Below are 144179 nucleotides of genomic sequence, written 5' to 3'. Positions count from 1 at the left end.
ATTTCAGGCAGATAAGGTCTGGTCACAGGATTCCACTTCCATTATAGGGTTTCATTTGTAGATGCTATTCTTGTTATCTTATATTTGGGAATCGACACGAAACCACGATATTAAGTTACGTACTACAGTAGTGTACATCGAACAGACTTGGCAAATATTCTCTGATGCAATAAGCACACGACTTCTCACGAGCCTAGTGTTGTATAAATGAGAAAAGGACAATTAATTATGGATGATTACGTAACTACCCTGAGAACTGAGCTAGTTTACTGAGTGCTTATACACGTCGGGCTAAACTAAACAACATATCACACTGTTAATAATATTCCTACATTAGTTATTTCTCTTTTATGCTGAACCATTGCATTAATGTATATTTCTTTTTTATATAAGTCAAGGTTCTTATTTTATTACATTACACTTGGCGCCGGTAGTAAGTGTTCTGCAGCATCTATGACTGAATATTTAAAGAATTCTTATCAGTATATTTTTTGTGTTTAAACAGCTCGGTGCATATCCACCAATAACTGAATTCTCTGAACACTTACTAGAGGGGCCGAAATCGAAACTGGAATCCTATGACCTATCTCCATTGTTGTAGTTGATTACCTGTATGTATACGAGAAATAGTGAATTGTAATTAAGGCATAAAACGTTTCCGTTTCATGTACCATACACACGGGAAATACGGCAAGCTGATAGAAAACTGAATGAGTGATCGCAGACCAACGCTGTTACTTACATCTGACATAGACAGTAAGGTAAGGAACCGAATTCACGAGACCAGGTTTCTAATTAAAACTAGTCAGTATCACCTGGGTGCATGCAATTAAAACCACTTGTACACATAGCTTTCTTCTAGTTTTTCAATTGCCACTATTAGTGTAGGCAGTGCTGAGTAGTTATAGTCTGAATTTTGTGTGTGAACTAATTAGTATCAGCTAGCAACATGGTTAGGCCAAATACTAGACGCAACCGTGTGGAGGTTGAGAATTATCAAAGTAATGACCAATTAGAGAATATTTCTGGTTCATTGGCAGGAGGATCGGGAGCTAATGAAAATGAATAAGCTACGATCCCACATGATAGAGTAGTATCGCAGATTGACATTTCTCAACCGAGTATACAATCGCTGGGCGGACAAGGGAATGTCGAGACCACGAGGGAAATCAACTGCGAGAAAGCAGGCGGATGTGTTAGCGCGCAGGTCGACTATGCAAATCCAAGCGATATGCTTGCACAGCTATTCCGGAAATTAGAATTAATGGAACAGCAAAGAAAGAAAGAACAGGAATTAATGGAACAGCAAAGAAAGAAAGAACAGGAATTAATGGAACAGCAGAGGAAAAGAGAGCAGGGGAGGATATCCAACGCCAGAATGAGTTTTTCGAAAAAGTTGAGACTAGCCTACTCGCCACAGTGGACGAGCGGTTAGTCAAACGCGAACAAGCGTTGATACAAAAACTGAATCGTGCTCTTGACGATAGGGATCAACGCATATTAGAACATGTTAACAGCGAGATAGAAAAGGTTGAATCTGAGGTATCGGAAGTGAAGAAAAATATACAGGAATTACCTGATAAAGTAAATACTTTGGCTGGAGAAGTTGTTATTGTTGTGGTCTTCAGTCCTGAGACTGGTTTGATGCAGCTCTCCATGCTACTCTATCCTGTGCAAGCTTCTTCATCTCCCAGTACCTACTGCAACCTACATCCTTTTGAATCTGTTTAGTGTATTCATCTCTTGGTCTCCCTCTACGATTTTTACCCTCCAAGCTGCCCTCCAATACTAAATTGGTGATCCCTTGATGCCTCAGAACATTTCCTACCAACCGATCCCTTCTTCTAGTCAAGTTGTGCCACAAACTTTTCTTCTCCCCAATCCTATTCAATACCTCCTCATTAGTTATGTGATCTACCCATCTAATCTTCAGCATTCTTCTGTAGCACCACATTTCGAAAGCTTCTATTCTCTTCTTGTCCAAACTAGTTATCGTCCATGTTTCACTTCCATACATGGCTACGCTCCATTCAAATACTTTCAGAAACGACTTCATGACACTTAAATCTAAACTCGATGTTAACAAATTTCTCTTCTTCAGAAACGCTTTCCTTGCCATTGCCAGTCTACATTTTATATCCTCTCTACTTCGACCATCATCAGTTATTTTGCTCCCCAAATAGCAAAACTCCTTTACTACTTTAAGTGTCTCATTTCCTAATCTAATTCCCTCAGCGTCACCCGACTTAATTCGACTACATTCCATTATCCTCGTTTTGCTTCTGTTGATGTTCATCTTATATCCTCCTTTCAAGACACTATCCATTCCGTTCAACTGCTCTTCCAAGTCCTTTGCTGTCTCTGACAGTATTACAATGTCATCGACAAACCTCAAAGTTGTTATTACTTCTCCATGGATTTTAATACCTACTCCGAATTTTTCTTTTGTTTCCTTCACTGCTTGCTCAATATAAAGATTGAATGACATCCGGGATAGGCAACAATCCTGTCTCACTCCCTTCCCAACCACTGCTTCCCCCTTTCATGTCCCTCGACTCTTACAACTGCCATCTGGTTTCTGTACAAATTGTAAATAGCCTTTCGCTCTCTGTATTTTACCCTGACACCTTCAGAATTTGAAAAAGAGTGTTCCAGTCAACATTGTCAAACGCTTTCTCTAAGTCTACAAATGGTAGAACCGTAGGTTTGCCTTTCCTTAATCTAGCTTCTAAGATAAGTCAATGGGTCAGTGTTGCCTCACGTGTTCCAATATTTTTACGGAATCCAAACTGATCTTCCCCGAGGTCGGCTTCTACTAGTTTTTCCATTCGTCTGTAAAGAATTCGCGTTAGTATTTTGCAGCAGTGGCTGATTAAACTGATAGTTCGGTAATATTCACATCTGTCAACACCTGCTTTCTTTGGGATTGGAATTATTATATTCTTCTTGAAGTATGAAGGTATTTCGCCTGTCTCATACATCTTGCTCACCAAATGGTAGAGTATCGTCAGGACTGGCTCTCCCAAGGCCGTCAGTAGTTCTAATGGAATGTTGTCTACTCCCGGGGCCTTGTTTCGACTCAGATCTTTCAGTGCTCTGTCAAACTCTTCGCGCAGTATCATATCTCCCATTTCATCTTCATCTACATCCTCTTCCATTTCCATAATATTGCCCTCAAGTACATCGCCCCTGTATTGACTCTCTATATACTCCTTCCACATTTCTGCTTTCCCTTCTTTGCTTAGAACTGCGTTTCCATCTGAGCTCTTGATAGGTATCTGAGGTCACAGAGGTGCAGGAATCCCTCGATGCCAAAGTTACGCAATTAACCAAGGGCATCGAGGAAATCTCTTTTAACTATTGAGCGAAAGGTAGAAGCTGAAGTGAAGCTTATAATGCTTGACCATGTTGAACACAAGAGTCAGCAAGGTACCTCCATGAACCACGAACCCGTAAGACCCGAGATTACAGAAAAGCCAGTGAATGACTATGATAATAGAGTCATGAACTGTGCCGCACCTAAGTCCCTGTTGCAGTCGTTCATGTTACACACAGCAGGGCGAAAATTATGCTTCAAATCGAGGCGCGTGTGGAAACCCACTAGCAAACAGTGTAACTGTCAGTCCATATGCAGCGAATACAGGTAAAAATAACCCGATAATTGTTCGCAATGAAGCACACACTCTGACCACACTGAAACAGGAAGAGTCATTACCGAAACATAGACAATTTCAGGTATTTTCCGAAGAGAAAAAATCCTGTCATCCAGTAATATTTATAAAAAAAGTTTTAGGAATGTGTTACCTGCATCGTGGCAGGAGAGGCAAAAAATACAGCTTGTTATCTCATATATTACCGGAGATGCCACATTATGGGCATCTAAATTTGCAGAGAGCTGTCATTCTTTTTGTGAGTTCAAGCAACAATTTTTAGCCAAATTTTGGTCGGCTAGTATACAAGAGAGTTTGCGGAAACAGGTATACAATCCAGAGATGTACAATTTCAAGCAAGGAACACTTAAAAATACTTAGAAAAGTATATTAACAAAACAAGGTACTGGTCCGAGCCGATCGCTACACGCGACGTGCTTAGCATACTGAAATCTAAGTTGCAGATCTCAATAAGGAGAGAATTGGTACACGAACCTGATAACGATTTAGAGACATTCATGTCGGTAGTGGATTCTTTAGATTTGATACAAGAGGATGCATGACAACAAAGCATAAATAATAACCATAAACCTAGAAATAACGATTATGGAAATCAAAACCGAAATAATAATTGGGGACATGAATGTGGCGGCAATAGTTATGAGAGAGCGAATGGGCAAAAAGGAGGTAATGGGAATAGAGGAAGTGGTATGTGGAGCGGTAACTGCTCGCCCATGAAGGATAGAAATGATACGATGAATCGAAAAAGGAGAAACGATGAGAATTACGGAAGTAATTTTCAACGTAAAAATAGAAAACAAGGTGGGCAGTGGTGTCAGAATGTGACTGCTAACTGGTCGGCGCAGTCAAATAGACCGGAGCAAGGAGTCCCGATTAATATTGTCGAGGCTATTCCCATGCCGGGGTATACTGCGACTCCAACATGGGTTAATAAACCAAGTACCTCACAAAATAGTGTGAATAGACAGCACAATGTGCAAATAGTAGAAGTTACCGAGGATAACCAGCGAACAAACTGCAGAGGGTCGATGTAAGACTTCGGCACTCGACCACCAGGAAAAGAAGCGAAGGCAGACTCGAAAATGATAATAATCGTATTGCTATGCTGCGCTGTAATGACGGCCAGGATTTTTGGTAGGAATTAATCACCGAACCGCGTAAATGTTCTGACCAGCAAACAGAGATTGTGCAGGCCGCAGTACAAGTGAAAGTAAACGGTGTACTTGCTAAGGTTTTGATTGACACAGGAGCGGCTCTGTCAGTCATGTCTGAGGATTTCTTTAACGTTATTAACGACAATAAAAGACTGCCTACGTTGCCGGTTCAAAATTGTAAAATTGCGGGGGCGCTAAAGGGAGAGGCACAAAGTGTCAAGGCCCAGGTGCAAGCAGGAATAGAAATAGGAAATGATACGATATTATGCACGTTCCTCATTGTTAAAAATTTATCTGCAACTTGCATCCTGGGATGGGACATCCTGAGGGAAAGGACTGTAATCGACATCCCTCAGGGCTTGTGCTTCCTGCGAACGCCTACCAAGGATTTGCAATTACCATTGATTAAAACAATGGCAAGGCACAATAGGTATTGTCGGTGGTTCGAAAAGATAGAAGTAGAACCCTTTATACTCAATATTCAGGATAATGTACCACTAAAGGCGTATCCTGAAACACATGAGCAATATGACGAAGAAGTCGTTCAGATACGACAGGAGATTCAATCCAAGGTAAAGGAGTCAGGATATTTAACCGATGAGAAGCAGCATAAGCTCTCTAAATTACTGAGTGATTACGCTAGCACATTTTCGGAAAAACCCGGAATAATTCAAGGCTACGTATATGATATGCAGGTATAGCCGCATCAGACGTTTTGTCATGCTTCTTATTCCGTACCGTGGAGTAAGTGAAGCTGTATGGAAGGAAATAAAGAAAATGTTGGATTGGGGAATCATTGAACCGTCCCTTTCTCCCTATAGTAGTGCCTTACTAGCTGTGGGAAAAGCGGATGGGAGTATCAGATTGGTAATTGATGCTAGATAGTAAAATACTTTAGTAAGTAAGAAATTTTATGTTCATGTGTCAATATCATTGATATTTTTGTAGTTTTAGGATAAGATATGGTAGTAATAAGACCTTCAGTCTGAAGGATGAACTTGATTTCGAAACAAAAAGAAGTAGCAACGAATATCTTGCATTGATGGTAGAATTAAGACAGTTGTCAGTTTTGTGTGTATATACTAATATAAGAATTTCTTGTGCATTTTTTGTGAGTACCCATTTTTAGTAAATAAAATGTGATTTAATATTACGTGATCAAGAACTTGCCAGAGTACATGGGAAATAATAATGTGAAATAGTGACTAATAATTGACTTCTCGGTGTGTGACTATAAACAAGCATATTATGATTACTTAAGAACACTATTGAGACCACATGATAGTTTGTTTCTTCCAGTAGTGGCCTTCAGCCATGTAATTGCGTGCGTCCGAGAGGCACTATTGAGAACTAAAGAGAGCATCTCATGTAGAGAAAGTAACTTCATGACACCAAGTTCAAGGTTGAGGTCTATCAGGAAATAAAGCGTGCGAAAACATGGATTGTATCCATGAAGTTGAGACCTGGTCTTAGGGCAAACGGTTCCTCAATTAAAATTTACAATAGTTAAGGGTGTGGATCTGTGATGCATGGCTCATAACACACATGTACTGCCTGAGGATCGGTAGTCCAAATGGCCCAATGTCTACTTTTGGCACAAAAGGTGGAGGACAGTTGATGACAAAATGTTATAACATAAAATCCTAATGTGGACAAAATGTTAATGTCATGACTTGTCAAACTGAAAATGTAATGTCAATCTTAACAGGATAAATAATGTTTCAATAGACAGTATATGTGAAATAATGTCAGTTTTAGAAGCATCAGCGTGTGCTATGTAAGAAAGAAAAAAATACTAGAAACGCATCAAGACTGTGTCGATGTGCATTTTGTTTATCAGTTAACAAAACTGTTCTGAGCACTATGGGACTTAACTTCTGAGGTCATCAGTCCCCTAGAACTTAGAACTGCGTAAACCTAACTAACCTAAGGACATCACACACATCCATGCCCGAGGCAGGAGTCGAACCTGCGACCGTAGCGGTCACGCGGTTCCAGACTATAGCGCCTAGAACCGCTCGGCCACTCCGGCCGGCTATCACTTAACAATTTAACGAGAAAAAGACTCTACAATTGGAGTTTGACGAGTGACAGAATAATTTATTTTGTTCTGATATAAAAAAGTAGTTTTAAATTGTTAATGTGTGAAGGCTATAGCTATTCACGAAATAATATGAATGGTAATATCGTGTGAAGCTAAATGTTTTACACGGGGAACTCGGTAGTAAGTGTGAACCAAAGTGAATCTACCTTTGGACGCCAACCATAGTGACAAGGTAGAAAACTCAGTGTGTGTTATATAACTGCGTACGTGCGTGTTGCGAACGACGGTACAGAGTTGAAGTTTATGTAAAGTGACTATAAAAGTTTACAGGACATTCTAAGAGTGCCAAACTTAGCTAGTCACGGAGTAATAAACTGTATAATTTTCTAAGGAATTCGACAGAAAACACATCGTGTCCCGAAAACTGGACTAAAGGTTACTCGGAAACTTGAATACGTTACGGAACATTGAAACAAACAATCGTGAATGAATATTGAATGATTGAACTTCTAATAACTCTCTTTTCCCCTAACCGGTAACATGTTACGGAATTAGTTAACACTAATGCTAGTATGGGTTATTTCATGTTCACGCGCGTTCAACGAACACGATGCGGAGACGGCTCGCAAGCAGAGACGATAACAGCTGACCAGAGGGCCAACGGCCGCCGCTCGACAATCGCCTGTCCGCGAGTGCTGGGGTGCGCCAGGCAGCTTCGTCACTTCCCGCATCGCAGCGCCACTATCTCCGTTGCATCAGCGCCGCAACTGCGGAGAATCGACTATCGCAACTGCGGAAAAAAGTCAAAAGTGTGCTCCGAATATCACATGTGAGAAATTTATGTAATATATATCAATAAGTAACTATTGTCACTGTACTTTCTTTGACTGTATCTTTTCTCTGACCAAATTCACTTGGGGAACATTCAATTAATATGTCCTTAAGCAATAACAATATTCAGATTGTGAATTTTTTTGAGACACTAGATAAATGTTGTAATAGTCCGAAGACCCTGGGCTGGTTTTTGACTCCCGGTTTTCTCATGCCCGTGTACTCAAATGGGTGGGGGGGTTAACATAAGTCGTTTTCCGGTGAGGTTAGTCAACGTTTTTCCGGACTGAAACTTCTGTCACACAAATAAGGAGATTATACTTGCTCTCCCTTACCCTTTGTGAAAACATGCATTTTAAATGATAATATACGCAAACTAACTTTAGAAACTAACTGAATAAACATGCATGTACAATCGTGTGGAAGAACTGAACAGTACTGTGGTATGTCTAGTCCAAATACATCCTTTTGTCCCAGCCATACCAGGAGTGTTTCTCCTGGGTGGACTTGGTTCTATTTTTTAAATGTAAACTAAATAAAACGACAGATTTTATAAATAATCGACAAGTACGCCAAAGAAGAAGAGATTGAACTACAATGGATATGTTATTCCATGGACTCTTGCGCTTCTATGCATGTGCTATCTTTCCTTTGTCATTCGCTTATCTTATCTGCTTGAATTCGGAACTAAGAGGACGTTCTTGTGTTAAGCTCATCTTGCTGTACCAGCTGATAATGTAAGTTGTACTTAAAACCCGAAAAATATAATGGTTATTTTGTCAAAAGAATTTGTGTATGTGGTCAATCTATCGTAAATCTGATACCTTTATTGATATGGGCCCTAACGAAGAATTTTCATTGTTAGGCGCCATCTTAGAAAAATCTTTAACATTTTTCTTTTAGCTCATCTACGAGACGTGCCGTCGGTTAGGACAATTAACTTTATTTCAGATCCCACGAGACCGGAGGCAGCTACTAATAATTTAACAATTTTACTTACAGATTTTCTTTATACCACGAGATAACATTCCAGGCAGAAAGGTCTGGTCACAGGATTCCAGTTCCATTACAGGATTTTATTTGTAGATGCTACTCTTGTTATCTTATATTGGGGAATCGACACGAAACCACGAGAAGTTACGTATTACAGTAGTGTACATCGAACAGACTTGGCAAATATTCTCTGGTGCAATAAGCACACGACTTCTCACGAGCCTAGTGTTGGATAAATGAGAAAAGGACAATTAATTATCGACGATTACGTAACTATCCTGAGAACTGAGCTAGTTAACTGAGTTCTTATACACGTCGGGCTTAATTAAACAACATATTACACTGTTAATAATATTCCTACATTAGTTATTTCTCTTTTATGCTGAACCATTGCATTAATGTATGTTTCTTTTTTATAAGTCACGGCTCATATTTTATTTTATTACATTACACCAGTGTTGCATCAAAGTTTCCAGGTTTAATTAATGCCTTAAAAATAGGTTAACATCATATTGAAAATGTGTGAAAATAGGTCAGAAGGAACATATACCATCTACTCAGAGTGTAAATACTGTCCTTCATTAAGTGGTTATTGTGAATTTATTGACCATGATTGCTTGAGCCCAATATTTTCAAGAAAATTTTGTTAGGCAGTAATTTCTGAAGAGAATCACTGGTTAGCAGGGAGAAGTGTAAAAAATGTTATCCTTACAAACTACTTATACCGCTTCCCATACTCATTGCCTACTTGAGTTTTGATGAATATATGTAAAAGGGTACAACCATCCACACTAAAATACAAAACGAAAAGGGGTACCACTAACTTGAATAGTGCTCAACGAAACAACTGGACAATTCCTGTTCATTAGTTAAACGAGAATGAGAACAGCAATAATTATACATTTGATTAACTAGACGTGTGCCAACAGAAGGTTCACACATGTATACAACAACACAACACAGTGCAAAGTACTACTACGAAAAGTTAGCAATTAATTTACACCGTTCGTAGAATCAGAATTATTAGTTTGGAGTGGGTAGCTAACACTCGTTATTGAAAACGATTGATTAGTGAAAACCTTTTTCGTTATAGTAAGAATTATGTAACCTCACAGTAACGTTTACTTACATTCACAGAACTTACGGAATTTGCAGGTGGATCTCATTTCGATTTGCTGTCTCAACTAATTTAGAAGTTGCTTTATGCACAATCCACAATTAACATTCAGCACAACTACAGCGCCGAAATACAGTAGGCACCAAACCAACACAAAATAACAGTTTGACAAACAGTGTAAAATGACATGTGCAAAATATACTCCTTTACTTAAGTTCTAATTTGGCGAGTACTACTTTAATTGAAGTTAATTTAGTTTATTTTATTTCTCGTTCAGATTGTAAGAATGAACTTTTCTCTGCTTATTAAACTGAACGAAATAGTTAACTTACTGAGGCATCATTAACAATTACTCTCAGTTATACTTTTCGAAAGAATAACAAATTGGCATTATTGTTCTTTCTTAGTAATGTTCTTTTGGCTTTAAACAATGACACTCAGACATTTAGTAACCGGAAAGGATCTGGACCATCCATAGGTGACAATGACATGGGATAACAAATAGATTGGGGATCTAAAGTTTTGATACATAACACTTACTATTCAAAGAAAAGTTCACTCCAAGTTACTGGGTAACGCCTCATAATGTTTCAAATATGAACGAAAATATGACATTCCTACAGTTCGTCGTAGATGTTGGGACGCTGTCTTCAACAATGTTCCTATTGCTCCATGTTTTACAAGCGTACATCGATTAGGAACAACCAATTGTGGGGCAGGATCTCGACGTTCCTGGAGCCTCACGCATCTATCCACACTTTTCGTACCCTTGTGGCTTGCAGTTAACAACTAGGCCTCTCATAAGCCTAACTTTCGATTGTATACGCAATTCGCGCATCCATTCACTCTCGCGCTTCACACTTCAGTGTGCATGTAATTACATAATTATGTAATTATACACTCCTGGAAATGGAAAAAAGAACACATTGACACCGGTGTGTCAGACCCACCATACTTGCTCCGGACACTGCGAGAGGGCTGTACAAGCAATGATCACACGCACGGCACAGCGGACACACCAGGAACCGCGGTGTTGGCCGTCGAATGGCGCTAGCTGCGCAGCATTTGTGCACCGCCGCCGTCAGTGTCAGCCAGTTTGCCGTGGCATACGGAGCTCCGTCGCAGTCTTTAACACTGGTAGCATGCCGCGACAGCGTGGACGTGAACCGTATGTGCAGTTGACGGACTTTGAGCGAGGGCGTATAGTGGGCATGCGGGAGGCCGGGTGGACGTACCGCCGAATTGCTCAACACGTGGGGCGTGAGGTCTCCACAGTACATCGATGTTGTCGCCAGTGGTCGGCGGAAGGTGCACGTGCCCGTCGACCTGGGACCGGACCGCAGCGACGCACGGATGCACGCCAAGACCGTAGGATCCTACGCAGTGCCGTAGGGGACCGCACCGCCACTTCCCAGCAAATTAGGGACACTGTTGCTCCTGGGGTATCGGCGAGGACCATTCGCAACCGTCTCCATAAAGCTGGGCTACGGTCCCGCACACCGTTAGGCCGTCTTCCGCTCACGCCCCAACATCGTGCAGCCCGCCTCCAGTGGTGTCGCGACAGGTGTGAATGGAGGGACGAATGGAGACGTGTCGTCTTCAGCGATGAGAGTCGCTTCTGCCTTGGTGCCAATGATGGTCGTATGCGTGTTTGGCGCCGTGCAGGTGAGCGCCACAATCAGGACTGCATACGACCGAGGCACACAGGGCCAACACCCGGCATCATGGTGTGGGGAGCGATCTCCTACACTGGCCGTACACCACTGGTGATCGTCGAGGGGACACTGAATAGTGCACGGTACATCCAAACCGTCATCGAACCCATCGTTCTACCATTCCTAGACCGGCAAGGGAACTTGCTGTTCCAACAGGACAATGCACGTCCGCATGTATCCCGTGCCACCCAACGTGCTCTAGAAGGTGTAAGTCAACTACCCTGGCCAGCAAGATCTCCGGATCTGTCCCCCATTGAGCATGTTTAGGACTGGATGAAGCGTCGTCTCACGCGGTCTACACGTCCAGCACGAACGCTGGTCCAACTGAGGCGCCAGGTGGAAATGGCATGGCAAGCCGTTCCACAGGACTACATCCAGCATCTCTACGATCGTCTCCATGGGAGAATAGCAGCCTGCATTGCTGCGAACGGTGGATATACACTGTACTAGTGCCGACATTGTGCATGCTCTGTTGCCTGTGTCTATGTGCCTGTGGTTCTGTCAGTGTGATCAGGTGATGTATCTGACTCCAGGAATGTGTCAATAAAGTTTCCCCTTCCTGGGACAATGAATTCACGGTGTTCTTATTTCAATTTCCAGGAGTGTATTATGTAGTATAATTACATAATAATACAATATATAATTACATCATAATTACGTAATCATATAAAATCGTTGACTTAGGTGTCAATTGGAGCTGTCAAACTTAAGAAAAATATTAAATAGATCTTAACGAATACTGTCCAGCAACAAATTCCACTGCTGATGCATTACATACCTACAATTTCACTTGCGCCACATCTATGATACGCAGCAATATAAGGTATTAGGAAGCGACAGCGTTAACAATGTGTTACGAAAGTAAGTACCACGACAGATATATACAAAATTTTTATTAATTACAAACAGATACAGAAACATTCAATAACAACTCTATATGTTTGCAGATAGATTGATAATGACCGCGGAGCTGAAATAAGCTTATAACAGCGAAAAATATCATTGTACTAAAACGTCTTTGAATATAGCACATGTATAACGTCCATACAAGTTATTGTAGTTTGTTAGTAATGCCTGGAGTTTATTGATATGTAATCTTCCTTTCATTACGAGCTATGAATTGTTCACAAATACTAAGATTCCGAATATTCCGACTACAGAAATATATTTTTCATTTTTCAACAGATAGCTACCGTAAATTTTTTAATTTTTTAAGAATGATTTTTTTACAATTTCACTTCAATTTTTACATTTTTATGTTTGATGTCCGTTTATGACAAAACAGTTCATTCTTTTAACGATGGCAAGAACGAACAATGCATGTCCAGCTAGGAAAAATACAACAATGTTCCTCAAGAATGTATCCACAAATATTGAAAGCAAATTGACGGTTCATCTGCTTATCACTGGTGTTAAGTTGTACCAGGTAAAGTATAGAAACAAATGTATCGATATTCATGAGCCAGTTTTTTAGAATCTTTTTTAAAATTAAAGGAAACTATCAAAGTTCAGACTCCAGTTGTTCCAGCAAATGCTCTAAGATTTTCTAAGTACAAGCATGTGCTGTCCATCAACAGATGTTTCTTCACTTACGAGACCCTCTGCATGCTGATGTCACACACTGAAATAGTTCTAAGAAGATCATAAAAAAATTTTGGTACATCTTCAAACAACGAGATTTCTTAAAGAAAAACATAGCGATTTTAAATTAATTAACTTTTTTGTAATTCTAGCTCCACCTCCTATAAAGCTTTTTTTTTATTAATCTAGTTCATTTTATACCTCAATTTTTGTATTTTCATTAATTATAGGTCACGTAACAAATATTTTCAGGTCATTTTATTGAAAATTTTCCAGGTATTTTAAGTCATAAATATTCTTGTTCTGCGATTGCAGGTCGTATTACATATGCGTAAGCTCCCTCTGTGCTGGCCAGTCCATTACAGGGATATTGTGGTCGTGTAACCACTCCGCCACAGGCCGTGCATTATAATCAGGTGCTCGATCGTGTTAAAAGATGCAATCGTCATCCCCGAATTACTCTTCAACAGTGGGAAGCAAGAAGGTGCTCAAAACATCAATGTAGGCCTGTGCTGCGATAGCGCCACGTAAAACAGCAATGGGTGCAAGCCCTCTCAATTAAAAACACGACCACACCATAACACCACCGCCTCCGAATTATACTGTTACCACTACACACGCTGGCAGATGACGTTCACCGGGCACACGCCATATCCACACCCTGCCATCGGATCGTCTCATTGTGTACCGTGATTCGTCACTCCACACAACGTTTTTACACTGTTCAATCGTCCAACATTTACCCTCCTGACACCAAGCGAGGCGTCGTTTGGCATTTACCTGCGTGATGTGTGGCTTCTGAGCACCCGCTCGACCATGAAATCCAAGTTTTCTCGCCTCCCGCCTAACTGTCATAGTACTTGCAGTGGATCCTGGTGCAGTTTGGTGATGGTGGTGGTGGTTAGTGTTTAACGTCCCGTCGACAACGAGGTCATTAGAGACGGTGCTCATGCTCGGGTTAGGGAAGGATTGGGAAGGAAATCGGCCGTGCCCTTTCAAAGGAACCATCCCGGCATTTGCCTGAAGCGATTTAGGGAAATCACGGAAAACCTAAATCAGGATGGCTGGAGACGGGATTGAGCCGTCGTCCTCCCGAATGCGAGTCCAGTGTGCTAACCACTGCGCCACCTTGCTCGGTGGTGCAGTTTGGAATTCCTGTGTAATGGTCTGGATAGACGTCTGCCTATTACACATTACGACCCTCTTCAACTGTCGCCGGTCTCTGTCAGTCAACAGACGAGGTCGGCCTGTACGCTTTTGAAATGTATGTGTCACTTCACGTTTCCACTTCACTATCACATCGGAAACAGTGGACCTAGGGATGTTTAGGAGTGTGGAAATCTCGCGTACAGACGTATGACAGGAGAGACACCTGATCACGTGACCACGTTCGAAGTCCATGATTTCCGCGGAGCTCCCCATTCTGATCTCTCACGATGTCTAATGACTACTGAGGTTGCTGATATGGAATACCTGGCAGTAGGTGGCAGCACAATGCACCTAATATGAAAAACGTATGTTTTGGGGGGATGTCCGGATACTTCTGATCACATAGTGTAAAAGCCTACTGATACAAACAACCCTACCAAAAAACAGAAAAAAAATTCGGAATAATGTTGGACGAGTATATAAATTGGGCAGAACAAACTGTTAATGCGTGCAGAAAATCTCTCTGTTGCCAACATGTAATTCAAACTTTAAAAAAAGCTTTCACCGCATATGAAATAGTTGATGTAACTCTCAAATACAACAAAAATTAGCCAAGTAATTGGTCCTGCAAAATCTTTACTACTATGATTACAATCCCAAAGAAAGCAGGTGCTGACAGATGTGAAACTTACCGAACTATCAGTTTAATAAGTCACGGATGCAAAATACTAACGCGAATTCTTTACAGGCGAATGGAAAAACTTGTAGAAGCCGACCTCGGGGAAGATCAGTTTGGATTCCGTAGAAATATTGGAACACGTGAGGCAGTACTGACTCTACGACTTATCTTAGAAGCTAGATTAAGGAAAGCCAACCTGCATTTCTAGCATTTGTAGACTTAGAGAAAGCTTTTGACAATGTTGACTGGAATACTCTCTTTCAAATTCTGAAGGTGGCAGGCGTAAAATACAGGAAGCGAAAGGCTATTTACAATTTGTACAGAAACCAGATGGCAGTTATAAGAGTCGAGGGGCATGAAAGGGAAGCAGTGATTGGGAAGGGTGTGAGACAGGGTTGTAGCCTATATCCGATGTTATTCAATCTGTATATTGAGCAAGCAGTGAAGGAAACAAAAGAAAAATTTGGAATAGGTATTAAAATCCATTGAGAAGAAATAAAAACTTTAAGGTTCGCCGATGACATTGTAATACTGTCAGAGACAGCAAAGGACTTGGAAGAGCAGTTGAACGGAATGGATAGTGTCTTGAAAGGAGGATATAAGATGAACATCAACAGAAGCAAAACGAGGATAATGGAATGTAGTCGAATTAAGTCGGGTGACGCTGAGGGATTTAGATTAGGAAATGAGACACTTAAAGTAGTACAGGAGTTTTGCTATTTGGGGAGCAAAATAACTGATGATGGTCGAAGTAGGGAGGATATAAAATGTAGACCGGCAATGGCAAGGAAAGCGTTTCTGAAGAAGAGAAATTTGTTAACATCGAGTTTAGATTTAAGTGTCATGAAGTCGTTTCTGAAAGTATTTGTATGGAGCGTAGCCATGTATGGAAGTGAAACATGGACGATAACTAGTTTGGACAAGAAGAGGATAGAAGCTTTCGAAATGTGGTGCTACAGAAGAATGCTGAAGATTAGATGGGTAGATCACATAACTAATGAGGAGGTGTTGAATAGGATTGGGGAGAAGAAATGTTTGTGGCACAACTTGACTAGAAGAAGAGACCGATTGGTAGGACATGTTCTGTGGCATCAAGGGATCACCAATTTAGTATTGGAGGGCAGCGTGGATGGTAAAAATCGTAGAGGGAGACCAAGAGATGAATACACTAAACAGATTCAGAAGGATGTAGGTTGCAGTAGGTACTTGGAGATGAAGAAGCTCGCACAGGATAGAGTAGCACGGAGAGCTGCATCGTAGATGGAGACCAAGAGATGAATACACTAAACAGATTCAGAAGGATGTAGGTTGCAGTAGGTACTTGGAGATGAAGAAGCTTGCACAGGATAGAATAGCATGGAGAGCTGCATCAAACCAGTCTCAGGACTGAAGACCACAACAACAACAACTGTTCGTCACAATACAAACAGTGAAAACACCAAATGAATCGAGCAAGCCATACTGTACGAGGAAGCGGCAGAAAACAGACCAGAGACTTTGTTGCGACACTTGCGTAAGAGATTCGGACCCGCGTCGACTCCAGAACAGCCCCGAGATTGCCGCCGCGCTTAGGAAGTTACAATTTGCCGTGAACGGCATGACAATCAATGAAAATCTGTATAGAAGTTGCTAAAGCCACGGTATTTTCCGTCCTCTTGAGAAATGCTAAATCTCTGGTTTTGTGCACTAATGAGCCACAACATTATGACCACCTGCTTAGTCTGCTAGCTTGTTTGTCCGTCTTTGCAACGAAATACATCATTGATTCTGCATATCAGGGATCCGACAGTTTGTTGGTAGATTTGTGGTGGTATGTGGCATTAGATGTCTAAGCACACGTCATTTAATTCCCGTAAGTAACGGGCCGATGATTTCCTTACGTGCTGATGGCGGCCGATAGCGACCCAGAAGGTTCCATAGGATTTACATCGGGCGAATTTGTTTCCCGAGACATCAAAGTGAGTTCACTATAACACTCCTCACACCATTGTAGCATGGTTCTGGCTCCGGGACAAGGACAATTGTACTGCTGAAAGATGCCATCGCCGCCGCAGAAGACATGAAGCACGAAGTGATGCTGGTGGTTCGCAGCTGTCAGTGTGTCTTCGATTACTACTACAGGTCCCATGCAAGCGCAGGAGAATGTCTTCCGTAGCATAATACTGCTCCCACCAGGCTACGTTCGTGGTGCATTAAACGCTCCGAGCCGCTGTTCACCTCGATGACGGCGTTTGTGGAGAGGACCATCGACATGAGTAGCAAATGAGTGTGAATTTCTAAGGGACAAAATTGCTGAGGTCATAGGTCCCTAGACTTACACACTACTTAAACTAACTTATGCTAAGAACAACACACACACCCATGCCCGAGGGAGGACTCGAACCTCCGGTGGGTGGGGCCGCACAGTCCGTGACATGGCGCCTCAAAAAATCAAATGGCTCCAAGCACTATGGGACTTAACATCTGACGTCATCAGTCTCCTTGACTTAGAACCACTTAAACCTAACTAACCTAAGGATATCACACACATCCATGCCCGAGGCAGGATTCGAACCTGCGACCGTGGCAGCAACACGGTTCCGCACTGAAGCGCCTAGAACCGCTCGGCCACAGCGGCCGGCTTGGCGCTTCAAACCGCACGGCCACTCCGCGCGGCAGAGCAGCAAAAATGTGATTCACCGAAAGCAGACACATTTCCACTGATCAACGGTCGAAACCCGATGGTCCCATGCCCATTGCAGTCGTAATTGACAATGTCGTTGGGTCAACACGTGAACGCGTCGGGGGCCGGCCGTTGCGGCCGAGCGGTTCTAGGCGCTTCAGTCTGGAACCGCGCGACCGCTATGGTCGCAGGTTCGAATCCTGCCTCGGGCATGGATGTGTGTGATGGCCCTAGGTTAGGTAGGTTTAATTAGTTCTAAGTTCTAGGGGACTGATGACCTTAGATGTAAAGTCCCATAGTGCTCAGAGTCTTTTGAACGCGTAGGGGCGGTCTGCTGCGGAGCTCCATGTTCAACAATGTACGATGACCTGTGTGCTCCGAAACACTTTTGAGTGCACCAGCATTGTGCTCTTTCGGCATAGATGCCACAGATAACCATCTATCCTACTTTTGCGAGCAGACAAGGCTCCGAAGCCTACGTTCTGTGAAGAGTCGTGAACATCCAACCATTTAGCGCCTATTAGTAGTTTCACTGTCCTACCTCTTTCCGTAAATTCTCACGACAGTAGCACGTGAACAGTGAAGCAGCTTCCCGTTTTCGAGATACTCGTTCACATGTTCCGCGTAATAATAATCTAGCCAGCCGCGGTGGCCGTGCGGTTCTAGGCGCTTCAGTCCAGAACCGCGTGACCGCTACGGCCGCAGGTTCAAATCCTGCCTCGGGCATGGATGTGTGTGATGTCCTTAGGTTAGTTAGGTTTAAGTAGTTCTAAGTTCTGGGGGACTGATGACCTAAGATGTTAAGTCCCATAGTGCTCAGCGCCATTTGAACCATTTTTTTAATAATAATCTGCCCTTTGCCAAAGTCGCTTGTCTCAATGGATTTCCCCATTTGTAGCCCACATCTTCGCTAGGGTGATCCCCCATCCGTGTCTGCTCCGCTTTTCTTACATGCTTTTGCTACCGCGTCACCTGTCCCCAACGCCACCAGGCGGCATTCAGTGTCGCGGTGGGCAATGGTCATAATGTTCTAGTTTATCAGTGTAGAATCATTATTCTTTCCAGAAGTACATGAAAATTCTGCATTGAATTAATAATCTGTGCCTAGATTCGAGGAGGGTGCAATATCCCCTCTTGCAGACACCTAGACTCTCCATCTTACGTAACTTCTACAGTGTGTTTCACGCACGACGCAGGTGCTGTCTCCGATGCGAAACAAAATGGGCTAAGAGCGGCCTTGGAAAGAAGTCTGAGAAAATCTTTGTGCCATTTAACAGTTCAGACTGTGCACAAACGCAAACTGAAATCTTACAAAGTAACAGTTGTACATCGACTGATTATGAATATTGTTGCTCGACAGCAGCAGTGGAATTAGCTATTGCAGTCTGTGCGTGATGGAGAGGTTGAACCTGAAATGTCTCTTTTCTGACGAAGCACGGCTGCATTAAACTGAGTACCGTAAGTGACCTCCCAGAAAAATCGATTTTGAAGTTGCAACTAGAGTAACACAAAATATTTGACCGTTCTTTTTCAGACAGACTGTAATTTCTAATACTTACGTCAACAATATACTGCAACCTTTCTTTCAGAGAACCGACAACCAATAAAAACACCCACAAATCATGCAGGACAATGAAAGAGCACATACTACCAATGCGTCTATGACGTAGTTACGCTGTGTTTTCGATTATTACAGAATAGATGACTGGCGTCCACATTCCCTATATCTAAATCCAAGTAATTTTTATCTCTGGAGGCTGTCAGAAGGTACGGTATACACAAACAGTCTCCAGACATTCGAAGAGTTATAAAACAGTGTTTGGCTTGTTATTTCGGGATTTTCGGTGGCCAAATTTTGGCAAGTATTTGAAAATGTGGTCTGAAGGTGTTAGGCTACTCTTGTAGCAGAAGGGGTCCTTTTGATCATCTGCTTTAAACAGAGTAAGTTCAATTTAGTCACATTGCGGTTTATAATAAGCTTATGCTCAACTCAGGGAAGACAGGTCGAAACGCCATGTAGCAGATGTCGAGACACATCTCATGCGAACAATGGCGTCTCGTGAACTAATCTGGTGGATGTTCTGTTGTTGAAGAGCGGGTGGAGGGTATTTCAAGAAACAGTCTGTAAAAGTGATTCTCAGTTCCCATCGGTGTGGTTCGCGGAGAGAGGGGAAGAAGCACATAGCCTACCGTGGGGGGAGAAAGCAGTTGCGAAGGTACTCCTATAGCTAAAAATGTCACACGAGAGTATGAGGGCTCTCCAGAAAGTAACAGACGTTTTTGGTCCATCGTCGCAGTGGGAGGGGCTACAGCTCCCATCTACACTTCGTACGTATCCAGCAGAGGTAGCGTGTGGTCTGTATCTCTGCTACTTTGCTTTCTGTCACATGTTAAAATGTGCGTTTGAGATGCGTTCTATGATAAGGTTCTTGTTGGAAAAAACTGCAAACTAACTGAAATCTGTCGCAACGTTTGTGATGTGTGTAGGAAAGGAATAGTGAGTGAAAGCCGAGTGAAGCTATGGAGCACTGATTTTAAAAATGGCAGTACCGTGTTCACGATGAAGACCGCAGCGGTAGGGCTAGCCTTGTGACTGAATAACCGATGATCAAAATCAAAAATAAAATTCTTGAAAGTCGTCTTTCACGGTTACGTAACTTTCGCAACATTTTCCCCAAATCTCACGGAGTGTGGTGCATGAAACTGAAGCGGAGAAGCTTGGTTACCAAAAATTCTGTGATAGGTGGATTCCCAAAATCCAACTGGAAGACCACAAAAAAAAAAGAGACTGGCTGCAGCGTTGACCTTCCTCGAATATTACGAGAAAACTGTAAAAAAGTTACTGATCGTATCGAAACAGGGAACGAGCCTTGGGTGAAGCATGTCAGTTGTGAAACAAAGAAGCAATCAATGAAATGGGGACACATAAATTGTCCCAAGAAACCAAGGAAGTGTTTGGAAACGCCGTCAGCAAAAAAGATCATGGATACTGTGTTTTGGAACTCTAACGGAGAGATTATCGTTGATTTCCCTGAACTTGGCTTAACGGTTAACTCAGAGAAAAGTTAGCGCAAAACTTTTGCTTTTTCACGACAACGCACGTCCAAACACCTATAATCATACCTGAGAGCTCCCAAGGGGTTTTGGATGGGAGATGTTTAGTCATCAACTATTCAGCCTGGATTTGGCGCCGAACGACTACCATCTCTTGCCAGCAGTGAAGTAATGCCTCACTACACGACACTTTGATACTGACGCCGAATTAGATGCCAGTGTAAACCAGCGCTTGCAACCGCAGGTGGAAGATTTCCACAGAGACGGTATTGAAAACCTCGTGCCATGGTATTTTATGGGCTTCAATTTGAATGGGGACTATGTAGAAAAATACACACAACAAAAAAAGTTTTGCATCACCCCAGTTCCCAGAAGTCCTGAAGATAGACTTTGACTGTGGATATTGTATCACAGACACAGTCCCTTTGACTGTTCACAGATATCACTAAGGCGTCCAAAGATGTAAACAACCACGCATGAGCAGCGCCTATTAGACGGCGGGGATCCGACAGCCGATCAGTTCCAGTCATTCCACCAGAAAGGAGGTACACAACTCGTGTTGTCCGTAGTTCAATCATGCTTAGTCGATCAATACCGCGGTTCAATCGCGTCCACATTGTTATTTTGAGCCAGGAAGGGTTCTCAACGAGGGGAGTGTCCAAGCGTCTCGGATTGAAGCAAAGCGATGTTGTTCGGACATGGAGGAGATACAGGGAGACAGGAACTGTCGATGACATGCCTCGCTCAGGCCGCACAAGGGCTACTACTGCAGTGGATGACCGCTAGCTACGGATTATGACTCGGAGGAACCGTGACAGCAACGCCACCATGTTGAATAATGCTTTTTGTGCAGCCACAGGACATCGGGTTACGTCTCAAATTGTGCGCAATAGGCTGCATGATGCGCAACTTTGCTCCCGACGTCCATGGCGAGGTCCATCTTTGCAACCACGACACCATGCAGTGTGGTACATATGGGCTCAACAACATGCCGAATGGACTGCTCAGGATTGGCATCTGGTTCTCTTCACCGATGAGTGTCGCATATGCCTTCAACAAGACAACCGTCGGAGACGAATTTGGAGGCAACGTGGTCAGGTTCAAAAATGGTTCGAATGACTCTGAGCACTATGGGACTTAACATCTGAGGTCATCAGTCCCCTAGAACTTAGAAGTACTTAAACCTAAGTAACCTAAGGACAACACACACATCCATGCCCGAGGCAGGATTCGAACCTGCGACCGTAGCAGCCGCGAGGCTCCGGACTGAAGCGCCTAGAACCGCTCTGCCTCCGCGGCCGGCACCTGGTCAGGCTGAAGGCCTTAGACACACTGTCCAGCGAGTGTAGCAAGGTGGAGTTTCCCTGCTGTTTTGGAGTGGCATTATGTGGGGACGACGTACGCCGCTTGTGGTCATGGAAGGCGCCGTAACGGCTGTACGATGCGTGAATGCCATCCTCCGACCGATAGTGCAACCATATCGACAGCATATTGGCGAGGCATTCGTCTTCATGGACGACAATTCGCGCCCCCATCGTGCACATCTTGTGAAAGACTTCCTTTAGGATAACGACATCGCTCGACTATAGTAGCCAACATGTTCTCTAGATATGAACCCTGTCGAACATGCCTGGGATAGATTGAAAAGGGCTGTTTATGGACGACGTAACCCACCAACCACTCTGAGGGATCTACGCCGAATAACCGTTGAGCAGTGGGACAATCTGAATCAACAGTGCCTTGATGAACTTGTGGATAGTATGGCACGGCGAATACAGCCATACATCAGTGCAAGAGGACGTGCTATTGGGTATTAGATGTACCCGCGTGTACACCAATCTGGACCACGACCTCTAGAGGTCTCGCTGTTTGGTGGTACAACATACAATGTGTGGTTTTCATGAGCAGTAAAAAGGGCGGAAATGATGTTTATGTTGATCTCATTCCAATTTTCTGTACAGGTTCCGGAACTCTTGGAACCGAGGTGGCGCAAAGCTTTTTTTGATGTGTGTAGTCTATGAGTATACCCTTAAAATGTATGTAATAAAATTTTGTTATTGCATATTATTAATTTTTTATCTCAAAGCGTCTGTTACTTTCTGTGAAGTCCTCATATAATCAAATATCGCTGAATGATAACGTTCCATCACGGGTAGAACTAACTATAAAATTAAATCGCTTCAGGCAAATGCCAGGATAGTTCCTACGAAAGGGGAGGGCCCATCCTTCCCCAATCCGATGGGACTGATGACCTCGCTGTTTGGTCTCCTCTCCCAAATCAAGCAACCAACCTAACTATAAAAAAAATTTACTCCCTGAACCATCAGTGTTCCGGACAATGAGTGTGTTTAGTGATGGCAATACCCAGTACTTTAGGTAATAGTATGGCATGGAGTATTGTGGTAACAGTGCTGACCGTCAGCTGCAGTATGTCAAAATGTAGGGCCAACAGATGTGCAAGAGAGTTTTGAAGCAAGGGTAGCTGAGCGCAAGGTAAAACTGCCCTGCGCAGCAGACAACGATGTAGTAAGCGGGTAGTAGCCACCTTACTCGAGCAAGTCTCTCTGTTATGGGAGACGTGAATAGACCCCAGGTTTTAGAGAAACAAATTGGCAGTAACGTAGTATAAACGAGGGTGAATTTGAGGATAGAACGTCATTCTATTCTATATTACTGCGCGGTGTGGGATCCTTACCAGGTGGGATTGACGGAGGACATCGAAAGGGTGCAAAAATGAGCAGCTCGTTTTGTAATATCACGTAATAGGGGAGAGAGTGTGGCAGATATGATACGCGAGTTGGTATGGAAGTCATTAAAGCGAAGACGTTTTTCGTCGCGGCGAGATCTATTTACGAAATTTCAGTCACCAACATTCTCTTCCGAATGCGGAAATATTTTGTTGAGCCCAACCTACATAGGTAGGAATGATCATCAAAATAAAATAAGAGAAATCAGAGCTCGAACAGAAAGCTTTAGGTGTTCGTTTTTCCCGCGCGCTGTTCGGGAGTGGAATGGTAGGGAATGATTGTGGTTCGATGAACCCTCTGCCAAGGACTTAAATGTGAATAGCAGAGTAATCATGTAGATGTAGATGTAGATGTAGGGACTCGGCCATCGCTGAGTAGTCGCACCACGACGCCGGAGCACTGGTGGACCGCGAGATGACTGGGCAGCGGCCAGAGGCAGCCTCCGGTTCGAGACCAGGCTGCGTCTATCGACGCACTGGGTCCTTCAGGAGACCCGGTGGCACAGCCCCGCCTGCCTGCTGTTTGTGCCTGCTGCCGCCGACGCTGAAGCCCAGGGAGGTACTCGGAGCCACAACACTAGCCGCCGGCCACCACCTGGCCGAGGGCCGCGGGTGAGACCCGCCACAGTCGCCTCCACCACCGCGGGGCAAGGGTAGTGGGGCCGTCGCCCGGCGTGTCGCTCCGCCGGGAGCACCGCTGTCGCAACTGGCCGTGGCCTTGCCTTCGCCGCCGGGCGGCAGTCCTGACGCAACATAGCCGGGCACCGTCCCAGCAGCACCGCCCGCAGCTCACGAGGGCACGCGTGCCTGCCTCATGTAGAATTAAAGATACACTAAAGCGCCAAAGAAACTCGTATAGACATGCATATTGAAATACAAAGATATACTCTACTGGCCATTAAAACTGATACACCAAGAAGAAATGCAGATGATAAACGGGTATTCATTGGACAAATATATTATACTAGAACTGACATGTGATTACATTTTCACGCAATTTGGGTGCACAGATCCTGAGAAATAAGTACCCAGAACAACCACCTCTGGGCGTAATAACGGCCTTGATACGCCTGGGCATTGAGGCAAACAGAGCTTGGATGGCGCGTACAGGTACAGCTGCCCATGCAGCTTCAACACGATACCACAGTTCATCAAGAGTAGTGATTCGCGTATTGTGACGAGCCAGTTGCTCGGCCACCATTGACCAGACGTTTTCAATTCGAGAGAGATCTGGAGAATGTGCTGGCCAGGGCAGCAGTCGAACATTTTCTGTATCCAGAAAGGCCCGTACAGGACCTGCAACATGCGGTCGTGCATTATCCTGCTGAAATGTAGGGTTTCGCAGGGATGGAATAAACGGTAGAGCCACGGGTCGTAACACATCTGAAATGTAACGTCCACTGTTCAAAGTGCCCTCAATTCGAATAAGAAGTGACCGAGACGTGTAACCAATGGCACCCCATACCATCACGCCGGGTGATACACCAGTATGGCGATGACGAATACACGCTACCAACGTGCGTTCACCGCGATGTCGCCAAACACGGATGCGACCATCATGATGCTGAAAACAGAACCTGGATTCATCTGAAAAAATGACGTTTTGCCATTCGTGCACCCAGGTTCGTCGTTGAGTACACCATCGCAGGCGCTCCTGTCTGTGATGCAGCGTCAAGGGTAACCGCAGCCATGGTCTCCGAGCTGATGGTCAATGCAGCTGCAAACGTCGTCGAACTGTTCGTGCAGATGGTTGTTGTCTTGCAAACGTCCCCATCTGTTGACTCAGGGATCGAGACGTGGCTGCACGATCCGTTACAGCCATGCAGATAAGATGAATCTCATCTCGACTGCCAGTGATACGAAGTCGTTGGGATCCAGCACGGCGTTCCGTATTAACCTCCTGAACCCACCTATTCCATATTCTGCTAACAGTCATTGGATCTCGACCAACGCGAGAAGCATTGTCGCGATACGATAAACCGCAATCGCGATAGGCTACAATCCGACCTTCGGAAACGTGATGGTACGCATTTCTCCTCCTTACACGAGGCATCACAACAACGTTTCACCAGGCAACGCCGGTCAACTGCTGTTTGTGTATGAGAAATCTGTTGGAAACTTTCCTCATGTCAGCACGCTGTAGGTGTCGCCACCAGCGCGAACCTTGTGTGAATCCTCACTGGATGTTCTTCCTGTCGGTTAAAAATCGCGTCTGTAGCACGTCATCTTCGTGGTGTAGCAATTTTAATGCCCAGTAGTGTATGTTTTTGTTGTGGTCTTCAGTCCAGAGACTGGTTTGATGCAGCTCTTCATGCCACTCTATCCTGTACAAGACTCTTCATCTCCCAGTACCTAGCGCAACCTACATCCTTCTGAATCTGCTTAGTGTATTCATCTCTTGGTATCCCTCTATGATTTTTACCCTCCACGCTGCCCTCCAATACTAAATTGGTGATCCCTTGATGCCTCAGAATATGCCCTACCAACCGATCTCTTCTTCTAGTCAAGTTGTGCCACAAATTTCTCTTCTCTCCAATTCTGTTCCATACCTCCTCATTAGTTATGTGATCTACCCATCTAATCTTCAGCATTCTTCTGTAGCACCACATTTCGTAAGCTTGTATTCTCTTCTTGTCTAAACATTTTATCGTCCACGTTTCACTTCCATACATGGCTACACTCCATATAAATACTTTCAGAAACGACTTACTGACACTTAAATCTGTACTCGATATTACCAAATTTCTCTTCTTCAGAAACGCTTTCCTTGCCATTGCCGGTCTACATTTTATATCCTGTCTACTTCGACCATCATCAGTTATTTTGCTCCCCAAATAGCAAAACTCGTTTACTACTTTAAGCGTCTCATTTCCTAATCTAATTCCCGCAGCATCACCCGACTTAATTCGACTACATTCCATTACCCTCGTTTCGCTTTTGTTGATGTTCATCTTATATCTTCCTTTCAAGCCATAGATATATAAGCAGGCAAAACAGAGTGCTGCGGTCGGCAACGCCGATACTAGAAAACAAATGTCTGGCGCACCTGTTAGATCGGCTATTGCTGCCACAATGGCAGGTTATCAAAATTTAAGTGATTTTGAACGTGGTGTTGTAGTCAGCGTGCGAGCTATGGGTCACAACATCTTCGAGGTAGCGATGAAGTGGGGATTTTCCCGTACAACCATTTCACGAGTGTACCGTGAATACCAGGAATCAGGTAAAACATCAAATCTCCAACATCGCTGCGACCGGAAAAAGATCCTGCAAGAACGGGACCAACGATGACTGAAGAGAATCGTTCAACGTGACAGAAGTGCAACCCTTCCGCACATTGCTGCAAATTTCAGTGTCACCATCAACAAGTGTCACGCCGCGGACCATTCAATGAAACATCGTTAATATGGGCGTACTGAGCCGACGTTGAACTGTTGATGATTGGAAACATGTTGCCTGTTCGGACGATCTCTTTTCAAATTGTATCGAGTGGATGGACGTGAATGGATATGGAGACAACCTCATGAATCCATGGACCCTGCATGTCAGCAGGGCACTGTTCAAGATGGTGGAGGCTCTGTAATGGTATGGAGCTTGTGCAGCTGGAGTGTTATAGGACCCCTGATACGTCTAGATATGACTCTGACAGGTGACACGTACGTAAGCATCCTGTCTGGCCACCTTCAGCCATTCATGTCCATTGTGCATTCCGGCGGACTTGGGAAATTCCAGCAGGACAATGCGACATCCCACACGTCCAGAATTGCTACAGAGTGGCTCCAGGAACACTCTTCTGAGTTGAAACACTTCCGCTGCACACCAAACTCTCCAGACATGAACATTATTGGGAATATCATGGATACCTTGCAACGTACTGTTCAGAAGTGACCTCCACCCCCTCGTACTCTTAAGGATTTATTGGCAGCCCTGCAGGATTCACGGTGTCAGTTCCCTCCAGCACTACTTCAGACATTATTCGAGGCCATGTCACGTCGTGCTACGGCACTTCTGCATGCTCACGGGGGCCCTACACGATGTTAGGCATGTGTACCAGGTCTTTGGCTCTTCAGTGTATTTCACGCGGCTATAATCGTAGGTAACCCGATACCATATTCTTCTACGGTTGCAGGTACGGAACGTACTTCACCCGGAATTTCAAGAGAGGTATGGCCATGTATCAGTAATTGTGTGGGGCGTGTGCAGTTGGAGTGATATGGGACCCCTGGTACGTCTAGATATGACTGACAGGTGACACGTTCGTAAGCATCCTGTCTTATCACCTGCATCCATTCATGTCCTTCGTGCACTCCGGCGGACTTGGGCAATTCCAGCAGGACAATGCGACACCCCACACGTACAGAATTGCTACAGAGTGGCTCCAGGAACACTCTTCTGAGTTTCAACACTTCCGCTGGCCACCGAACCCCCCTGTCATGAACTTTATTGAGCATACCTGGGGAGCCTTACAACATGCTGTTGAGAAGAGATCACCACCCCCTCTTAAGCCCTGCAGGATTCATGTTGTCAATTCCCTCCAGCACTACTTCAGACATTAATCAACTCTATGCCATGTCGTGTTGCAGCACTTGAGCATCCTTAAATTCAAATGGTTCAAATGACTCTGAGCACTATGGGACTTAACATCTGAGATCATCAGTCCCATAGACTTAGAATTACTTTAACCTAACTAACCTAAGGACAACACACACATCCATGCCCGAGGCATGATTCGAAACTGCGTCCGTAGCAGCAGCACGGTTCCGGACAGAAGTGCCTAGAACCGCTCGGCCACAGCGGCCGGCCTTGTGCATGCTCGCGGAGGCCCTATACGATATTAGGCAAGTGTAGCAGCTTCTTTGGCTCTTCTGTGTATAATAGTTATGTTGTTAAATTATCCACAACGTTTCCAGTGATTCCCCGCTACCGACGACATCACCACACTTGCACGACCCCTACAGAGGTGCCACTACAGATTAGTCCGTCCTGTTTTGTGCTTTTTTCAGTTCCCAATAATCACTCCAGTAACCACCTTCTCACGTAGATCGACATCTTTGGCTTCTATTAACGGGCACTTGGTCACACACTCTCCTATGACCTACTGCTTTGTAAGTTGGGTCGAGTTGTTTGGGTAACGAGACCAAACAGCGAGGTCATCGGTCTCTTTGGATTAGGGGAGGACGGGAAAGGCAGTCGGCCGTGTCCTTTCAAAGGAACCATCCCAGCACTTGCCTGGAGCGATTTAGGGAAATCACGGAAATCCCAAATCAGGATGGCCGGACGCGGGATTGAACCATACTGCTTTGTAAGGTAGAAACTCCGACAGCGCCACATTCAGCTGTACTGGTCACGACGCACCTTTCGTCTCAATCGTTGTCACCGGTACCACAGCTGTGGCCTCCGCGGGACAGTTACATTTCTTTGCGACGAACTTTTACACGCTACAGCGATGCCTGTCAAACCATTGCCTTGCGGTAACTGTTTATGAATTCCAATTTTGATCTGTCGTCGTAACGACGGGTGGTACTGCAACGCTGAAAATGGTTTACCGTGGTTTGCCGTTTTAACAACAGGCAAATGCTGAGGCTTTATCTTAATTAAGGCCGCAGGCGCTACCATCCTAATCCTAATGTTTTCCCCATCCTTGCGACGCCGATGCCTTCAAGTGTGAGAGCGACACTAAGCCTTTAGCAAAATATGTAAATAAAGGATGGAAACTTTAAAAGACATAAAAGAACAACAACAAATTTTGCGCATTACTTACAGTTATTTTAATTCTAATTCTATTCTTCGTTCTTTCTGCAAGAATTTCTTGGTCACGTCTTCGCAGTTTTTGGTTTATCATAATCTCAGAGCTTCGAAAGCTACTATTTCCCAATGGTGATGACACTTAGGTTATCCATGCGATGTTGGGTTTGTGTACCATGACAGAATGTATGAATCCAGTTCAAGAAAGAAAATGATCTCTCGACAGATGATCTGCAATTGTTGCAATGAGCACAGCCAGTTTGTGAATTTCTGTAAAGCCACTCTGCAGATTCATTTCTAGTAAATAATTAACAATTTTAAATGATATTTTGTCCGATCCCTCGTCAGAAACACAGCATACGAAAAGTTTATTCTGGAGCTTGCTCAAATTGAAAAGATCTCCATTATTTTCCTATCTATTTTAGAGATGGACAGTCCACTCCTGAACTGATTCAAAGAGCCAGATCTTTCTAAAAAAGTGGATGATGGATGATTCAGAAAAAATAAATGGTAGATCATCTGATTTCAAAATGCAACTTTGGTGGCAGCAATGAGTGGGATGAAAATTCTGCGCTAGGCTGCTGCAGCTGCGCCCCACATCCATAAGAACACGTTTCCCAAGCTGTAAAAAAATGTGTTATAGACCATGTGCAAATGCGGATATGCATTCCTTATTAGTACATGGAGCTTTTCTCATTGATGTGAACAAAATAAATAAAGCTTCGCTTTTTTTCAATTTATTGGCTGTCGGGAGTACCCATTCAGCTGTCTCAATAGTAGTACTAATTACAACGATATTAAAGTAAGCACAACACAACATTCGTCTCCAATGAAAAAGAAAAAGGTCTGCAACCCAACTGCGAATCGAACCTGGGTCCTTTCGTATTACATTCCGCGACGTTGACTGCGCAGCTACACAGGCAAACGACAGTAGTGTGTTCCAATGCAATACAATAAGGTGGAAAACACTCCCAGTATTATGTTCCCACTTTTGATTTAAAAGAATATCTCAAGTCTCAGAAGCTCAATAAATGCTTACATACTTTTGAGAGGGTTGTTACTTCATATCCTTTGACTTAGTATCGCACTCAGAATGTGTTGCCAGCGGTTATAAAAGCTGTTGTCTTCAGCCTCCAAAGTGCGGTCGGAGCGTATTGCAAAGCAATTCAGGTATCACTCCCGTCACAATTGCTCCACCACTCTCAGGAATCAGACTGCAAAGCTCACTACTCCTCACCAATTTTACGGATTGGATTGCAAGCTAGCTCACCGCTCCCCGGCAAGGCAACTAGCTCTCGCGGACGAGATCGTGCACAGCAGATCACATGGCGACCTGAAGCGTCACAATACTCACTAAGCTCTTGACACAATGATACAGCTTGCAACTCGCTTTCTTAGTTGAACACCTCTCCATCCGAGTTCCACTCTTTATTCCTTGTCTCCTTATTTGATATCTTCTAGTCGTCTTCATCTTTTGTTGTTGCTGTTCTGTTCTCTTGTTGTGTGAGTGTCCTGTTAGGTATGCTAGTATATCTTCTTCTAAATCTGTTGCATTTATAGTTGCTGTTGTTGGTGCGATGGCAGCCTTTACGCAAGTTTTAATTACTTTGGGTGGATGGGATACAAAATATAATCGTATGCATAACATATAATTATTTTGACATACATGATAGTCCATGAACAAACGTTGCCTCAGGAGAAATGGTCGATACTCAGGATACTCAGAGATACAACAGGAACGATCATTTGAAGCAAAAAAACTAATTATGTACATAAGCCTTCTTTTAAATGGTTTCTGAGATGGAACATATTTAAAGTTACTATTGTACGTTTTTCTTGAGTAACACGGAATCTCCGGATTATAGAGAAACTTGTCGCAGTACAAAATTAAACTATACTGAGTTTCCTTTAAAAAGGATCAATTCATTTTTTTCTCAAGGACTAATAGATTGCGTGAAGAGAGCGAGAGAATACGGAAAATCTTGTGCAACAAGCATACGTTGAGGTATAAGTAAGCCAGTTTACAGTAGTTTCCCGACTTGATAGACCACGTGTCCTATGTCAAATTATTCGTCTCGACTTCGTCTACGCTACTATGGTAAGTCGTAAACAATGACAATGTACTGAACAATAAAGAAAATAAGTAACCATGTATATTAAATATCTTCTATCTTGGAAACCATTCAGAACAGCCTTCAATTATCAACCGAGAGCAGTAACCCTAGAGTTCTCATTATTAACAGGCAAGCAACACAGTGTGAAATAAAGGCAGAAATCAATGTGGGACATACATTGATCATATTCATTAGCATAAGCCACGAAATTAGGTGTTAATAGACTATGGTAGCAGACGAATGACACTAGTGTCTTTGCTAACAGCACGAGATAGCCAGCAGTGCCTCTTCTGAGCTCATGATGATACCAGTTGGACTCCAGATAACTGTAAAACCATGGCCTTGTCAGATGAGACCCAATTTCGGTTGGTAAGAGCTGAAGTTAGGGTCTGAGTGTGATGCAGAGCTCATGAAGCCATGGACCAAGTCGTCAACAAGACACTGTGCCAGTTGGTAGCAGCTTCATAATGGTGTGGGCTGTGTTTACATGGAGTGGACTAGATCCTCTCGCTACGGTCGCAGGTTCGAATCCTGCCTCGGGCATGGGTGTGTGTGATGTCCTTAGGTTAGTTAGGTTTAAGTAGTTCTAAGTTCTAGAGGACTGATGACCTCAGAAGTTAAGTCCCATAGTGCTCAGAGCCATTTGAACCAAACCTAGATTCTCTGGCATAACTGAACTAGTCATTGACTGGAAATGGTTAAATGGTTATGTTCAGTTACTTGGAGGCCGTTTTTAGCCATTCGTGGACTTCATGTTCCAAAATAATGATGGAATTTTTAGGGATTACAATGCACCATGTCACCGGATCACAACTGTTCGCAAGTGGTTTGAAGAATGTTCTAGACAATTCAAGTGAATGGTTTAGCCACCTAAATATCACTCAACATGAATCCTGTCAACATGGGACATAATACAGAATCCATTTCTGCACAAAATCCTGCACCAGCAACACTTTCACAATTGTGGATGGCTATAGGAGCAGCATGGTTCAGTATTTCTGCAGGGGACTTCCAACAACTTGTTGAGCCCCTGCCATCTCAAGTTGTTGCATTACACAAGGCAAAAGGAGGTCAGATGTGGTATTTAGAAGTAACCCATGACTTTTGTCACCTTGGTAAGTCATGACTTTTCTGAGGTTAATTTCATGTAATGACTCATTCCATGACCATGGAGATTTGGTACTCAATTTGGTTCTATGGAACTAGACTTACACAGGAAATGTCTTTGACTTGAAAGGCATGTGTCAAACCTGCAGTAGAGCAGCTCCTCTCAAATGGCACACTGGAATGCAGTGTACAAGGTGTGCCAGTTTGGAAAGATGTGGATATAGTCTTTAAAATCTGCACCACCAGGCAACTTGGAGTTTATCATTGAAATATGTCAAAATTTCTTCTGCAGAAATTCTGATGTTGTTTGCAGATTCATCTTCCAACAAACCTTCAAATTCATTGAAAAATCTATCAGGTTCCTGTTTCTCTACGGGAAACTCAAATATGACCTCATTATTTTTTAACTGTGGGTGCTTTCTTGCAACATAATTTCAAGGTTTCTTTATAGCTTTGTCTTTCTCTGCTCTACCAAGAAATTTTAATGCTTTTTTGTTTGGGATTTAAAAATGTTGCGAGTTGCTGGCTTTTCAAATGAAGGTGACTATGTTTTATTCTTTATGTCTATTACAAATTAGGTTTTGCGATCATTTTTTCCTAGTTCAACTTCCACAGTACACACAGCTGCAGTATTGGTGATTTGGAAGTTTCGAGATCACAGAAGGCATTTTTAAATGGTGCCAATAAACTTATTACATCTTCCAACCTTTTTTTGTCAATTAAATTGTCTTGATTTTTTTGTTGGACAAAATTGCTAGAACTTCAAACCATTGCGAGTTAATTGACATGAATGTGTCTAGTTTATTGTTGCATCCACATCTCCTTTCAACAATTTCTGCAGGCAGTTTTGAAAGCCAGATATTTTTAAACAAGTTGTGGCATCTCAACAAGAATTTATTTACCGTTGTACATCATTCTTATCATAATTGGTACCTCCTGGAGCTGTATGCTTCAGCGCAGTATTGAGGATGTGTGGTGAGCACAAAGGTCTCTTCTATTGATGAAATGCTGCTACAATGTTCGGAACTCTGTTGGTAATAAGTATGATATTTTGCACAGTTTTTATCAGTTTATGTTAACATTTTCTCCAGTTTTCTTATCTCACTCTTGATATCTCTGGTGCACAACACTCTATTCTCAATTTTTCCTTGTTCCCTGTTAATATAATGTGCAGTCATTCCCATGTAGACATAACTGAAAATAATCCTCGCATCTCTAGAAACACCTCCATGAGAGGCAATTGGTGGTTAAATTTCTCAGAATGGTGGTTGGATGTGGTAGCAGTTCCATGGCAACTGCTGCACTGTACTTGGCTCCAATATCAATAAGGAACTGTGCCATCTCAAGAAATATATTTCCAAATACAACTTTGAAAGGTAAAATATCTTGCTGACAAGTTTGATGAGTTTTATGTCATGGCTACCTTCAAATTCAGTGGTGCTTCAAGAGGTTTTAGTCTCTTTTAGTATTTAAAAAAGTAATTATACTATTCTGTCCAGCTTCACAACTGTTCTAACAAATTTGAAGTGCCAAATGTGTGTTTGGTGTAAGAACACACTTTTATACAGACAAAGCAAGCTACTTGTCATAAAATAAATGGCCAAAAGGATAGACTGCTGTTCACCGGCAAGAAGACCCACTGAGTTGCACACAGGCATAACAAAATAAGCGTTACACTTTATAGCTTTTGGCCAAAGCTTTCTTCAGAAAAAAAACAAGTACTTTACTGAAGAAGACTTTGACCAAAAGCTATAATGTGTAACAGTCTTTTCAATGTGCCTATTTGTAGCTCAATGTGTCATCTTTAAGGTAAGCAGCAATATATCCTTTTCCTAACATTGTTGATATTCCAACCTGGAATTTCCATTGTTTGAATGCATGACAAAATTGCTTCCAAATCTACAATTAAAATTTGGTTTTTCATAAGAATGTGAAATCATATTTCTCATCTACCATGAAATTATGTCCATGTTGTTCTTTTTATTAAAGCACTTTCACTATTGTTTGCTCAGATACACCTGTTATGTGGTCACTCTGTCACTATAACACCCTAACTGAAGGCAGCAGAATCTTGGAACTCACATCCCCCAGGTAGCCAGTGGCCAAAGCTGTCATCCAGAACATGCTTCACAGCCTCTACGAAAGACGAGGTCACAGCAATGCATAGTTACTACGTGCAGGTCCCTTGCATGCAATTACAACAGAAGGTATGAGGGAAACAGACTTTCTCCTAACCTGGGGCTTGCAAACATTACAGGAATGCCCACAGTTTTTAGCTAATTTTAAAACAAATGTGTGGTGCCAGTTCATGCAAGCACATTAACTGACCACAGGTAACACAGTTTGATGAAAAGTGTACAATAATATTGAATTTGTCCTTCATTTTTAACTACAAAGCAATTATTTTGTGGGCTAACCCTCTGATATCAACAACTGTGCATACTTTTATCCATGTGGTAACAATTATTATCCGCATCTGTGCAAACCTCTATCTGCCACCACTTAACTCAGGACATACACAATTACTTACAGAACAACAAGATGACCACACCAATCACTGTACTGCAGTGAGTATCCTCTTAAAGTGACTGGTGCAAACATACACAAGTGGTCTGTCTCAGTTGTACACAGAACACCATTATTGAAACTCATTTATCAGGGAGAAGCTGCTGCAGTTACTGTGCAGATAATGACCTTAGACAACTGTAGGGAGAGAAAGCAATCAGTTTTTGTGATATGTGTCTCCTGAATGATGGGGTAGTGTAAGGGCAGTTGCTCAACTTCAGGTGATAGGATATCTCCACTGGTATGAGTGAGATGAAAGTAGTAAAATGTGTGATCTCTCAACTAAAAATAGATGCTATTCCTAGGGGCACCTCTGCAAATTCACTATGGAGGTCTTGAGGTCTTGGAAGGTGTAAAACAAGTAGAGAAGATCAGAAAATGGGAAAAAGCAATATATCTGCTACTCTTCAACTAACTGCTTCTGCCATGTTTCAGCCAGAATTATTTCTCCTTCACAGTGTCTACCCATCTCCTTTGAAACTTGTGTGGTGTGTTCCATAGACTCATAACTACTGTGATGTCAACTACAGTGTTTTATTGGACATTGTCCTCAGAATCAACAGTAATGAGTCAAGATGGGGATCCCAGATTAAACTTGGTTCACTATGAAAGGAAACCTGTAGAGCAGGTGAGGTGAAAAAATGAGGAATGTGCACCGAATACTGAACCAAGACAATTAAAATGGTGATGGTGCTCTGGTCTGGGCAGATAACATAATTAATCGAAATACAACTGTGTATGTTCACAGTGGGGTCAGTCACAGGGATGTGGAAGACATGACTGTGAGGAGCAGGTGCAAATGGATTACCCTGTATGTTCATTGAAGCTGAATAACATAATGTATGTGAGAGGGAAATCTCACAGTTTGTCCAAATCATACTGAACAAGGAATTATATAAGACACCTACAGATTTTTGAGCAGCTCATAGAGAGGGGTTCAAACAGATGGATATTATGCACTGTTGTCCATGGTGGACATACTCTGTGATGTGTTGTTGGCAATTGTAAGGTGCTGGAAATTCATGTAGTGTAATATTACAGCCAGCCGGTGTGGCCGTGCTGTTCTAGGCACTTCAGTCTGGAACCGTGTGACCGCTATGGTCGCAGGTTCGAATCCTGCCTTGGGCATGGATGTGTGTGATGTCCTTAGGTTAGTTAGGTATAAGTAGTTCTAAGTTCTGGGGGACTGATGACCACAGATGTTAAGTCCCACAGTGCTCAGAGCCATTTTTGTAATATTACTCTCGCTTAAGTTTCCTGTTTTTTGTTGTTGTGTGTCTGGTCATGGTTGGAAAACTATTACCATTTTACATAAATGAGGAATCTGAAATAATATCTGGATGTTTATTTGGGCTTTTGATACCCTCATGACCAAATACACTAAAACTTCAACACAACATACAATTACTAGCTATAGTCATTTTTTTACACTAACAAGCAAGGTTCTCATATGCATTCTGTATTTCATAGTAAAGAATTTGTATAATGTTCTAACATTTTCCAGTGGCAGATGTAAAAGATGTTGCTTTGGTGGGTTTAGAGGAGCAGGTGTCATCTGTCAAATAATTTGGCCATCACATTTAAACTGTTTTTCCTCCTTGTCTCAGTGAATTCACGGTAGATCAGAAAGTTTTATGTTGTCTGTTGTACACTGTACAACACCACTAGCATATAACATCAGTTTTATCTGTCTCTAGTAACACTGATGTGGCTGTTAAAGAAATCTTCCTCCTTATAAAATTAACAATGGTGGCATTACACCTGTTTCTTGCTACTTGGTATCCTGTACCTCTAATGTTAGTAACACGTTGTACAAATAGGTCAAAGGAAAAAATATATGTAAGAAACAATGATAATTAGTGAGTACAAAAAAGTTATTAGTTCACTGACTCAGCAGTTTAAAAATTGAAGTGATCTGTCACAGTTAAGAAATTTAAGCATTACCAATGAACCTAAAATGCAGCCTGCAGCATTTTTATATACTACAGATCTTTGTTTTAGTGGCCACTAAAATTACTCCAGCTCCACTTTTATAGCATAAACTACCTGGGATGAAAACTTCAGCAACATCAAAGTAATTACTGGTGAAAGGTGTATTCTGCCTGTGGCTTAAAATATGTCTTGTCTGGGAGAGGTATTTCTGAGATTTGTGTAATTATTACACACCTGGTGATTAAAACTGCAGCAATATGAAGGAAAGCAAAAAATAAAATTTTACTTATTGCACATATAAAGTATAGCAGGAAGAATACATAATTAAATTTATAGGTGCTCTGGAGGTATACAGGATGTGAAACTTGGTACACAGAGAACTGTCACCTCTGGCAGCAACATCACTAACCCAGCTGGACATCTAGTTGAACTGAGCTCGGATGGCAGATACGAGAATGTCATTCCACGCAGCTTTAACTCCATGCCAGAGTTTATTAATAATAGTGTATGCTGAATGATGACATGTCAGTCTCTTGATTGTCCATGTCCAGATGTTTTCAGTGAGTGACAGACATGGAGAATGTGCTCACGAGGGCAACAGTCAAACACCCTCAGTATTGAGGTAGGTCAGGAGAGCATGGTCAATGTGTGGTCTAGTGTTGTCCTGTAAAAAGACAGTATAGAAAGAGAACACGTTGCCACTCTCCTATCCAGTGCTGTCAGCACACCTCCCTCTGGTGCTATATTGAGGGAAACTGCAACAATGGTTGCTGTGCTGATTTTTGGTGGTGCTCCACATGTCATCACTCTGTCTATGTATATACTTGTCTCACTGCAAACAAGCACATTTCCTGACTCAATGTACGTGACACGTCTGTACGATCCTAGTGTTACTCCGACTTACTTCATGTGGTAGCACTGAAATGCTAATCTTTTGCTTATCTAATAGAATAACTCACAAGAAACTGAAGTCCACACTGAGAAAGCCATAGCCGCATTTTGTAAAATGAGTAATGTGTTCAAGAGCCATCACCTCACTATCAAAACAAAATTAAGATTTCTACGTTGCTACATACCATATTTCCCACACTTTCCTTCGGAGCTGAGACATGGACTTTAACTGAGATTACGGGAAAACAAGATGAAGCTGTGGCTGAAGAGGTGAATGCTAAGAGTGCTACAGGCAGATGAAATTAGTAACAATGACATTCTTGCAAAATGAAGGAAAAAATAGTCCTTAACACAGCAAAATGCAGACTGAAATGAGGAATGAAAATTGGTATAAACTGTTGTAGAACATTCTTCATGGAAAGATACTCAGTAAATGACAACAAGGAAGAAAAAGATCATCTTTCCTCAGAAACTTAAGAAAATGGACTTCACACACTAGTAAGGAACTTTTTCTAACAAGCAAAAGTGATAGTCACCAACATTCGGAAGAGATAAGTACTGAAAGATGCACAATTCAAACCAATTTCAGTTTTGTTGCATACTAACTTCATGGTGCTCCCATTTTAATGGCCTGCAATGTAGTTTAAAGTTTACATTTCCTTTATTAAGATACTTTCTGACATTGATATTCAAGAAATGGACGTAATGTGTGACCTTAATCTTTCCCAATGAATCAACTGTTTGTACTGTTCTAGAGTGTCCAGCTGGGTGCGGTTGTTCTTATAACACGACATTTCAACAGTGTACCTTGCCGTCATCTTCGGATGATACTTGTAGAATGAGCAGCCTCACTACAACCTGCATGACTCCCCACCCTTTCCCCCACTGTCTGGTCATACACCATATGCCATATTGGTTGGAGTGGTAAGGGAACGGGATCACCAAAGGCTGGACACAAACCACAGCCCTTCAGTACTTCTGTGGCCCCACCGGGTGAGGAAATGGTTCTCAGCCAACAGTGCGATTTTAGTTGGCTGAGTGCTGGGTCCTGTGCTTTGCTTAGGGTGTAGCCACAGTCTCTGCTGATCAGCCCATAGGCCAATCATATTTCAGTGGTCTCCTTCAGAACACAGTTTCAAAATGACAAGGTCTGTCTTAACACTTCTGTTTCTTCATACTTTGTTGAGTCCCCTGTAGCTGTGCAGTGTTCTGCAACTGCACATTTTGTTGGTTGCTTAAGTTCAATGTGTCATCTATGTTCATTACAACTTTCTTTGAGGGTCTGCCCAATGCATGCTTTACTGTATTTGGGTGCAATTTGGTATACACCTGGTTTATAGAGCCCCAAATCATCTTTCACCATACCTAATAGTGGACACGTGTTCGACGGTGGGCGGAAAACGCATCTTATGGTACTGATTTTGTTCAATACTTTGCCAGTGTATGGCTGATACATCATTGTCTTATCATCCTTTTTGTATTCTATTTGGTAGAAATAGCACATCTGATTCGTCTCCACCCCGTATCCATTCTTCTTGAGTATGTCCTTAAGTGGTCAAGCTCCCATGTTAGTCTTTCTTCGTCCAGTGTCACATGGGCCCTGTGTATGTAGCACACCCTCAAGCTGCGGAGGAAGATGCCAGCTAGCAGTGTGGTGTCCCACAATACCGTCCATTTTGTTCTTGACTAAGACGTCCAAAAAGAGGAATTCACCATCCTTTTCCACTTCCATAGTGAATTTGATACTGGTGTTCACCAAAAAATTGTCATCAATATATCTGAAAAAGCGTAGACTTCAATGCAGATGTTTCAAGAGCTTTCTCTTTGAAAGCCACCATAAAAAAAGTCCACCACAACTTGTGACAGGGGGCATTCCATGGCGATGCTATCTGTTTGTTCATAATAGTTCCCAGTGAAGAGAAAGAATGTTGATGTGAGGTCAAATTTGAAGAGATTAGTCACTGTTGAGTTGAATTTTTCCTTGATCAACCTGAGGGAATCAGCAAAGGGGAAAGAGCTTCCATTCAAGAACTACAGAATGATCCTGAAATTGCCATTCTATCTGTGTACAAAGAAGTATGATGAACACTCAGCTAAGGGACGGCACCAATTTGCCGCATGGTGTATGCATCAAAGAGTGTTGCACCCCATACCTATTCATTTTACAATAACTGAGTCTGCTCAGTCACCTATTTGCCAAAATTCAGGTTTCCTAGTTTCCTGAAATATTCTCTATAGTCTGGCACTGACCTAATGTACCATATGGGAGTAACATATGGTTTTAAATCTATTATATTCTTTAAACCCAACAATCTATCAGACCTTGGGTACACAAACTCATAGGCGTTGTCATGCACCATTCTCAATACTTTAAATGGACCATGATAAACATGCAAGAATTTCCTTATTTGTTCATTTACTTTACTAGATTTTGTTGTGAATTGGCAGGAGCCAATTCACGGGGTTTGGAGGAAGCCGAAAGGCACGCATTTAACTCACGCAGGCTGGCGTGAGGTCTGGAACAGGTAAAGTAATTATACTATCAAGAAAAGTACGTAGCTTCAGGAATACTTAACTTTAATCCATAATTGGTGAACATCGGTCTGACGGTACATGCAGCACAAGATAAATAGCAATTGATACTGGCGCCTTGCTAGGTCGTAGCAAATGACGTAGCTGAAGGCTATGCTAACTATCGTCTCGGCAAACGAGAGCGTATTTTGTCAGTGAACCATCGCTAGCAAAGTCGGCTGTACAACTGGGGCGAGTGCTAGGAAGTCTCTCTAGACCTGCCGTGTGGCGGCACTCTGTCTGCAAACACTGACAGTGGCGACACGCGGGGCCGATGTATACTAACGGACCACGGCCGATTTAAAGACTACCACCTAGCAAGTGTGGTGTCTGGCGGTGACACCACAGATTTCACTTTCACTTTTACTAAAACCAAGTCATTAATTTTAAAACTGGTTGGTTTAATTCCTTTGTCATGTCTTTTCTTTCTTTCCTCTGCCTTTTTCTTCATCATGTCTTGAGCCTCTTTAATCTTTTCCTACTGAGCCATTACAGTTATAATTGGAAAATCAACTTCTTCCCTTACAATATTACTCGGTTGTTCACCGACCATTAGTTCACATGAAGTATACTCTGTTAATTCATTCCACAAATTGTTAATTATCATTTCAAAATTTGGTAAATGATTCGCCATGCTGTATGCTTTTTGCTACAGTATGTTCTACATAGTCTGTTTATTTCCTTCATTACCCTCTCACTCATATTTCCTTGTGGAAAGTAAGTCGATATCTTTATTTGATTAATCTTATGCGTCCCCATAAATTGCATGAAATTCTCAGAAACAAACTGAGGACCATTGTCTGATAGCAATGACTTTGGCATCCCTACTTTATGAAAATAATCACTTTCTAACTTATCCACTATCATTTTTGTAGTAGCCCTTTTAATTGGATACAATTTGACATATTTTGTAAATGCATCTAGTACAACAAATGCATGCTTACAACCACTTGTTGAAGCAAGTAGGGGACCTAGGAGGTTGACGCAGGCTTGGTCATGAGGATCTACTGCTAACACTGAGTGCATAAGACTTTTTGCTGGTGCAGTGGTCGATTTCACCCTCTGGCATTTATCACAACAGATCAACCTTTCTCGAACCCTTCTCCACATATTATTGAAATTTATTGTTTCCTGTAATTTAGTTACTGTTTTTCTCATCCCATAACACCGATAGCTTTCATGTAGAAAATCAGTTAAAGTGTCAACATGCTGTTTCTGAATAATGCTCCCTTATGAATAGTATAATATTCCTTCATCTTCGGTTCATTGCCAGAATTGTACAATTGCTTTACTAATCTCAAATTTGGGTCTTTATTTTGTTCTCTCCTCATTTCTTGACAAACTTTTCTAACTACTTTTTCATCTTTCAACCCTTGAATATAATACAATTTGACTCGGCCTTCTGAATTCTCATCATTGTTATTGTCTCTGTTACCTATTGGCATTCTTGATAGGGCATCTGCCACTACATTATCCTTTCCTCTTATACATTTTATTTCCAATTCAAACTGCTGAAGATACAAAGCCCACCTGGTTAACCTTGGATGTCTTAATCGACTCTGCAGAAAAAAATTCAAAGCTTTGTGGTTGGTGTACACCACCGTTTCGTGGCCTAACAAGTAGCATTCGAATTTCCAAAACCCAAATACAATGGCCAAGGCCTCCATTTCAGAAATATAGTAGTTCTTCTCATGTGATTGTAATGTCCTACTTGCAAATGCTACTGTCCTGTGCTCAACCAGTTGCTCTGTATTTACTAGTTGAAAAATTTCTACACCCAAACCGCTGTAACTTGAATCAGTACTCATGCAGAATGGCAAAGAAAAATCAGGGTGAAACAACACTCTACTATTCACTAGTTCCCCATTTAGTTTCCTAAATGCTTACTCACATTCTTGTGTCCATTTCCAAGGAACATTTTTCTTTAACAAATTGCTTAAACATGGGTGATTAAATGAGTGGTCTGACACATACCTCCTATAAAGTCCAAATAATCCAAACATTGATTTTAAATCCTTTTTATTCTTTGGCACTGCAAAATCTTCTATAGTCCTTAACTTTGATTGTTCTGGTCTAATCCCATTTTTATCAATCACATGTCCTTAAAGTACTATCTCTTTCTTCACACATTCAGACTTATTTAATTTCAACTTCATCCCCCATTTATACACTGCTTTCATCACTTCGTCCAAGACTCTACAATACTCAAACCAATCTGCATTAGCAATTAATATATCATCCACATACACTGTGATTTTATTACTTAATTCCTCTTCTAAGATATTTTCTAAGAGCCCCGATAAAAATACAAACAGACAAATTCAACCCAAATGGCACAACACAATACTGGTAACTTTTAGCTTCATGTAAAAATGCTGTACAAGGTCTAGACTCTTTTTCCAATTTAATATTCCAATACCCACATGTTACATCAAATAATGACAGATATCTAGTACCATGAAACTTTTGTAGAATTTCCTCTATGTTTGCAGGTCTTCTCTTAGTACTATCTCATTTAATTTCCTTGCATCTAAAACCACTCACACATCCCCATTCTTCTTTTTCACCAGGACTAAGACATTGTTGTATCTACTGTTAGATCTTTCAATTATTCCCCACTGTAACATTCTCTGAATTTCTCTCCTAACTGCTTCCTTTTTTGCAAATGGGATAGCATAGGGTTTGACAAAGAAAGATTCATGTTCTTTAAAAGGCAATTTGCATTCAAAGTCCTTTACTAACCCCAGCCTATCTGAAAATACCTCTTTATTTTCCATTAACACCTGTCTCACCTCCCACCATTGTTCTTCAGTTATAGCTTCAATACTGTTTACTTTCTCCTCCATCTCCCTTTGTGTTTTCTCTCCTTCGTCTAATCCGTTTACATTATTATTGGCCAAATATCTCAACGAACAACGTAAATCATTATTCTCTTCATCAATAATTTTCTCTATGAAACTCATCTCAAATCTATTCCCATCACATACAAAATTAAATTTACCGGCAGCAAAATCTATATTCACATTCCATTTACACAAGAATTCTGTCCCTAAAACCAAATCCAGGATGAGTCCTGATACCACCAGAAATCTGCACTCAAGTAAGTGATTACAAATTTCAACAGACAGCAACACTTCCTGCTTAATTGGCTTAGTCATTTTTCCAGTAGCACCAACTACCCTTATACCAGATACATGCATGACCACCACTTTTTTATTGTCTTTAATTGACTCAAAAAATACCTGAGATATTGCATTCAATTCACTTCCACTGTTCAACAAGCATTTTATGGGTGTACCTTGTAACTTAGCCAAAACTATACGATGCCTATTACTATCATTTTTATCTTTAGGGTGCTCTTTGTACAACAAATCCTCATTGATTTTTCTCCTCGAAAAACTATCATCTGATTCACCAAAAACATCATCTGTTACAGTCAAATGACGTACCGCATGATCCCCTTCCTCAATTACATCACCTACAAAACACGCACCTTCCTCATCACTCACTTCTTCAACCATTATCCTCTCTTTGCTAATTAAGTTATCTTTCTCATCATACACAGATTCAAACATTTCATCTAATTCACTAGCGTCACTATTACTTGATGAATCACTATATGAACCGTCCTTGTTGTTACTATCCTCTCCTTCTAATGCCTGGCTAATCAACTGTTCCCTGTCTTCCTTTTCAGACTATTAGGGCCAAACACTTTAATGGTTTTTCACACTGTAACCTTTTACAACTTATATCATCATACTCATCAACCCCTGAATTATCCATGATTTCTAAGTTAGTTTCCATTACATCTGTGGGTTCCTGTTCTTCGCAAACCATTTCTACATTATCTACCTGTATATTTGGTACCCTAGCCCTATAGTCATGTTCATAGCTTACACTTGTCTAATTTTGGCCCTGCTGAATCTCTTGCCTTAGTTCGGACCCTGATCAGAGCAGAAGTCAGTTTAAATTGTGGTGTCTCCCACTGTTATTCCTACCCCCTCTGTTGTCTGAACTGTCATTCCTCTCTCTCCCTTGATCACTTGGTACTGCCCCATACTGATAATTTCCTCCATTCCTATGACCATTATCGTTATTATACCCATTTTGCTCTCTAAAACTCCAATCATATCTACCTCTTCTTTGCTCATTTTGCCCTCTATCATTTTGTAAATTCCTACTACTCCTGTACCTGTTATCATTATTATAACCTCTATCTTCTCTGGAATTCCTGTCTCTTCTTTGTTCATTCTGGAAATTCCTATTACTTCTATGACCATTGTCATAACTATGATTTCTTCCTTCTCCAGCATTTCTATCATTATTGTATCCTCTCTCCTCTCTGAAGTTTCTGTCCCTGTTAGCATGGGATTCTCTGTTGTGGTTATCCCTATTTCCATAATTCCTAGTTTCTTCCACTGCAGCCTTTGCTCTCTCTATTGTTCCTACATAACCCAAAAATATTATCTCTAGGAGCTGGAACAAGCCATTCTTTTATTTTACTTGGCAACTTGTTTTCCAGTCCCATAATAACTGACTCACTACTAAGACCCAAATACTTCACTTTTCCAATCCACTTTTCACAAAACACTGTAATCGTTCCATTCCTATCATCATATCTGCCTCCACCCGAGAAGTCATCCAATATCTTTTGTTGCTCATCTTTAGACCAATGGTTGCATTTAAAGCCTTCACAAGGTCCTGCTGACTTTTTTGTAACTTTAGGTCGAAACTTGATTCCAACTTGTTAATTTTGCTGTGAACAGTAACACACATTTCACACTTTAAACTACTTATGTCATTCTTAGTACACATATCACTTCTCAAACTACTCATGCTACTGTTCATTTTACTAGCTAGACCACTGATTTTGTTGTCAAAGCTAGCCATCACCATTAACATTTCATTATTCCCAAAACTTAACCATACATCACTTTGTTCCTGTGAGACAACTTTTTTCTCTCTCACAACATCACTATTTGGATTTACATTAGTTTCTTCAACTTTAATATTACGGATATAAAAATTACGAGTTGTTACAACTGCAGTCTCGCCCATTGTGGAACTGCTACTCTCTCTCCACTGTGAAACTTTGAATCCTCTAATTTTACACCGCTATCATCTCCACTCCCTTCTCCAGACATTAATTTTGGTAAATCATTAAAAACAGGCATATTTTCATTTCTTTGAATGATACATATTCCATCTGCCCTATCTCTATCCATGATCCTATATTAACACAACTCAACAATGTTTACACACAAAATTTACGTTTAGCACTATGTATATACCTGTTCTAGGCTGTCAATCTGCCTTCTTTATCTTTCAGATGACATCCGCCATTTCCATGTACTTGGCTGCATCCGCATCGTAAAAGTACTGCATCTTGTTACTTCTGAAGTTCTAAAGCACATGGTTGTGGAACTTCCAAAAGGCTAAGTCTTCTGAACTGACGTCGTCCTCTTCTTTCCCACTGGCAAACTTTGTACTTGTTGTTATTTTGAAGTAAACAGTTCCAAAAACTACACACACTTCTATGCATTCCCAAACGTTAATTTCAATAACAGTTCTTCACTTGACAGAGCACTATATGCGCTATGTTTTTTACGCCCAATACAACAATAAATGTCATTGTTTTCCTCAAACCGAGGCACCATATGTAACGTCCCACCAGTTAGTGAGTAGTTAAAAATGGTTTAAATACCTGTGAATATCTTGCCTTTGGTGTCCCTTGACGACTACATACATGAGCTAAAATATGCTTGTTCAATAAATACAGGATACCATTATGGATTTCACTACAATGATGTAGGCCACAACTGAAGTAAAGTAAGTACGTAGATTTATTCACTTCAAAACCTGTATCTTATGAGCTCATGATCAATCTTCGCTGTAATAAGCCTCGTTGTTACTACTACAGCTAACTGATGGTAGCACATACTACACTGGTGATATTAAATAGTCCAGATGCAGTAATTTGATAGAAATGTGTGTGTGAGATCCATTGCATTGTTCAACACTAATACTCAACAAAGTATGAATATAAAGTCACATATCATTCTGCCTTTTGCGATATTAAATCAAACTGTTTAACACTCCGAAATAATCTATCACTGCACTGTTCTAATATGCTGTTTTAGACAATGCTCAGCACACGAGTTGCTCTATTGTAAATCCAAACCTGAATCATGCACCAAGAACTTATCTCAGCTGGCTCTAAGCACTATGCGACTTAACTTCTGAGGTCATCAGCCCCCTAGACTTAGAACTACTTAAACCTAACTGACCTAAGGACATCACACGCATCCATGCCCGAGGCAGGATTCGAACCTGCAACTGTAGCAGCAGCACGGTTCCGGACTGAAGTGCCTAGAACCGCTCGGCCACAGCGACTGGCTATCTCAACTGTAGACACAGATCTGTTGTCTAGTGGGACCAACACTTATCTTCCTTAACAATACTCGATGCCAAGTAATTTACACTCTTCCTACAATGTACTACTGGTTATAATAATGCAAAACATAATTTATAATATGAAATAGTTTAACAACATTATCAAACACTCTATAACATTCCCTACTTTGCTAGAACAGGTTTAAGACATTTTCTAAGCACATAAAAATCACATTAATATTGAAATTGCAGAAATAAGCATTCTAACAATGCTAAACGATCAATTATCTATATGTTGTTAATTAGGCTCAAGATTTAATTCCTACAATTTACAGATGATGAGAACGAAATATATTATTCCTTTATCTAAACATTTTCCATATATTAATTACCTGAATCTGATTTTGATTGTTTATGGTGCAGAGGGTATTGTAACTACTATTGTTTGGTATTGCTATTATTCTTCTAAAAGACTTTTCCTATTATCAAAAAGTAATTGAATTGAATTATAGCTGGAGATATAAGAGTATTGATCTAGTAAAACATAATGCAGGGGTGGTAACCATAAGCCCAGAAGGTTACAAGCTGTATCGAAGAATGAGGGACACCAATGTAGCCATGCCCAGAAAAGTTTCGCTACGTGACCAGATTGCCTCTTCTACTTACAGCCAAGAACAGAGCACTCTCTCTGTCAGTCAGAGGGTCATTCATCAAGATGAGCATTGTCTTCCAGAAGGCCAGCTGTGTGACCAATGTATTACGTAGAACTCAACATGGAAGTAATTGTTAAATGTATTGAGTGAGAGACTGCTATTTTGTTCTGCATCAAGTGATACGGTAATGTTAAGAGACAGCTGTAATTAGTTATGGCTTTCCTATAGAAGTGGATTGTACAATGTTAATTGAGTCTTCTTATTGATGTTGTAATAAAATGAACTAATATTTTAGGTGTTGTAGTATCCACTCAATCTCTTCCTGCAGCAAACAAAAGAACCCACCATTGTACTGAAAGTGTATTTTTGTCTGTACAGAACATGACACTGATGCTGGTCATTATATAGACTTGCCTCATCTGCTTCCAAAGGCTGATGTGTGCATGTTTGCATGCTTTAGCTATCTGGAGTTTGCCTTGTCTCACATTCAATTCTTCTTTCTGTGCATTAAGTAAAGTGTTTAATCATGTCTAAGCTGCCACAGGAGATGTCTCTACACTAAGTTGTTCAGTTTTAGGTGCAACAGATTGAATACCTGCTGTTCAGTGTCCAACAAAGGGCCACTTTCCTGTCAGAGCAAGCAGCACTGCCACCAGTTGCTGCACCCAAATCTCGCCCATTCAGTGCTATGGAAAAGGACTGATCTGAATGTAGGGCACAGTTGAAGGCCCACTTCAATGCATACAACATTATAGGTATGGCACACAAAGCATTTTTTTCTTTTGATGTTTGGATCTGACATGTACCATTGATGTTTAACACTGTGCCACAACTCTTGTCCCGAGACTAATAGTTATGGCACACTGGTTTGGCTACTGAATGATCATTACAACAGTTAGGTGCACATCACAGGAGCAAGGTTTACATTTTTTAGACTCAAGAAGCAGTTAGCACAAATTTTCAGACAGTGGATTGCTGAACTCACAGAGCTTATAAGACATTGTATGTTTACATGTTATTGTAGAAACAGTTACAGACATGTCATGTTACATGATGCAATTATGCAGAATATGTTAGCTGCACATACTCACACTGCTATTCTTAAACTGCTTGATCCTGATCTAAAAACAGTTCTGTCTATTGTGGAATCTAGCCTTGTCAGCACAACTGAAGTTGATTTTGAGGTTCCACATATTTCTGTTTTTGAAAGTGCACGACACTAAGTAAACATGTTGTTGTTGTTGTTGTTGTTGTTGTTGTGGTCTTGACTCCTGAGACTGGTTTGATGCAGCTCTCCATGCTACTCTATCCTGTGCAAGCTGATTCATCTCCCAGTACCTACCGCAACCTACATCCTTCTGAGTCTGCTTAGTGTATTCATCTCTTGGTCTCCCTCTACGATTTTTACCCTCCACGCTGCCCTCCAATACTAAATTGGTGATCCCTTGATGCCTCAGAACATGTCCTACCAACCGATCCCTTCTTCTAGTCAAGTTGTGCCACAAACTCCTCTTTTTCACAATTCCATTCAGTACCTCCTCATTAGTTATGTGATCTACCCACCTAATCTTCAGCATTATTCTGTAGCACCACATTTCGAAAGCTTCTATTCTCTTCTTGTCCAAACTATTTATCGTCCATGTTTCATTTTCATACATGGCTACACTCCATACAAATACTCTCAGAAACGACTTCCTGACACTTAAATCTATGCTCGATGTTAACAAATTTCTCTTCTTCAGGAACACTTTCCTTGCCATTGCCCGTCTACATTTTATATCGTCTCTACTTCGACCATCATCAGTTATTTTGCTCCCCAAATAGCAAAACTCCTTTACTACTTTAAGTGTCTCATTTCCTAATCTAATTCCCTCAGCATCACCCGAGTTAACTCGACTACATTCCATTATCCTCATTTTGCTTTTGTTGATGTTCATCTTATATCTCCTTTCAAGACACTGTCCATTCCGTTCAACTGCTCTTCCAAGTCCTTTGCTGTCTCTGACTGAATTACAATGTCATCGGCGAACCTTAAAGTTGTTTCTTTTATTGCTTGCTCAATATACAGATTGAATAACATCGAGGAGAGGCTACAACCCTCTCTCACTCCTTTCCCAACCACTGTTTCCCTTTCATGTCCCTCGAATCTTACAACTGCCATCTGGTTTCTGTACAAATTGTAAATAGCCTTTTGCTCCTTGTATTTTACCCCTGCCACCTTCAGAATTTGAAAGAGAGTATTCTACTCAACATTGTCAAAAGCTTTCTCTAAATCTACAGATGGTAGAAACGTAGGTTTGCCTTTTCTTAATCTAGATTCTAAGATAAGTTGTAGGGTCAGTATTGCCTCACGTGTTCCAATATTTCCACAGAATCCAAACTGATCTTCCCTGAGGTCGGCTTCTACCAGTTTTTCCATCCGTCTGTAAAGAATTCATGTTAGTATTCTGCAGCCATGACTTATTAAACTGATAGTTCGGTAATTTTCACATCTGTCAACACCTGCTTTCTTTGGGATTGGAATTAGTATAATCTTCTTGAAGTCTGAGGGTATTTCACCTGTCTCGTACCTTTTGCTCACCAGATGGTAGAGTTTTGTTAGGACTGACTCTCCCAAGGCTGTCAGTAGTTCTAATGGAATGTTGTCTACTCCCGGGGCCTTGTTTCGACTTAGGTCTTTCAGTGCTCTGTCTAACTCTTAATGCAGTATCGTATCCCCCATTTCATCTTCATCTACATCCTCTTTCATTTCCATAATATTGCCCTTAAGTACCTTACCCTTGTATAGACCCTCTATATACTCCTTCCACCTTTCTGCTTTCCCTTCTTTGCTTAGAACTGGATTTTCATCTGAGCTCTTGATATTCATACAAGTGGTTCTCTTTTCTCCAAAGGTCTCTTAAATTTTCCTGTAGGCAGTATCTATCTTACCCCTAGTGAGATAAGCCTCTACATCCTTATATTTGTCCTCTAGACATGCCTGCTTAGCCATTTTGCACTTCCTGTCAATCTCATTTTTGAGACGTTTGTATTCCTTTTTGCCTGCCTCATTTACTGTATTTTTATATTTTCTCCGTTCATCAATTAAATTCAATATTTCTTCTGTCACCCAAGGATTTCTAGTAGCCCTCGCCTCTTTACCTACTTTATCCTCTGCTGCCTTCATTACTTCATCCCTCAAAGCTACCCATTCTTCTTCTACTGTACTTCTTTCCCCCATTCCTTTCAATTGTTCACTTATGCTCTCCCTGAAACTCTGTACACCTCTGGTTTAGTCAGTTTATCCAGGTCCCATCTCCTTAAATTGCCACCTTTTCGCAGTTTCTTGTTTTAATCTACAGTTCATAACCAATAGATTGTGGTCAGAGTCCACATCCACCCCTGGAAATGTCTTACAATTTAAAACCTGGTTCCTAAATCTCTGTCTTACCATTATATAATCTATCTGAAACCTGTCAGTATCTCCAGGCTCCTTCCATGTATACAACATTCTTTTATGATTCTTGAACCAAGTGTTAGCTATGATTAAGTTATACTCTGTGCAAAATTCTACCAGGTGGCTTCTTTGGAAGATATTGTCATCATGGGTTATACATCTGCTGTCAATTTAGCAAATTTAGATCACTTGTTTCTTCTGCAGCTGGCTTAAAGTGAGACAAGGAACTTGACTATTTACAAGGTGTATATGCGGAAAATAAAAAAAATTCCCGGATTTCCCAGTTAAAAATAAACTTTCTCCCAGGTGAGTTGAGTGACACACTTTCCCTCGGAACTGTAAAAGTATCAATCCTTTGAATGGTTACCGTTTTAAACATGAGTGTAGAATTTCCCGGCACTTTAGAAAACGAAACTCAGGGGAAAAAATACATGTTTAGGGAAGATCTTTTATGTGCAGCAACATGTACGCTCCATGTTTTCGTATTACGAAAGTGTAAATTCGAATTCCACCAGGCAGCGCATGTCACTTTCCGAAGCATTGAAATCGAGATTGCGATGCGCTTTTGTAAGCCAGTCATAGCTCATGACACACGATCTCGCCAGCCGATGACAGTGGGTATTCAGAACATTAGACACATGATGTAGTCAGCCAATAACATCACTGTCAAGTAAGGCGGTTGCTACAAGAAAAGAAAAGCTTTCACATATAATATTGGTCTCGAAGATTAATAAGCTGCAAGAGAAGCTAAGTTTCACATATCAAGTTGATATTTTTTGCTCGTGTTACCCTTTAAGACATATCAAACAAATGTGTCAGTAAAATTTTTAATAACGACATAAATTTCTGATCTTCTGCGCTCGAAATTCTTCTAAATGGCTTGTCATCAAAGAGTTGATTTTTAAATGAGAGTCAACGCTCTGTGATTAAGAAATTCATCATACATTCTCGCACATAGTTCACCTTGCATAAAAGGAAATTTACTTTGAAAGTAAACGCATTTCAAATCGCCATTCCAAATATTTTCCCGCGACCTGTTAGCAACAGGTTCGTTTAAGCGGTTTCCAGAGAGCGCCAGATAACTGGCGTCACCACACTTGCGAAGCTAAGATGACGTAGGAATTACGTATGTTCGCATGTGTAAAACATTAAAAGATCTTATAGTATGTCGTAATAGAAACAAGACGTAAGAGGATACTTCAAGAGCATTGGAATTTCGTTAACCATACAAAAATGCATAATTCGGCTTAAAGTGCACATTCATATGTCCAGATTCCCAATGAAGTAGGCCTCGACTTGATGTTAAGTTTTTCAATGTGGTTTTCAGGATGTAAATTCTCTTCGAGAACCAGTACTGTATTATCTCACGTTTGGTTCTTTATTATGGCATAATGCTATATGTGCTAGAAGATGAAAACGTGCATTTGAAATGCAGCGAACAGCTGAAACTAGCCAATAGTGCGGAATTAAACACTTCATTTCAAATAAATTGACTACATCAGCGGAAAAGATTAATAAAAGCCAAATTTCTTTACCAAACCGACAAAAAAAACTTCATTGTTTTGCACGGCGATTAATGCTTGACTGTCAGAAAGGTGGAAATAAAATCTGAAACTAGTAACATATTTTAGCCTTCCGTAATTATGTGAATGTATTTTAATTCACTTGATAGCTCCCGGACACAGAAACCGTTGCGTTTTCATTTGAGATGAGAGCAGTAAACGACGAGGAAACAGCAAAATTACGAATTGTAAACACAGGTCACGTGGAGACTCTCCACTATAACTCAGAGTGCTATGCGTATCAGCCCCAGATCTACGATATTTCCGAAACGGCGAACCGGGGCAATACTAGATAGTGCCCTCGAGCGTTTTGAGATAGGAAGTCAAAAATTAACAAAACTCGACTTTTCAAATATATGTTCATTTCATAGCTCACATCTTTCTGAACAGTCTGATACATAAAAACATACACGTTCGAGGAAATGTAGGACATGTTATTTGGTGCCAAAGTGCGGTGCCACGCCTCTTCACACAGCATTCTTCTTCTGCATGTCACTGTATTTCACTCTGCAGAACTCAAATGTGTATATTTTGTAGTGCATGCCATCAAACTATATTCAGGACAATGGAAATTAAAATGTTCTGTGGTGCCTCTCCTGCTCCCAGTCAGCCAGTTTGATATCCTGCCCCACTTAAAAAAAAAGTTAATACTGGATGCCATTATTTGTAACCGGGAGAACAAGAACTCTCAGAAAATTTGCACTCTTTATTGCCTATTAGCTAATAACTTGCTGTTTTTTGTGACATAAAATTAAATATAGGATACATAAAACTAGTAAAGACAAGAGACAAACAAGACAGTACACATTTCTTCAATCCTTAGGTCCTAGCATTTTTGTCCCTCTAATCTTGCCACAGCTTTACATGGTGTGCTTTCCTTTTTGCGAATGAATCTATTGCCTCAAAGTTCGTCACACGTTTTGCTACATGAAAAATCTAAATGTTGTTGTCTAATTCTGAAAAAGTTGCTAAAAAATACCCAAGCCTAGTGTGGTTTCTCGATCTGGTTACGTCTCTTTTGTCACTGTTTGTTAGATAAAACAAAATACGCCTTTCTAATATTGCAGCAATTGCAACACACACCAATTAAACGAGACGGTTTTGGCACAAAAGGTCATGCACAAAGCTTTACGTTAGAAAAACAATTTCACATTTTATTCATACGCACCAGTTTCTCAAGTGCGAGATCGAAAAGTAGTAGTATGAATTTTTTATATAAATTTGGAATCGTCATATTCTTCCATAATTTGTGTGATGTCCCCGTTTCTTCTCCTTCCTCGTTCTGACAAACAATCTTGCTGCCATTAATTCTGTAACTGTTGCTGTCATTGTCGAAAGTTATTCTCCGCTTAACTTCACTAGCCCTACCAGAATCACCGGTTTAGTTATCCCGCGATTATTCTCCGGTTAGGCATTATTACATGTCCGTACCACGCACGCCCTATTCCGAGAACAGAACTTAGTGGGTGCTAGCCGGGGACTGTACAACTGACCCAAATAGTGTAGCGATCTGGCCAAAACTTTTCTGCCCAAAATTTCATTTTCTTGGATATACCGAGGAGATAATACGTAATCTTTCTTACCTGTTATTCCTGTTAGTGGTGTATTTCCACTCCGGTAGTCTGAATCTATGGATTTTTTTTAGAATAATTATAATAAAGCTGATCATTCGCAAACTCAGTCAGCCATACAGACAAACAGCAATTGGCATTTGTCCGTTCGGCTTTATTACGCTGAGCTCGTAAAGCCCCATCCCCCTTTGTCTGCAGGAAAGTTTATTTCTAGATGCGACAAGGATTCCCCTGGCAGGGATATCAAGTACACTTTGCACGCATTCAAAAATCAGCTTATATTTATTCAGAAATCAATTTAGAATGTGTTAAAAATGCTCAAAAAACCAACAGGGATGCGTTTAAAATCATATGAATAATTGATAGACCAATATGCGCTGGATATCGGGCACTTTATGAAACAAGGTTTTTTTCTTCAAGAATATGAATTTGTTACCCCCCAGCATGGTAGGAGCTGAAGTTGACACCCATCGGCCACAGCACACAATCAGGAGGTGTCCTGACTTGTGGCAAGCAAATCAGATGATGTCACAGTACGGAGACTGATGCCGGTGATGATGAAGGTTGCACTCTGGACATGATTTGATGGCATGACTTGTGCTGGGGAACTCATGCAGTGATGATGAGGAAAATCACTCAGGAGCCATCACTCACTTTCAGACATGTTGATGGCAAACTAATCACTTTCGTCTTTGCACACCCACCAATGTGGAGGGCAAGGACACACTAATTACTGAATCTTGTGTCGCCAGACTACTAAACCCTTGAGAAATCAGTAAATCAGATGATGACCTTCACTAGGAGTCATCAGTTGATCAAAGAGTATGATGACGGTTAATACTACCAACAATGCTGACACCAGAAGAACCATCAAACAGAACTTGTTTTGAGGCAGTTCACTTCACATGCCAAAGCAATTTTTAAAACATCATTGGAAGTAGGATTAGATGTTTCTAAAGTCTTTCCACTAACCTCATAATCCTGGGCCAGGTGGATGATAACGTCCCAAATTAAATAATCTGCACACCATAATTTTGACTGGAGCTAAGTCTTGTAAATCAGTAGCCCATACAGATAGAATTTTTTACTTTGCTTAACATGCTGATTGAACTTGAGTCTGGCTGCAAAGACTTGCATTTGGCCACCGTAGTATTTAATCAGGAAACTGAAAACTTCAGAAAACTTCAAATTACGGGGGCCAAGAGTGGGCGTAATTTTTTCCCCACTTTGTGCAATTTACTACTACACAACAGTAACAGTACACAATAGCATTCAGGATCATCAATTTGACTTGCTTGCAGTGCAGTTTGAAACACTGTAAACATACCTCCCAACCTTCACTTGCCTACTTGAAGGAAGCAAATGGTAGAGAGGGAGGTGCAGAAACAGCAGCTGCCACCTGTTGTTGATTTTGGAGAAAGCAATGTATGCTGTCCCTGCTGCTGGTGCTGCAACTGCTGCTTCTACAACTTGATAAACTCAGGATCCATGGTTTGCTACACAAAACAGCACGATGAACAAGTTCCTCATCGCCAGTTTTCTATTCTTCATCGCAAAGACAGACTGTTTATAGTCACTAGCTCTGGTGGGTACACCAAACTGCAGGGAACAAACACATGTTTCTATAAGCTTGCAATAGATTGAGTTCACAAACTGAAAGAAACACTAACGTGTCTGGGATGAAATGAAGTTAGCATAGAAATACAACAGTTCCAATCAGTAACCACTTGAGAGCGGAAAACAAACTAGGTCAACTTGGCTGTACAATGGCACGACACAAACAGTAACGAAGTACAGCAAGCAATGCACCAAGCTGTGAGCATGGGCCACAGGCTCAGTGACAAACAGTTGCCACCGGGTAGCGCCACGTGATGTGCATATCTCGGTGGTGGCTCCCCTTACATTGGTGGCCTGCAGCCACTGCTCGCAGCCTCGGTACATCTGACACGCCCATGTCCATGCTAAGCACGAAATCTGAATCACTGTCAGAGGGAGTGAGTTGCTAGTATTTCAGCCACAGTTCTACAGATCAAACATCTCAATACAATGTATGGTGGGTAAACACAAATAAGGTATTTTGTACAGTTTACAATAAAATAAAATTTATTTAATCTTAATGCATCACAAATTTATCACACTCGAGAGTCATCACTTTGTGATTGAAGAAGCTTTGGTATTTATTGAACATTTCCACACACGAAATTATGAATTATTACAAATGAGTAGATGACGATGAACATTTGAAACTGTAACTTACACTCCAACATGAAGATTTTAATATTAATAGCCTTTATCAAAGTCTACAACATTTAGTAGTGGCTTGTTGTTTTTATACTTCTCATAATTTTCCATAAATCGTTTGACAATGTCTTTGGCACGGGAAATACCAGATATATGAGGCGTAACAGTTACCTGCAAAAAATCATCACTCTCAGTATAATTTTCACAGTTTTGGTTATTCAGCTAATTGATTAAATGTAAAAAATTTGCTTGACAGTGTATCTTTGTTACACAAACATTTAAAACAGGAAATACTGTTCCTAAACCTGTTAATAAAATACAAAAGTCTGTTAAAATGAGGCTATGGCGGAACTTTACCATGGTCTGTACATTCTCATTGACAAATATCACTCCTAATGCAAAACACAAACTGAAGGGATAAAAGCCACAGGAGCACACACAAATAAATTACAAAAAATTCAGCATTTCCATATGTTCAAATGGAATACATAAAATGACTCCTCGCAAAGAGCTATATGCATAAAAAAAAAAATTTTGTAATACAAGCATGGTATTAGTTGAAGCTATAGTTCTCAAAATAACCATCACACTGTTTTCTTCATTGTGTACATAAGGGATTTTCCTATGTCTATGTGCTTCACCAGTTTTCGGTAGATATCAAAGGATGTATTATGAGACATAAGAAATTATTCAGATCGTTAAGGGAATTCAGTCATGGGAAAAGTGAGATAAAAGTAGGAGAACATGAAGTGGGGCTAAAGTAGTAAAAGGGAAAGCCACCCAGTAGAATCCAGCACAGTTTCATCATTGCTAACATTGGTTTATGAAACATGAAAGAGGGTTATATACATGAAAGAGACTTGGCGACACCAGAAGGTTTCAGATATATAATGTGAGGTAGATATTTTGAAACCATATCTTAACTGTAAGTCATTTCCTGGGACGGATGTGGAATCTGATCATTATTTATTGATTATGAACTTCAGATCAAAACTGAAAAAAACTGAAGAAAGGTAGGAAATTAAGAAGATGGAAGTGAAATAAACTGAAAGAATGAATGGATGTGAAGAATTTCAAAGGGAGCATCAGGCAATGATTGACCGAAACAGGGGAAAGGAAAACAATAAAAAACAAATGAGAGATGAAATAGTGAAGGTAGCAGATGATCAAACAGGCAAAACGACAACACCCAGTAGAAATCCTTGGATAATGAACCGACTACTGAATATAACTGATGAAAGGTAAATATATAAAATTGGGAAAACAGACATCCGATAAAGAAAATTGACAGAAAGGTCACAATGACAAAGCAGGAATGTCTAGAGGAGAAACGCAAAGCTTTAGAAGGATACATGACTATGGGAAATGTATCTGTTAACTATAGGAAAATTAAAGAAGCCTTTGGAGAAAAGGGAAGTAGCTATTTGAATGTCAGGAGCTCAGATGGTAATCCAGTACTAAGCAAAGAAGGGAAAGCTGACAGGTGGAAGGGATATGTGGAAGTGTAATACAAAAGGAAATAAACCTGAAGAAAATAGTATGGAGAAGGAAGAGGAAATACATGGAGGTGAGATACTGTGAGAAGAATTTGACAGAGCACTGAAAGACCTAAGTTGGATCAAGACATCTAGAGTAGGTGACAATTCTTAAAATTACTAAGAACTTGGGAGAACATACCATGACAAAGCTATTGTATCTGGTATACAAGGTATGAGAAAGGTGTAACACCCTCAGACTTCCAGGACATTGTAATAACCCCAATTATAAGAAATGCAGGTTCTAATAGGTGTGAATCTGATTGAAGCATCTGTCTAATATACCACAGCTGCAAAACACAGACATGAATTATAGTGAGTACTGACCCTACAACTTATCTTAGAACATAGGTTGAAGAAAAGCAAACCCATATTTATGGTACTTCTAGATTCTGAGAAAGCTTTTGACCATGTGGACTGGACTACACCCTTTGAAATTTTGAAGGTAACACAAATAATATAATGGAAGGTTATTTACAATTTGTACAGAAACCAGGCTGCAGTTATAAAGTTCAAAGGACATGGATGGGAAGCAGTAGTGGAGAAAGGAATGAGACATGGTTAGAGCCAATTCCCATGCTATCAAGCTATGCACTGAACAAGTTGTGTAGGAAATTGAGAAGAATTTTGGAATGGAAACTGAAGTTCAGTCAGAAGAAATTAAAACTTTGAGGTTTGCTGAAAAACTGTAAATCTGTCACATATGGCAAATCACTTAGATCAGTTGAATGGAATGGATAGTGTATTTAAAAAAAAAGATGAATATCAATAAAAGTAAAACAATGGTAATGGAATGTAGTCAAATTACATCAAGCACTGCTGAGGGACGTAGGTAAGTATGAAGCACGAATAGTAGTAAATGAGTTTTATTTGGACAGAATAATAACATGATTGCGAATGCATAGGTGACATATAATGCAGACTGGCAACAGTATGAAAAACATTTAGGAAAAAGAGTAATGTATTAACACAGAATATAAATTTAAGTGTTATGAACCCTTTTCTGAATGTATTTGTCTGGAGTGTAGTCTTGTACAGAAGGGAAACATGGATGTGAAAGGTGGATAGATCTGATAACTAACGAAATGGCACTGAATCAAATTGGGGGGAAAATATATTTATGGCACAACACCTCTAAAATACATTTATGGCACAACATGACTAAAAGATAGATTTAGTTGAAATGACATATCCAGAAGCATCAAAGTATTGTCAGTTTGGTAATAGCAGAGATGAAGTAGTTTGCACATGACAGACTATTGTGTAGAGTTGCATCAGACAAGTCTTAGGATTGTAGACCACATCAGGAGCGTGAAAAGAACAAATACCGTGGAACCTCACATAGCGAGCATAATTTGTTTGAGAAACTTACACATAGTATGAAATACTTGTCAAGCAAAACAATTTATCCCACAAAATTAAGGTAAAACTGGATAATGCGTTCCATGCAGAAAAAGTACTGTAAGTTTTATCTTACTCATGCCATTTACTCAAAGAAAATTATACATACAATATTACATACTTTATTATTCATGATACATAACTAATTCTTTTTCACTAGAAAGCTATCTGTAGTCATTTGTTTCTGCCGAAGCTTCAACACTTGGCGAAAATGAGAGACATCATTATCGTCAAATAAATTTGCAGTGAACGTAGACACTGCTTTATTGGGGTGACGATTTTAAATGTACGAAGCAACCAATTCCCATGCTTTCAGCATTTCTCTTATTGCACCAGAAGATTGCTGCTTTGCTGTTACCACCTCCTCCGCCACCACCACCTCCTCCTCCTCCTCCTCCTCCTCCTCCTCCTCTGAACTCATTTCCACAACTTCCTGCAACAGACTGCAACTCCATAAGCTCTTCAATGGTCATTCCTTGGCAATGATCTTCCCCAAACTCATCAATATCATTGTTATCCACTTCTAGTCCCATGCTCTTGGCCAAAGACACAATCTCGTTGAGTACAGGCTCCACAGCTACTGACTCAAATGCCTTAGAGTCACATTCAAGAACGCACTCCAGCAAAAACTTCTTCCAAGCAGAAGTGAGAGTTCTCTTGGTAACCCTTTCTCACGCCTTTTCAAACATCTTGATGCAGGCAACGATGCTGAAGTGATATTTCCAGCACTCCCTGGCAGTGAGATCGGAAGTTTCAATCAACTTGAAACAATGCTAGAAGAGTGCTTTAGTGTAGAGCCTCTGAACATTAGAAGTAATCTGCTGGTCCATAGGCTGGAGTAATAGAGTGGTGCTGGGAGACAGAAACTGGATCTTGATTAACTGAAATTTTTCAAGGAGGTGGTCTTGTAGTCATGGAGAATGGGCATGTGTGTTGTCCATAGCAAGCAAGACATGGAGCGGCAGATTCATCCCAAGCAAATATTTTTTCACCGAAGGACCAAACACTTCATTGATCCAAGCACAAAAAGGATCAGGTGTCACCCAAGCCTTGTTGGACCTCCACATCACATTTAACCTGCTCTTCTGGACTTTACACTTCTTGAAGACTTATGGAGTTTCTAAATTGTAAACCAGCAGCAGTTTAATTTTCAAATCACTATTTGCACTGGCACAGAATAGTAGCATGAGACAGTCTTTCATTGGCTTGTGACTGGGCAATGCATTCTGCTCTGCTGTTATAAAGGTACACTTTGGCATCTCTTTCCAGACTAGACCCCATTCACCACAATTAAAAACCTGTTGTGGCAGATAACCTCATAATCTATGAGCTCCTTGAAGTTGCTTATGAAGTTCTCTACTGCATTTGTGTCAGAAATGGCTGCTTCGCTGTGCCTCACAATACTGTGGATGCCGGTTCTTCTCTTAAGGTTCTTGAATCACACACAGCTTCCCTTAAACACTTCTTCAGCAGTTGATCATCCTGGCATCTTCGAGGTCGGTAAAAATCATTCTTGCCTTCTCACAAACGATGTTCTCATTAATAGTAGTCCCTTGCAATTGCTTTTCATTTATCCATATGAGGAGCAACCTTTCGACATCATCCAGAATACAAAACCATTGTTTAGATACTCTTGTCACTCCCTTTGAAGCATCTATTTCCTTAAACTTGTTATCGTTCTTGCTCTTGAGGATAGTGCTAACAGTTGATGTGGACCAATAGTACGTGCATGCTAAATCAGTAACGCTCACACCACATTCACATTTTTAACTGATTTTGCATTTCATTTGTAAGGTGATTTTATTTCTCTTATGGTCATCTTCTTGCAGATTTATCCCCGGGGATATTGCGATAAAGGTTATTAAAATCTGCACACAAAAAACACTGTGTGATCACAAGTTTAGAAAAATGTGTTATCAAGCTGCACTAAGATTGTAGCAGAAAGCGCACTAAACCCAGAATACAGTATATACTAAAGACATTGCTCATATGCCACTGCCGATGATGAAAGATGTTCATATTGTTGAACGTTTCCGCTGCAGCACGTGAATGGTTGGTGATGTCACACAAAATTGTCATCATGTGAAACATTGCTCATTAAGTGAGTAATTTTTTTACAATTTGTTTTGCTCATTGTGTGAATTGCACGTTATGGGAGGTGCTTGTTAAGCGAGGTTCAACTGTAGTGTGAAGGGAACAAATAAAAATATCTCAGTGGAGAATCTGAAGCTTTTGTCATTGCCAATACTTGTAGCCTCCCTACTCTTAAAGTCCTGTATAATTCTTTAAAGCATAGTTGAAATGGGGGAAAACAAAAACCGTTGCTTAATAAGATTCACTAACTAGAGTGCTTATCATGGGTTTTGTACATGTATTATAAACAAAGAAGGCAATGACCTGATGATAGTTCTCATGTTATTACCGTAATGATCATTCCATTTAATCATAGTAAAGTCAATTTTGTGCAGGTATCAAAATCATGACCTGTTATATGCGGTTCTGTGAACATTTTATGACAGATGATTTTCAATTTACCCAATGGGAAATTGAATTCACTTCCTGTGAACATGGTTGGTGCAATGAAACTGGTAGAAAACAAATAATAAATTTGTAGAGCTGATGGCAAACATCAATTCCTCAAACTACAGATAACTAAAAAGTAGAGCATTTTTCCTAAACAGGTTGCAGCTCAAGGTAAAGCTAAATCTCTACTAGTTTGGCATACAACAGCATCCAGAATATGAACTTAGAAAAGTTCAAAATAAGTGAGAAATTTCAAAAAATATTTAATTGCAGATTTTAATAGATACCTTTGAAAATGACATGGCATTCTCTGCAAGAGATGGCTAAAGTAATTGAACTCATTACTGAGAAAGATCTGTGAAGGAGTCAAAGAACTATACAAGGCTGTTGACTGGACGAAGTGTGTGTCCACAACACATCCCATGCATGCTCTACAGGATTTGGATCCAGAAACCACACTTGCTAGTCCACACATTGGAAATATTTACTTTTGAGATATCCACATGAGAAGCTCAATTCAGATGGCCATTATTGTCCATGAAGAACAAGTTTAAATCAACAGCACATCTTCGCCAATGCATCCCCATGTACACCTTGTGTAAGTGATACTACTGCCATCTGTATATGTGCATATTGCTATCCGATGACTTCTATCACCTCAGTGTAATAGGGCTCCTCTCTGCACTACTGTGAGTGTAACACACACAGCCAGGATGTCTGGCAGACAACTTCTTTGAATCTTACAAAGTTTGTTTGGTAACTGTATCAATGAGGCAGCTGTAACGTCTGCAGACTATTGTCTAAGACATTACTGGATTTTACTATGTAACTGCGACCAAATTTTATGTGTGTTGCAGAATGGTTACTCTTGATGGATGTTTCATTAACCTATGTAGTACATTTCCCATCTCCTTAAACTATCAGTGAAACCTTGACTTTGTAGTAATTTAACACTACTGAGAATGATGCTTGTGTCTATTTCTAGGTATCTGAACACTCTAGCTTGAAAAAATGAGCCAAGATGTGGTGCAAAAAACACGCGCACCCACTCACACACACACACACACACACACACACACACACACACACACAATATTGCAATTTTAAAGAATATAACACCACATCTAATTTATTTTGACTATTCATAGTCAGTATCTTTGGTTATAGGGTGAAATCAGTAATTGTTTTGTAACTTAAATCCTATTATTGACTTATAAACAAATATACATTCTGTACTAATTATACACATTTGGAGGAACAACTAATAGTATTCTTAAAGGATTTATTTGGCTCTATTCAGAAACATGTTAACAAATCCAGCCCTTCATTAATACCGAAGTAATTAACAGTTTTTTTCAAAAGTACTGTTGAAATTTAAACAAATAATTTGGCCTAACTCTTGTAGTGGAAGAAACTGTTAAAAAGAGCCAATTTTTTGATGTGTAAAGTTAATTGAATGAGTTAAGTTTTAATCGTATTTTCTGTATAGTAAACATCAAACAATATGTCGTTTCAGTACCTATTATTGTGAGGATATATAAGGTCCCAATTTTTGGTCCTGAGACAGTCAGTCCAGGGCCAATTTTCAGGCAAGAAACCTGTGTTGGTTGGATCAACAACAACGCATCAACTTAACTGTGAAATAAGTGTAACACAATTAGGCTGTGTGTTAAAACAATGACATTGTCTGTTTCCATACGTACCACTTTTATTCTTCAAGAAATGTGAACACTGTGGTTAGGCTTTTACTGCACACAGATGTTCAGCAGGAAACTATTATAGCAGTATGTGGATATTTTCCTGCAGACTATTAACGAGGCTTATCGAAAGTTAAACAATAGTGCACTGGCCATATTAAATGTGTATATGGTGGGGGGATTGTGAACAGTGAAAGTAAAAACCTGTGACATGCAAGTGTGCACCTGTTGACTACATCATTTAAAGAAGTCCGTGTTTGACTTCCACCCCTCATTTTTCAGCCAGTATAGCAATGCAGTACATCGACACAGAGGACAAGAAACGAAGGAAAAAAGCAGGCAAACCATCACAAACTGCCTCTGCGAAGGTAGATGAAAAACTCTGATAGCCTAATATCAGCTCCAATTCTGACAATATTACTAGAGTAAAAACAGTTTCCAACGATTACACAAAAATCAATTTATAATAATAACTTGTTTGAAGTATCTTTAAAACTGTTATCATGCAGCGCGCGCGCGCGCGCGCGCGCGCACGCAACGATTACACAAAAATCAATTTATAATAATAACTTGTTTGAAGTATCTTTAAAACTGTTATCATGCAGCGCGCGCTCACACACACACACACACACACACACACACACACACACACTGATAAAAATGTTAGTAACTAAATTGTACCTGTGGCATTTTCCAAAGTGGATTATCTGGTGGCAATGGCTCTTTCTCAAAGACATCAAGGATCGCTGCTGACAGCCACTTATTTTCTAATGCTGTTATCAGATCCTCTTCTTTCACCACTGATGCTCTTCCAATATTGATAAAAACAGTTTCCTTTGAAGCACAGTTCTTCAATAAATCTGCATTAAGAAGTCCTGTAGTCTGAGGTGTGGAAGGTAATACATTTATGACATAGTCACACTTCTGCAAAAACTCCGGTAAATCTTCCACTTTTCTGAAAATTGTAATTTTTTGTGATCAAACTGTAACACTGAAATGCTAAAAATTAATTCAAAACAAATCAGTGCATAATGATCTACATACAATTGTACAAGGACACACAGCTAAGGTAGGTCATCTTAAATACAACCACAACAAGCAAATATATCAAGGTGTACATTTCACTAAGTTATAGCACACAATATGGCAAATTTTTTGACATATACAGGTCACTTTTAATGTTTATAACTGTTGCATTATAATACCATTTTTTAAACTGGCATTGGAAAGAACCTTTGAAGAGAATCTCAGTACCATACCGTGTGTACGCGACTATAAGACAATCTCTTTTCGATGAAACTCGAGGAATTTTAACTGTCTGACCAATCAAAATCAAAAACTGTTTTATTGAACTAAATCATTTGTCTCTAAAGTTATCATTATATCTATTCTAAACTTAAGCCATTTTAGATTGTCTACATTTTGGTATTCCAAGGAGAAGTAAAATAAACAAAAATGAGTGGTTTACATTAATTAGATCATCACTTCCTTTCTTTCTTACTAGCTAAGTGAATAGTTTGTGGTACTACTGTTTTTAATCACCATCACCAACATGTTTATCATCATCTTCATTTGCAAGCCTCTTGCCATTTCTTTTTTCCTGGTACCCCTCCTATGTATGTCATCTTTTGAGACATCCATAGCATTGAATATGCAACACTTTTTAATATTTCTGTAGAAGAATAATAACGAAATTTTGTGTCGAGATTATATCTTAGCTATTCAGATATTTTTTTCAGGGTTACTGTGCATTATGTGGATGTGATGAATCTGCAAGACATTTCTCTGAGCTTAAACATGATAAGATTTCTAAAAAAAACTGAATACGATCTGTAATAGTTCTTTTTTTCTTATCTTAACAGTAAAACCAAATCAAACAACAAGCCATTTAGCCAAAATAGACCAGCTAAAAAACACATTGTTATAAGGGGCAATCAAGAAGTTTCCGTTTGAAGGTCATACAGTCCAGAATTTCGGAATCTGTATGCCAAACAGGCAAAATTACCTTGAGCACTGAGGCAATCATCCCACTGACACACCAAGTCGAAGATCTAATTTGGTAAAACACAGTCTCTTACTGCTTCAAGAAGTCTGTACCTATCTGCTGCACATCCATGTCAGACATGAATTGTCAACCCTCTATGACTTGAAAGGACTGAGAGCATAGAGAATGTGGGGGGAGATCAGGACTATAGGGTGTGTGCTCGAGTGTCTCCATCTTGAGTCGGCGTAGCTTCTGCGTTACAACATTTGCGACATGGGGATGTGCATTATGCACGGAACTTTGTGCACAACTCCCACAAAATTGTTTTTCGACAAACATGCTGCCCCACACACCTTCTTCATTCTCCAACGGATATCTACCATTCTTTGTCCTTCGGCAGCCAAGAAAAGAATAACAGCACACTGGTCCTCTTTGGATGCGTCTGGTAATAACACTGCCACAGCTTATGATTCCACATCTTCCGCCTGCACATCAGAAAGACATGAATGCCACACTAATCCCTTGCCTACATGCTGATGCTAATATACCCACACTGGAGTCATGCTATATTGCATATAAGCTACAGCAATGCACTCAAACGGAAATTTGTTGATTGGCCCTTATATTATCACACATTTATCTGAAACTAGAGTTACTAATTGCTCAGATGTGCAAACGCAGGACCCAGCTGTAAAACTGGTCTAGCACAAAACTTGAACTCTTTTCTGCTTTGTCTACCAGCATGTTACATTATTATTGTATAGTGTAACAATAAAACATTGAAAATTGAAAGGAAATATGATATGGTGTGATTTATTACAATTGTGAGGCCAAATAGTGGTATCACTTCGTATTTACATACTATGTATGCGACTGTCAGGTGCAGAAATCTACCTAATATTTGCTATTCATGAATTTCTGACCCTCATAGGAAAAAAATACATGAAAGCAAATTCTCCTACAGAATATGTAATGACTGGCAAGTAACTCTTTCTTTTTTGGGAGTGTTGCTCATTTCAACACTATTTGTCTTAAAACCCAAAGAAATTTGTAATAAGGAAGGTGCAACAGTAGAATAGAGAAATTTTTATTTACACACATTTGAGATGTATGTAGGCATACGGTCTGATGATTCAGGCAATCTAATCATCTTTCAGGTGCTCTCAAATGTCTAGTCACTCATATATAGACTCAAGGAGAAACACAACCATTGGTAACGGACATACCCATATCCCACTAGCCAGAACCTTGATCAACTTGAAACTGACTTTAGTGGGAATATTATGCAAAATAAATGTGAAATGCCTGCAGAGCTCCTGCCCAATAAGATGCTGAGTTCAAGTTTGCATATTTCAATGAGAAAAATGGTGTTTTACATTCCAAGGTAATCTCGCTGTTTAATTCTAACATGTGCAATGCAAAGTGTTGACAACATACAGGAAGATACAAGTGGCTGTAAAAAAACTGACTTTCGACAACTGGACTAAGGAAGAGTTGTATATGTGGGAACATCTATGCAACAAATATAGTGTTGGGTACAAAACAAGCAGAAGGCCACTTGCTGCATTCTAATTTTCAAATGTCTGTACATTAAATTCTTATGTCACTTACAAAATGAACACCACTAAAATGACACAAAGAAGAGTATTTCTCAAGGAGCTTAAAACTAACATATCCTGGAAAATGTTGTCAGGAAATAGGTAATAGCTGTATAACCCATGTTATTAGTGTGTATGAAGTTGTTTCTGATGGGTAGAAGTATAGAAGTAATGTATCAGCAGCAACAGGAGGAGCAACGAAAACATGAGAAGAGCTCTGCCAACACTGCAGAAATGAAGAGATGTCACATCTGTCCTAGCACAAACATTAACTAGTGTTCACGATACTGTGCTGCTGGCAATGGAAGTGCGTGTAAAATGCTTTCCAACATTGCATGCAAAAAAAATATTTAGTGAACTGAAGTATTTTGATGCTTCAAAATGTTTTGCGCTATAATGCTGATACACAGCTACCTTTATTTAGCACAAAATAATGCCATTAAATGCTGATAAGTAAATAATGTCTGTACTTAAGGAATTAACCATTTTTATAATTTGTTTTCGATATTGCAGTGCCTGTGTTATTCCGATGACGATGTACTGTGGCGACCACAGCAATTGTGAATTCATCTGATAATTTGTTTTTATCAATGAGCAATTGTTTTTATTACCTAAAATCAATAATTTCTTTAGATAAAATTAATTTTTTTGCAGGAATATAATTTAAAATATAAACACAAACATGTGATGACCTCACCCAAGTATAGCACAGCAAAGAAAGAACAGAGGGCCAAGGTTTTGGAAGACCAGTCACTGGTAAGCTCAATGCTGAAATTTGTTGCCCTTCAATGCCAGCATGAAGCATTCAAGAAGTACCAGACAAAAATGACATGGAAGACGATGTGAAATTATCCAAGTCCGGAAGTCAATTTGTCTTAATGGCCTTTCCCTGTTCCAGAATCCTAACAGTTGACTTAAAATAGGGAGTGAAGCACTGTGAAACAGAGATGGATCACTTTCTTCTTTTAACAGATAATATAATAAGGATATGACAAAAGGTACTAATCCACAGTTGACACCTGACTGATTCTATATCAAGCAACCAAATGGTGAGAAAATTCTGACAACCTGGGTGGAATACTCAACTAAAACCCAAAGTTTCTGTTGTTTTTGCTGTAACCACTTCAGCTCAGACTCAAGTTTGAACAGTACATTTCAATTTTTTACTGGTTTTCAAGATTGAAGGAAACTTAGTCCAACAGTTTACAACCATGAAACCTTGGAGCAACTTAAAAAAAAGAAATAGAAGAAGAAAGAAAGAAAGAAGCCTTAAGAACAAGTCAAACTGCCAATGGAACAACTGATAATATCACCCAGACCGTATCTAAAACAGAAAAAGGAAAAGGGGAAATATTTTAAAAAGACTGCTAGATGTCACTATGTTTTGGGCTGAATAAAATCTGTCATTGTATGGACACAGAGAGCATATTCAGCAGAAAACAGGAAATTTTCTGCACCTTATTAGACAGTTATTTAAATATGAAGCTGTACTATGGGAAGACTTGATAAAACTAGAACAGACCAGACCAGACCATAGAGTCACAGATAGATAAAATATTTACAAGCTATTTATCCCCCACTACACAAAATGAAATAATCTCACTTCACACACGCATAAAATCAGTGAAATCATTTGTTATGTTCACATAGAAAACAAAGAAGTTAAAGTAGAGGAGTCATTTCTAGGTTATTCTAATGGGAAGAAAGCTGTTAACAGAAGATATTTTACAAGTTACTGAACAGGATGGCCTGGATATGACAATGTGCCTGGGATAAAGATATGACAATGCTTATACAATGTGGGAGTGCATTCTGGAGTTCAAGAATGAATCTGTAAACTTAATCAAATGGTTCTGAGCACTATGGGACTTAACATCTGTGTTCATCAGTCCCCTAGAACTTAGAACTACTTAAACCTAACTAACCTAAGGACATCACACACATCCATGCCCGAGGCAGGATTCGAACCTGCGACCGCAGCAGCCGCGCGGTTCCGGACTGCGCGCCTAGAACCACTAGATCACCGTGGCTGGCTGTAAACTTAATTCTAAGGCATTGTTTTACCTTATCCAAACCACTCTTTCAATCTGTGCAGATTACACACTTCGGCTTTTTTTTTTTGGAACCTTAGACAGTTCGTACACGTTATACTCAGCTTCTACCAACACATGGATGATCCTTCTGAAAAATATTGGATTTACAATTATGAGATTCTCAAGTACATGATCGAGTGCGCACTATGAAGCTGTTACACTTGTGTTTCAGCAATTTAAAAGATTATTGGTGCTGTGGAGGAACTGATTCTTTGGAAGCCATAGAAACCAGAGGAGTTGTTATAGCTCTGTTGCCTGCATTGTGTGATTTGTCACTTCTGTATTTATGGAGTACTGTCCTGGAAGAAGTCAACCATGTTCAGAAGTACACTACTGGCCATTAAAATTGCTACACCATGAAGATGACGTGCTAAGGACGCAAAATTTAACCGACAGGAAGATGATGCTGTGATATGCAAATGATTAGCTTTTCAAAGCATTTACACAAGGTTGGCGCCGGTGGCGACACCTACAACGTGCTGACATGAGGAAAGTTTCCAACCGATTTCTCATACACAAACAGCAGTTGACAGGTGTTCGCTGGTGAAACGTTGTTGTGATGCCTCGTGTAAGGAGGAGAAATGCCTACCATCATGTTTCCGACTTTGATAAAGGTTGGATCGTAGCCTATCGCGATTGCGGTTTATCGTATCGCAACATTGCTGCTCGCATTAGTCGAGATCCAATGACCGTTAGCAGAATATGGAATCGGTGGGTTCAGGAGGGTAATACAGAACGCCGTGCTGGATCCCAAAGGCCTTGTATCACTATCAGTTGAGATGACAGGCATCTTATCCGCATGGCTCTAATGGATAGTGCAGCCACGTCTCGATCCCTGAGTCAACAGATGGGGACGTTTGCAAGACAACAACCATCTGCACGAACAGTTCGACGACGTTTGCAGCTGCATGGACTATCAGCTCGGAGACCATGGCTGCGGTTACCCTTGACCCCGCATCACAGACAGGAGCGCCTGCGATGATGTACTCAACGACGAACCTTGGTGCACGAATGGCCAAACATCATTTTTTCGGATGAATCCAGGTTCTGTTTATAGCATCACGATGGTCGCATCCATGTTTGGCGACATCACGGTGAATGCACATTGGAAGCGTGTATTCGTCATCGCCATACTGGCGTATCACCTGGCGTGATGGTATGGGTTGCCATTGGTTACACGTCTCGGTCACCTCTTGTTCGCATTAACGGCACTTTGAACAGTGTACGTTACATTTCAGATGTGTTATGACCCGTGGCTCTACCCGTCATTCAATCCCTACAAAACCCTACATTTCAGCAGGATAATGCACGACCGCATGTTGCAGGTCCTGTACGGGCCTTTCTGGATACAGAACAGCACATTTTCCAGATCTCTCACCAATTGAAAACGTCTGGTCAATGGTGGCCGAGCAACTTGCTCGTCACAATACGCCAGTCACTACTCTTGATGAACTGTGGTATTGTGTTGAAGCTGCATGGGCAGCTGTACCTGTACACGCCATCCAAGCTGTGTTTGACTTCATGCCCAGGCGTATCAAGGCCACTATTACGGCCAGAGGTGGTTGTTCTGGGTACTGATTTCTCACGATCTATGCACCCAAAAAGCGTGAAAATGTAATCACATGTCAGTTCTAGTATAATATATTTGTCCAATGAATACCCGTTTATCATCTGCATTTCTTCTTGGTGTAGCAATTTTAATGGCCAGTAGTGTATTTACAGATTCCTGGAGACAGCTTCAGAATTTGTATTACTAAGATGAGAAGTGTAATGCTCTTTTTGTAGGACAAGAGGTATTATCTTGTTGACAAAGCACTTCGATTCCTGCAGGACACATGTGACAACACAGGCATTCCTGTTGAAAAAAGTAGAACTGTCAGGAAGAATAAAATGATGCCTGGAAAGAATGCTGCACACAAGATTCTGACTTCGCACCAGGATCTGAGGAGGTTAATGGTAGAGTTGATCAATAGGTTTCTACATGAAATTGATATATTTTGCAAACCATGGAATGTATATCAGATCATTTTGCTGTTTGAGAATCCAGAAATCTGATTAAAACCTCATAAATTGAACTTCTCAAGACCATAAAAAGTGTAACTGGTAATTATGATAAGATTTCTGAAGATCATATCATTGCAGAAATTCCATGCCCGAGATGATTTCTGCAAATTCACCAAAGTTCCAATAGAAGACACTCTTGGTTGGACAGCTTTAAGATTCTTACAATTTGTCAGTGAATATGAATTTTCAGAACATGCTCCCAACATAATTTTGGAATTAAGGTGTTTCTCAACTTCGTGTGTTTGGGTAGTGTCATGTTGGAGGAGCTATGTCCACAACAGGCCAAGCGCCAATCTCTGGTTTCTCAAATGAAAATAGTGTATCACTTTAGATGAAGCAATTTCATAATTTGTTAGAAGGTTAGAAAGAAGAGATTCTAAGGTATATGTTAGTCACCTATCACTAAGATCTTTCATTGTTTGCACCACTTATGATAATGAATTAAACTATAAAACTGCACCAGATGGCAAATCACCTAGCTATTGTGTGTGTGTGGAGGAGAGGGGGGAGGGGAGGGAGGTGAGGAGGAGCAAGTTAAAACACTGCAACAGATGGCACATCACCTAGAAATACCACTGTTTATGAATGTCTCTCCGTCTAGATGTGAGTATAATATTACATAAAATCTAACGGTAATATTACAAAGACACAGAATAAAATGATACATAAATTGTAATATTAACAGGAACACTTAATAACGGCACATGTGCTAAAAGAAGCTTGTCGTGAACTATATTTTGCAATTCCTTAAAACAGTAACACTAATTGAAAGCATCAGTTACATCACAGGAGTAAAATCATTCCATCATAAGTGTGCTTAAATATGAAAGCAAAATTTAACCTCGTTACCTGCAAAGACGAACTGAAGCTAAGAGCTGGACAAAACAAGAAATTACTGAAAAACTAAATCGAAAAAACAAACTTAATCAAGATCTATTTACAACTCATCTAAAGTCAAAATTTAACTTTTTTAATGTGTAACTATGCTACTATATTCATAGATATATATTTGGCATACCAGTAAATACGTATGTAGAATTCACAAAAACAAAGTTGAAAACTTAATGAAAGCACCAACACTGCACTCAAAAACAAAAACCAGAGATTGTTTCACCATTTCAATTCTACAGGAGTAAAAACTCTTATTACCAATATATTGTTCACAACTGAAGAAGCAGATTTACTAAATAAATGCATAAAATATACCATGAACCATTATTTCACAACACATTTATAAAACACCTGGTAGCTACAACAAAAGTGGCTACTGATATGGCGAAACTACCCAAACATGAACAAAGTGAGATAACCGCAGAAACAACAAAAATCACAGACGTAAAAACAGGAAAAAGCTAAATAAAATGACACTGAATTACACGGCACAAATACCAAATTAATAACACAAAATGACTACATGTTCAACTGCAAAATTTTTTACAGAATAACATCATCGCATAAACACAACATAACCCATCCAACAAATATAATGCTCAAACTAGTAAAACAATAAAAAATTGTAATGCAATTTTCACTGAGTATAAAAGAAATCATGCACTGTCGTGAATCTATGCACACCACAATCGAAAAAACACAAAGACCACATCCTAAACTGTCCAGTAATAAATTGTACAGACAGCCCAACAGATAAACTAAGTAAAAAGCTGAACATATTATTAAGAAATTATACACATGTAAAAGAAAAGACTTTATAAAAAGCTCATGAACACTAGCCTATAAAAAAAACTCATATAAATCCTCCAAGCAGGCAAGTTCATCTCTTTTGATATAAGAAATTTATATACAATCATACCAGTAGTTGAGACAACTGAAATAATAAGACAACCTTCTCAGATAAAGAAAGACAGATAAAGAAAGGCAACCCCTGTTGAAACTTAAGAAATCATAAAATTACTACAGCTTACTCTACCACAAATTATTTTGAATTTGATAAGAAAATACACACACAAAGATGGGATAACAATGGGAAATTGCATTAGCAGGTACCGTCACAGATACCTTTTGCAAGGCACTAGAAGAAAAATTTGTTGCCTTCAATTCTCCAGTTTTTCAACAAAATTATCTACTTCTATTGGTATATAGGCAATACATTACTACTAATAAATGAAGATGACAAGGATATCTAGACAATTCACCAGCAATTAATCAGAACTAAAATTCACAATAGAAACAGAAAACAACAAATCCATCAATTTCTTAGATTAAAAAAAAAAGCAATGATAGTAACCAACACAAATTTGAAATTTACAGAAAACCTACAACTACAGCCATCATCATCATCATCATCATCATCAATAAAAATTCATGCCACTCAAAGTCACATAAATATGCATACTTTGAATTGATGTTCAATAGAATCATAAATTTACCACTGGAAGAACAAGCAATAAACACTAAAATACATAGCACACAGAAATCATTTCAATGCAGATATAGTTATCAAAATCAACAAAGACCAGACCTAAAGCAGACAACATACATAAAGACATAACACTGAAAAGAGATGACAAAACTAAATCCAAACTGACATATGTACCAGCAACATAGACAGGTAACATATCACACAAAATAAACACCTTGTTAAAATAAACATAAATGCAACTAGCATTTCACACTACCAATAATTTACAAACAAAGTTGTGATCAGGAAAAAGTGACATCCCTATCTGTTCTAATCCAGGGGTATACAAAATTTCCTGCAGTGACTGCAATAGTCTTATGTACATTAGACAAACAGGACAAAGTTTTAGTATCAGATTTACAGAGCATACTAGAGAGTGTGAAACAACCTATCAAGGTTTTAGCCACACCCGAAAAATAAAAATCATAGAGCAAACATAATCCAAAACACTATAAAATTTTTACGTAGGGTACCAAAAGATCAAACCACGAACACTTTGGAAGAACTGGAAATATATGCACACACAAATAGATCTCCAAATGACATCCTACACAAACACAAGAACCTCAAACATGAAAATTATGAGGAAAACTTTACTGACATAATAGAAAGAGAAATGGGATGAATACAAAATCATAAACAAAATATGACACACAATGTTAAGATCACACATCTACATAATGCACAGTACCTCTGACAAAAAACACCTCTGACTACCTAAGATATAGTTTACTTTTGCAGAGCATCACTGGAATGATCTCTTATTTTACAACTGTAAAAAAATAACACTTTTAGCTCTTTCATTATAGATTTAGTTGAGATACTGGCCAGGCAGCAAATATCCATTGGTCCTGCATAGATATTAAAGGTTTCTTCAACTTTCCCACAGAACGAGGGCAAGGTCTCTCTGATGAAGCCACTCACTGTAAAGCTGTCAGAGGTGAGCTTTGAAAGGTCTATTTATGACAACATCTATTACTTGATGTTGTGAAGTCATGCCACCTAGAATTATCATAAGATCTGTTCTCTTCTTTGATATCATAGCTTGAACTTCTTGGGTGAGGGGTGTCCTGAAAGGATCCACAGTCAGCATTTTCCTTCTGTTAAGCAAAGAGCCTGTTATTCTGTTCCAAATAACTTTCAACCAATCTATCATCATCTATCTCTTTTCTCGGTGGGGTGTAAATCTAGCTTGCGTCTGCAGTAAAATACTGCACATTCATTCTGGGTAAGCTACATGAGCTTGAGTGACTCAGCAGCCAGACCTTCTATGGATTTTCTGACTACAAGCATGCAGACTAACTTAGACAAACAAACACAAGCAAAGTGTCCTCCTCAGGACCAGATGGCTAAAAAACTGAGACCTTCAGTTCTTGCTTGCCAATTAAACATAGAATGAATTAGCTGAGCTAGAAGTGATTGTCAAAATTTCTTTTAAGTAATAATATTGACATGGTTTTAATCCAGGAAATCCATGCATCAAGCAAATATGATCTTCGTAAACAAGGAAGGAATATGGCTTGGAGCTTAATGGATTAACTTACCACTACATTGAGGAGGAGGAGGAGGAGGGGATTAGTGTTTAACGTCCCGTCGACAACGAGGTCATTAGAGACGGAGCGCAAGCTCGGGTGAGGGAAGGATGGGGAAGGAAATCGGCCATGCCCTTTCAAAGGAACCATCCCGGCATTTGCCTGAAGCGATTTAGGGAAATCACGGAAAACCTAAATCAGGATGGCCAGAGACGGGATTGAACCGTCGTCCTCCCGAATGCGAGTCCAGTGTGCTAACCACTGCGCCACCTCGCTCGGTGACTACATTGATGGTGCTGCTACTTACCTTACAGCTAACACGGATCATGCACACCCAATCTCAGCAAATACAGCTGATGAAATTCATAATGTTTCAATAAAGCTTGAAGAGCTCACTATCTTTACTATCTACAAACCACCTAATGTATAGTGGCCACCAAATGTCCCAACAATTACTGTCCACCCACCAATATATGCTGGTGATTTTAATAGCCACCATGAGCAGTGGAAGTACGCACAGAACAACAAATGTGGTAACCCACTTGTTGACTGGGCTGAAAATAACAACATTTACCTAGTTTTAATGCCAAGGATTTGGATACATTTTGATCAACTGCATAACCCAGACCTCTGTATTATCTTCCATGATCGTACAGACCAACCAATTCCTACATCAAGAAAAGTCTTGTCAGACTTCCCACATAGCCAACAAAGACCTGATATTCTCAATACTGGCTTATCTTCCCCACTAGTTAATCAATGCCACAACCTAAATGGCATTTTAGAAAGACAAACTGGTAGGGTTTCTCAGACCACCTGGAAAAGTATATTTATTTCATTCAACCAGAACTACAGCCATTTTGTTGGAGCTGTTCTTGCATCTGCTTTTTCTAATGGATATAGAAGAGAATATATCCCATGGTGAGATGAGAGATGTGAACACTTATGTGAACAATTTAGCAGAAATGGAACAGTGACAATGGAGATGAACTACTTCATCTTGATAATGCAAGGAAGGTGTGCTGGTCTGGGACACTAGGAAACTTTAATTTCAACCATTCCAGTAGGAAGGCTTAATCCTTCCTCTGTAAGTTTGGTGGCTCCTATAACAAAACTGATCAGAAGACTGGTATTTCAGCAAGTTATTTTGCTAACCACATATCAAAAATGTCTAGATCATCCAGAGACAAACAGTGTGCCTCCAGGATTAAAAAAGAGCTAACAAATCTATAAATTCAATCTCCAAGAAATTCAAAATTCTCTTCCCCATTCAACCTAAATGAAATAAAGGTAGCTACAGCAGCGGTTAAAAGTGATAAGGTTCTGGGATCTGATAATATGCATCCCATCTTGGGGAAAATGCCGAACACTGGCTGGCTCGCTTTTTCTCCATTATTTTAAAGATGGGAATGCTTCTCAAGGAACTAAAAAATACAAAAATTGTGCAAATCTTAAAACATTAAAAAAAATTGCCGAAAACTCCTCCATAGCTTTTTGGCCTATTTCCCTGCTTAGTTGCACATATAAGTTCTTGGAGAGACTTATTTACAGTAGAATTAGTGGGTGTATTTTAGAATACATTCCAATAGAAGAAGTGGGATTTAGGCTTCATTGAAGTTGCACTGACAGGGTACTAGCTCTGTAAATTTTCACAGAGGCTGGTTTCCATGAGAAACTAAAATCATCTATGGCCTTTATTGATCTTACCTCAGTACATAACACCGTCTGGACAGAAGTTATGATTTACAAATTACTGAAAATAATTAAATGCCAAACAGCTGCATTTCTCATTAACATGATAAGCAAATGACACTTTCAGGTTTGCTTGGGTGAAAGAACACTAACAGAGGACTTAATAACCATTGATTTATATTTCAAAAAATGGAGACTGAAGCCCAGTATCAGTAAGAGTGCGGTTTGTGTTTTTGACCTTAGCAACAAACAAGACAACACTGAGCTGAAGTGTTACTTTATGGCAATATTTCATCACAACAAGTACACCAAGTGTCTTGAATCACACTTAATTCCACTCTTATCTTATAAAAAAAAAAAAATCTGGATAACACATAAGCCATGATAAAAATTCACAGCAGCATCATTCAGTCTGGGTGGCACAACCTGGGGAAGGGCCTACATTGGAGACTATGTGTACATCAGCTACTGCAAATGTGGTTGAAAAATTCCTCTAACTCCAGTGCCTTCATGTGGACAATTTCCTGACTAATCAGAAAGTCTTCACTACATTCTCTCGCAAGTACTCGGCAACTTGCTGCTCCTGTCTACTGGCTTCCCCTGCTAAGCAATAGCTACCCACCACAGTTTTGCAAAACTGAAACCATTCTTAGAGATTGCCACAATATACAGAAGAATACAGAACTACCCATTCAACATGACATACCTGTCTTATGAAGAAACAGGCTTCATGGTTCAAATGGCTCTGAGCACTATTGGACTTAACTTCTAAGGTCATCAGTCCCCGAGAACTTAGAACTACTTAAACCTAACTAACCTAAGGACATCACACACATCCATGCCCGAGGCAGGATTTGAACCTGCGACCGTAGCGGTCGTGCGGTTCCAGACTGTAGCGCCTAGAACCGCTCGGCCACCCCGGCCGGCAAACAGGTTTCATTCGAGACACCCAACACTACTGTACATTGAACAGCTAGCTACAGGTAAAACCAAAGTAAAAGATCTCTGGACCAAGAACTGCCAGCACTTCAGAATTTACCAGGAACAGGAATGTTTCATGAGATTTAACTTTGATACTATCAGTGTCTAACTTGGCAGGAAACTGTGGGTCAAACTAAATAGAATCCACACTGGATGTGATTAATGCTCTGACTCACTTAATAAATGGGGTATTGTGGAGTCTCCTAGTTGTGTCTGTGGTACACTGAAACAATCTATTAGACATATATGAGACTGCATCTTATGATGCTATAAGGACAAGTGGAATGATTTTACGAATGCCAATGCCGCAGTGATGGAATGGATTAGGAATCTAGATGTTAATGTTTAGTTGATTTGTTCTTGTTTTATGCAATGACATTAATTAAATATTATAAATGTACTGCATTTGTGTGCCATATGAATGACCATGATTTTCTTCAGGTATATCCTTCCTGCAAGGAATCCCATATGGGTGGATCTTTCTTCCATCTGCTAGCACACCCAGCATTACTGTTGTTCTGGTCTTTTCATTGCCAGAACTTCTTATAAGAACACTTTTGACACCCTTCACATTGACAGTAACATTTCATGGCATATCAGAATAAACAGGCATGTGATCAACGTTGCCCATATGGCATAGCAAACAGTATTATGTCTTCATCATCATCACGCACCATTCAGTACTTGCTATAAATTCTACGACAAATATGGTTGAAAAAATTCCTGTAACTCCATTGCCTTCATTTGGACAATTTCTTGACTAATCAGAAAGTCTTCACTACATTTTCTCGCAAGCACTCAGCAACTTGCTGCTCCAATTAATGAGGCCTTCCCTGGTTCAGTCACCTGAAAGTCTAGTGTGTATAAATGGCATTCTTTAATTTATTCTTCACCTGATGTCATCTATGAACATTCACTTCTGTGATACCAAAACTTCTTCCTCTGGTCAGTTATTTGAGGCCTCAGCAACACAATCACTGGTAACCTACGACTAGTGTCATATTGTCTGCATGAACCAATTGTGAACTGAAAACTTGTAGATCTACATTTCTCAACAGTCACAGCTGTGGTTTGCAGCCATTATGGCTTGCTACAATTTACAGCCATTACACCATTGACAATACAAGCAAACTGAATGACAACAATATGTTGTTCTCTCCAGCTCCCTACAGCTGACTCAGCAAAAGTCGTACCACTTTTAACATTTATGGCAAATTAGTATTACTATAACTGTAATACTGTGCAATATTTAGCAAGCCCTACTGTTGACAAGCCTACTGCGAGGTTGAGGGATCTTGGTGGTGAGTTAAGGCATTACATTCTACTGAAGACAACACGTTTACTATCTATTGGCTGGGTGAAGTTGATCCTTATAAAGTAGTGAGGATTTCCCTGGCCCCTGATTGGCCAAAATGTTAGAGGTCCAGTATGTAGGTAAATAGAGGAGGTGCAGAGAACAATTCATAGGATGGGCAGTATGGATATCAACTAAACAAGTATTCACTGTTAACAAAATACCAACTAATTGTGGTTAACATTATAACCAGTTTACAGACAAAGACTTGAGAAAAAAAGAACAAATACATCTATCAGACAGAATTGATGGCATGATAAAATGGGTAAGAAAATAAGTTACAAGATCTCAGAACAAAGAAAAGGTACATTATGGAATTGAAAAGGTAACCAGCATCAGCAAACAGATCACATTATTAAGAGGTAGAGGAGATTAAAGAACGTAAGTGAAAATCAGTGCACATTACAATACAAATTTTATTCAGAGGTTATTCAGTAGCTGAGGAGTAATTCCACTAATAGAAGTATTGAGGTAAAGAGAATATATTAAGTGAACAATGATTCTGCCAATAATTAATTATGAAGAAGAGTATGCTGGTAACTACGTCTGAAGAAAAAGTGTAAATGAATGACAAACACAAGTATCAAGTAGAAAAAGATTATTAACAGTTAAGGTCATATTCATCATATGAAGAAATAAAGTTGCAGATGTAGTAATGGGTATTATGAGTCATGAAGGTGAGTACTTAATTTAATGAACCTATGCAATGAAGCACCAATAAAGAACTGTTACTTTTGGGAGAGAATACTTTTGACATGTACACAACCAACATGTGCTGATTTGAGTTACATAAGCAGGTCAAAGAGAGATGCAACTGGGCCTTCACAAGATATGACATATACTGAGTAATAAATGAACAATGCTTGCAGGACAGCAGAATCTCACAATTCAAATGCAGGACATCTGTATTTTAATAAACGAAAGAATAAAGAAATGTCTGCATTGTAGTGATTGCGCTAAAATGTGCGAAAATATGTATATTTTTGAGTGTAATAATTTTGTAATGTGTACAACTAAAATAGCTTTTATGCTATTGGAGGCTGAGCAGAGGTACAATGTGGACACTAATGAGTTAAGCATAAAGACCAGCTCCGCAAAAAGAGAGGTGGCTCACAGCAGGGTGTCTGACACTTGACAGGATGGGTGGAGTCAAAGCTTTTTTTTAAAAAAAAAAAGGAGAAAGAGAGAACATAGTTCAAGACAATAGATGTTTGCTTGGGTAGCAGAGTCAGACTCATTTTCAACAAAGGATAAAATCCTTATGAGACTGTAATATAGCTTGTAACTATTTAATGTCTAGTTGCATGAAGTAATCCTGTTTGATACATCTGCTGGGAAAAGGAGAGGGAGAGATATGGAGGTAATATTACTGGAATACCCCAGTATTAATAAGCAAGGATGTCAACAATGCTTGTATCAACTCACCCTTAACTGGAACCACACTCCAGATGACACCTGTCAAAACATTAATAGATTGTATTTGAAGAGACTTCCTTTCTTTAGAAAAGACATCAAGGTGCTTCAACGTGGAAGCTTAGTTGGGTTTTGTTTTTAATTATATGACATTATTAGTGTAAAAAGGACAGCAAGGCATTGAGAAATGAAAAGTGGTGACACTAGACAACAATGGACTGCACTTGGCTAAAATTAGTAGGATAGATATTTATGAGAGACGGTCTGAATAATCTTGTTTTGTCACAGTAGTATTTAGACAAGATCCGAATAGCAGTGAAGTGGATCAACCTTGATTAATGTCATTACAAAATAAGGAAGCATACGGGATGGCTATTAATAAACTTTCCCTGTTTTAACGTGTCATAACACGGGAACTAATTACCATACAAGTACCAAACTTGGTAGCATTAATGTCCAGAGTATGGGGTGCATGATTTCCACGCTGTGGTCCACTGTACGGAAGGTGCTTCAAACCATTCTCAAATGGTATCTGTACAAGATCCATATTGTACAGCAGCTTCCATCACAGGATGCACAGCGATGTGTTGACTTCGCTCTCCACTTTCTCGCAAGGATTGAAGTTGACAAGGGCTGGCCCTTGGCCATCCTATGGACAGACGAAGCTCATTTTTCTCTGACACGTGAGGTGAACACACAGAAATGCCAAGTGTGGGGATCTTCACCTCCAGTCACTGAGCATGAAGTTACTTTGTATGATGAATGTGTAACTGTATGGTGTCGCTTCACAGATACATTCATCACTGGCCCGTTCTTTTCTGAACAGGTTGGCACTCAAGGACCAAAGAAGTGCAGTGTGACTGGCCAGCCTTACTGTGATATGCTTCGCCAACATGTCACACCCGCCCTGCAGGAGAGAGACACATTGAACTCAACAGTTTTCATGCAAAATGGGGCCCCACCACATTTCGCTCATGAAGTTCACTTGCTCCTCCAAAACACATTTGGAAACGAGTGAATTATCAGCCCATCATTTCCAAATGCTTGGTCAGCATGATCACCTGATATCACTCACTGTGATTTCTGGTTGTGGGGCAACTTGAAGGACAGGGTTTACTAGGGGAACATTCACACATGTGCTGATCTGAAGCACAGCATATCAAGAGAGGTAGCCAGAATACCTACAGATATGCTTCATTCTGCTGTGCAGAATGCAATCCTGTGCTTTCAGACTCCTCTGGACACTGATGGGTGGAACACAGAGCCCCTTTTGTAGCAGTACTGGTAATGGTATGTAATGGTATGATGTAACATAGCATCACATTAAAAGTGTTTCCGCTGGATTGACTCTGCATTATTTCTCTTCCCCATATCCTTCACATTAATGCTACCAAGTTTGGTACTCGAACAGTAATTAGTATCTGTGTTAAATATGAAAAGTTTAATTACAACCATTATGATCTTAAATTACGTAGTTTGCAAAACTGTTGCTGGCTCATTATTATTCAAAATTTTCATTGTCTGAAAGATACCTGTGCAGATAAGTGCATTTGTTTTCAATATATCGTTCTTTATCTAAAAATAATAATTTTCAATGTAATTACACACAAAATTTACTTTCAACAGGAAATAATTTCCTCTTACATCTATGCCTGTTTTGGGTCATTTCTCTAAAAATAAAATCTGTGTGTAATGACTCTAAAAATAATTATTTTATAGATAAAGAACAATAAATTGAAAACAAATGCACTTACCTGCACAAGTTTCAAGACAGATTGGTACAAAGATAAACCAACAGCTAAATTGCAATTGAAGTTCACTGCAGAGTGCCCAGGCATGAACTGAGGAAAATCTGACCCACACGGTAAACAAAACACAATGTAGACTAGACGGCCCCAATAGTCAGAACATGCTAGGCATGATGTCGGCCATCTGCTGTTCCCCAAGCTACCACACTTGGTGGGCCGGGGGTACTGAACATGTTAATGTTATTTTTTACTGTGTTTACTGCTCCACTGCCTTCTGAAATACTGCAACCCCAATGTTCTACCAGTCCCCAAATAACAATTGCAGTGCTAAAATTAAACTGCTATAGATAGGTAATTAGGCTATCGCAGCAGTGCATACATATTTTTAGCTTACCATAATGCTAGTGCAAGAATCAAAATCAGTTTACTATTCATTCTTGTAACAAACTTACCCATAATTAGAAACTATGCCAACAGCACACTGCACAAAAGCAATAAACAGCAGCACTTACATTAAATTCAACTGCAATTAATAACTGAACTGATTAACAAAACAACTGAGCTCAAGTAAGGCCAACAATGTACAGTAGTTTGTTTTGGCTAGAGAAGGGTTGGGCAATAGCTGATAATGCTATCAATATATCAAGAGTTTAAATCTATCGATAGCATTGTTCACTATCAACACATTAATATCTTTGAGTTTCAGTACATGGCAACTAGATCATGTGTAATTTCATTTAGGTGATGAGGTGAGGGCGTCAGAACCCGCGCTTTGGCAATGTTCTTGACTGGATGAGTTGCACGGCGACCACCGCTCAGTTCCGTCCCACATGTAAAGTCGCTGTTTATAAGTTCACAAAATGTGTTAATTATTTTTATTGAAATTGTTGACCGCATCATGAGGGCACATTATTAGTGATGCATTGCAATGGCCAAAATGAACAGTCGCATTTGTGATGGACATAGTCAACTGTCGTCATATATGTGAGGTTATTTTCACTAAAAGTGTTAATGGCAGGAGATGTAGTGTGCAGAACTCAGTTTACTGCTCAGAATTTTTATGAGAAAGTATTGCTCAGCATTACTGGAGTTGTGTGGCAGTGATTTACATAAATGACTGGCTGTGAAATCTTTCTGTGTAATAACTGTGCTGTGGCAAGACTTATTCCAGCTCTGAACAAAACATGGCATCCCTTAACGCAAATCAAGGTGCTCTTTACTGAAAAGCAGACCTTCTTTTCCTATAAATAAAATCGTTGCAATACCACTTGATAAATGAAGCCTCGCTCAGGTGCTGCCTTCTGCAGCAAGAGGGCTATAATTTTTAAAAGATGCAAGATGAGGTCTAGAAACCCTCCAAGGTGTACCTGATGCTGTACATCTCCGACTACAGCTCTCAGGTGCACGGCCAGGGTGTTACAACGAGCCACAGCTTTCAGAGTGAAGCTGCTGTATACTTCAGGTCAACATAGTTGTCAACCTTGAAAATCAACAGTGCTGTAGACGAGTTGCAACTTGAGTGCTGGTACAGAAGCTCATGTTTCACCTGTTATTGCATGCTTCAAGTGTTTTGTCTAAATCTATTTTTGTTAGCAGTAATTTACCCTCTCAAGAAACGAATATTATTGTTGAATATTTGCCCAATGTTAAAGTCATTTCAATTCCATCTACAACTGGATTCACATAAATTGCAGTTTAAATATGGCGGGTGTTCATATGAAGTTAACGTATGTGGTACACATTCCCATAGTTGGCAGCATGACAAAATCTGCTGCCCACTCACCAGTCTCTTCCTCACATTTGTACTAGAGCTCAGCCAAGTTGTTGCAACTGTTCCCCCTCCCACCCTTCCAACTTCTTCAAATTAAATCCATGCCAGAATTCAATTGCCAAAGCTTCATCTGTAAACATAAGACATTTCCTAGATTAACCTGTTACACAACATAAAAATGTTGATGTGTGGAACAACAATTTAATCTATGAATGTAAGATTATCCTGTATTTTTCAAATCACAAATTTGGGAACAACCTCATCTTATAGTGAAGTAAACACGGTCATGTGTGGTACAGGATCATATAGAACAAAATTACAGCATCACAGATACTATCATGCCATAAGAGGAAGAGGTCCCACATTTGTGGGACAACCTATGCTCTGCTGGTGTAGGGTTCCGGCAACTTGTTCACAAAACAGTTCAGCCTTGTACAACATATACAACAGTCTGAAAGTGATTACAGTTGTTGTTTATGTCAAATGTTGCCAGTAAGAGCACCATTATGGTTATATGCTTAAAGGTATCTTTATCATGCCAAGCTCTCATAATCTGTCTTTCTAAATATTTTCAAAAGATTCAAAAAGCTATGAGTGTGCAAACGAATAGCAACTGATGAGAGAAATGCTACTAAAATTTTAGCAGTGGTAACACACAGCCCACATCACAATGAGACAGGCTTGAATGAGTGAGTGGGATCAGCCAAAGGTTCTGCAAATACTAAATTCCAACACATTCCATTCTAGACACATTTGACTTCAACAATAGCTTAATGGCAATGTATTTGAAAATTAGTTACATTTCTCCAAATGGTGCCTACAAAAACTGCAAAGTGATGTGGCATTTCCGCTCATGATTTTGCTAACAGATGAAGCATCTTTTAGAAACCATGGCCAAATTAATACAATATGCACTACTGGTCAGCTGAAAATCCACACTGACTGAAAGAAGTGTTTAAATAATGAGCTCATTCAGTCAACGTGTGGTGCAGGCTTTTTAAGAGTCGCATCTGCTACAACCCTGGGCATAATACCTGGATACACATCGTGGCAGCCATGAATGAAGACAACAGTATACTTGGGAACAATGAATGCTTGTTGGTCTGTGGTTATTGTTTGTCAATTATGTTTTATTAGTGCCTTTGCATGCCAAACCAGCCATCTCAGAGTGAGCTACAACTCACCCATGCCCAAGGGATGACTGTCCGGGCTGATCCCGACATTGATGACCTACCACCATCTTCTAATGTAGCACACAATCCATGGGTAGTTACAAACCTAACAGATATGCCACTGCAGTTATTGGGAAACATCCCACTGAACATAAGGCAATTCATGTGGTACCAACATGAAGGACATACGGCCCATTCCATACATATAATTACATACCTTCGTAACAGAACATGTGGAGACTGTTGGATCAGTCATTCAGGAAACACAAAATGGTCAACACTTGCCAGACTATCTGTGGGGAAAATTAAAAAAGTGATCTGCAAGGAAATGGTGACAACTCCCAAATATACAAAATGCCATATACAAAGGTCTGTGTTGCAATATACCAAGGTGCAATTGAACATGTATTATTATTTGGCTGGAGGTACTTTACACCATGTACCGATGCTTGAGGTCAACATCCTGAGCACTTGATATTACAGTCATAATAGTTGACGTGTGAACCACACCTGAGTTACATGTCTGCTTACATTTGGTACAACAGAGCAAACATTTGTGGGACTTCATCTCCTAACAGAAGGGCAGTGGTTTGTGGCACAGTTATTTTGATACTACCTGATAAACTTCTACTCATGTTATGTCACTGCATTCCTCTGCAAAGGCTCTTTCCAATGCACACAAAAAATATATAATACCATTAAAATAAAAAAAAGCTGATGTCATAGTGTGGGAGATATTTACATTAAACATTACTTGTGTATGTCACAAAATTCACTACATCGTCCACTATACATTAGCAAAAGCTGCACCTCTATATATTTATTCATTCCGGATATATTTTGGGTGGACTGTCTTAGCTGCCTCACCTTCTGTATTACCATTCAGTCAATAGGTGCAGTAAATTTTCCTTCTAATGGTGAATGACTAATGAAGACACCTTCTGTATTACCATTCAGTCAATAGGTGCAGTAAATTTTCCTTCTAATGGTGAATGACTAATGAAGAATGTCTGATGATGCTATCACACTGCAATTTGCAGAGTGAACATTAATACAACCGACAAACTGCAGGGATGGATTCATGACTGGAAACGGAGGAAAAAGGGTCCTATGAACATGTGCCCTGAAATGCATTGTTGGCATGGTAGATGGCACTGACGAATGAAAGTTACTCTGACCATGTGCTGTGTGTTCCTTGTGTGTTGCAGGCAGTGCAATTGATGCAACGTACTGTAAACAGCAGAATGATCTGGTGTTCATGTCAGGAAGAAGTCGAGATGGTGTTTGTGTATGGCCAAGAAGATGAAAACGATTGAGAGGCAGCACGACTATACTAAAACAAGTGCCATTGCAGACAACAACCACATCACACAACGTTTCAACGCCCTGAAAGTTTATCTGTCTGAAAGGACCAGTGATCACACAAACACCCAAAAAGGACTTGAAATCTTGTGTGATTTGGTTGGTGTCTGACAGGGTACTTATTTTGGTATAACTGTGCTGCCTCGACTGTTTCCATCTGTCCCTGCAGTTTGTTGGTTTTTTAATGTTCGCCGTTCATATTCAGGGTATTTTAAAATCTTCACATAAAACTTTTGGTAGTTATAGATCACAACATGGGGAACAACTTTTGTTAGAGACAAAATGCTCACTGACACTTCCTGGTGATGCTAGGCACCTTTTATTATTACCTATGTCCCTGAGAGGTGGCAGGGAGTAGAGCTTCTGTGGCCTTCATATGCAAGTGTGTTGCCCATAATCCAGTCATCTGGTATGCATGGAGAGGGGTTGGCAGGCTTCTAAAATATCTTTCTCTGCCAAGAGACACTCATTCTTAAGGTTTTCTTGTTGACAATCACTATCAATTTACTGAAGTAGGTAGCACGCAGATGCAGCACATCTAGTTAGTAAAACCTGCTAGTCTGGCGCATAATCTTGTCTTTCCAAGGCTGCGAATTCAATAAAAGGATGTCTAGTGTCACCAGGAAGCAACAGCTAACATTTTGTCTCTAATAAAAGTTGTTCCTCATTTTGAGACCTATCAAACCTAGGCATTTGATGTAAAGACTTTGAAACACACAGTACTACAAGTAACACTCTCAGCTTTTCTTCCTGGATGCCTAACCTAGTCTTAATTGCTGATACTTGTGAAATAAAATTTTGAATGATATTTTGCAATGTATTACTGCTACTTTTGCATTTCTAACATATCATATGATCTATGATATAATAAACATAAGACATGCCATAATTCAAAGTTCCTCTTTCAATTAGACTTAAAAAGCTTCACAATAAACAGTGGTCTCCTATTAAATTATGTACCATTTTTCAATGAGAAGTACTTGCAGCAACATGAACAATGGAGGCAGTTGGAAATTGTCCAGGTAGCTTATAAAAGGAAAACAGGGAGCAAGAGGAATGGAAGAATACTCAAATAAATTATGACTAGTATAACAATGTCATCAGGGTTTTAAAAAAAGTGTCTAATATTTTGAGAGATGGTAATACCCAACAAAACAAGGGTGGAGGGTGGGGAATCCAATGAACATGATTTTGGAAATGCATACTTTCTGCAACCTGTACATTTCTTTACAGGAGAGGTTCAACCCAATGTCCATTCATGACATCTGTCCTGAGCAATGCATCCCTCTGCCCTTAGGCATAATGAATCACACACTTTGAAACATCCCATTATTGTTGTTGTTGCTATAAAGATATGATCATCTAATGTCTGGACATCATTGACTGGGGTGGCACAGACTAATGTCTTCTAGTGTCCTCATAACCAAAAATCTAGAGGATTTAAGTCTGGAGAACAGGGAGGCCAATGTGCGAGGGCTCCCTAACCAATCCTAGTCCTAAAACACCAATGCGAGATGTTCATACATAGTGCTGCAAAAATGTGCTGGTGCATCATCATGAATATATGACAACTGTGGTCTTCGTTGACATGGCACACCCTTCAACAAGGTAGGCAATACATTAACAAGCAACTGATGATAATGAGCTCCATTTAATCTTTGAGGGCCGGCCGAAGTGGCCGTGCGGTTAAAGGCGCTGCAGTCTGGAACCGCAAGACCGCTACGGTCGCAGGTTCGAATCCTGCCTCGGGCATGGATGTTTGTGATGTCCTTAGGTTAGTTAGGTTTAAGTAGTTCTAAGTTCTAGGGGACTAATGACCTCAGCAGTTGAGTCCCATAGTGCTCAGAGCCATTTGAGCCATTTTTTAATCTTTGAGGTAGGATGTATGGCTCTATTAATTTATCACTAAGAATGCCTGCCCATATGTTGATGGAGAAATCGTGGTGATGCCCTCTTTCTGCAACTGCATAGAGATTTTCATCAGCACACATGTGCTGGTTCTGGAATTTCACAATGTCAGCTCTTGTGAATCCCACCGAGTTGGTAAATAATATTATGGATTGGTAAATAATATTATGGATCTGAATCATACTTCTGCAAGAGCCATTGACAGAACTGCAATCTGCTACAGTAGTTGTCTGGTCTTTGTGCCTGCACATGCTGAAGATGGTATGGATACAGCCATTGTTCAAGTAATACTGGCCAGACAAGAGAATGACTCATACCTTGTGCTACTGTCAATCGCTGCACAATGGCTCCAGGTCTTTTGTCCTGTAAATATAGCACATGCTCCTTCATCTGATGTGTGCAGACTGACTGAGGCCATCCACTGTTCACCTTGTGGGGTGCTACAGAACCTGCATCCTTAAGACGTTGAAGCAGTTGACTGAACAGCTTATTGGATGGTACTTTGCAGCATGGATATTTTTCATGTAGAGGGCACAAGCTCACAGGCTACTTCCATTTCTTAACCCATAGCAGAAAATTATGTCTGCCATACCACTTGTGGAGTATTACGCTTCCATTGCTAACATGCGAAAGAGAAAAGAAAATGTACTTAAACATTAGTGCACAGGAAAGTACAAAGATCACAATAATAGTAAAAATAACAATTAAGCTACTTTCATAAGTAGGTACAGCACTACAATATGTACCCAGCACAACATAATTGCCTGCAGACTACCCAATTCTTGGACTGATGTGAACACTAGAGTACATTGATACAGAGTACATGTAAAGTAGTGAACCCTGTTGACGGGTCATCGAGGCAATGACTGTGCCCATACAGCATTTGTTTCCTCAATGTTTGCCTTATCTGACAAGGAGACGGATAAATTCACAACCAAACTTCTTCAGTCACAATGGATAAGTGTAAAGATCTCAGAAAGTAAGCATTTCTGAATCCATGTTTATTGGACTTTTTTTCTGGTTTTGATGGTTACTACCGTCTCTCAAAATATTTGATACTTTTTTAAACACCCGGTATATCGTACTGTCTGCATTGATAGTCAGCAGAAGGCTAAGTTGTTACAATACACAAACACTCAATGTCTCACAACCAATCGAGACAGCCAGGTACTAAAAAGCACATAAGTACAAATATGATGTCAAGAAGTAGCTACGTTCTGCACCTTCATTAACTGAACAGTTAAATTTAGACATGGGTATTATACGTGTTATGATGGCAGACACTCTTTATTACATAGAAAGCAAGGGTACACTGTAACCCCTTTATGGTTCACAATTCCAGTCTGTAGCAGGTTGTTGTGAATTGTAAAACACACCAAGGGAATAGCCCAGATAGTCCACAGTCAAGCAAATCGGTCAATAATCTGTAGAAAACCAATAAAAATGTAGTCTAGTTGAATAGCTACGTCATGAAAGTACTGTGTAAGCAAGGAAGAGGCTTCAGCACAGCACGATTCATAGTATCTTGTGGAGGTCCAGTGGCCAGATTTTATCTCCAGTTTTACGTCAACAGCCAGGCCTATGTGGCAGCCTGCTATTATTCCATAAATTGCTTTCTGATTCTTCTTGTCATTCCTGGTATTGCATTTGAAGTTGAAGATGATGATGATGATGATGATGATGATGATGATCATCATCATCATCATCATCATCATCATCATCATCATCATCATCATCATCATCATCATCATCATCATCATCATCATCGTCGTTGCATTTGACATTGCAGTTGTTGCTCTCATTGTTATTGTTGTGCCTGCTGTTGCATTTTAAGCTGCAGTTTTTGCTGTCACAGTTTCATGAATTTCAGATCCATGATCACTGAACTTAGTCTGCTGTCCTCACACATGTTAAATTCGAGTCCTTGTTGCCAATATAACACCTGCTAAGATGCAACACATTCGTTACTACACAGAAAATATGGATACACTGTAATCATTTGATAGTTCACAATTCCAGTTCACGTCAGGTCATCATGAACTGCAGAACATAATAAGAAAATGACCCAGATGGTCCCGAGTCAAGTGAATCTGTCAACAACCCATAGAACGGCAACTGAAAATGTAGTCCAGGTGAAATCTGGTAAACAGTCATGTCGTGAAGGTATGGTGTAAGCAACATAGAGAGCATAGCACAGCACAATTCAATGAGTTTTGCACTGGCCTGGCAGCCATGTTATATCTCTGGCTTGACGTCAGCGGCCATGCCCATCTGAGAGCCTGTTGGTGCCTCTTGCCACCTACTATAGGAGACACTGATAATAGAAATCACAGGTAACAATCTCACCATCAGATGCCAGAGATGTAGCAATGGGCATTAAAATGTCTTTCTTGAAAATAATGCATTAAAAAGTTGCACAAGCTTAACAGCCTAACTGGAACAATGCTTTGGAATACACCTGTAAAACAAGAACAGCTGCCTATATGCTCTCCTGACTTTAAATAGTCCAGAGCAATCCCTGAAAAGTATATACTCTCGAAGAGAAAACTATATGAAGATGTGTGCTTGCTGACTTGTGTGTGGGTACTGCTTGGTTTTATTTTCAATGTTACGGTCATCTGGCTGTCAGTGCTCATAACTGAGTACAAACAAATGCTACACAATGGAAACATACAGTAACCAGAAAACAATCCTCCCTATGTGGATTGTGGGTATGATGTATTTTGAAGTGGCCCCCTGCATACTTACTTCTTTCTTTCTTTCTGTTTAATATCAGACATCGAAATTTTGGCAGGAACAAAGACTACGTTACTGGGCAATTTCTGCCTGTGGCCGTTTGTTATTAGCTTACAATAGTTTGTTTTGTTGTGCAATTCCCTTTTCTTACCGTGTGATTTACGGTGCTTTACCTTTCCCTTGTATGCTTTCCTCTTTGTGCTTTTCTCCATTTCTGTTTCTTCTTTCGCATAACTTACATTTATCTTTTATGACTCATTTCCTTCATAGTAGTTCATGCCAGTTTCATCTCAGTGTTTACCTGTCTCACAGCTAGTGTCCTGCTCACATTCAAAATTATCTCTCTACCCCCAGCCCACATACCCTTTTTGTTTCTTTCACTTTGTATAGTTTCCATCAAGAAATCTTATGGTGAGCTTCTCAACAGCCTTTCCTGCACAACTGCTCCAGCCAGGGTTATCACTTTCCAAACCTATATCCTTTAAATATTGAAGAAAGAATCATTGCTTGTATAAGTCTGTTCTTCTCATACTTCTCACATTATCAACATTATTACCTTGTCTTATTCCAATATACACAAGCATTTTACCCATTTTAAAACTTTTATAATGACATAGACTGCAGACGTGGTCATAAATTCCATAACAAACATTTAAAAAATTAGAAAACACATTTTTAATGTGTTACATGTTCTATATAATGACCTTCAACAGAAACCTAATAATACAGAGATCATATGAGAGCACGGGGTCCTGGGTTCGATTCCCGGCAGGGTCAGGGATTTTCACCTGCCTCAAGATGACTGCGTGTTTGTGCTGTCCTCATCATCATTCATGAAAGTGACAAGACTGGACTGAGCACCGGTTGGGAATTTGTATAGGCACTGATAACCGAGCAGTTCAGTGCCCCATAAACCAAACATCATCATCATCATCATCATCATCATCATCACCATCATCATCATCTTCATCATCATCATCATCATATGAGGGCAATGTTGAGAGTTCTTAGGTTGGCCGTGGAGGACTGTGAATTCTTGTTTCTCAGCATAGTCTCCTTTTATAAAGAAAAAGAGTATAATGTTTCATCAGTGCCTTCCTTCAGGCACTTTGTCCTGTATTATTACATTGAACAGTTTCAATTCCTGGAATGGAAGTCTGTAAGCTCTGGCTATTTATAGCTACCATAATTCAGTATCCAACAGTGATTCAGATTCACTGCGTAGCCCAAGTATCAACAGGGAGAACACATCAGAGATACTCGGGCTCCAGACTACAGCTACAGCTTGTGCTTTTTGGAGGTGGAGCAGCTGCAGAAAGTATGTCAGGTGGCGCCCCACTCTGACAAGAGTTTATCACTACCATATTTACTCGAATCTAAGCCGCACTCGAATCTAAGCCGCACCTGAAAAATAAGGATCGAAATCAAGGGGAAAAAAAAAAAAAATTCCCGAATCTAAGCCGCACCTGAAATTTGAGACTCGAAATGTTTTAGGCTGCACCTCCAAATCGAAACAAAGTTGGTCCATTGTAATATGAGACACAATTTGGGCCGAATGAATGACGATACAGCTACAGTTGTTTGGTTCGAGTCGTAAGTTTAGCAGTTAAGCTTTACCAGGTAACCATTGCTATGCGTCAGGCGCTCCATCCGTATTTTTTATTGGTACCCTTCCTTTTTTGCGTGCTTCGTCTGGTTTGAATTGATTGCTTATTTTTCTTTGATCTGATAAGTGCCGTTCTCTTTGTTATAGGTGTTTAGTCACTCTAAGCTGAAAATGCATCACTGTACTGTGTCATGCATTGTTTGTCACATTCTGATAATGAGTGTTTACGACCTGTCGCCGCTCGCGGCATGGCTTGCTTTTGTGCGCGCTACCGTCGCTTAAAAAGAGAGAGAGAGGAATCGTCTCATTGGCGAAACAATGGCAAGAGACTGCTATTTGCTGTTACTTACACTGCTGCTTTCTTTGATAATGATCAACAAGAACCAAATAATAGACTGCGTATGATAGATGTTCTGAACGAGAGTTTAGCGAAAATTTTTCTCCGTTTGAAAATCTTTGCAGATGCCTCTTTGGTATATTACATTCTGCACAGAACTTAGAGTCACCTTAGATTTAAAAATCTAGTCAATTGCCATGCTTCATTTCTGACTGTATCACTATTAGGCATAAGAATAAAACGAATATAAACATGGCATGATATGTATATTCTTCCGCGTTTGCTGTTGTCTCACTCTAGTTTTGTAGTTTATTAGGCAGACAGCATTTAAATGAGATAGCAGCAAACATGAAAGAATACATGGCAAAAAGTTTAAATTTGTATTATTCTTATGGTAAAGAGAATACTGTGTGTGATTCACAATTCATAATAGTTCCTATCAGCAACCATCTCTTCTCACAGGTAGGAAAAAATTCAGAATGTAGAGTTGGCCATATTGACAAACATCCCAAACAGTCTTGCCAATCAGATTTTCGTAGTACATTGAAATGCTGCTACATTCGAAGATGAACAATACGGAATTTGTATTTACTTCGTTGGATAATGTATGAAAATGCAGTGGTCGAAACTCGTGGCGGAGAAAAAAGCTTGTCTTCCACCCTTTTTTTAAATTTATTTACTGACACAGAGGTTTTGGTACCAGTATTTATCTTTGCCTGCAAAGCATGCCTGTGTAGCGCTACATATATTCGACGGCAGAAGTTAGTTGTGGCGGCACCTACAAACATTTTTCAGAACTTCCGCTTACTTTGCACTCGATTCTAAGCCGCAGGCGGTTTTTTGGATTACAAAAACCGGAAAAAAAGTGTGGCTTAGATTCGAGTAAATACGGTAACTGCCATGGCCCAGCTCTTGTTAGCCAGTCTCACAATAGTCTCTGAAGCCTTTCATTATACGCCAATGAATAGTTTGTGATATAGATTACTCCCCTGATTGTTTACACTTAAAACAACTGTGCTATGCTCTGAATTTGTTTTGCTTATCTGTTCATTTTGTTAATACCACTGTCATTTCCCTCCAGAACCACCTGTTTCATTCAGATGGTCTCTATGTTACCACCAGTGCAAGTTAGCATAAACTGTGTTCTCCCTATACTTTGAACTCAGAATATTTTCTCATTGCACATACTTTTAGATTTGGGAATAGATATGAGTAAAATGCTATCAAATCTGGTGGACAGGGTGCATGTACCAGTAATTTGTAGCTTAGTTTCCACAATTTTCCCGCAGCCAAGCATGTTCCTCAAGAAAATATTTTTGAACTCTTCTGTAATTTTTTTTTTTGTCATTCTATTGCTGCATTAGACTTGAGGTTGCTGGTTTCTGACAGTTCCTGACCCTCTTTAGACCTCACATCATGATGGTAGGCAGTGGCAGTGAATGGAGCAGGCATTATGAACTCCACAAACATCAACTGCTCACTTTCCTGATAGACAAGACTGAATTCACATTTTTTGGTGCAAGGCCACCAGCCGCCACCATCTGCTTTGATCGCTATTTTATCTGGCCCTCATCCACAGCAAAAATAGGAGCACAAAATCTATTTCGTTAATGTTAAAATAGTCAAAACATGGTCGAGAAATTCATTTTTGCAATTGTTTTAGTCAGTATTCAATAAATGTGGCACCCATCTACCACAAACCTTTCGCATCGTTAGTTCATCACATACAATGTTTTGTACTATTTATTTTGATGTGCAAAAGGCACCATTTTAGACACCTTTACTTGTTGATTGTCCGGTACCTTATTCTGACTTTCCACTAATTTCACCTAGCATTGCCATTCAATTGTTCTTTATGTGATCATCTTCAAGTGAAGGAAACCCATGTTTGAATTCAGCTGACCACTTCTCAATGATTGACAATTAAGGAGACGACCTTATACACACCTTCACCAATCTTGGACAAATTTCCATCGACAATAAAGTGATAGCAATAGTATGACTGCACAACATTACAATTTACCCATTTGAACAAAACATTAATACTATAAAAATATACATTCAATACTATTCTGGAAATCAAGTTAATGCCTGACTTACATTAATACCATCTCTGCGCTAGACCACAAATTTTTCCGCATTGCCATCTAAAAGATATTTCTAGATGTTTCTGAATAAATCATCTTCAACTAGCATGTCTGACTTTAATGTGATGCATATCTTTGTAAAATTTATCTTTCATGCAACTTGAAAAATTGAAATATCTAAAATGGAACATGACATTAAATCTAAATTTGGTCAGTGCTTAATACTGTAGTTTAATTCTGTATTACAAATTGTCCCAGAAACAAGAGAGACTGTAGCCATACAGCTGAGGGCAATCTTACTCAGCGAATTTTCCATTCAGGCACAAACTATTTGATCAAAAGGGTCTGCACACCAATTAGAGGACATAAATATGGAATGTATCCATATCCACCCTTCACCTTTATGATGCCTTGAACTCTGATGAGGTGACTGAATATCTGCAGAAGAATGGAAGCCCAGTTTTTCTCAAGAACCTAAACCACAGAAGACAGTGATGTTGGGTGTTCTAACCCATCGCACAGGAATTCCGCAGGTCTCAAGTCAGGACTATGGACAAGCCAGTGCATTATAGGAATGATATTGTCCACAAACCATTGTCTCACAGGTGTTGTGCATTGTCATGCTAACACAATACATCATCATCTTCAAACTGTTCTTCTACTGTGAGGTTGAACACAATGCTATAAGACATGTTCATATCCTTCAGCATTTAGCATTTCCTGGAGTGCAAAAAGGAAGCTATGCCCTAACCATGAAAAACATCTCCATCACTGTTGGCACTACACATCATGGCAAGTAACATTCTCCACGCACAAACCCTTCCATCAGATTGCCATAGAGTAATGTGATTCACTGTTCCAAATCACCCATTTCCAGCCATCTGCTGTACAGTGGTCGCATCCTTTACATCACTTCAGGTGTTGCTTAGCACTGACTACAAAAATGTGTGGCTTACAAGAATCTGCTTGACCATTGTACCCCATCCTTTTTAACTGCCCGCACAGAGTCAGTGTGCTAACAGGCTGCTGATAGCAATTAGTTCCTTCCAACTGATTTCATCCAATTTATTACAATCACCCCTCTAATGCTTGATGGTCCCTGTCTGTCAGTGCGAAGGTCTGCTAGGTCTTGGTTTAGCTGTGGTTGTTCCTTCGCATTTCCACTTCATAATCATATCACCAACAGTCACCTTCAGCAGCTTTAGAAGGGTTGAAAATTCCCTGATGGCTTTGTTACTCAAGTGACATCTAATGATTAATCCTCGTTTGAAGTTACTGAGCTCTCCTAACTCACCCATTCTGCTGTTACTGCTTCACTACTGACAACACAATACTCCCAGCCTCCTTTCATACTGGTGGGTCGTCCTCTCATGATATCTAGTGGTCAATTCCACATTACATGGGGGTGTCAAGATACTTTTGATCTGATAGTGTACTGGACCCTGACAAACAATAATTCTAGCACTAATGTGTGAGCACCATATTTCCATGGGAAAGGGTTCCTTGTGAATTATGCCTAGTTTATCATAAAATATAATTACCATTCTTCTAAGCTTCCTAGAAGTATGTTGTCACTGGACAGTAGATTGACACTGAGGCATTACAACTTGTCAGTTTTTATGTAAAACATAATATCTAAGTACCATAACCATCATTTTTAAGTGACAATCTGCCTCCTTTAGCTTCTACCCCATTCACATATATTGTAATAGTAAACACAGGTATCATCACCAGTAATGTTCATTAAGTTTCAGCAGGCATTTTAGTGAGTGCTCTGTCCTGTTCCCTTACATTCTAGATTCACACTATAGGTACCTTAATGTATTACATGCTTATATTTAACGATAGCAAAACTCACCGATAATTATCAACAAATGCTAGTTTCTCCTTATCCTCTGGAATTTTTCTAACAAGTGCCCAGATTTCTGCTCTTAGTGACTTCAGAGTTCTTGCAACTGCAACAGAAGAATGTATGGATATTTTCACTAATCAACAGCTCACAGTCAATATGAATACCGCAAGATAAGAAAAACTGCACTTTTGATCTTGTCCAGTTTTATTACAGTACAGATTCCTTGTTACTCTTGTAGGTCAATACTGAACATTAAAGGCTATATAGAATACTTTATTCTAATTGGGAAATGTCTTATTGTTTATGCAAATTAAGAATCCAATCTGTGAGCATAGTGGCCCCCATCCTCCTTTTATTGTTTTCTGTGCATTTTAAGACATGGCAGTTTTAAAATTTTCCCGTTGATAAGTAAGGATAGTTCTCAGGTACATCTGAACTGCATCTTACCAACACCGTCTTCTTCAGTGACAGCATTCGGCTTACTGACCCTGAAGCGTTCACCCTATGCACTCCTAGTGGCAAAACAGGGTGCTAAAAAAGTGCTGCCCACCAAAAAATTAGTTTGATTTCTTTTGGGTACCACATCATATAAATGGCAAGACTTGACATACAGGAAGTGTTCAGCAGCGTGAAAATAGAGTATCATTTGCTTACAGCCGTTCAGATGAGCAAAGAAGTTGTCAGACCTTTCTGCATGGATGTACTCCTTTATCAAATTCACCACCATTTTGAAGTACTGGATCCACAGCACTGCAACGGGTCCATTGTTGCTGATCCTGTCCCCCACTTTCCTAAATTTGATAGCCACTGATTCGAATAATTTGGATTGGTTTGAAGAATTTGATGAAGGAGACTTGAAGAGGAAATGTGACATATGGGTGCAGATGCATTTCTGCACTTCCTTCGAGACTTCAACTTTATCTGACAAGGTATTTTCAACAAGAAAATGACCCCACACTGTTCTGGCAAAGGTGTGCCCCTTCAGCACTTTGTCCACTGATAATGAAGAATTTATACTGAATAAAACTTCTTTCAAACCAGCCTGCATCATGTGAGGTACCCTACACACCCCAGAAGTGACGACAGCAGGTGAAATCCATCAAGATATACAACATAACTCGGCATCTTAGAGTGTGATGTATTCATGGTAGCTGCAACAATATCCCTGCTTTCCAATATAATAGTTGATGAGAATGGAAATGAGCGTATGGCATTGTTGGCCAGGAGGCCCCTATTGAATACTGTGTCATATTCTATTTGGGGGAAAGGGGGGGGGGGGTGAGGAGGAGCAGAACATTTAAGAAAGGAAGGACAATCACTCTAGTATTTTCACTTGGTTTTCCTTTTGTTATACAATGAATGTACCCCTTTCATTCTGGGACTGCAATACCTTGCTTTTTGGCAACAAACTGCAGAATGTCATGTGGAGCCAGATGTGGTGGCTCTTCTGGTTTATTAATGATAGCCACAGGCACATTTTGTAGACCTCCTTTCATGTTTATAGGGGAACTGTTCCAAATTTTCCAGTTGCAGCAGACACAGGTATTGTGTTCAATTCGGATATTTCTGAATCTCTTTCAACATGTTTGGATGGAGCAAGACATTTGATCCCACACATAATGTGGAAGGTAGTAAGCCCATCTATGGTACAAACATTGAAAGTCACATTATCAAAAACAAGTTGGTTGAATGCAGCTGGCTTGTAGTTTAGCTGAGCCTGGGTAACACAGAAAACTCCAATTTTTGTACTTCACAACATGGTGAGCTGAAACCCAGACTTGCTAGAAGATCAACCAAGTTCTTTGAGGCATATTTCCTGTGGAGCAGAATGGAGATGCCTGTCAATATTGATGACAAGCAGGTATGAGGCCAGACTACTGATGTGATGGGATGTCCAACAGCAACACACTTTTTCCTTGATTCCTCCTTTTTGGATGATTCTGAGTTGCCCTTCTTTCCCATTATTTTCCTTGTTATCATACCAAGTGTAGGTTAGCAATTTGCACCCAGTGTCTCTAAAACCTCTGTAACCATTCTGTCTTGACAGTTCTCCACTCAGGTTTCCTCCCAGTAATAGTGTCCAGAATTCCATTTACAGTAAACTGACAGTTACTATTCCCCTCCAGTAAGTCACTAAACTGTTCCATTGTGTTTGAAACATAGTCTTCATATGTGGATGTTTAGGGTTTCATGCATAATGACCTAATAATTTTGAAATCAAATTTGAATTGTTTGGATCTCACAGGTGCAGGCTCAGGTGGTTCAGAGGACATTGACAGTGCCTGTATCTTTAAATGAGCCTTGATGGATTGCAGTCTGGTGTTTTTTTTTACATTCAGTAGGAATGAGAATGGCATCAAAACCCTCTAAACAGGAGCTGTTGCCATCTCTTTCTCTACTCACTTTGACGAGTGATAATATTCCTGTTTTTGTGACTGTGGAAATACCATCACCCAGTCCATTGATTGTTTCATCACACACGAAACACTGAGTAGCCAGTTCTATGCTGTTGATGTAAATTAAAGCAATTCCCAAAAAATCAATGCTGAACACTGACACAAAAACTGTCTCTAAAATGCTCAATGAACATATTAAGTGAACTGAAGATAAAGAAAAGAAGTGAGAGAGAACTAACCCCCCCACCCGCTCTACCCAGCTGTTTGGAGGAAGACATGTGGCCAGTCTTTGTTGTTCCTTTGTTCCTTGAGGGGCCTCCCCATTGTCAACCCTTTCCCGGAAATAACTGTCTCTCCACTGCTGACAAAGGCAAATGAACTTTCTGTCTCAAAAAAACCAAGATGTTGCCTTGAATGTACTTTTTCCCATTTTTGAATTATTATCAGTCCAAGTAAATAATTTCAATATATGATTTGCAACAATATAATAAAAGCTATACTTATAAAAAGTGTTGTTTTTTAATTACAGTTACCATATTTCCATTTTAAAGTGTCGTTTGTCGTCACAATAGCAAGTTAAATCAGCTAAAATGCAACAGGCTCTCAACATACTCATTTCCAGAGGAACATCAAAATTGAGTGTACAACTTTTGAGTGGTTGAAGATGAAGTGGTGTAAGTGCACATAAAATTGAAAGTGCTCTACGACTTCGTTTCTGACAATTTTATTCACCAATGATTATGGGAGGCACTAGAAGCAAATGTTTGACAAAAAGAGAGGTAAAAATCATTTTTCGAAAATTATTTATTTTCAGTATACATGTATCTCGAAAACTGCTGGGAATTTGACAAATATGTATAGAGATAATTTTACAGGAAACTGAATTAGCTTTCATTTTTATCTGGAAGATTTTTTCTACAGTGCACCCTTCTGAGATATAAGTAAAAAACCAAAGAATGGGACTTTTCCACTCCCCCTCCTAAATATTCCTAAAAATAGTCATAAAATCAAATTTTTTGCGTATTCCATACAGTCTACACCCCTCTTTTGGGCACTCATTGACTGGACTGTTGTTATATGTTCCCTACCACATGCCAATTTACCAAGGTTAATCTAACACTCTTTCAAGAGGAAGAATTCAACTTACGTCATGTAGCAAAGCTCTTATTAAATTGTTAACCCATTTTGAGACAGTAAGGTCAGAAGGAAACATTCTGTTCCTTGTGCAACTTAGTCCAAGTGGATTACTAATACACGGGAGCAACTAGGCACTGTCACCTACAACGTCCCACACTAACAAACCAAGAATGCATGGTTCGATGCCAGCAAGCCCATTCTCAAAAATGTTGTTTGGACAACATGACCATTTGGATGCAGACCGATGAAATAAAGCTAGCCATCATGCAACATCATCCGCTGTAAATGCTCAAAGTAGTCTTGTCCAACAACAGATATAATTAACTCTCACAGAGAACAACTTGCTTGCCAGTACTTGGCAGATTAGTACAGTCACCACGGGACTAGCACAACATTATGAGAAGTTTAAAAACATTATTTACCATAATCTTTTGATGGTGCATGGAGGACTATGCAACATTACCACTGCATTAGAAATGACTAAAGCTTTGCAGATCCTCATTTATAACACTCACGCTACTCAGTTCTGCTTAAATACTCTGCATACTGTTACCCATTTGGGGTTACAGCATAAACTTTGTGCTAGTCTGAGTCCTACTGCAATGCTTTGCATATCTTAACCAATACCACCACTCAAAATGCAGTACATTTACAAATGATTTATCCTGTTCAAGAGTGTATCTTACCTCACTACTACACTGCTGTTAGTGTACATCCATCCCATCTTCATGATCAGCTCAATGTAAGGATGCACCTGCCTATCCCCTGCACTAACAGCAAATTCGAATGTTATTGGTTACACGCCTTTCCAGCTGCATGGAGTGCCTTGCAGAAACACATTACTTGGCAAACACATGAATTCCTGATAATTAGTAAGAACCATCATATGCAGTTCAACTATGTCAACAGCCAATCTCCACTGCTGCACTCAAGCTAAAAAGGCACTGCTCTAACATAGTACTACAAACCAGGAACCACATCTCTATTGTTAGCTGAAATTTCTGCATCAGCATGCCCTCAGGTTGTAATCACAGTACAGGATCCAGTATTTGCCACTGTCAGAAACAGCTGGTTGTACACTGTACCAGGACCACTAACAACTATCATAATTTGGTCATTACTGAGTCCCACAGTGTAACTTTAACTGGTTGCAGTCTTATGTGGTAGTTCCCATTATGATCTCATCAAACCAACAACTAACCTGGCTGCTCAATTAGAACACACCTTTAACCTGAGTTTGGACCTCCGAACTACCCTTTGAAATGAGTCACCACAATAACTGCATGGCACCGCCTATGGTCACTGATATCCATTGCTACAATCCATGGATGGGTTCATAGACCATGAGAATGAACAAATTACCCTGGATTGTGCTGTTGCACATGTCAGTGACTCACCTCTCCTCAAATACATGATGACTGTAATGCTGCATAGCTGTCTTCCCTCCTCTAACTCTGCTTCTAATTGGACTAGCGGTCTGGATTTTATGCACAAATGCTACAACTCGCCTAAAGAGATTGTCCCTCAGCCACAAACAACCAACAATTGCCAGTAACACATGTGACCCGAAGATGAAACATGTGACCTCAAATCTTGTGGCTAGCTGGAAGATTTAACATGTATTTGTTCATTAGTGAATAACCTGTCAGCATTGCTTAATATCATGCCATGAATATTGCAGATGATGTCAATTTTGTGCACTCCAGTGCCATATATTCTTACTGCTTTTTCAATGAAGTCTGTGAATAAAGACCTATGGGAAAGCCTGCCTATGTTTTATGATCCTTGATGCACCCTTACAGCTACAGTCTACATGTAAGAGACTGTGCTTGTGTAAAGCTGAGATATAGATGTTAAAGCTTACTTGGTAGGAACTATACATGTTTGGTACACCTAAAGGAGTTTGTGCAATAGTATCAAGCTTATGCAACCCCTATCTCTTAATTGGTATTCTGTACTTATGTAAGTGTTATTTGAAGATTTTATCATTAATGTAGGAAGACTGCATGCCACAGCCACTTATTTCATTGTTAGAAAGGTTAACTCAATCTTTCTATTATACTTGGTAATTCTATCCAGAGTGGGTAAACTGTTATAAAGTCAAGTTGAACAAATATATTTCTAGGACGACACAATACGTGTAAGTCACAGATCAAATAAACAAGTAAGACATGTGTACACTGGAACAGTCAACTCAATCAGCACTGAGTCCAAGTCTAGCGGCCACTGCCCGGCTGGCCGCTTAGGTGGCGTGACTGCTGCAAGGCTGGCAGACAGCGCCGCATGTAGAGGACGCGCATAACTGCACGGCGGCACTTTGAAAGATCGGTGAGTCACAACACTTTTCCCCCCTTTGAATTTTTTGCACTGGTCTTGATGGAGGTGGCCTGTAGATTGCTAACGTCCATAGGTGTTGTTTGACTGGCCGTAAAGTGTTGAGGAGGAGGCTTCCCGATGATAACGGGTCGAGATGACAGGAGAAGTGGGTGTCGAATCTGCTTTGCCTACACATTCTCGAGACTCTAAAATTTTTCAGAAAACACATAGTGCCAACTAACTCCAGAGTCACAAAAAATAATGAAATAGATAAACACAACACCAGCAAAAACTCAAATCTGCATGTTTTATGTACAAACACTCAACTGTGTAAAAAGGGAGCTTTCCACATGGGCTTCCAACTGTTCAACTAATTTCCCAATAGTATTAAGTCCATTGAAGACAACATAAAATTTAGTAAAGCCGTGAAGTCAAATTTGTTGTGTCACTGTTTTTACTGTATAAATGAATACCTAGAACAACAATCTTGCTATTTATGTAAAACTGAAAACATTCTGCAATGGAGTGAAGTAAACTTAACCAATCTTTGTAATATAATACATTAGGTTACTGTATGTTAACAATGTTAACTGATTTTATCCGACATCTGTAACACACTGTGTACCATCAGATCACATGGAATAAATAAATAAATAAACCTCATGGATGTATCAATGGCTTAATCAGTGTAATTACACATACATCTGGTGATGTCACTAGGTGCAGCATGGAGTGGTATATTGACAGAGCCAGGTCACAATGATAAACGACAGCGGCAGATTTTAGACTACTGGCGATTAAAATTGCTACACCAAGAAGAAACGCAAACGATAAATGGGTAATCATTGGACAAATATATTATACTAGAACTGACATCTTATTACATTTTCACACAATTTGGGTGCATAGATCTTGAGGAATCACTATCCAGAACAACCACCTCTGGCTGTAATAACGGCCTTGATACACATGGGCATTGAGTCAAACAGAGCTGGGATGGTGTGTACAGGTGCAGCTGCCCATGCGGCTTCAACACGATACCACAGTTCATCAAGAGTAGTGACTGGTGTATTGTGACGAGCCAGTTGCTCGGCCACCATTGACCAGATGGCTTCAATTGGTGAGAGATCTGTAGAATGTGCTGGCCAGGGCAGCAGTCGAACATTTGCTGTATCCAGAAAGGCCCGTACAGGACCTGCAACATGGGGTTGTACATTATCCTGCTGAAATGTAGGGTTTTGCAGGGATCGAATGCAGGGTAGAGCTATGTGTTGCAACACATATGAAAAGTAATGTCCACTGTTCAAAGTGCCGTCAATGCGAACAAGAGATGACCGAGATGTGTAACCAATGGCACCCCATACCATCACGCCAGCTGATACGCCAGTATGGCGATGACGAATACACGCTTCCAATGTGCATTCACTGCGATGTCGCCACACGGATGCGACCATCATGATGCTGTCAACGGAACCTAGATTCATCCGAAAAAATGACGTTTTGCCATTCGTGCAGCCAGGTCCGTCATTGATGACGCAGCGTCAAGGGTAACCACAGCCATGGTCTCCGAGCTGATAGTCCATGCTGCTGCAAACGTCGTCAACTGTTCGTGCAGATGGTTGTTGTCTTGCAAACGTCCCCATCTGTTGACTCAGGGATCGAGACGTGGCTGCACGATCCATTACAGCCATGTGGATAAGATGCCTGTCATCTCGACTGCTAGTGATACGAGGCCGTTGGGATCCAGCACAGCCGTCCGTATTACCCTCCTGAACCCACCAATTCCATATTCTGCTAACAGTCAATGGATCTCGACCAACAGGAGCAGCAATGTCGTGATACAATAAACTGCAATCGCGATAGGCTACAATCCAACCTTTATCAAAGTCGGAAACGTGATGGTATGCATTTCTCCTCCTTAAACCAGGCAACGCCGGTCAACTGCTGTTTGTGTATGAGAAATGGGTTGGAAACTTTCCTCATGTCAGCACGTTGTAGGTGTTGCTACCGGCGCCAACCTTGTGTGAATATTCTGAAAAGCTAGTAATTTGCATATTACAGCATCTTCTTCCTGTCGTTTGAATTTCGCGTCTGTAGCACGTCCTCTTTGTGGTGTACCAATTTTAATGGCCAGTAGTGTAGAACAGCTGCAGACCCTCTCAGTCTCACTTGTCCCAGCTCAGTAATATGTACTACCTGTTCTCCAGTGGAGTTAGTCATGATGACCTTGCAATACTTTGGTACTTTCTGGACACTGATTTGGACTCTGTTATTTCCAACCATCAACACTTTGCTTTCACACACGCAGGCCCTACTTTTCTAATGACAACACATTATGCCTACTGTGAGTGCACCAACGGCATGTGTGTATACTGAGAGAGTGGTTTTGTATTAGAGTACTTCCCAGCCTGGCAAAGATAGTGTTATCCACAACTAAACTTTTGAGTTATTCAGTAGATCTGCAGAGTACTGTAGCTGCCAAGCAGTATCCATCTCTAGACTTCATTTCTATTTAATGTAAGAAAAATCAGGAATTATTGTATTCTTTAATTCATCTGTACATTGCTGGTGTTCAATAAGACCTATGATGCTGAAGAAGTACACACACAATGGGGGGGACGAAGGTTGTTTGGAACCATAACCCACCCCATGATGGCATAGGAATTATCAGGCAGCTTTGCTGAGTGTTACAACCAAGATGAACAAGTAGGGATGAAGGGCCAAAACATTTGGTTTCAACAAGAAATTCACCTGACCACAGCAAAACAGTCCAGCTTATTTTAATAAGTGTGAGCTCCCAATAATTGGGAGTGCTAAACTCACAACTCAAAGAAACACATTCTTAGCATATCATTAATTAAAATTAATCCACAGTTGAGTTTAGCAAATCATATAAATATTCATTATTTATACAAAATTCTGAAGGTTTTTTTCTGAAAGAGTGAAAAAAGACAATAAAAGTATACTCTGATAACTCACTGTCTTTTCCAATCTCACCAAAGCCCATAATTCCGATAGTGAGGTCCATCATAGTTCTCACTTCAGGAAAAAAACTCTCTTTCCCCCACTTTGCTATCTTCTGATAATCATAGTATGTAAACAGATTCCGTTCTCTGTTGACAATTTCAGAAACGACATATTCAGCCATTTGTACGCCAAAGAGGTCACCAGTGAGCCGGGTCATTACAAAAGGAAGTGGGAGCTGAAACACATCATGCATAATCAGGCACAATTGAAGTCAAGGTGAAAATTACAGAAAAGGCAATAGTAAATGCGAAACAAAAGAGAATATTAAATACAGAATCAAACAAAATATATTAACATAAAAGTATCTATTTCATACAAAAGTGACACAATCAGCACAAATTATACTGTCTGTAATGGGTCTTTTATAGGAATTTCTGTAATAATTCAAAATATCCCCATCACACATTTACAAACTACTACTAAGAAGGCAGTTATGAAGGATATACATTCAGTTCATTTAGCCAGCACATTGCAATTTTGTAAGCAACAATTCATCTAGAGTAAAAACACCTGTTTTACAATTTTCAGGAGACCTTAAAAAAGGGTGTAAATTGTGGGAAAATGTAAATGGTGGGAAACAACTTCTTAAGCAAATAAATTAGTTTTACAGTTATTGTACACAATGATAGTTCATATGTTTTGACAAAAAAAATCCAGAATTGCCAGGATTGTAGTTTCTTTCAATTTCTTCTGGTGAATTTTTTTCTATCTAGTTTTCCAGTTCAAAAATACATTCAAATGTTTTGATGTGTATTTTTAATACTTCAAGCATTCAAAGTAAGTCTGAAAGTGATTACATGGCCTGGACACAAACTGTAAACAAGAAGTATATGTAACTTCAAATTATAAAATTTACTACATCATCTCATTTGATAAAACAACTATGGACAACACTACATACAGTACAGTTATTGTTAGGTTGGCAGTGTTAGGAGACAAAGCACTAGCCACACAAATTGGTTTTGGCTCAGAACTAGGGATACAAGAGCTAAAGAAAATTTTTTGTGGAATATCTGTAAACATTACATGAATAAAACTGAGATAAAAGTAGAAGTCAGAGCATTTACTTGCAAGCAAAAGGAATAAATGGAGCTTTTGCTGCAGGCTGTGTGAAAAACTTTTATCTTTTCCTACTACCGTTTACTTCTAATACAAAAGCAAAAGCTTGTACTGATCTGCTTCATCTGCATTGTCAGCAACCTTAGTTGAATAGGCACTGGCATCTGATTTCGCTGTTTATTGGCTTCATCTGATACAGGTGAAAGCTCAGTATGTGCATAAAGTATAATAGGTTTTTAACCATGGCCTTAGAATATTATTGTGAATTATAAGAGAAATCAGAACTTACAGAAGCAAACAGAAAGCAATGCCTCGTCTGCAGCAAGTTCACATGACAGGCTACCATCCTTGCATAAAGCAAAATGTTTGACACAAACAGATGAGATAAAGGTGCTCAGTACCATGGAATTATGCAGGCTGGTGCTACCTGAGCATATGAACTTGGCAAGGGTACAAACGGAAAAAGAAACTGTGGTAATGAACTTCCTTAATGCAAAAGTTAACAATGGAAACAATGCTCAAGAGGAGAAAAATGAAAATAGTCTTAACACAAATACTGTTCTTTAGACCATGTTAATGACAGCTTGTTAGAGATAAGCAGTTCTGTATGTTTTCATAAACAAAATACTTCAAAATCCTGCATTTTGTATTAGAGCTGCAATTCATTGTCTTTTTTTCATGTCCTCTCCTAATAAATTCCCCCTCAGTTACAGGCTCCTCTTCATTATCACCACTGTCATGGAAATCCTGTGCAGTATTTTCATTCTGCAGATGTCTCACAACATTATGCAGAATAAAGCCGCAAGCTATAATTATTGGAACATTTGGTAAGGAAACTCGGCACACAGACTTCAAAATAGGAAGCCCCCCCCCCCCCCCTTCAGCTGATAAAACAACACTTTATCACAACACTAGTTTTTTAAAAGCCTGCTGAATGATTTATGAGTCTCCTCTGTTGGATTGCAATAGAGGATCATCATCCAGGCCTCTAGACCATAGTCTTCATCACCCAAAAGCACAGTGTTCTAGAATTCAATCAGCTCTGCCTTGACACATGCATTTCTCTGTCTTTGATAGTCATGTACTGACCTGGGGCAGTTAGCCTCAACACTAGTGAACTGTTAAGTTATACTGCACAGGTTCTGAAATTCGCACATGCATACAGTCAGTTACACCTAGAGAACTTGGAAACTTAGATTTTTCTATCCATTCTTTTTTTGACACAGTCACATCATGTGGTGACTACAAAAATTTGATCTGCATGTTAGCTTTTTCCATCATCTTCTTAGAAACTCTACTCACTCTTTTACTCACTGTAGTTTGATGAATCCCCATTTCTCCTGCTGTGCGAGACTGGAATCATGAATCAGCTACACACCAAGGCAAAATCTCCATCCTCTGTTCTGATGACAGCACCACCTTGTTTTTCCCCGTGTCTGGTAGAAAATGATTCACAACCCCTTTAACATTTTCTTTGGTGAAATGATTTAGAGTTTTATAATGCTCAAGTGGACAGCGATGTGGTTTGTAGCATTTTTCATGGTGTACACATGCTGCTACTTAAGCCACATCTGCACTCTGCAAACATGTTCACTACTGATCAGCCTTCGCATTTTAAAAGCTATTGCTTCAAAATGAAATCAGAACTTCTCTTTATTCATACAGTTTATCTAATGACAAGGCCAGAGTTCAAGGTGAAGGAAAAGCTTTTCTCTCTGTTTTGTCCCCAGAAGCTAAAGCTCTTACTTCATATTTTATTCATAAATTCTGAAGCTTAGGCTTAAAAGTTTGAAGGAAAATCATTTTCTTCACTCTATCCATATGGCCCAATGCTCACCAGCATCATTATATTTCAGTTACGTGCACCTCGTTATGTGTAAATTGTGGGATATTTGTAATTATAGTAATGCAAAATTGGGTGGGGATTAACACTTGGAACAGAGAGAATTTGAAGGGACCAATAAAAATGATATAAACAGCTGGAAAATGCCAATTTTGGAAATGTAAATGTGTAGTTAAATGCTACCAATGTGAAACTTTAGCTTCATCTGGTGTACAAAGCTCTCCAACAGCTTACAGGAATGCATCTCGGTGACACCTCTGACAACCACCAATACTTCCATAGGTGAACATACTGTCATTTTTAAGGCACATTTAGTGGGTTGATTAGATGTCATTACATCAGCAATCATGAATATGACAACCAGCTGCATTCCCATAAGTTATTCATACACGAAGAACTGACAATTCCTAATACAATTGCTCTTCTCCATCTTTTACTTTTCACACAACTCAAACTACTTTCAGAAATGGTTCACATTCATGTGTAACAAACACCATAGTTAACAACTTTGTACTAATGGTTGTTAGGCAACACAACTGCCAATTTCATTAGATCTGTTGTTTTTGCAGTCATTTAAAGAAACTGCCTTTATAGATTACAGATTTTATTTGAGGCCAACAGTGGCAACTGATATAAACATGGAGATGTCAAATGAGCTATGGATCATTTGAAGTAAAACTTAAGTCTTTGATTACACCACTAATAATTCAAGGCTGTGGCATGATTCACCATTCAAATACAAGTTTCTCACATTATGAAGTGATCAATAAGAGTCAGACGGTGTAGGAGGAGGAGAAGATTGGTGTTTAACATCCTGTCGAAAATGAGGTCATTAGAGATGGAGCACAAGCCTGGATTAGGGAAGGATGGGGACAAAAATCAGCCGAGCCCTTTCAAAGGAACCATCCCGGCAATTGCCTCAAGCGATTTAGGGAAATCACCGAAAACCTAAATCAGGATGGTCGGACATGGATTTGAACCGTCGTCCTCCCCAATGCAAGTCCAGTGTGCTAACCACTGCGCCACCTCGCTCAATGAGACTGTGTAGGGGAAAAACACACACACACACACACACACACACACACACACACACACACACACACACACACACACACACACACAAGGTGCGTGCGTGCACACCTGAAATAACCAGTTACAACAGCAGGATCCTCAGTAACAACTAACACTCCACACTGAAAGCACATTTTGATCACACACAGAGCTGTATTACCCACCTCAGCAGAGAATTATCCTATTTACACATATATAGAATGTTCCAGTAAGTTATTCACCACAGAGGACTCACAGCATGTGGCATTGGTTCCTCTCCTCATAAACAGGAATGTGGACTGTAGCTTCCTGGATCTGGATTTCATGAGTAACCCACCATATGATAGGCTGGCAGATATTCGCGTTCTGATGTGTTGTCACATCATCATGGTCACCACGATGTTCAGATCAAGGTACTAGCAATGAGGGATTGTGATTGTCTGGCAGGTCTTCTTGTTCCTTGAATGGAAAGGTCCTATCATATGTCTATGCACATGACTATGACAGTCCTTAATGCCAAAGACATGGATGATGTGTATGCGCTTTTGCCTACTTAATGTAAGGTAATCATCCTTGACTTCATGTGTGTGTCTAAAAAGTGGAATAGGATTTGCAATAGGCCAAAAAGAACATAGAAAATTCCAAGAGGGTCATTTTTCTTGTTTACTTCCACCAGAATTCTGTTGTGAGATTACATATGGCTTTCTCAGTGCAGAATCCTTTACAGACATTGAACTAACAAGGTGTTAAAAATTGCCATGAAAATAGTTCACAGAGTTACAGCCCATATTCTCAAATTAGAGGTGAGAGAAGTGTCTATGATTAGAGATAACCTACCTTAGCTTTTATAAATAAGGTGTTACTATTGCATATTTCTATCTTTCAGGAAGTACACCTTTATTCATAAACTGATTACAAAGGTAACATGAGGGGGAAGGAAATGGGAGCTACCATGCTAGCACAAAGTTTCAGCACTTTTCTTAATATTCTGAGAGGTAATGATTTCTGACAAAAAGGATGTCTGCTGACAGAGTACGCAATGCCTATCTTTGTGATTCTAATGAATCTGCTATGAATCTTACACTTTTTGTCTCTATGTTTTCTGTTATTGTTAGGAAGAATTTGTTGCATTTAGTGGCCAATGGTCTGAATTTAACATTATCTGTCTACTGCATTAAAAAGATGATTTTCTTACAATTACAGGAAAATTAAATATTAGTTTTTAATGTGACAACAACCTTGAATTACTAGTGATCAGAGAGCAAGCAAAGTGTATTGGTGGGGAAAAATACATTGTTTGTTGGGAAGGAAGAAAGAAAGAAAGGAAAGGAAGGAAGATAAGAGTTTAACAGTCCATCAACAATGAGGCCATTGGAGACACTGATTTTCACCCACTGAAAGCCTAAACATGTGATCGCAAGTTCTTGGTGTTTTGGAAGAGTTTTACTACAGTGGTTACTGAATGCTTGAGCATTGTCCTTCTGGTGGCTGAGAATATTTCAATTAACATCTGACTAACTGTGCATTTATGTTTTGTGGAACAACACAATATGGAACTGACTCAATAAGGTGACAGATGATTTCTGTATAAATACTGAGGCATTGTGTTTCAATAATTACTCATAGTTCTCTGATGTTTGTAGGCGGAATAATACCAACTTTTTTTCTGCCCTTATTCAAAAATATCACATAACTGTCTAACTGAGCTTATATACCAGGTGGTTATAATTAAACATTCCTGTTGTAACATGGAAACTAATTACTACACGAGTACCAAACTTGGTAGCAAAAATGTCCTGAGTATGGGATGCACGATTTCCATGCGTCAAAGTGCCACTGTCCAGTTCCAACTGCAGCCACCAGGTGCCGTGATTAGTCATCATGATTCATAGACTCACACACCTGGCCAGTCACAGTGTGCTTGTTGATGTGTCAACATGAGCTTGGACAAAAGGAGCACGGCATTATTGGTGAAGCTCTTTTATCGAAACAACAGTAATGCTGCAGCTGCACTTTGAGAATTTTGCCAGCTGAAAAGATTACGGAAGGGTTCTCTTTCTCCACCTGCTGTGCGGAGCATGATGAAATAGTTCAAATCACTGGAGAACTGAGGGTAGCTCACCACAGGTGATTGATGAAATCACTGTTGGTATGGCACACAACAGTGCATGCAATTCCAGACCATCAGGCAGTGTGTGTGCAGTGTCATGACAGTTGAACATCCCATGGTCCACTGTATGGAAGGTGCTCTGAATCATTCTCAAATGGTATCTGTATGAGATCCATATCATACAGCAGCTTGTACCACAGGACACACAATGATATGTTGACTTTGCTCTCCACTTTCTCACAAGGATTGAAGTTGATGACGGCTGGCCCTGGACCATCCTATGGACAGATGAAGTTCACGTTTCTCTGATGGGTGAGGTGCACACCAGAACTGCTGAATGTGGGGATCTTCACCTCCAGTCAATGTGCATGAAGTTCCTCTGTATCATGAACATGTCACCATATGGTGTGGCTTCATGATTACAGTCACGATTGGTCCATTCTTTTTTGAACAGGTTGGCACTTAAGGACCAAAGACGTGCAGTGTGATGGACCAGCATTACTGCGGTATGCTTCGTTAGCATGTCGCATCCGCTGTACAGGAGAGACACGCATTGAACTCTACAGTTTTAATGGAAGATGGGGACCCACTGCACATCGCTCGTGAAGTTCACCTGCTTCTCCAATATGATTATCAGCCAATCTTTTCTAAATGCTTGGCTGGCACAGTCACCTGCTCTCACTTCCTGTGATTTCTGGTTGTGGGGATACCTGAAGGACAGGGTTTAACATAGAGATCTGTATTTGAAATTCTCCAGAAAGCTCATCAAAACAGGCTATGGTAAGATTTGCAATACATTTAATTGCATCTGCTAACCATGACACAGCTCTACTTTACCCACCAATAAATCAAGAACATAACTTACCTTTGTTTTATCAACAGCTGCAACAATGTTCTCCACTCCAGCATAGGTACACTGTATCCACTTTGCATTTGGCAGCTGATGAATGATGGGAGATAAAAGAAAACCATCTGCAATTATTATTTCAGCCTTTTGGAGAGCACCCAATGCATCAGCGGCACCTAAATCATGATGGTAAAATAAAATTATGCAACATTTTTTTTGGAAAATACATGTTATGTAAGGATAAAATCAGTACCATCCTCAAATTAAAGTCTCCTCATCAACATAGAACGACTAACAGCTACAATTAATTTATTTATTATACTAATTACATGATTTAAACTCGTAACAAGACACAGGGCAATACTTTTAATTTATGTAGGTGCAAAGAAATTACAATTTGCTTCACACATCATCAAAGATCCTCTTTGTCCCTCATCGAGCAATGCGTATTACGTTTAAGACACTGGAATATACACAACCAGAGTAGAACTCCAAACTTCTATTCAGTCAGTATGAAGGACCACCCCATTGCACGATTGTTAGTTTATTTGAACTGATCTCCTATATGACCAAATGTTTTAGTATATTTTGGAAATCAGCATAGCCTATTGAAATAAAATTCAAGAGCATAATTTTATCAACCAGGCTGCTATGTTATATGAAGAGTTAAGCCAATATTGCCAGGTGAAAAACTGGTGGTTAAAATTTATTTGTATAAACAAACAATAAATAATTATAAGCTCATAATTCTACATCAGAAATTTGGTAATTTCTACTACGCGAGGAAATTACATTTGTTGCATCAAGATATCAGTGAGATGAAACTTTACACAGAGAGTCTACATCTGGTCATGTGAGTGCAATGCAGCGTGGAAAAATAAATTACCACAACAACCACGTGTGGGCAGATCCAAATGCTCAAGCAATCATGGAAACAAGACAACAGGTTTGCATTAATGTCAACATGTGAGCACGAATTGCCTGATAGAAATGTACTGCCACACAAATTGTTGGACAAAATAGCAGTTTCTGAATACTACCAATTTCGATGTAATACACTACCTCTGCTATCAGAGAACATTACCCTTGCAGGCTGTGGTTTATGGACAACGGGGCACCATGCCATTTTCTATGCCTCGCACAACAGTACATAACAAATATTTAATGAGTGATGGACTTCTCACTGAAGTCCAGTAACATGGCATCTCCACTCACCTCACTTTAATCCATAGATTTCTGACTATGTGTATAGTTAAGGAGTAATGTGCTCATTTTAAAGGAACAAGTGTCACATACAAGTGACCAAATCTGAGGGCAGCCAGGTGTTTTTGCACACATTCATGATTCTTTGCGAAGAAAATCTAAGGGATGTGTAAGAATTAGTGCTAGTAACAACAATGAGCAAACCCCTGCAGTGTTAAGACAGATGGCTTTCAAAGAAGAAAATTGTCAATTTTTTAAAGAGTTATTTGCTTCATGACATATTTATGACCTTTTCTCCCTACTTTTGATCAGTAATGTCTCCTGTAAGATATGGGATGTTTTTTAAAAGTGTCCTACTTCAATAACAGCAATAATGATTTCTTTCACTACACATGCTACAAAATTTCTAAATGTCTGTATATTGTTGAACCGAATGAGTCTTCAATACAAATAATTTCCAGTCTGATTTTAGAGTTAAACAACTTTGAGCCAAACACAACTTCAATTAAGACAAAGGTTTGTTTTTTCCTTCCAATACTTCAATTACGGAAAGTATCATTTCTGTTTACCTACAGTGACTAATTTTCAGTATACTGTATTTTAGTTTAAAATTTAGTAGCCTTCCCAACATCAAGTACTGTAGAGTTTTGCTTTTTATGTAGGCACTTCTGAGTTATGAAAATTACAGTGCACATGCCCTAACTACACTGGAGGATGTAACCCAGACATGTACTTGTAAATTTACTTTTTGTCAGTTGTGAACAGTGAATCTTCGATCTATCAAGTATTGCGAGACAAAGGGTACTTACACTGAAAAATAGTATGACTGTTTTCACAAACATTTCCCCAAATTAAACTAATTACAGCAGCTGGGTAAAAAGAACAAAATCTTTTGAAACGTCAAAGTAAAATGAAAAACTGTATGTCATATTTCCACACAAGCAATAAAAACCAGAGATATTGGCACGAATCCTTCTCCAGTAAAGTTTTGAATTGCAATTAAGGTTTATTGTATGACTTCGTAGTCTTTTGGGTGCCATCCACACACAAAATTCTCTCGCTGTTCAAGCTGAGAAAACTTGTGCTTTTGAAAACCGATGAAGACTAAATATCTTAGAAAGCTCAAGTTTTATTTGAGAGACCTCTCTTGAAGACCTACAGAATTTTACACAAGATCCATTTCAGCTCATACAGTGCTGCCAGACAAAACATCAGTTCACGAACCAACTGACAGCATATGCCTAGTCATTCTACACAGGTTTCAGTAAACAAAACAGATTAGCCCTCAGGCACAATGCACTTTATACTACAGACATTTCAGCTACCAGAGTCGTGCAATACTCCTTGCCACCCTCGCCACCTTACCCTTTCCTTACAATACCCTACAAAAAGTTACTTTATTTCCCAATGCCACAGAAGAATGTTTCCAATTACAGGCTTAAATATATAATAACTAAATGTTTGGAGTCTTTGAATTAATATGGTGTATTTTTGTAACAAGAATAAATGCTTTGAACATATGCCTATTTGTTTTCATTGAAACTATCAAATCTAAAGACACTGTTGCATATTCCACTGTCTGAAGACAAAGAAACCGAATGAACCTGGAGCATAATGAACACTTGTTAAAATAGGATCCTTTCTAATGCCTAATTTTTCTCAAAGTCACATGAAAGAAAAGTCTTTCTGCGACAGATTATTTGTGTTCTCAGAAAAGCATTTCAAAAGTATTCAGACATAATATTTTTGGCTAAATTCTAGTTTTTAAAAGTATATCTTCAAAAGTAACTGAATTCTTTCCCCAGTTTTCCAGGTATTCTTTAGGCGGTTATTCAGCATTCATTATTGCCAATGGATCTGCTTGTACTGATTCATACCAGTTTATCTTAGCTTGCATCAGCTTATTTGCATGTACTTTTAAAATAGCCTACAATGCTTTACGTCATACACTAAATAAGTAAATCTGAGTATTTATAAAATATCAATAAATACTATATAACAAATAGTTCAGAACAAAAATTATCATTTTCTACTCGCTTGTCTTATTCTGTAAATAAGAACAGTAGTACAGCACAAAAATTAATTACGTGAAATAGTAGCTTCTACCACTCCGTTTGAGGTTTACAAAAACAACAAAAAAATGCACGAGTTCTCTTGAGAGACAAGCCAGTATGACCTATTCACAGATACTGCTCTTTCTTGATTCTGCTTTGGTGAGAGCTGCAGGCTTGAGAAGAAAAGGGATGGGCACTGGATAGTGGTAGAATATACACTAAAGATTTTAATTCAGTCAGCAATATATGATGCAAAACAAACTTTTTTGTTGGTTATCACTCCAGCTATCTATAGTGATTGTGTGGAAGATACAAAAATCACTGTGTTTAAAAATAATTTTTCATTTCAACTGTTGCTTAATGAAACCCATTCAGTTTCTGAAGCACGGTGGCTCAGCTGTAATTGACACTGACCTGACGGTTTGTTGTTAGTGAAGGGAGGATTGTCTGTGGCCATAAATAAAAGCAATTTCACAGCAATCACTGGGAATAATTTGTATACATTGTAGATAACTAATTACTACCAATAGGATTGTATATTATACAGCCAAAAAATTATTCATTTTTCTAGCAATTGCTGATCATCATAATAGGATGCACTAACGCAGTAGGTACTAAACTGTGAACCTAACTACATTATAGGCTTAATGTGTTTTTTTTAATCATTACACTGAAGCTTACATGTACTGAGAACAAAAAACGTATGTAGGTATCTGGAACCTATGAAGAAGCTTGGGTGCAGGGTATCTGTTGATTTTTTTTAACAGATTTCAGCCTCCTCTATCAGACATACATTGACGTACTTTCTGTCAGATGTATCATGTTTAATTATGGGCATTCCATCATAACAAGAGGGGTGGTCAAAGTTTTCTTTTTGTTACAGTAAGTGATTATAAATTTTAATACTGGTTGCGCAATTTAAAATGCCAACAAAAACTTAGTAAGTTGTTTAAAATACCATTTCATAGTCAATGGCTTATACACGCTGCGATAATAAAGAAAGTAAATGCAGCACAGCAAGACTCCTTACCGTGTTCCACCACATGAAACTGCAGTTGTGGAAGAGCAGCTTTTAAAAGTGAAGGTAATTTATGTAGCACGCTATAAACAGCAATTTGTTGTGTCATTATGACCGCTTGTACTCCACAGTTGTCACCTGAAACTTATATCACATTTATATTCCATAAACTTTATTAAAACCTTCACTATTACATAAGATAAAGCGCGGTTCTATTCAACAAACAGTAATAACATCAAAACTTCAATGACAACACGGGTATAATGCAATTATATATTACTGTTTCATTCTGCAACCGAAAACTAACATTTAATTAAGAGTCATCCCATTGGTTTATTAATATGCAACACAAGTAATTCACACAGCACTATTCACTGACAACTTCTTAAAATGCAATGGTAAGGTGGGATTTTCAGTGGTAATGCCAGACAAAATTTTAGCTTAACATCTTCGTGCAGATCGAAGATCACTCTACACGCATAAAACACGTATTTGTATCTACTTATTTCCACCTGCGGCTTCTAGATCATGAATAAAAAACAGATTACACGTGATTAACTAGTACACACTACCCGATTTTTCGCCAATTTTTTTCCATACATTACTAACCTCATACCAGACACTCGGCTTTCGTCAGTGCAGAGACTCGACTGGCAGTCTTTGCTTGATTACGTCGCGAAAGACTGAATGACTGTAATACGCAGATAAGAAGTACCGAATGTCAAGCTTAAATAAAAATTCTTACAGCCTTGCGTCAGTAGCTTGCCACCAAATCAGAGGCACTCACGTGTTTTACAATTTATCATGCCGTTACGGCATACTTATTATCACCTTCCTCTTGCCATGAAGATATAATTTTGTTACAGTTCTTACGTTCAACCACACGAACAAAAAACTGAAGGAGAAAGATATCGCGGTTCGTTTTCTACATACAGATAGTCAACAGTGTACTAATTATCAACGTACACAAAATGAAATTACGATAATGTAATTTGAACACAGCGCTTTACATGTCACCAAAGAGTCTAGGCTGGATGTTTACAAACAGAAGGAACTCCCTCAAATGAATTGACGAGATACAAGCCAATGGTCAGGAAATATTGTAGTGAGAAATAATCCAGTGATACATCGAATATGTCAGCTGTGCATTCCCCTAACAAAATGTATAACAAATTTCGAAATGTAAGTGAACTACTAAGTTCACAGAACTTAAAACAGTGCGTCCACATGATGCTTATTTTCTTATCACGCGCATAAATTTCCAGCTGCGCATGCGCATTTGTACATACGTAAATGCCTGAAAATGGAGGCCGTGCGTTAAGCGCAGTACTTCGCACCTTCGGAGGAGGGGGTGAGGGTTGGGGTGTTTTGGGGGAAGAGACAAAACAGCGAGGTCATCGGTCTCATCGGATTAGGGAAGGATGGGGAAGGAAGGCGGCCGTGCCCTTTGAAATGAACCATCCCAGCATTTGCCTGGAGCGATTCAGGGAAATCACGTAAAACCTAAATCAGGATGGCCGGACGCGGGATTGAACCGTCGTCCTCCCGAATGCGAGTCCAGTGTGCCTTCGGTGGAATGTTTGCGCTTTCTAGTGGATGACATGCAGCTGGGGCCCCTTGCATGTTTCATTGTGTAGTATGTAGAGAGTATGGTGTGAAGCAATTTATGTGCAGTAATGTCTGTTGACTCCAAAGGTTGACTCCGAAGGAAGCATGCTTAAATTGATAGATGATTACAGACAAACAAAAGTCGTATGGAATGCCGTTTCTAAAGATCATTTGAATAAAAATTTGAGCTGTGATGCCCTGAGCGTCAAGTATTAGATAAAAAGTCTCCGATTATACTAATGTAAAAAATAATATGAGAACTGGGGCGGATGTTGGTGCTATGGCCACTTAATAGCACCACAAATGAGCAGCCTGACATCTGAAAAAATGAAATAATGGGGTATGTGTAGCTCTGCAGAAAACTAATAAAAATAGAAATGAAGGACATTTATGATGCAGAAAATACAAAACTGGAAAAACAACCTCCATTGTAGTGGATTTTGTCGTCTATGGAATTCCCATATTTGTCGAGTCCTATGTTAATCTACGTATAATCTTTCATGATTTAAGTTACGTAAACAACATTTGTTTACAAAATAAAATACAAACGAGGCATTAAACGTTAATTAACCTTCACATAACGACTAAGAACCTCCCTCAAGTATTTCTTAGTTTCAGAAATGATCACTGAAATGCTTTGTTTTGGAATGATAAATGAATAGTTTAAACTGGTATATAAGTCGCCGGTTACTAGCTAAGTATTGTTGCCAACCTTATCGCTGTAGTTTCCGCAAGCAGAAAAATCTCACTGCGACCTCCTGAAATTTGCAAATAAAACATTGTTTTGACTTTGTATTTCTCGTAGCTCTGTTGTTTAGATACTTCTTTACCTACAGTCGCTTTTGTGTTTTCTTTTTTTGTAGCCTTTTAATCACAGTAAATTCAGCACAAGCATAGCAGGGGATCAACTGCAGTGTGCTTGCGCAATGAGGAAATGTATGGAAACGTGAACGCCTATGCATGCGTACATGTGCTCTTTCCACAATTTTTAATGCATGCCCTTCCAGTCCCGTGCATCGTCGGTTGCGCACGAGTAAAATGGAATCGTGTGGACACACAGTCAGAACTCCACTCCGACCGTGCAAACCATAGAGTGTATTCTCTATGATGCAAATCAAGAAAACATTCACCATAAAAAAAATTGGCGCTTAGGATATTCTTCTTTGGCATTTCTTTTTCAAGTGCGCACAGATCCTCTTTACAAAATGTGTTAACTGGTTTTCGCGGACAAATGACTTATTGCAGCAATGGTATTTACATACAACAGCTTAAAATGCATCAATCTAGATCCATTATTTACTTTCTGAGACGAACAGATATATGAGACGAGATTTTTAGTTAACAGTTTAGTGGTACTTCGATGATTTTTACGTGATATCAGACAGGATAGTTTAACATAAGCGTGAAAAACAGTATTTGGAGTTACACTACTAGAGTTACCATATGTAACTACATACACAAATACTCATTTTACTTACACACATCAAAAAAAGTTTTGCATCACCTCGGTTCCGAGAGTTCCGGAACCTGTGGAGAAAATTGGATTGGAGATCAACATAAATACCATTTCCGCCCTTTTTATTGCTCATGAACACCTCACATCGCATGTTGTACACCATACGCATTCAGAGGTGGTGGTTCAGATTGCTGAACACACCAGTACCTTTAATACCCAGCAGCACGTCCTCTTGCATTGTTGCACGCATGTATTCGTCGTGGCATACTATGCACAAGTTCAAGGCACTGTTCGTCCAGATTGTCCCACTCCTCAAAGACGATTCTGCGTAGATCACTCAGAGTGGTTGATGGGTCACGTCGTCCATAAACAGCCCTTTTCAGTCTATCCCATCCATGTTCAATAGGGTTTAAGTCCGGAGAACATGCTGACCACTCTAGTCGAGCGATGTCGTTATCCTGAAGGAATTCTTCACAAGATGTGCACGATGGGGGCGCGAATTGTCATCCATGAAGACGAATGCCTCGCTAATATGCTGCCGATATGGTTGCACTATCGGTCGGAAGATGGCATTCACGTATCGTACAGCCGTTACGGTGCCTTCCATGACCACCAGCAGCATATGTCGGCCCCACACAATGCCACCCCAAAACATCAGGGAACCTCCACCTTGCTGCTCTTGCTGGAGAGTGTGTCTAAGGCCTTCATCCTGACCGGGATGCCTCCAAACACGTCTCCGACGATTGTCTGGTTGAAGGAATATGCGACGCTTATCGGTGAAGACAACACGATGCCAATCCTGAGCGGTCCATTCGACATGTTGTTGGGTCCATCTGTACTGCGCTGCATGGTGTCGTGGTTGCAAAGATGGACCTCGCCATGCAACGTCGGGAGTGAAGTTGCGTATCATGCAACCTATTGTGATCAGTTTGAGTCGTAACACGTCCTGCGGCTGCACGAAAAGCATTATTCAACATGGTGGCGTTGCTGTCAGTGTTCCTCCGAGCCATAATCCGTAGGTAGCTGTCATCCACTGCAGTAGCATATATTATATTATGTGTATATATTATACACATAAGTAACATGGGTTCTTGAATGTACATTATAGAGACAATCATCTTCAAATATGGCACTTACATATAGTTCTTTATTCAACGCAATTAGCATGCACAATGTGCTGATGACATAAAACTTGACACAATCCCAATGTCTGCGTATCACCTCTGCCTTTTGTAGAACCACAAATCTCATGCACATGTTGGTTGCCTTACACTATGTACGAACGGTGGAGCTTGTTTTCTCGAGGGCGCACCAATAGGCTATTTTCCTGTATTAAAAATATGATTGATTATAACATTAAAACAGCATTTATGGTCAAATAAGTGTTTTTTATGTAATTAAATCTTACAGATCATTAAATATCAAGATTTGGTCACGTGACCGAAAACGCGCTGGTGACGTCACAGACTAGGAGTAAAGACGAAGCTATACGTGTGTTATAGGGGTGTTAGCCAAAGTTATAGGGTTATTTCGTACTTTTTCTGCAAGCAGTTATCTATTTAGTGATGGTAAGCGTAATTACAACTTTTAAGTAACAATAGGAAGGAATTTTGTGTACCCTGATAGTCGAAACCTAACGAAAGTTGATGCGTTTATGCTCAACCCATTTAGACCGGCGATATGTGCAACGACGGACATTCTTTTCCCTGCACCCTGCAGCATCATTAATCTCGCTCAAAACTAAGGAACTGTAGAACTTTTGTAAACGGGACCGTATATTATAACTAGATTGTCGACTGTCAGTCATGAGCTGCGACCAAAAGCGTAATAAAATTATTCTTGGCAAACCTTAGTGCTGATTTCCTCTATAGAAGACACATGGTAGAGACATTTCGGCCAACAGATGCTTGGTGGCGCAACGGATAGAGCAGAAGACTGTAAGTACGATGGTGAGGAGCTCGATTCGTGGCAGGGTTATATAGCCTTTTACACGAAATACGGGAACAGCGTTAGCAAGAACTGATTGGAGTACACGTTTCGATGGTTGGATATTTTATGTATAGCTTCACATTAATCTTAGTCTGAGAAACGAACAATAGAGGAAAAATACATTTATATTGCGAACAAACAACTCACATTTTTTGAAAGCATTGCTATTAGTGAAGATGTGACCACACTGCCACAGTACAATGCGATATAGGACGACGAGGTTTTCTATAGGGAGAAATATAAAGCATGTTCAACATGCAGGTATCATAAACGTAAGGGCTGCGATGTTTGTGAGTGGAAACTAACGTCAGTGTCCGAAGCAGACTTACTTCATCTTTATGTAAAATTATGAAACTCCAAAAGTTTATACAATAAGGACTCTAGCTGGACAGTACGAAGATAAAAAGAACATTGTTTCTAGTAAAGTAAAACTTGTGTGGTCGCATTAAATAAAAAAATATCTTTTTGAATGCGACGCGTGTGAAGAGCGATTGCAAATGTAAGCGCATGTAAACAGAAAGGAAAACACAATAATATTCTTTTTCTGATCGGTTTGGTGAAGTTTTGTAACTGTGATTTGGTTTTCATATGAGAGGAGTGTCGAGTCGTTTTACTAATAAGTTAATATAATCTTTCGGGTTAGATTCGAACCAGCGATCTATGAATATCATCTTACACAATTGGAAATTCTACAGCTTTAACAAATAAGCTGCCAAACAATTTAGGTAGATTTGGCTAAAACCACAGTTTTCACCAAGAATTTAATTTCGTTGAATGACGCTATCCTTCCTTGTAACAGTGGGAAAGCGTATTTCGGAGGTAAATTATTGTAAATTTCATAGTGCAACATATTTGTAATGAAGTTCGTGAACTTGTGCGGCGATGTGGTGGCAATTTGCCGGCACAGTGCAATCACATTTTATGCACCTTCTCACTCTCTGGAACACACAAAAACTATTTTCAAAAGTTTTTATATATGTATTTGTACAGTATGGTACTACACACCATTTGTAAAACATTTTCGGAGATGTAAATTCCAAAACAAGACATCACTGTGAATGAGCTTTATGACAGCGAGATAGCCAGTGACAACACATGCATCACATGACTCGAATGAAGCGTTTTAGCGGTCTTTCAAATGATTTGAATTTCATCTCTGTTTTATAAATGAATACTGAAATTCAAGAGCGTAAAATGACGTAATTAATCTTTTAAGACAAATTCCAGAAAACAGTCAAGTACCCTTTTCTCGCGATCAGTGAAACCTGTCATGGTCAGGATGAGACGATGGTCTTAATGCAGTTTACTAAAAAAACACGTTTTTGGAAATAAAAACTTGTAATGCCTAGACCGCAATTTTCCCATCACAAAGTTCGCTAGCTAGTTTCGGTTGCTATCTGCAAGCATCTTCAGATCTTCTGGTAAACCTTTCGGGATGTGAGGTCGTGGTCCATGAAACTCTTCAGCTCCTAACGTTTCGTCCAGAGCTGCGCTGGACATCTTCAGAGGGGTGTTTCTCCTCCGGTGAGTCTTGCCGACTGACCTTTTTTATATCTCTCAGAGCCTTTCTTTCGCCATTGGTTAAATTACTTTCCAGAGGTTTACTGCGGCATAATACTCTGGTGGTTTCGAATCCGGATTGCATTTGCAGTTTCTTTGGGGAGAGTAGGTATACCTGCTTCTACATTTGCAATAATATCCTCAACAGGAACTTTCGGAGGTGTTATAGCGTAGTTTCCTCCTTTTGCAAGAACTGAAATTTCGTCTTGAGATAAAACTCTGTCTGACTTGTTAATAACAGTTTCGGACATCACTATATTATTTGTAGATTCTGCATAAGTCGGCAAGACTCACCGGAGGAGAAACACCCCTCTGAAGATGTCCAGCGCAGCTCTGGACGAAACGTTAGGAGCTGAAGAGTTTCATGGACCACGACCTTACATCCCGGAAGGTTTACCAGAAGATATGTCATCCGGTCGTGAAAGCTTTCATACATCTTCAGATCGTTCAAAATATGAAAAAAAGCGGCGAATAAGCATTGGAAAGCATCATTAGATTTAGTCATTCAACAACATGCATTTGTAAGCACCAAAATAATAGCAGTGCGTAGTTGAAACCGTCACTGCGAAAAAGTCGGGTTGTAGACGGTAATTTCGCAGGCTGATGGTCATATAGGAAATTGTCCAGTTGCATGAGTAAAAGTTGGACCAAAAGCTCATTACTAACAGTAGTATAACTGATATTATCGAGAAAACAGTATATGCAACGGTTCCAAAAACAGCACTGTCATTCATTTCATTCATAAGTTTGGCTACAAAATGAGAAGAAAATATATGAGGATGTTTATCAGCAGCACATTTTTCAAAGAAAATGTGACGTAAATATAATAAATCACATATCCATGTAAAGTTACATAAGGAAAATCCAAGGTCTAGGATACAAATTCAGAAATTGTATATCTTACAGGGCCACACATGAATTTTCTCACTTTAAAACATACACAGCATGACTACAACAACATCGTGCCTAATAATACAGGGCGACATAGCAGAAAGACTCAAGGGTATCTAAATGATTCAAACTGTTCATTGCCTACAAACAAAAAGCAGTTGCAATCATTTCTGGGGATCTGTGGGTTCTACAAAGTATTTGTCACTGGGGAAGCTTCCAATGACTCATTTTTAAGGAATTTGTCAACGTCAAAAGTTCTGTTTAAACTGAGAGAAAATTTTCAGAATGGTTTTGAGAGTTTAAACTAGGAATACACAAAAGACAGGTTCTTTAAGTGGCCCAGATCGTAATGAAAACAGAAACTGATACAGAGAAAGTAATAAATCCTTTAGTACGAAAGGGAGGCTATTTCAATAGGTTAGTGCAGTATTACTTTTGGCGCCGTATCTTTTGTTTTGAGTTATTATATTCAGAACAAGGTGTGAGTAAGGATTGCGAATGGCGAAATAGGTGTATTAGTGAGTAAGTGTTTTGGTGATTATTTATCGTTTAGAAAATATCAGTTAGATAGGATTGAAAATGTAGAAAAATAGTTTAGCATACATGTAAATTATATTTCAAAAATCGGACAGAGGAAAAAGAAAAAGACAAAGACGGGCACCGAGAGATAGACCTGAATGTGTTATCAGTGTCTGTTGCTTTAAATGGAATGGTTCAAATGTGACACATACAGTGCAGGTGACTGGAAATCTTTTAAGTGGCCAGTGACACGACAGGCAAGTTTCAATGTGAGACAGGACTACGCAAAATGTGTTGAGTGCATACTCTAGTGACTACTGATGGAAAAGAATGAACATACAGAAATGGAGAGACACTGTGAAAGCAGTGAAGTATCATTTTAAGAAAGTAACAAAATGTCAATAAATATCGGATTGAAAATTAATTGGGGAAACCTTTTCTTCTACATATTTACAATATTCAATCATCAAACTTTGAATCTCTTTATGTTATATAGCAATAAGATAGAGCAATAGTTTTTCTTATTGACAGATACTTTGGGAAAACAAACCAAGTATTTGGTTGTATTTAAGATGTTTTTGTTTATGTGTGGAGTGATTCCACATTTATTCGGAAGTTTAAGTGTTTAGAATGAGATATTTTAAACAAAATACATTTTATTCCTGCACAAATTAATTATCAAATATTTTTCACGTATTTTCAAGTTATAAGAATGGAATTTTAAAAAAGAATCTTCTGTATCGATACAATTTCCTTCTGAATGTAAAGTCACTGTGAAAGCAGTGAAGTATCATTTTAAGAAAGTAACAAAATGTCAATAAATATCGGATTGAAAATTAATTGGGGAAACCTTTTCTTCTACATATTTACAATATTCAATCATCAAACTTTGAATCTCTTTATGTTATATAGCAATAAGATAGAGCAATAGTTTTTCTTATTGACAGATACTTTGGGAAAACAAACCAAGTATTTGGTTGTATTTAAGATGTTTTTGTTTATGTGTGGAGTGATTCCACATTTATTCGGAAGTTTAAGTGTTTAGAATGAGATATTTTAAACAAAATACATTTTATTCCTGCACAAATTAATTATCAAGTATTTTTCACGTATTTTCAAGTTATAAGAATGGAATTTTAAAAAAGAATCTTCTGTATCGATACAATTTCCTTCTGAATGTAAAGTCATTTGCCTCCTCATAATATATGTCATGTTTAAAAAAGGAAATAACTCACATTTTAACAGAGACACTGTTTAAAAAATGAGTTTCTTTGTGACTCGAGTATGCCATGCCGGTTGAGTAGATAACTTAACGTTTTTAGAGTACTATTCAATCATGTAAAATTTTCATAATTCCTGATGTACAATTTGGCTTGAATCTAGATTTTGCAGTTTTAGAAAATTTCTAGTATTACTTGTAGTAAACTGGAGAGCATATGTGTCATTATTGCTCCTTTTTGACTTTCTGAGTCATATTAAATTATCGTGTACGATCTATTGACAGTTTCAGAAAGGCAAAGACAGGACAAAAGAAGAGACAGTGCCATGCAGATTGGCAGACACAGTGCCAAGCAGTCAAAGAACAGAAGGAGCCCTGCTGTTATTGAGGAAAATGTTGACCATTGACGAATGATATAATTAGTGTTAGTGGCATCGAAAAACGGCAACAATAAATAGAATGAAACAAGGCTCCTTGGCCTGATGAAATCACTGTCAGATTGTTTACAGTATTTGCTGCTGGTCAACCTTGTTCTGCAAGAAGGGTAACTGAAGTGATTCACAAAACTACCATGCTGTATCACTGGCATTGATCTTTCGTAGATGCCCTCAGTATATTCTGAACTCAAACCTAATGGAGTGCTTCGAACAGAATGACCTCTTCCTTGCCTACCAGCATTACTTCCGAAAATAATGATCATGCAAATCCCAGCTTGGCCTTTTCTCACATGACATTCTGAAAGCCATGGATCAAAGCATTAAGGTGGATAGAATATTTCTTGACTTTCTAAAGGCATCTGCCTCAGTACCATACCAACGATTATTAATAAAAGAAAATTATTTGGGTACGAAACAAAATTTCTGACCGGATTGAGTATTTCTTGGTAAGGGAGGGCGTAGAATGTTATCTTGGATGCAGAGTCATCACTAGCATTACGTAATTTCAGGCATGCCACAGGGATGTGTATTGGGACCCTTGTTGTTCATGTATGTTAATGACCTGGCAGATAATATTAAGAGTAACATCAGCCTGTTTGGAGACGATGAAGCTGTCTCTAATGAAGAAGTATCTGAAAATACAGTGCAGAAATATCCAGTCAGATCTTGATAAAATTTCTAAGTGGTACAAAGACTGACAACTTGTTTCCAATGTTCAAAAATGGAAATTGTGCACTTCACAAAACGAAGACACGTAATATATTATGACTACAACATCAGCGAGTAACAACCAGGCTCAGTTGAGTTGTACAAACAGTTTCTAGGAATATGACGGGGAATCACATAGGCTCAGTCATAAATTTCAGTTCATTGGCAGTGCTTACAAATCATTTGTGTGTCTCATCTTACAATACTGCTCAAGTGTGTGGGGCCTATGCTATATAGGACTAACAGGGAAAATTTGCACATATAAAAGAAGGGTGGTACTAATAGTCACAGATTTGCTTGACTCACAGGATAGCGTCGTGGAAATGCTGAAAAACCTGAGTTGACATACTCTTAATTACTGACGCTAATTGTCCCACGAAAACCTAGTATTATGAGAAGAATCTATAGACATTCTTCAGCCCTCTACGTATCGCTCCCGTACAGACCGCAAGACAACATTAGACTAACTAAAATATGCGCAAAGGCATTTAAGCAGTCATTCATCTCTCTCTCCATACATGAAATGAAATGTCGTGTGACGAGGGCCTCCCGTCGGGTAGACCGTTCGCCTGGTGCAAGTCTTTCAATTTGACGCCACTTCGGCGACTTGCGCGTCGATGGGGATGAAATGATGATGATCAGGACAACACAACACCCAGTCCCTGATTGAAGAAAATCTCCGACCCAGCCGGGAATCGAACCCAGGTCCTTTGGATTGACAGTCTGTCGCGCTGACCACTCAGCTACCGGGGCGGACTCTCCGTACATAACTGGAAGGGAAAGATACACTACGTGGTAGGATGATGCGTACCCTCTGTCATGCACTTCACAGCACTCTGCAGGGTATGTATGTAGATGTAGATGGAATCGTATGGCTGCTCACTGCCGTTACTCCATCGCGTCTGAAACGGTAACAGGCCTGCGATGCCAGCTGCAGCTTCCATCAGGGACTAACTCACAAACATGAGCTAAGTACAGTATATTACAGCAAAATACGTATTATGTTCATTTAAAACTACACTCCTGGAAATTGAAATAAGAACACCGTGAATTCATTGTCCCAGGAAGGGGAAACTTTATTGACACATTCCTGGGGTCAGATATATCACATGATCACACTGACAGAACCACAGGCACATAGACACAGGCAACAGAGCATGCACAATGTCGGCACTAGTACAGTGTATATCCACCTTTCGCAGCAATGCAGGCTGCTATTCTCCCATGGAGACGATCGTAGAGATGCTGGATGTAGTCCTGTGGAACGGCTTGCCATGCCATTTCCACCTGGCGCCTCAGTTGGACCAGCTTTCGTGCTGGACGTGCAGACCGCGTGAGACGACGCTTCATCCAGTCCCAAACATGCTCAATGGGGGACAGATCCGGAGATCTTCCTGGCCAGGGTAGTTGACTTACACCTTCTAGAGCACGTTGGGTGGTTCGGGATACATGCGGACATGCATTGTCCTGTTGGAACAGCAAGTTCCCTTGCCGGTCTAGGAATGGTAGAACGATGGGTTCGATGACGGTTTGGATGTACCGTGCACTATTCAGTGTCCCCTCGACGATCACCAGTGGTGTACGGCCAGTGTAGGAGATCGCTCCCCACACCATGATGCCGGGTGTTGGCCCTGTGTGCCTCGGTCGTATGCAGTCCTGATTGTGGCGCTCACCTGCACGGCGCCAAACACGCATACGACCATCATTGGCACCAAGGCAGAAGCGACTCTCATCGCTGAAGACGACACGTCTCCATTCGTCCCTCCATTCACGCCTGTCGCGACACCACTGGAGGCGGGCTGCACGATGTTGGGGCATGAGCGGAAGACGGCCTAACGGTGTGCGGGACCGTAGCCCAGCTTCATGGAGACGGTTGCGAATGGTCCTCGCCGATACCCCAGGAGCAACAGTGTCCCTAATTTGCTGGGAAGTGGCGGTGCGGTCCCCTACGGCACTGCGTAGGATCCTATGGTCTTGGCGTGCATCCGTGCGTCGCTGCGGTCCGGTCCCAGGTCGACGGGCACGTGCACCTTCCGCCGACCACTGGCGACAACATCGATGTACTGTGGAGACCTCACGCCCCACGTGTTGAGCAATTCGGCGGTACGTCCACCCGGCCTGCCGCATGCCCACTATACGCCCTCGCTCAAAGTCCGTCAACTGCACATACGGTTCACGTCCACGCTTGTCGCGGCATGCTACCAGTGTTAAAGACTGCGATGGAGCTCCGTATGCCACGGCAAACTGGCTGACACTGACGGCGGCGGTGCACAAATGCTGCGCAGCTAGCGCCATTCGACGGCCAACACCGCGGTTCCTGTTGTGTCCGCTGTGCCGTGCGTGTGATCATTGCTTGTACAGCCCTCTCGCAGTGTCCGGAGCAAGTATGGTGGGTCTGACACACCGGTGTCAATGTGTTCTTTTTTCCATTTCCAGGAGTGTATTTGTTCAGTACCATTATTTGTGTTGTGACTTGGCAAGACAGCCAAGCCACTATGAGATAGCCGAAAGGCACGCAGGCTGGCGTGAGGTCTGGAACAGTTAAAGGAGTTGAGTCTAGTAAAAAAAGTACGTAGCTTCTGGAATACTTAACTTTAATCCATAATTGGTGAACATCGGTCTTGACGGTACATGCATCACAAGATAAATAGCAAATGATAAAGGCGCCTTGCTAGGTCGTAGCAAATGACGTAGCTGAAGGCTATGCTAACTATCGTCTCGGTAAATGAGAGCGTACTTTGTCAGTGAACCATCGCTAGCAAAATCGGCTGTACAACTGGGGCGAGTGCTATGAAGTCTCTCTAGACCTGCCGTGTGGCGGCGCTCGGTCTGCAATCACTGTTAGTGGCGACACGCGGGTCCGACGTATAGTAACGGACCGCGGTCGATTTAAAGGCTACCACCTAGCAAGTGTGGTGTCTGGCGGTGACACCACAATTTGGCCCTTGATTATACAGTGCAGATGAACTGATTTTTAAATGATTAAGTAGAAATTGTTGCAGTTACAAACTTTGAGCTTAGTAATGTGTGTAATTATTTTATGTGTACAAATTTAAAAGCAGTATGGATGTGCTGGTGAATTTTTAAGAGTGTCTCTCAACAGCTGCTGGATTTATGATGACTTCATGTAACTGCAGAGTGACTGCATTGAGATTCGGCGCTGTTTCATAGCGTATGTCGATTTAAATTTGTATGTGTTATGTGTAGCACTGTGCCAACATCACCAAGGTCATAGTGAATAATTAGGCAGTTGATTTCAGTCATAATGTGTTCAGTTACAAATTTAATAAGGAATTATAAGCCTTCTTACTAGTGGAGTTAATTACAAAGAGTGTTTCTGCTCTGCAGAATCTATTTAGTGAAAACATCAGTGACCTAGACGACCCTTGATAGACCGAAGGTGATATTGTTAATTTTAGAAAACGACTCATAAGCCGTTCAGTTTGAAACTACACTACTGGCCATTAAAATTGCTACACCAAGAAGAAATGCAGATGATAAACGGGTATTCATTGGACAAATATATTATACTATAACTGACATGTGATTACATTTTCACACAATTTGGGTGCACAGATCCTGAGAAATCAGTACCCAGAACAACCACCTCTGGCCGTAATAACGACCTTGATACGCCTGGGCATTGAGTCAAACAGAGCTTGGATGGCGTGTACAGGTACAGCCGCCCATACGGCTTCAACACGATACCACAGTTCATCATGGGTAGTGACTGGCGTATTGTGACGAGCCAGATGTTCAGCCACCATTGACCACACGTTTTCAATTGGTGAAAGATCTGGAGATTGTGCTGGCCAGGGCAGCAGTCGAACATTTTCTGTATCCAGAAAGGCCCGTACAGGACCTGCAACATGCGGTCGTGCATTATCCTGCTGAAATGTAGGGTTTCGCAGGGATCGAATGAAGGGTAGAGCCACGGGTCGTCACACATCTGAAATTTAACGTCCACTTTCCAAAGTGCCATCAATGAGAACAAGAGGTGACCGAGAATGTGTAACCAATGGCACTCCATACCATCACGCCGGGTGATACGCCAGAATAGCGATGACGAATGCGCGCTTCCAATGTTCGTTCACCGCGATGTCGCCAAACACGGATACATCCATCATGATGCTGTAAACAGAACCTGGATTCATCCGAAAAAATGACGTTTTGCCATTCGTGCACCCAGGTTCGTCGTTGAGTACAGCGTCGCAGGAGCTCCTATCTGTGATGCAGCGTCAAGGCTAACCGCAGCCATGGTCTCCGAGCTGATAGTACATGCTGCTGCAAACGTCGTCGAACTGTTCGTGCAGTTGGTTGTTGTCTTGTAAACGTCCCCATCTGTTGACTCAGGGATCAAGACGTGGCTGCACGATCCGTTACAGCCATGCGGATAAGATGCCTGTCATCTCGACTGCTAGTGATACGAGGCCGTTGGGATCCAGCACGGCGTTCCGTATTACACTCCTGAACCCACCGATTCCATATTCTGCTAACAGTCATTGGATCTCGACGAACGCGAGCAGCAATGTCGCGATACGATAAACCGCAATCGCGATAGGCTACAATCCGACCTTTATCAAAGTCGGAAACGTGATGTTACGCATTTCTCCTCCTTACACGAGGCTTCACGACAACGCATCACCAGGCAACGCCGGTCAACTGCTGTTTGTGTATGAGAAATCGGTTGGAAACTTTCCTCATGTCAGCACGTTGTAGGTGTCGCCACCGGCGCCAACCTTGTGTGAATGCTCTGAAAAGCTAGTCATTTGCATATCACAGCATCTTCTTCCTGGCGGTTAAGTTTCGCTCCTGTAGCACGTCATCTTCGTGGTGTAGCAATTTTAATGGCCAGTAGTGTAGTGTACGAGGGGCGTTCAATAAGTAATGCAATACTTTTTTTGTCCTATTTCACCTGAAAAGATGCGGAATTTGTTATTGAACATCGTGGAATATTCCCACTTCAGCCTCTATAGTTTCATGAAGTTTCGATAGCTGGTGGCGCCATACGAAGCCTTCAAAATGTCGTTTATAACGGATGTGCGCTCCTACCAGACAGCTCTAGTTGAGTTTCTTTGGCAGAAAACCAGAGCATCGCAGATATTCATAGACGTTTGTAGGGTATGTACGGAGACGTGACAGTGAACAAAAGCGTGGCCAGTCGTTGGGCGAAGCGTCTGTTGTCATCGCAACAAGGTCGCGCAAACCTCTCCGATCTCACGCGTGCCGGCCAGCTGCACACAGCTATGACTCATAGAATGTTAAACAAGCGGACACCCTCATTCGAGTTGATGGACGTATCACAATCAAACATCCTGGCAGATTAAAACTGTGTGCCGGACCGAGACTCGAAATGGAATGCTCGAGCCACAAAGAAACTCATTTTTTAAACTGCGTGTTTGTTAACATGTAGCTCAAATGGTAGAGCACTTGCCCGCGAAAGACAAAAGTCTCGAGTTCGAGTCTCGATTCGGCATACAGTTTTAATCTGCCAGGAAGTTTCATATCAGTGCACACTCCGCTGCAGAGTGAAAATCTCATTCTGGAAACATCCCCCAGGCTCTGGCTAAGCCACGTCTCCGTAATATCCTTTCTTTCAGAAGTGCTAGTTTTGCAGGTTTGCAGGAGAGCTTCTGTAAAGTTTGGAAAGTGGGATACGAGGTACATGCAGAAGTGTGAGGACGGGGCGTGTGTTGTGCTTGGGCAGCTCATATGGTAGAGCACTTGCCCGAGAAAGACAAAGGTCCCGAGTTCGAGTCTTGGTCCGGCATACAGTTTTAATCTGCCAGGAAGTTTCATATCAGTGCACACTCCGCTACAGAGTGAAAATCTCATTCTGGAAACACCCCCCAGGCTGTGGTTAAACAATGTCTCCGCAATATCCTTTCTTCCAGGAGTGCTAGTTCTGCAAGTTTCGCAGGAGAGCTTCTGTAAAGTTTGGAAGGTAGGAGGCGAGATACTGGCAGAAGTAAAACTGTGGGGGCGGGGAGTGAGTCGTACTTGGGTAGCTCTTTGGCAGAGCACTTGCTCGCGAAAGGCAAAGGTCCCGACTTCGAGTCTCGGTCCGACACATAGTTTTACTCTTCCAGGAAGTTTCATATCAGCGCATACTCCGGTGCAGAGTGAAAATCTCATTCATTCCACAGTCAAACATCTTGCTGCACTACTGAACTTCTCTGTTGGTAGTGCTGACACATTTGTCCACACGCTGGAGTACGCAAAGGCGTGCGCCCGCTGGGTTCCTCGGTGCTTAACAGAAGTCCATAGAGAGTAACGAAGGACCATCTGTGCAGAATTACTTGCCCATTACAATGCTGAACGTGAGATTTTTCATCGAACTTCAAAATGGTTCAAATAGCTCTGAGCACTATGAGACTTAATTTCTGAGATCATCAGTCCCCTAGAACTTAGAACTACTTAACCCTAGCTAACCGAAGGACACCACACACATCCATGCCCGATGCAGGATTCGAAGCTGGGACCGTAGCGGTCGTGAGGTTCCAGACTGTAGCGCCTAGAACCGCTCGGCCACTCCGGCCGGCCATCGAACTTCGTCGCAGGCGATGAAGCATGGGTTCATCTCTTCGAACCGGAAGCAAAATGGTAATCCATGGTGTTGAACCACACCACCTCTCCTCCGAAGAAAAAGTTCTGATCCGCACCCTTGGCCGGTAAAGTCATGGCGACAGTCTTTTGAAAATCTGCAGGGATTATTGTTATTCATGCCCTCTCTCATGGTACAACGGTCTGTCCCGATAGCTGAAAGGTATGCATGACGGACTGCCGTTTTAAGGGGCCCGGGTTCGATTCCCGGCTAGGTCGGGGATTTTCTCCGCTCAGGGTCTGGGTGTTGTGTTGTCTTCATCATCCCCATCCGGCGCGCAGGTCGCCCAATGTGGTGTCGAATGTAATAAGAATGGAACCAAGGTGGCCGGACCTGCGCCATAAGGGGCCTCCTGGCGAAAGACGCCAAACGTTCATTTCCATGGTACAACGATAAACTCTGAAGTGTATTGTGTTACCCGCAGGAGAATGAAGAAACGACTTCAGCGTGTTCGACGCCACAAAAAAATGCAAACGATGTTCTCCTTCTCCATGACAAGGCAAGGCCTCAGACAAGTCTGAGTACCCGACAGGAGCTCACAAAACTTCACTGGACTGTTCTTCCTCATCCACCCTACAGCCCGGATCTCGCACCTTCCGACTTCCATCTGTTTGGCCAATGAAGGATGGACTCCGCGGGAAGCAGGACGTGAATAATGGGGAGGTTACTGATGCAGCAAGACGTTGGCTCAGACATCGACGAGTAGAGTGGTACCATGTGGGCATACAGACCCTCCCAGTAAGGTGGCGTAAGGCTGTTACAAGTAACGGAGGTTATGTTTAAACACAGGGTTTTGTAGAGCCAGAGGAGTGAGGAATAATATTGTGTATTGGAATCCTGAATAAAATCAACGCCGCGCGGAGGGGGCGCGGTTTGAGGTGCCATCTCGCGGACTGCACGGCCCCTCCCGCCGGAGCTTCGAGTCCTCCCTCGGGTATGGGTGTGTGTGTTTTTCTCAGCATAAGTTAGTTTAAGTAGTGTGTAAATGTCGGGACCAATGACCTCAGCGGTTTGGTCCTTTAGGAATTCACACAGAATAATATCAACCTACTTTCAGAAAATATGTGTTGCATTACTTATTGAATGTCCCTCGTATTACGAGGTACATTCAAGTTCTAAGGCCTCCGATTTTTTTTCTCCGGACTGGAAAGAGATAGAAACATGCGCATTGTTTTAAAATGAGGCCGCGTTCATTGTCAATACGTCCCAGAGATCGCAGCACCGTACGGCAGATGGAATTTTAATGCCAGTGGCGAGAATGAGAACTGTTTTAAATACTTAAAATGGTGACGTTTTCCTTCCTTGAACAGCGTGCAATCATTCGTTTTCTGAATTTGCGTGGTGTGAAACCAATTGAAATTCATCGACAGTTGAAGGAGACATGTGGTGATGGAGTTATGGATGTGTCGAAAGTGCGTTAATGGGTGCGACAGTTTAATGGAGGCAGAACATTGTGTGACAACAAACCGAAACAACCTTGGGCTCGCACAAGCCAGTCTGACGACATGATCGAGAAAGTGGAGAGAATTGTTTTGGGGGATCGCCGAATGACTGTTGAACAGATCGCCTCCAGAGTTGGCATTTCTGTGGGTTATGTGCACACAATCCTGCATGACGACCTGAAAATGCGAAAAGTGTCATCCAGGTGAGTGCCACGAATGCTGACGGACGACCACATGGCTGCCCGTGTGGCATGTTGCAAAGAAATGTTGACGCACAACGACAGCATGAATGGGACTTTCTTTTCGTCGGTTGTGACAATGGATGAGACGTGGATGCCATTTTTCAATCCAGAAACAAAGCGCCACTCAGATCAATGGAAGCACACAGATGAACCGCCACCAAAAAAATTTCGGGTAACCGCCAGTGCTGAAAAAATGATGGTGTCCATGTTCTGGGACAGTGAAGGCGTAATCCTTACTCGTTGCGTTCCAAAGGACACTACGGTAACAGGTGCATCCTACGAAAATGTTTTGAAGAACAAATTCCTTCCTGCACTGCAACAAAAACGTCCGGGAAGGGCTGCGCGTGTGCTGTTTCACCAAGACAACGCACCCGCACATCGAGCTAACGTTACGCAACAGTTTCTTCGTGATAACAACTTTGAAGTGATTCCTCATGCTCCCTACTCACCTGACCTGGCTCCTAGTGTCTTTTGGCTTTTTCCAACAATGAAAGACACTCTCCGTGGCCGCACATTCACCAGCCGTGCTGCTATTGCCTCACCGATTTTCCAGTGGTCAAAACAGACTCCTAAAGAAGCCTTCGCCGCTGCCATGGAATCACGGCTTCAGCGTTGTGAAAAATGTGTACGTCTGCAGGGCGATTACGTCGAGAAGTAACGCCAGTTTCAACGATTTCGGGTGAGCAGTTAATTAGAAAAAAAAATCGGAGGCCTTTGAACTTGAATGCACCTCGTATTTTCACAGCGATGAATCTTTATTTTTGCTGGAGCTAGTGGCATACGATTTAATGACGAAACTAGAAAAGAGTAGTATCAAATGAATTAACAGACATATTTATTTGTCATTTACAAAATTCTATAAATTTTTTATCGTGACAAACTAAGGCATTCCGTGATCCATTGCCATGGTTGGACTTTTACTGCGGGAATATGATTCAGTAATTATGCTTGTATGCAGAAATTCACTGCATCAAGATCGGAGTGGCAGACTTTGCGAAATCTTGTCAGCTTCTGGAAAGCACTTTCCCGCAGGGTTGAATTGTTGAATCTTTTTTCCCTCCGTCGCTTCTCATGTTCTGGCAAGGGAGTTTTCCTGGTCTTTTAACTGCCACTTAGGAAATCATTGTATCCATGTGATCTCAACTACCTGGCCATAAAACTCTCAGCACAGGACACAAGACTTTGTTTCCTCAAGGCTATGCTATTTCTCCAATGTCTTGGTATCTCTGTCCAACACGCATTCGAGAAATATAACTGGAATCCCCGTATGTTATATTAGACATCCTTTCAGCAGTGATACCATAGAATGTGGATAAGCCCTAGTCCATGAGTAAAGTGACGCGAAAGACATGGGCTGCGGCACTCCCGAAAGTGGATATGATATATAGACTATGTGCTCAAAAGAATCCGGACACCAGGCTGAAAATGACTTACAAGCTCGTGGCGCCCTCCATCAGTATTGCTAGAATTCAATATAGTGTTGGTCCACCCTTAGCCTTGATGACAGCTTCCACTCTCGCAGGCATACGTCCAGTCAAGTGGTGGAAGGTTTCTTGGGGAATGGCAGCCCATTCTTAACGGAATGCTGCACTGAGGAGAGGTATCGATGTCGGTCGGTGAGGTCTGGAACCAAGTCGGCATTCCAAAACATCCCATAGGTGTTAGGATTCAGGTCAGGACTCTGTGCAGGCCACTCCATTACAGGGATCTTATAGTCGTGTAACCACTCCGCCACAGCCCTTGTATTATGAACAGGTGCTCGATCGTGTTGAAAGATGCAATCGCTATCTCCGAATTGCTCTTCAACAGTGGGAAGCAAGCAGGTGGTTAAAACATCAATGTAGGCCTGTGGTGTGATAGTGCCACGCAAAACAGCAAGGGGTGCAAGCCCCCTCCATGAAAAACACGACCACACCATAACCGCCACCGCCTCCGAATCTGTTGGCACTACACACGCTGGCAGATAACGTTCACTGGGCATTCACCGTACCCATACCCTGCCATCGGTTTGCCACATTATGTACCGTAATTCGTCACTCCACACAACGTTCTTCCACTGTTCAGTCGTCCAATGTTTACGCTCCTTACACCAGGGGAGGTGTCGTTTGACATTTACCAGTGTGATGTGTGGCTTATGAGCAGCTGCTCGACCATGAAATCCAACTTTTCTCACCTCTTGCGTAACTGTCGTAGTACTTGCAGTGGATCCTGATGTAGTTTGGAATTCGTGTGTGATGGTCTGGATAGATGTTTGCCTATTAGAAATTACGACCTTCTTCAACCGTCGGCGGTCTCTGTCAGTCAACAGCCGAGGTCGGCCTGTACGCTTTTGTGCTGTACGTGTTCCTTCACGATTCCACTTCACTATAACACCGGAAACAGTGGCCCACCCTTAGCCGTGATGACAGCTTTCGCTCTTGCAGGCATGCGTTCAATCAGGAGAGTGGAAATCTCGTGTACAAACGTATGACTAAAGTAACACCCAATCACTTGACCACGTTCGAAGTCAGTGAGTTCCACGGAGCGCCCATTCTGCTCTCTCATGATGTCTAATGACTACTGACCTCGCTGATATGATGAAGCTGGCGGTAGGTGACAGCACAATGCACCTAATATGGAAAACGTTTGTTGTTGGAGGTGTCCAGATGCATTTGATCACATAGTGTAGTAACAAACCAGTTCAGAATTTTATTAAGAAACTAAGTGGAGGAAGAATATCTGCTATTATCAAGAGTGAAATAATGAGAAATAAAATATTTCATGAGTTTCGTGTTAATGGAAAGACCAAAGAAAAATTGCCAAGGCCTAAGATGACACGAACAGATATATTCCATACCCCATTTTCTCTAAAGGAGTGTGACGACCGTTTAAGAAACATGAAAAATGAAAACCTGTGGGGATAGATTACATATGTACAGAACGGATGAAGTACTTTGCTACTGAACAAAACAGTAGGTATTAGATCAATTTAGTAAATGTCTTCGTACATGTATTAGCCCAAAAAATGTGGAGGAACTCTAAAATGATTGCACTTTTGAAGCCAGGGAACTATGCTAATGTAATTAACAGCTACAGGCAATTTTTTTCTCTGTTATGTAGATACAAGAACAGAACAAACCTTGCTCATGAGTTGGTATATATTAATGTAACACACAAACAATTTAGCATAAAATTTCTAATGTATTAGTACAATTCAGCATTGTAGTGTTAAAAGTAAACAACTTGTATAAAATATCTACTGAAAAATTTACATACACACTTTTTGCCATCTGGGCGTAGATACAGAGAGTGTTTCACAATTTATGTTACACACTTGTAGAGGTTGTAGAGGGGACTTAGTAGATCAAGTTTTACATAGGAACCCATGTCCGGAAACGTCACCCAACGACGCTACATAGCGTCAAAGTTATAGGCGCTGGCGCCTATAAATGTGTGTATATACCGGGCAATTCCTTGATGATGTTACAAACTTTCAGGGACTTTGGAGACGGTTAAATGTATCAGTTTGAGGTGAGGGTCCCTATAACGAAAACGAACGAGTCGAAAGCTACAAGCGAAAATCATTCTGATACGACACTGGAATACATGTGTCGGTACTGTTATTGCTAAGAATGTAGGACATGCAACTTTCAGAGGTGGTAGTATGGACCAACACAAGAAAAATATGTTGCAAACATAGGCTCTTAAATGCATACCTGAGCAGCTAGAGCATTTGTTCATCTTCGCTAGTGTGAAACACATCTCCTCATTGAACAAGTGCTCATAGCTCTTAAGGTATGCATTTTAGAGCCCATGTTTACTGGACATTTTTCCTTGTTTTGGTCCATGCTACCACCTCAGAAAGTTACCTACGCTACAATCTTGGCAATAACAATACCTGTAAGAGGTATCAGAACGGTTTTCGATTATAACTTACGACTTGTTCGTTTTCAGTAAAGGAACCCTTAACTCAAATTGATACTTTTCTCCTTCTCCACCACCATTGAAGGTTTGCAACTTCATCACGGAATGATCCAGTATATACATACATTTACAGGCGCCAGCATCTGTAACTGGATCACGTTTCCGGACATGGATTCCTATGTAAAACTTGATCTACTAAGTGCCCTTTACAACCTCTAGAAGTGTGTAACATGAATTGTGTTACTTCCTGTATACTCATCCAGAATCCAGAAGACACATGCTAGTTACTGGTCTGTTGTACTGTACCTCTTCACTATATTGTACATTTTGTAATTTCTGACTTTAGGCTACACTATAGTATACGACATTACACTTCACAACACTACTAGAAAGGCTGGACATACCTCAACAAGCTGGTAACGAATTTGGAAACAGCGGCTGTACTGAGCTCGAGGTCGACAGTGCTATAGACATTAGCCTTTATCTTTCCAGTTTGCAAACACGAAAACTGTAGTCTTACTACATTTGCATAATTCGACCTATTATCTTATCTTGCTCCAACGAGGACAGAGCGTGTTATACGTGGCTTTCAAGTATATAGATATGAAGACACAATTCGTAGTGAGAATTTTTCGTTTCCAAACACATTTACTCATGTTGGGGAGAAAAAGTTTTTATACCATTGTACTTTGGTAATCGCATGTGGTGATGGAGTTATGGATGTGTCGAAAGTGCGTTCGTGGGTGCGACAGTTTAATGGAGGCAGAACATTGTGTGACAACAAACCGAAACAACCTTGGGCTCGCACAAGCCAGTCTGACGACATGATCGAGAAAGTGGAGAGAATTGTTTTGGGGGATCGCCGAATGACTGTTGAACAGATCGCCTCCAGAGTTGGCATTTCTGTGGGTTCTGTGCACAGAATCCTGCATGACGACCTGAAAATGCGAAAAGTGTCATCCAGGTGAGTGCCACGAATGCTGACGGACGACCACATGGCTGCCCGTGTGGCATGTTGCAAAGATATGTTGACGCACAACGACAGCATGAATGGGACTTTCTTTTCGTCGGTTGTGACAATGGATGAGACGTGGATGCCATTTTTCAATCCAGAAACAAAGCGCCACTCAGCTCAATGGAAGCACACAGATGAACCGCCACCAAAAAAATTTCGGGTAACCGCCAGTACTGCAAAAATGATGGTGTCCATGTTCTGGGACAGCGAGGGCGTAATCCTTACTCGTTGCGTTCCAAAGGGCACTACGGTAACAGGTGCATCCTAAGAAAATGTTTTGAAGAACAATTTCCTTCCTGCACTGCAACAAAAACGTCCGGGAAGGGCTGCGCGTGTGCTGTTTCACCAAGACAACGCACCCGCACATCGAGCTAACGTTACGCAACAGTTTCTTCGTGATAACAACTTTGAAGTGATTCCTCATGCTCCCTACTCACCTGACCTGGCTCCTAGTGACTTTTGGCTTTTTCCAACAATGAAAGACACTCTCCGTGGCCGCACATTCACCAGCCGTGCTGCTATTGCCTCAGCGATTTTCCAGTGGTCAAAACAGACTCCTAAAGAAGCCTTCGCCGCTGCCATGGAATCATGGCGTCAGCGTTGTGAAAAATGTGTACGTCTGCAGGGCGAGAAGCCTTCGCCGCTGCCATGGAATCATGGCGTCAGCGTTGTGAAAAATGTGTACGTCTGCAGGGCGATTACGTCGAGAAGTAACGCCAGTTTCATCGATTTCGGGTGAGTAGTTAATTAGAGAAAAAAATCGGAGGCCTTTGAACTTGAATGCACCTCGTATTTTCACAGCGATGAATCTTTATTTTTGCTGGAGCTAGTGGCATACGATTTAATGACGAAACTAGAAAAGAGTAGTATCAAATGAATTAACAGACATATTTATTTGTCATTTACAAAAGTCTATAAATTTTTTCTCGTGACAAACTAAGGCATTCCCTGATCCATTGCCATGGTTGGACTTTTACTGCGGAAATATGATTCAGTAATTATGCTTGTATGCAGAAATTCACTGCATCAAGAACGGAGTGGCAGACTTTGCGAAATCTTCTCAGCTTCTGGAAAGCACTTTCCCGCAGGGTTGAATTGTTGAATGTTTTTTCCCTCCGTCGCTTCTCATGTTCTGGCAAGGGGGTTTTCCTGGTCTTTTAACTGCCACTTAGGAAATCATTGTATCCATGTGATCTCAACTACCTGGCCATAAAACTCTCAGCACAGGACACAAGACTTTGTTTCCTCAAGGCTATGCTATTTCTCCAATGTCTTGGTATCTCTGTCCAACACGCATTCGAGAAATATAACTGGAATCCCCGTATGTTATATTAGACATCCTTTCAGCAGTGATACCAAGAATGTAGATAAGCCCTAGTCCATGAGTTAAGTGACGCGAAAGACATGGGCTGCGGGACTCCCAAAGTGGATATGATATATAGACTATGTGCTCAAAAGAATCCGGACACCAGGCTGAAAATGACTTACAAGCTCGTGGCGCCCTCCATCAGTAATGCTAGAATTCAGTATAGTGTTGGTCCACCCTTAGCCTTGATGACAGCTTCCACTCTCGCAGGCATACGTCCAGTCAAGTGATGGAAGGTTTCTTGGGGAATGGCAGCCCATTCTTAACGGAATGCAGCACTGAGGAGAGGTATCGATGTCGGTCGGTGAGGTCTGGCACCAAGTCGGCATTCCAAAACATCCCATAGGTGTTAGGATTCAGGTCAGGACTCTGTGCAGGCCACTCCATTACAGGGATGTTATAGTCGTGTAACCACTCCGCCACAGCCCTTGTATTATGAACAGGTGATCGATCGTGTTGAAAGATGCAGTCGCTATCCCCGAATTGCTCTTCAACAGTGGGAAGCAAGCAGGTGGTTAAAACATCAATGTAGGCCTGTGGTGTGATAGTGCCACGCAAAACAGCAAGGGGTGCAAGCCCCCTCCATGAAAAACACGACCACACCATAACCGCCACCGCCTCCGAATCTGTTGGCACTACACACGCTGACAGATAACGTTCACTGGGCATTCACCATACCCATACCCTGCCATCGGTTTGCCACATTATGTACCGTAATTCGTCACTCCACACAACGTTTTTCCACTGTTCAATCGTCCAATGTTTACGCTCCTTACACCAGGCGAGGTGTCGTTTGACATTTACCAGTGTGATGTGTGGCTTATGAGCAGCTGCTCGACCATGAAATCCAATTTTTCTCAACTCTTGCGTAACTGTCATAGTACTTGCAGTGGATCCTGATGTAGTTTGGAATTCGTGTGTGATGGTCTGGATAGATGTTTGCCTATTAGAAATTACGACCTTCTTCAACTGTCGGCGGTCTCTGTCAGTCAACAGCCGAGGTCGGCCTGTACGCTTTTGTGCTGTACGTGTTCCTTCACGATTCCACTTCACTATAACACCGGAAACAGTGGCCCACCCTTAGCCGTGATGACAGCTTTCGCTCTTGCAGGCATGCGTTCAATCAGGAGAGTGGAAATCTCGTGTACAGACGTATGACTAAAGTAACACCCAATCACTTGACCACGTTCGAAGTCAGTGAGTTCCACGGAGCGCCCATTCTGCTCTCTCATGATGTCTAATGACTACTGACCTCGCTGATATGATGAAGCTGGCGGTAGGTGGCAGCACAATGCACCTAATATGGAAAACGTTTGTTGTTGGAGGTGTCCAGATGCATTTGATCACATAGTGTAGTTACAAACCAGTTCAGAATTTTATTAAGAAACTAAGTGGAGGAAGAAAATCTGCTATTATTAAGAGTGAAATAATGAGAAATAAAATATTTAATCAGTTTCATGTTAACGGATAGACCAAAGAAAAATTGCCAAGGCCTAAGATGACACGAACAGATATATTCCATACACCATTTTCTCTAAAGGAGTGGGACGACCGTTTAAGAAACATGAAAAATGAAAACCTGTGGGGATAGATTACATATGTACAGAACGGATGAAGTACTTTGCTACTGAACAAAACAGTAGGTATTAGATCAATGTAGTAAATGTCTTCGTACATGTATTAGCCCAAAAAATGTGGCGGAACTCTAAAATGATTGCACTTTTGAAGCCAGGGAACCATGCTAATGTAATTAACAGCTACAGGCAATTTTTTTCTCTGTTATGTAGATACAAGAACAGAACAAACCTTGCTCATGAGTTGGTATATATTAATGTAACACACAAACAATTTAGCATATAATTTCTAATGTATTAGTACAATTCAGCATTGTAGTGTTAAAAGTAAACAACTTGTATAAAATATCTACTGAAAAATTTACATACACACTTTTTGCCATCTGGGCGTAGATACAGAGAGTGTTTCACAATTTATGTTACACACTTGTAGAGGTTGTAGAGGGGACTTAGTAGATCAAGTTTTACATAGGAACCCATGTCCGGAAACGTCACCCAACGACGCTACATAGCGTCAAAGTTATAGGCGCTGGCGCCTATAAATGTG

General features: G+C 40.4%; 1 protein-coding gene across 4 annotated transcripts; it reads right to left on the bottom strand.

Annotated features, from left to right (window-relative positions):
* Positions 1-56018: 56018 nt before the first annotated feature.
* LOC126471028 (glyoxylate/hydroxypyruvate reductase A-like) lies at positions 56019-118039 on the bottom strand. 4 transcript variants are annotated; one of them, XM_050099089.1, is made up of 7 exons: positions 117887-118039; positions 117112-117243; positions 112843-113000; positions 105868-106090; positions 97046-97142; positions 64012-64285; positions 56019-56345 (listed from the first exon to the last, which is right to left on the bottom strand). In XM_050099089.1, exons 1-7 carry the CDS (start codon positions 117903-117905, stop codon positions 56214-56216), a joined length of 1035 nt encoding a protein of 344 aa, XP_049955046.1. In that variant the 5' UTR covers positions 117906-118039; the 3' UTR covers positions 56019-56213. The 4 variants fall into 4 exon arrangements, with proteins under 4 accessions (XP_049955046.1, XP_049955047.1, XP_049955048.1 ...); XM_050099090.1 differs by having other exon boundaries at positions 117112-117237; positions 117887-118038; XM_050099091.1 differs by lacking the exon at positions 117887-118039 and adding an exon at positions 117709-117878.
* Between the last annotated feature and the right edge of the window lie 26140 nt (positions 118040-144179).

The sequence above is a fragment of the Schistocerca serialis genome, chromosome 3 (assembly GCF_023864345.2).
Source record: "Schistocerca serialis cubense isolate TAMUIC-IGC-003099 chromosome 3, iqSchSeri2.2, whole genome shotgun sequence".
Lineage (NCBI taxonomy): Eukaryota > Metazoa > Arthropoda > Insecta > Orthoptera > Acrididae > Schistocerca > Schistocerca serialis.
This window is presented reverse-complemented; position numbering and strand designations above follow the sequence as displayed.

Excerpts from the sequence above, each read along its gene's own strand:
- LOC126471028 (XM_050099089.1), bottom strand. Across the intron at positions 106,091-112,842 it reads CAGCTGTTGATAAAACAAAG|CTCCCACTTCCTTTTGTAAT; the intron begins GTAAGTTATGTT and ends GATGTGTTTCAG. Across the intron at positions 56,346-64,011 it reads CACTTTGGAAAATGCCACAG|GTAACTGTTACGCCTCATAT; the intron begins GTACAATTTAGT and ends GATTTTTTGCAG.